This window comes from Amia ocellicauda, chromosome 6, assembly GCF_036373705.1.
Source record: "Amia ocellicauda isolate fAmiCal2 chromosome 6, fAmiCal2.hap1, whole genome shotgun sequence".
NCBI lineage: Eukaryota > Metazoa > Chordata > Actinopteri > Amiiformes > Amiidae > Amia > Amia ocellicauda.
Genome location: NC_089855.1, coordinates 33095538 through 33239716, shown reverse-complemented (window position 1 = coordinate 33239716; position 144179 = coordinate 33095538). Strand labels below are relative to the sequence as shown.

Below are 144179 nucleotides of genomic sequence, written 5' to 3'. Positions count from 1 at the left end.
TCTCATCCCCATGTTGAGCATCTTGAAATTCATCTAAGCTTGTGCAAAAGATAGAAATATAAGGGAAACAGAATCATGTCTTGCAGGAATGTTTGGTTTGCATCATTCTATTTGAATTGCTGGTGGTGGATAATGGATTGTAGGCCACTTTCTGTAGTGCTCTTACATGACCTCATGCAACATAACATTTGTAATGCTTGACTGTGCTTCTTTTCTCGTTTTGCTGCTAAAGCATATTCTCTCCTAATCCTCATTTGCTGAAGCTGTCCATAATGTACTTACTTGCCATCTATCTATTTTTGTTTCACCATGTTACTTAGACTGGAAGTCACAAACCTATTACCTAGAGGGTTGTCGTGTCTCAGACATAACATTAATTAAAAGCATTTTACAGTTCACAGCTTAAATACATTATTTTAATGTCAGGTACATTTTCTATAATGTCACCTATATCCCGTAGAGAACCATTTAATTCATTGAGTTAATCATCTAATTAGACAAATGAAGTTAGGGGATGCATGGCCAGAACCAAAGCCACAAGACACTTAAGGTCCCTGGCTGACAGCATTTGGTTGATGCTACTGCAACTGTGCATCTTCATATTTTTATATTGTTACAGTATACATACTTATATATTTTGTAACCTTGTATATAGTATAATAATAATACAAGTTATTTCAGATGGGATGCACAGGGTGCAGATATGTGAGCAGGACCACAAGTAATGGGTGACATATGCATAGCATTTTAATGTGTTTGTTATGTGAATACAACAGCAGTCCTGTCACATATAAAGACATACCATGTCAGCAGGGAAAGTATGGTATTTTCATGCATTCTGTATTTATTGGGTCTACGTATGTACAACCTATATGTGTGGTGCTTCAAATGTCAATCTGCTGCATTTGCCAGGGACACAAGCCTTTGAGAGCAGTAGCCCATACAATGATAACATTTAATTGTAGAGATTTAAAGGGTATTGCCTTAGGAATATTGCAGGTAATACTTTTTCCCCCCCTCATAAGAGCAATGCCATCATGTGTATTTCAGTGAAGTAAGCAGATATCTAGAAGATTATGCGATAATAGTCTGAACTACTATCACAAATAATAAACTAATAACTATATTTCATAATTATGCACAATGTGGGTAGTGCACTGACATATTACACAATTTTACAATGATGTTATATTTTTTGCCAAAACTGATGGGATGATCTTATGAATGAAACAATAAGGTGACTTTTAATATTTGTGTTTCTTTTGGCAGCTTTTAAACAATTTGCAGGCCAAACTTTTCCACAAACCAATTGAAGGCAAGAAATACATATGTTAGAGAACTCTGATAAATTATAGGGCTACTGGCAATTTTGAAAGAATAAAAAATGCAGGTTGTTGAATTACACAGATTCAATTGTGAGGAAAAAAAAAAAAAAAAAAAAAAAAAAAAAAGCCATTTGAATATGCAGCCTAGCAGATTTACAGTAGAATACAGATTTCAGTTGGTGGATAGCATAGCTAGGAATACAATAAAGCAACTATTAGTCAAATGTAACACAAACATAAAAGAAAAGGAGATGATTTTATTTAAGAGTTACAAAACTTTGTGCATCGCTTTTTTATCATCATCTCAGGAGCCAGTGTTATGAACTAAATTGTTTTGTAAGTGATCATATCTAGATAAGATTGAAGCTGTCAAAACGAAAGCTGCAGGGGAAAAAGCTGTCACTGAGTAAATTATTGTTCCAATTTGCATATAAAAATGAAGTCTATAACTGATGCGATAAGGAATTTTACAACAGACATTTCTGGGAACCTTACAGTATTCCCAAAGCAGTCATATAGGCCAGTAATTAGTATTAAAGAATGACTGGTGTAAAATTCCTACAAGAAACAAAAACAGAAATCCACGATACAGCATATAATTTTAATGAATAAAACAAACTGATAATACAGTATCAGAAGGTAACACAGTATTACAAATAAGACAAATGATGACAAATTAGACAGTAACGGGCTTCAGGTCTATGATTTTGTTCAATCTGGTGTTGTCCTAGCACTTCAATTTTAACCTAGTGTAGATGCACTTATTTATAAATATATAAAAAAGAATCGAACACATTTGAAACATACACTATTCCAACTGACAAGCTACTGACTTCTGTCACATTGATCAAGCAGACCAGAAAATACACATTGCCCTTCAGAGGGCTGGTCATACAGGCCAATCGATTGTTTTCAAACAGTAAACCTAGAAAATAAACACAGGTGCCTGGGTTAGAATTGGAAAAGGGACATGTCCTCTACTGAGGACAGGGAGCAACAGGGGAGTTGCTGAACAAAGTCAAACATGCTGGATTCTAACTTGTGACCCCTAGGCTGGACTTACACCAACAACACATATACACTCACCTAAAGGATTATTAGGAACACCTGTTCAATTTCTCATTAATGCAATTATCTAACCAACCAATCACATGGCAGTTGCTTCAATGCATTTAGGGGTGTGGTCCTGGTCAACACAATCTCCTGAACTCCAAACTGAATGTCTGAATGGGAAAGAAAGGTGATTTAAGCAATTTTGAGTGTGGCATGGTTGTTGGTGCCAAATGGGCCGGTCTGAGTATTTCACAATCTGCTCAGTTACTGGGATTTTCACGCACAACCATTTCTAGGGTTTACAAAGAATGGTGTGAAAAGGGAAAAACATCCAGTATGCGGCAGTCCTGTGGGCGAAAATGCCTTGTTGATGCTAGAGGTCAGAGGAGAATGGGCCGACTGATTCAAGCTGATAGAAGAGCAACTTTGACTGAAATAACCACTCGTTACAACCGAGCTATGCAGCAAAGCATTTGTGAAGCCACAACACGTACAACCTTGAGGCGGATGGGCTACAACAGCAGAAGACCCCACCGGGTACCACTCATCTCCACTACAAATAGGAAAAAGAGGCTACAATTTGCACAAGCTCACCAAAATTGGACAGTTGAAGACTGGAAAAATGTTGCCTGGTCTGATGAGTCTCGATTTCTGTTGAGACATTCAGATGGTAGAGTCAGAATTTGGCGTAAACAGAATGAGAACATGGATCCATCATGCCTTGTTACCACTGTGCAGGCTGGTGGTGGTGGTGTAATGGTGTGGGGGATGTTTTCTTGGCACACTTTAGGCCCCTTAGTGCCAATTGGGCATCGTTTAAATGCCACGGCCTACCTGAGCATTGTTTCTGACCATGTCCATCCCTTTATGACCACCATGTACCCATCCTCTGATGGCTACTTCCAGCAGGATAATGCACAATGTCACAAAGGTCGAATCATTTCAAATTGGTTTCTTGAACATGACAATGAGTTCACTGTACTAAACTGGCCCCCACAGTCACCAGATCTCAACCCAATAGAGCATCTTTGGGATGTGGTGGAACGGGAGCTTCGTGCCCTGGATGTGCATCCCACAAATCTCCATCAACTGCAAGATGCTATCCTATCAATATGGGCCAACATTTCTAAAGAATGCTTTCAGCACCTTGTTGAATCAATGCCACGTAGAATTAAGGCAGTTCTGAAGGCGAAAGGGGGTCAAACACAGTATTAGTATGGTGTTCCTAATAATCCTTTAGGTGAGTGTATAATAAGGGTGTCACTAAATGTAATGTTGTATGTAAATAAAGAGAAATGCATAAATATGTAGAAACACATCAAACCTGAAAAATAATGTCCTCCAAATCAACTCCAAAAGGAAACTGCCACCACCGCTAATACTAGGTCATTCAATTAGAAATTATACAGCATTTAACTAATTGAAAGAGAAAGCTACATTCAAATGGTTTGCTTTTATACAAGATCTAAAGGGCTCAGCAGAATCAGAGGCGCTAGCACCCCAACAGCTAATTGGGATCTCAAAGAGAGGAAGAAAAAATATATATAATCATCTAGGTGACAAATATGTCATTAGTTGCACAAGTACCATGGAAACAAAGCAATGGTTGTGCATCGAAATGCTGCACACTAGGTCGCAATCTTCCCTTACATAAAGTGAGGGGATACAACATTCTGGAAGTGTGTCATACTTTCTTTCCTTGTCACTTTGGTGTAAATAACCTGTCCATGTGGATACAGCTCTCTCGTCCGCTGGGAATTTGTTTCGAGTGCTGACAGGCAGTGCCGAGCCATAATTGCACAGTGTTGCAAAATGCTGATGTACAATGATCACCAGAGCTGCAGCACAGGTAAAGTGAGGTTAGCTTTTGATACAATAATTTTGTGATTATACAATAGAATGCTGACATTTCCGTGGAGCAAGTGTCCGAGATATCACTTTTTGGAGCAGCAATGAAATAAGACCCTGGGGATAATGGTCAGTTGAAATGTACCCTCCTGGAAAACCAAACCTGTCTTGTAAAAGGATGAGTAGAGGTGGCCTGTCCAGTGTAATCCATCAATCATCTCATTGTGCCCAGTCTAATCAGTTAACTCTTATTTGCTCTATGTAAGTGGCTTCCTCAGGCGGGGCCACATTGCAAAGGCATCAAGGATGTGCCTTGGCCAGCAAAAAAGAAAGAAAGAAAGAAAAAATTCCAATTTGAAAAACGAATAAAGTAAACTGACACAGATGGGAATGGAACAAACAAGAATAAGCCTCTAAAAAGAGTGATGCTGGTGGGGTCAATGAACCCTAGACAAATTGTCCTCAATCGAATGTAGCTGAAAAGTGCGAGTAATGGTAACATCATTTGTTGCTGTATTAACTGGATTAGGGAGAAAATAAATATTCAGTGACATTAAATAGCCTAATACAAAGTATAACATGAGTTACTAGCAGGGCATGTGACCTAATTCTGGTTAAGTTTCTTCTCTGATAATTCTCTGTTCATTTCAGAGTGGACCAGTACAGTTCTCTGCTCCATCTGGTGTTGTAGAATTTAGCTAGCTTTTCTATAGGACAGTGTTCTTCGATTCTGGTCCTCGAGGGTCAGAGCCCTTAATTTGTTAATTGAAGTAAACATTCACTTGGTTGACCCCATTTAACTGCTTTAATAACCTTCACTAATGCAAGTGATGATTTGAAGTGACATCAGAAACCTGTGGGGTCGTGGCCCTCAAGGACAGACTAGGCAGGACACTGCTATGGACCAAATACTGATTGCAGTCAAGTGAAGATGCAGAGCAAACAGTGCAAAGGCTGTGAAGACTGCAGGAATCAGTGTAGGACCAAGACTGTTAAAGACAGCACAATAACTCTGTAAAGAGCAGGAAGAGAGAACTTTACTTCAAACTCTTGTCTACTTGATTATTGACTTTGAATCCTCAGTACCCCTGAACCTTCAACATACCACCTTTGAAACTTGTAGTTATTTTAGGACATAATTAGGTATTTCAGAGAAGAGAACTCTGGTAGCTTTGCTATGTCAACTGTTGTCATGGTCTCTCAGTGGTTAAAAAAAAAAAAAGAAATATGACCCATTCCATACAGAAGAGCTAGATTTCATCATTGTCCGCAGACAGTGAAAATTATAGGTACGCAAACATGTAAAACATTTCAGTAACTTGTTTCTACTTCGTTTTAGTTTTCTTTTTGTCACTGAATACCTCCATCAGCATGACAGAAATAAACAGAATACATGTCTATACATTGAAAAAAAGATCAGGTGAAAAATAGATTGAAAAATTAAGACGTCATTGTTCATTGTAAAGCACGTGAATGAAGGTAACGGGTCAAATATCTGAAAGGTATTAATTGTATCAAGAAAATGTGAAATTGAGAATAAGTGTGGGACTTCTCTGGACTATTAGTCCAGTTAACATGCAATCATCTATTTGCAAAGATTATGAATCAGCGCATTAAAAGATAAGTCAAAAGAATACAAGAAGGAGAAGGAGTAGAAAAAAAAATCTACAAGAGAAGTCCAGCCAAGTAGATTTGTACTAGAAATATCAATCAATTATTCAAATAAATGAATAGAGTTAAAGTGAAAGTATATTGTATAGTTTTGCAAAGTCAAGCCTTGATATACCCCAAATAATAACATGTGTCACTTGAAAGAAAAGCAAAAGTTGCCAGTTACCTTTTGAAAGCTTCATCAGGGTCCCTCTCGCACTGCACCGGCTCTAGTGCCGACTGCACTTCGGGTGTTGTCAGTTTCTCGCTGTACCCCAGGAGGAGAGGGCTTGCCTGCAGCTGCTGCACGAGACCCAGGACAAACCGGGACACCGACACCGTCCTCTCATCTTCTCGCTGGCAGAAGTGGGAGGCCAAGCAGCGGGGCACAAGGTTAGCACTAGTGCCCGCCTCAGAGGTGGGCCACAGGAGCTCTGTGCACAGGGCGGTCTTGCCACTGCCTGGGCCACCTGTGACCAGAACCCCATGAGTCCGGCCTGCAGCACGGGTCTCCAACCAGTGCTGGATCTTGCTCAGGGCCCATTCCCGGCAATGGAAGCGCCGACCCTGGAGAAGACTGGCACTCATGTCTGACAGAGGCAAGGGACGCTGTGAGGCTGGCCCATTTCTGTGGGCTGAGGAGGCGTGATGGTTACACTGTTCCAAAGACACCCTAAACAGTGAAGACCTGGCTCTAAAACAAGTCTCAATTGCTTTTCATTGGGGTTCTTCTTTTTTCCCCTCTTTGTATTCCACAAGACCCCCTGGGGTCAAAGTAAGCACCCCCCCACACCAATCTTCTGTCACCTGGCAACCATAAAGAAACAAGGAATTTCAGAGACCCAACCCAGAGGCAAAATCCACTTGAAAAAGGGTTCAATGAGGTCCCACCTAGCTCCCAGTCAGTTTTTTAAGCTCCTCATGGAAGTACTGGCAAGCGGTTGCTTACCATAAATATTTATCTTCCCCCCCCCCCCCCCACCACCCACCCCCTCTTGCTTCTCTAGTGTGGAACTCAGTGTAAACCGTTCCAACTGTGCTCCTTTCTCCAAGTTTCTTCCCTATATGTCTTTCTGTTCTGCCAAGGTGGAATTCGGTCTTTGGCGGTCTCTCTCAGGAGATCCTCCTTCCTCCCACCCTGGCTCAAATCCTGAGGCTGCACTCTGGCACTGTCCTTCTCTGGCAGCTCCAGCATGTCAGGGCATGCACTGGAGAAACCTGCTGTATAGATGGGTAGAGGCAGATAACATAAAGAGAGTGAATGAGCTGGGTTAAAGTTCACACACACACACACAAGCATGCAGTCTCTCCACATTTCAGTACGCCTCCAGTTCCGGTTTCAGAAAGTGGGAGCCTTGCCAAAATATGTATATATGCCATTATGAATAGAAATGAAATGTAGCCTACAGAAGATAAAAAAATGCATCCAATCTTCAGGCTTTAACCACATGTGATATAGGGAAGTGACCCAATTAAGCCCACGTACAATATAAGCCCACTTGCTCATTTATTTTGAAATACAAAAAAGACAGGAAATATTATAAAAATGATCTGTATCACAGCAAATGCACAAAGTTGTTACTGTCATGTTACTTTTTATTTGGAGTCAAACATTTTTTTGTTCATGAGTTATGTATGACTTTGTGCTGCCACTGTGCAGCAGCATTTTTAGAAGTCACCCCAAAACTTTGCTTTATGAGGGGCCCTCCCAAAAAGCCATTTTTTCTTGATTAATATCTCAAATGAAACCTTATATGATGAATTTGCTTGGTATTTCAAAAGACTATTTTGTATTTGAATATAGATTTCATGTTAGATTTCAATATAGAGTTTCCAGAGCTAGGGCAGGACACTGTCAGAATGATGGTCACACAGATAGATACAGTAGAACACCACAAATTAAGGAAAAACTGTTGATGACCATAGTAAATCAAAACATTTAAGATACTTCTTCAGATAAAAAAATATTTAATGTTTTATCAATTATTATAATCTTGAAATTTAATTGTTTTTGTCATATGGGCTTAAAGGAACAGCGCCTTTGAAAAGCCTATTAGCACATGGCTTGAAAGCAGAATAATTATTTCATTTGTTCTACCAACAATAATTAACATGGTCTAAGTTGTAAAAAATAATGCATTTTATTTAAAGATATTACGTGTTTACATTAACTCCATTATAAAAAATTTAGGTTAATGTCCCATGGACCACTGTTGTTCTTAATAAGCCCACTAAGCCCAGAACCCATTGTACCTCATATTAAAAAAGCCTTAAATTAATTAATATTACTCAGAATACATCATTTTCATTCATGAACTTAACTACTTACCTTATTTTCATTATGGGGACAAAATGGGTAGGCAGAGAAAACATAGGGACTGCAATAACATGATGGAAGCTTGCTGCAAATTCCGTGCAGATCACGGATGAAGAATAATTTTGTATTCTTAGAGTATTTTGAGAAGCTGTTTTTGCCAAAGGTCTCTGACATGGGACTGCCAAGAGTTTACATTTTTGATGGTCATGCCTCAGATATTTCCCTGGCACTTGCGACCAACGTTGTGCTTCTCCAGCTCCCATCTCACCTCTGGCCACTGGACAAGACAGTGTTTAGTGATGTCAAAATTAGGGATGCACCGATAAGAAAATTCTGGGCCGATATTCATATAACAAGATCGGACGATACTGATACCAATATTTTCCTATTATTTATTGACTTACAGAACGAGAGCAGGTTGGGGGGTGGGGGGAACTGCATTGCATCGGATGCTTAGTTAGACGCAATAAAAGCAGCACCATCAGACAGAAATATCGGCCAATAGCCGATATAGTAATATTTTTGCCATTTCAGTCCGATACTGATCGGTGGCCGATCGATCGGTGCATCCCTAGTCAAAAGGTCATGGAGGAAAGAACTGTACTGCCATTGCCATGTTAGCAGGGACAACATCTGAAAGGAGGAATGTCCTGCGAAACTAGATGTGCTTTCCACCACTCTCAAACCAGAGAACCGGGTTCTCTGCTGTATGGACAGACAAGTGTCCACAAATCATGCTCCTTTTCCTGAAGCACCTGTGCAGACTTCCACAGCCCCAACAGTCCCAGCTCCAACCCCAACAACCAGCACACCAGCAGAGCAAACTCCCTCTACAAGTGCTACAAGTGTGAGGGAAATAAGTCTCAGATAATATAAAAATACAATTTTAATCTGAATTAAATAATCTATAAAATATTAAGTGTTTAATCAATACAATTTGAAGAATTTACTGTTAAAACTCTTGTGGGCTTATTTGGGACACGTGGGCTTAAAGGGTACATATGTACCTTAAAAGCCCATTCCGGACTTTTCACTTTTGCAATTAAATAAGTTAATTTAATTTAGTAACTTTATGACAAAATCTACCATAAGTGTTTAGATGAGAGATTCATCTTTGATGTAATATTTTACTGGGAAGCAATTCACATATCTATAAGAAAACATGTAAAACTTTTTGGTGGGCTTAATTGGGTCACTTCCCCAACCTCCTTCAAATGCATCACAATCAAACTGGAAATGAAATCAGATGCAATGCACAAAGCCTTGCTTTCTACTTCAAATTAATATTGCAATAAGATACAATAGCCTAGATCTTGGCACTTGTAACCTTACAAATATAAAAACAGATATTATATGTCCAAATGCAAACAGGAAAATACATCATGTTGGAACAGAGGACTAACTTTTATATATGTAGCAGAAAGAAAGACAAACGTGTATTTGATTCTGAATCATAATATTTAGAGTCTTTGACATGTTTGGGGGTGGTGGATTGTATATTATTAGGAATTATATCGTAACGTGCATTCGCATGTTCAAAATGTACTGATAAGGTCAGTTCATGTTAAGGGCGTTTTCAACATAATTATTAAAAGATAGTGAAAGCTCTTGCGAGTTATCAGATTGGCATTAAACCTGTTCAAATGATTGATAAGATCGTCTGTTTCTCTCCTTTTCTGTTTTCATTATAAAATAATAAAGTGTTTTTACACGACTTCATGGTATTCTATTTAACCTAGAACGTGGAACGGTGTATGTATTAAAATAAAAACACACAAAGTTTAAAACATTTTGAATGCAGAAACAATGCAAATTTTAACCATTTAGACTCATTAGCCTCTCTAATAATATGCACTAGATACGCACAATGCCTTTCAGTACGTGAAAGGTACGTGCTTATGAATATGAGCGGACAACTGTTTAGGTTTACTTACTGTATTCTCAAACAAAACTTACCATTCAACAAACGACTGGACGTTGATAAATACGTAATGTTTATATCAAAACGAAATAGGCTACGCAGTAAATAAAATTTAAAAAATACTTCTGATAGTATTTAAAGCTAATAAATTAACTAAAACGACCTTCTAAAATAACTCCAAATTATTCAGTCGACCACTCTACAGGTGCTGCACTAACTTGTGATGCTTATGTTTCGTTAAAATGCCGACATACCAGAGCAAATATTTGCCAAGCCCTAATACACTGTAAATATATATTTTAATTTGAATAGTAATTCGACAAAAGCGACGAAATCTGATTTCTTACCACCTGAATCGCAAAAGGGGGAGCCGTTTAAAACAAATAGTTCTGTGCCCAGGTAAGAGGCTGCCTCTGCCGCAGATGTGTGATAGGAAATGCCGAGGCTTCTTCCACAGACGCCGGCCCTTAGGGGGTTAAACCAGGATAAAAAAGGAAAATAATCCAGGGAAGTGATAAGATGTGAATGCTCTTCTGTTTGCAAGGAAGGTGGTTCTAGTTTTTTTTTTTTCCTGCCCTTCTCTTTCAGTTTTTACAAGACGTCATGTACGTTCAGATGCAATTCCCGATTCCTAATGTGATAGAAGCTTCAAAGTTTCATTAGAGTATAAAATCCTAACAGGAAACGGGGCCTCACAGCGGAGCTCCGCCAGGGGGACACATATGAATATCTGTTTTCAGCGTGTTAGGGAATAAACTTTTTTTAGTGCAGGGAAGGCGTATAGGTGAGAAGCCCTATCAGATTGACTTATTTCTTTTTTATATCATGTGATCCACTGATTCTAAACAGCTGTGGGTGTTATAGATTAGACTGGAAATACTCAAATGTGATTAAAACTTTCCCCAGTTGCATTTTTCAGATGTTTAAGATATATGCAGTATTGCATGTACCAGAATATACAATAAAATAATGATCACGATTCAAGAGCTCCAATTTCCCAGTTTTATGCTTCTGTCACAATGATCTTTATGCATTGAATCTCAACTGGGTGTTTAGCAGGTATCAACCAATTACTTCCTTTCTGCATTGTTCCAAATGACCAGGATCCATTTGTGATTGAAACATTAAGCCAAAGGGTGCATGTGTTTTTTTGACATCAAAGATTCTGCAAATTTATTTTGAAATAAGAGGTGAGGGAACGACCTGTCATCCTGGATTGTTTTTTTGTTTTTGTTTGTTTTTTAAGAAAATAATCAAAATTTTCTCCGAAAGGGAATGACTGTAACACCTTTTACAGGGCCAATGTTTACCACAGGAGGTAGTTTCCTTTGCTACAGTGGGCTGAATTTAACAATGCCTTCATGCCACAAAAGGAAATATGAAGAATGTGGCTTTCGTAGGGAGAACAGGAACAGAAAAGTAATGGAGGGGAAAAGACAGAATAGGGCTGCAAGACTATGGAAAATATATTAGCTTCAAAAGACAACAGACTCCTGTGTTCCTAACAGCTGCACCAGATTCTCATGTATTATTTATTTGTATGAATGTTTGTTTACTATTTGGATAGTAGAAAATGAATTGAATTGAAAAGTACAAGTTCAACTTCTGTATTCTTCTATGTTTGAGGTCCTTACAGTTATTACTAATGAACTTCTGATTTATGTCTGTATGTATTTGTTTTGTGAGCAAATCTTGTTAAAATTAATGCACTCATTATAACAAATGTAGGGTTCTTGATTTAACTTCCAATTTTAGATGTGTATATAATGTCCCTAATATAAAAACTGACTTTGGCAAAAGTGATTTAGGTGCTGCCCCATCTTTGTACATTTTGCGAAAGGATTTGAAACTTAATCATTTTATTGATTGATGATTTTAAATCTCAGATCGGTTGCCTGTTGGGAAATCAGCTCTTTTAAGTTTTTAAGTTATCCATTAAGTAATTAATATATGTTGCATGCTGTGTTTCTTTTATGTTTGCATAATTTGGTGTGTGCTGACCAGGGCTCACTTGTAAAAGAAATGTAAATCTCAGTGTGACTTCTCTGGTTAAATTAAGGATACATAAACAAATTAAAAATAAATATGTGCTGTGCATGCTGTTGAATATGCTTTATGTTTTCTCTTTACAGATCACTAATCGAATTTAACCTTATACTCAAAACAGGGTTGGAAAGGTTTAAAAGATTTCTGTTCATTTTGACTAGAAGTACCCTTTAAAGAAAATACTTTGAGTTGTGTTGTGTCTAGAGAACCTGATTTCATACAATGGAGGTGAGCAGAGCACTCCCTGGCTACAGTGAAGGGACACAATGCGATCCAGAAAACCACTAGCTTAAAAACAATTCAAGAAAATATAACTGCATACATTACATTACCTACACAACCTTCTGTTATTGCTGGTCATTGTTCTGACTAGTAACCAATTATTAACCACTGGATCAGTTATACAGGTGGTTGTCAAAAGCCATCAGTTAGGCTACCCTTAAAAGAAAGGAATACTTGAGTTATACATAGAGTGTGCTTATTATTCATAAGGGTATGTCTCAAAGTTACTTTTGATTTGGGAACATCATGCACTGTCTACCAGTGACCTTCAAGGACTGCTCTTAGTTTTTCCCAGCACATGGTAGAAAGGATACCATTATTGATTATTGAAACGCAACACAATTTGGATTTACAGCATAAGGAATTAAGTAAACAAATATGATTTTTTATAAAGGACTTTTCCTTGCACTTGACATGGTTATAACAGTAGCATTCATTCTGTGAAGTTTATTACACTGGGTAAGACAGCGTGGTACATCAGCTTAGTGTAACAGCTGTGTTATGGGTTAGACTGGGTGGTGGGGATTTTTATTCAGTTCCAGTTGCACTGGTCAAAGCTGTCTGGAATCAGCTGATCCACAGTTATATTATGGCATCAAAGGATTAAGAAGTTTTTTCCAAACTGAACTATTAGGCTCATTCCAGTAGATTTCAAATCATTTTATACATCAAAAGGTCATGTGTATAGCCTATTAGCATAATCATTATTTCAATAGAAAAGTTATTTTGCTCCATACAGTAATTCTATTTGGTTTTGCCTTCCATTACCAATAAAGTCAAGCACCTCCATTTTGGTTTCAGATTTGCAGGAGCATTTGTTGCCATGGCAGCCAGCGTAGACTGAGTGCAACCCCTTTTCTTTGTTAATGCAAAGTAGGTTCACATAAAATTACACACTTAGGCTTCTAAAGTGGTTTGTAACAAGTCACAAATCCATCCGTCTCAGAATAATTCAGTCTACATATATCTGTGAAATAGACAATGCTGAGGAAATCTCAATCTTCAACCTGGCCTGAATTGCTGAATTTCCTCTGACCCATTGCAGGGGCCTCGATTTGATCTCTTTGAGTATACACAACTGTTTGCTATAGATTGCGTTATCCATGGTGTCTGATATAAAGGCCTTTAATCTTTATGGTAATAACTGAAAGGTTTCATATTGTTCACACTATGTAATTTTCTGTTGGAGTAGCTTTTACGGATTCCGCATGGTTGTGCTCATTACCAATAGGAAAACCAAAGACAAACTGCCCACTATGGTTCTCCATTCGAGACCGCTCAGGAACCGTAGGGATTGACGTGCTAGCCCAAGCGTGGGTGTGTTGTCTCCTTTACGCGTTCCCACCATTCCCCCTTCTCCCGATGGTCCTGAAGAATGTCAGGGGTTACAGTTACAAGTTACAGTTCTGCTGACAGCCCCACGGTGGCCTTGCAGATTCTGGTTTGCAGACCTGATTGCCCTTCTCAACGGAGAGCCTTGGCAATTCTCAGTGAGAGCGGACATGTTGTCCTAGGTGCAGGGCACGTTTTGGCACCCCAATCCGGGTCTCTTCCAGCTCTTGTCCTGGTCATGAGCGAGTTACACGCCCATCGTGTTTCCGTATTGCGGGAGATGGTTCCAGGATCACACTACGGCCTAACCCTGCGTTCCTCCTGAAAGGGCTGTCTCTCCGGTGCCTGAACACCTGGTGGCCCACTCGACTCCAGGCGTTGCCACATCAATGGGCCCTTTTTCAAGGCGCTCCCTTGGCAGATATTTGTGCGGCTGCAGCTTGGGCTTCGCCGCTTACATTTGTCCAGTTCTACAGGTTGAATGTGATGGGACCGGTCCCTTCCATTGGGAAACCGATGTTGGCTGCATTCGAGCCCCAGTAGCCCACGAGCTCTGGCTATTTAAGCTATTTGAACTGTGTCTTTGCCTTCTACCGGACTATGCCTTCCAGTTGAGCACCCATGCAAGCTGCTCCTGGACTTGCTGACAGCCTGTTGATGTGTTCTCAGGGTCTGTCATGCGGCCTCCAGGTACATTGTCTTACAAGGCCGCGCTCTATAGAGTTCATTCATTATTGCATTGTGTTTCGGTGGTGAATGTGCCTGGCTTGTACCCCACTATGTATATTCAGTACTGTATAAATGTTTTAGGCAGGTGTGAAAAAATCCTGTAACGTAAGACATGTTAATAGATTATATTTATCAATTAGCAAAATGCAAAGTGAGTGAACAGAAGAAACATCTACATCAAATCAATATTTGGTGTGACCACCTTTTGCCTTCAAAACAGCATTAATTCTTCTAGATATACTTGCACACAGTTTTTGAAGGAACTCAGCAGATAGGTTGGCTCAAACATCTTGGAGAACTAACCACAGTTCTTCTGTGGTTTTAGGCAGCCTCAGTTGCTTCTCTCTCTTCATGTAATTCCAAACAGATCGATGATGTTGAGATCAGGGCTCTGTGGGGGCCATACCATCACTTCCAGGACTCTTGTTCTTCTTTACGCTGAAGATAGTTCTTAATGACTTTCGCTGTGTGTTTGGGGTTGTTGTCATGCTGCAGAATAAATTTGGGGTCAATCAGATGCCTCACTGATGGTATTGCATGATGGAAAAGTATCTGCCTGTACTTCTCATCATTGAGGAGACCATTAATTCTGACCAAATCCCCAACTCCATTTGCAGAAATGCATCTCCAAACTTGCAAGGAACCTCCACCATGCTTCACTGTTGCCTGTAGACACTCATTCATGTACTGCTCTCCAGCCCTTCGGTGAACAAACTGCCTTCTGCAACGGCCAAATATTTCAAATTTTGACTCATTAGTCCAGAGCACCTGCTGCCATTTTTCTGCACCACAGTTCCTGTGTTTTCATGCATAGTTGAGTCGCTTGGCCTTGTTGCCACATTGGAGGTATTGTTTTATGGTTTTAAGTCTTCCATGAAGGCCACTTCTGACCAGACTTCTCCGGACAGTAGGTGGGTATACCAGGGTCCCACTGTTTTCTAACAATTCTGAGATGATGGCACTGCTGGACATCTTCTGATTGTGAAGGAAAGTGAGCATGATGTGTCTTTCATCTGCTGCAGTAAGTTTCCTTGGCCGACCACTGAGTCTACGGTCCTCAACGTTGCCCGTTTCTTTGTGCTTCTTCAAAATAGCTTGGACAGCACATCTGGAAACCCCTGTCTGCCTTGAAATCTCTGCCTGGGAGAGACCTTGCTGATGCAGTATAACTACCTTGTGTCTTGTTGTAAACTGTTTTTCAGCAACCTCACCTTGCTAGCTGAGTTTGGCTGTTCCTCACCCAGTTTTATTCCTCTTACACAGCTGTTTCTGTTTCAGTTAATGATTGTGTTTCAACCTACATATTAAATTGATGATCATTAGCACCTGTTTGGTATTGTTTAATCATACACCTGACTATATGCCTACAAAATCCCTGACTTTGTGCAAGTGTACCTAGAAGAATTAATGCTGTTTTGAAAGCAAATGGTGGTCACACCACATATGGATTTGATTTAGATTTTTCTTCTGTTCACTCACTTTGCATGTAGTTAACTGATAAATATAATCTATTAACATGTCTATTTTTGAAAGCATTCTTACTTTACAGCATTTTTTCACACCTGCCTAAAACTTTTGCACAGTACTGTATAACATGAGTAAACAGCAGGATTGTGGCTCCGTTCTAGCTTGTGTAGAGTGGAGCTCACTGCCGCTGTTCCCAGCTGATGTCAATCGAGTTGTTCTCGCTGCCTCGCTGTGTATATAGTTCCTTGGTCAGCAGGTCTGTGGCCCGCTCTGGCTGTGTGCCATAGAGCAAGATACCACTGCTGCTGTCCTCAGCAGTAAGCACTTGAGCAGGCTCTCGTGTTCTGCTGTTTACAAAGTTATTTTGTCAGCACAGTAGAGCTAATGTTGCCCTGCATTAGCTGGTGTAATCAGCAGGTGTCAACTGCTCCTGTGTTCCGCTGTTGGCGCATGAGTTGGTTCCTGCGCCCCATGATGTATATAGTTCATTTGTACGACATTGTAGAGCTGGTGTGGCCTTGCTCCTAGCTGAGCTAGTGGAGCAAGCGGCCAATGCTCCCGTGTTATGCGGCGACTGCATGAACTGTTTTCCTGCACACCACAATGTTTATGGTTTGATTGTCATGGTAGAGCCTGCTGTTGTCCTGCATTAACTGCGCTAATAGGTGACAACTGCTCCCATGTTATGCGGTGGGTGCATGATCTGCTTCCTGCAGATCCGCGATGTGTATAGTTGTTATGGCAGCACAGTGGAGCTGGCCACTCTGTACCGTTCAGTGAACGTGATTTCTCCTGTGCTGCATGGAGGCAGTGTAGAAGCGGCTTTCTTAGGTTTAGCTTGGGTTGATGGTTGACACGCATCATCCCTGTTGTTATCCACACAGACTCTGTATTAAATCATGCAAATAAAACATTTATTCCACTGGTTCCACAGGTCAAATATTTACAGCTATTTACAGGATTTCATTGTAATCATTATACAGATATTTACAAGTTGATTTCATGAATTAACACAGGTGTTATGACACGGTCAGAAAACCGTGAGACTCCATAGCTAAACTAACTGAATATGTGAGTTGATTTCAAATATATATATATATATATATATATATATATATATATATATATATATATATATATATATATATATATATATAAGCACACAAGCCATAATAAATATATTTCTTCTAAATAATAACACGTTAAATAAACTAATTGGCTCCCCTACAGGCAGCATGAATGTTCCTGCTGCCTTGCTGTATATACTGTTTTGTCCAGCTGTGGCTACTCAGTGACTAGCCAGCTGTGTGTTATTCAGTGGGTCTGTGGCCCCGCTCCTGCAGGATCAGGGGTCCACTGCCATGTTAATGCGCGGAGGGCACACAAGTTGGCCACACCATATATTATGCAAGTAGATATATGGCCTCGCTCCTAGATGCACTAGTAGAGCAGCTGGGCTTGATATTGTAAGCGGAGGGCGTAAGAGTTAACCTCTGTAGCCCTGCTTTGTATATGCTGATTGCAGACAGTTCCCGGTAGAGCGTGACTGTGGTCCTCGCTCCTGGGCAGCCCAGGTGTGGCCCCAAGGGGCCTCTGTGGCTGCTGTCTTGGAGTTGTGTTGCCGAGGCCCCTAGCGGTACACCTTGGGGCAGGCTCCCTTATCAGCTCGCTGCCTCCTCCCTTGCAATGGTTTTGTTATGCAGTAACCCCTCCCCCTTGGGCAGTGCATCCAACTTGATTGATAACGATAGGTTGCGAATGCAACCCAGGTTATCTAAAAAAAGAAGCACTGCCCAAGGGTTGCAAGGTTGTGCGGAAGTCCTAGCTCCTGGCAAAAGAGGACGAACCTGCGCACCTTCCTTTTATCAAACAGGAAGTGGGAAGGGACCTGTTTGAGTGATGTGTGCAGGGGACAATGGCTGCATTGATAGAGTGACACTTTGGATCGGGTTCCTACGGAAGTGTGCAGAAACACCCCCCCCTTGAGCAGTGCTTCCTTTTTCAGATTACCGGTGTCGCATTTGCAACCTATCTTTTTCCTCTAGGATTTTTCTATATTTGGTTCCATCCATCTTGCCCTCAATCCTGGCAAGTTTCCCAGTACCTGCTGATGAAAAGCATCCTTATAACATAATACTGCCACCACCATGCTTTACTGTGGGGATGGTGTTCTCAGGGAAATGAGCAGTGTTTGGCTTTGCGCCACATATAGTGTTTTGCATTTAGGCCAAAACATTCAATTTTGGTCTCTTCTGAACAGCAAACGTTTTCCTACATCTTTGCTGTATTTTCCACATGCCTTATGGCAAAATCCAAACAGGATTTGATGTGACAGATTTTCAGCTATGGCTTTCTCCATACCACTCTTCTAAATTTGTGGAGCACCCAGGTAATAGTTGACAGATGGACAGTTTCTCCTTCAGAGTTACCATTGGCCTCTTGGTGGCTTTTCTGACCACTGACCTCCATGATTGGTCATTCATGTTTTGGTGGATGGCCTGCTCTAGGCATGGTAATACCATATTCTTTCAATTGCATTTATTTTTGAAAAAGTATTTAACTGTGCTCCAACCCTGACTGGTGCTTTTCCAGAACTTTCTCTTGAACTTGTCTTGAAATGGTGTGGTTGTTTAGATGTGCTCTGTGACATACTCTGGTGCTTTCCAGAAACAAGTGTATTTAATATGACATAATATTATCACTTTAATTGCACACAGGTATTCAACTAATTGTGTGACTTCTGAAGGTAATTTGCTGCACCACAGCATTATTAAGCTAAGTATGTCATAGCAATTCTTATGCAATCAAGAGTTTTCAGTTTTTCTATTTCTTATCAATTAAAAAAGTTTTTTTTTTCTCCCCCATGTTTTTCAACATTATGAAATACTTTATGTAGATCAGTAACAGAAAATCTGAGTTAAATCAAATTTAGCTCCGGATTGTAACATTACAAACTGTCCAAAATCCTTCCCTTATGTTTTATAATGGACTTTAATAGTAGGTTTTTTTCGAGGTTTCTATTCAATAAAAGCATTTTGTCAGTAATTTGAGAATGATATGCTATTTTCTTTGTTTCTTTTCAATAATAGAATAAAAACACAATACATATGTATTTAAAACACAATTATTTAATGGCAAATGTTGTGTTAAGTCAAACTTTATTTTATTGTATATGATTTAGATAACTCCCCTACCTGCAATCTGACCAAAAATAAAATTTCAGACCAACAATGGATTTGTCATTTATGTCTGGATATGTTCCTGTGGGGGGGACAGAAAGCATGAAAATAATAGAATACGCATTGACAATTTGCCTAATAACAGCCAATCCCATAAGAAAATAAAGATACATTTGAAGCCATTGTGTCATATAATGCAACTTCTGGAAAATAGAAAAGGGAGCAATAACATGACCAATATTGGGTAATAGAGGTATTTTTCTGGGATTTGTATTTGCACATTTGTTTCAAAAGATTTAAACAAGTGGTGCAATACCTCGATGAAACTGAGGCACTTTTCAAAAATTGCTGTGACTTGCCTGTTTGATTCCAGGGCTCAAGGTTCCAAAGTGTTCTTGCCACACTATTGTCATCTATTTTGGAAGCAATGGGATTTGTAAATAGTATACCCTTTAAAAAAAACAAAAACATGAGAAAATAAAGAAACATGCTATTTTCCTTCTCTATCATGAACATAGGACAAGTTCCAAAGCTTTTTGTGTCATACAATATCCCTAACATGATACACAATATATCGTTCTAGGAAAAAAACACCTTCTGCAAATATATTTATTTATCTTTACAAAATATAGTTTAAATTTAATTACAATAGTCTGTGTGCGAAAATATTTTTTTAGTTGTTTTCCCATTATATTAAGTATCTAATTGTTGTTATTTTGTGTACTTGAGAGAAACCTTTTTTCCTCAGGTTTTTCCTCACACACATACACACACAGCCCTCGTTTCTCTCATTAACAGTCAATTTGCCAGGTCGCTACAATATACATTAATATAAATATATTACAGTTATAACAGTTTTCAAATTATTGGTTCTGTATTTGTTATTATGATGTATTTATAGCTCTTTTTTTATATAATTTGGTGGTGAATTATTGATGTATGACCAATGTGATGCTGTTCAAGTTTATAACAAACGGAGGCCACATCAAAACAAATTGACTAATAATAATCAAAATCAAGGCAGGCCAATTCGAATAGTGAAACCAATCTAGTTTCATGACTGTACAGTACTGCCCTTACATAGTTATTTTGATCAAACTGACAATTAAGTGTCTGCCACACCATTTGTGCATGTACAGTATGTTATTGTTATTTTTTGTGTTTTAATTATAATAACTATATCACCCAGCAGTAGATCACCCAAAGATTGACTTATAAGTGGAAACATATTTGGGTGATCCACTGCTGGGTGATATAGTTAATATAATATAGTTAACTCTATACACAGCTAGCTTGTTGCTTTTTTCTGAATTAATACATGAATTGGTGATTCTAATAATTCAATATACAACTAATCAGGCCCCGTCCATCGTCCCTTTGATGCGGTGCAGTTGTCCTGTCCCCTTAGCAGAAAAACACCCCCAAAGCATAATGTTTCCACTTCCATGTTTGACGGTGGGGATGGTGTTCTTGTGGTCATAGGCAGCATTCCTCCTCCTCCAAACACGGCGAGTTGAGTTGATGCCAAAGAGCTCGATTTTGGTCTTATCTGACCACAACACTTTCACCCAGTTCTCCTCTAAATCATTCAGATGTTCATTGGCAAACTTCAGACGGGCCTGTACATGTGCTTTCTTGAGCAGGGGGACCTTGCGGGCGCTGCAGGATTTCAGTCCTTCATGGCGTAGTGTGTTACCAATTGTTTTCTTGGTGACTATGGTCCCAGCTGCCTTGAGATCATTAAGAAGATCCTCCCATGTAGTTCTGGGCTGATTCCTCACCGTTCTCATGATCTTTGAAACTCCACGAGGTGAGATCTTGCATGGAGCCCCAGACCGAGGGAGACTGACAGTTATTTTGTGTTTCTTACATTTGCGAATAATCGCACCAACTGTGGTCACCTTCTCACCAAGCTGCTTGGTGATGGTCTTGTAGCCCATTCCAGCCTTGTGTAGGTCTACAATCTTGTCCCTGACATCCTTGGACAGCTCTTTGGTCTTGGCCATGGTGGAGAGTTTGGAATCTGATTGATTGATTGCTTCTGTGGACAGGTGTCTTTTGTACAGGTAACGAGCTGAGATTAGGAGCACTCCCTTTAAGAGAGTGCTCCTAATCTCAGTTCGTTACCTGTATAAAAGACACCTGGGAGCCAGAAATCTTGCTGATTGATAGGGGATCAAATACTTATTTGCCTCATTAACATGCAAATCAATTTATAACTTTTTTGAAATGCGTTTTTCTGGATTTTTTTGTTGTTATTCTGTCTCTCACTATTAAAATACACCTACCATTAAAATTATAGACTGATCATTTCTTTGTCAGTGGGCAAACATACAAAATCAGCAGGGGATCAAATACTTTTTTCCCTCACTGTGTATATATATATATATATATATATATATGTATATACACTCACCTAAAGGATTATTAGGAACACCATACTAATACTGTGTTTGACCCCCTTTCGCCTTCAGAACTGCCATAATTCTACGTGGCATTGATTCAACAAGGTGCTGAAAGCATTCTTTAGAAATGTTGGCCCATATTGATAGGATAGCATCTTGCAGTTGATGGAGATTTGTGGGATGCACATCCAGGGCACGAAGCTCCCGTTCCACCACATCCCAAAGATGCTCTATTGGGTTGAGATCTGGTGACTGTGGGGGCCAGTTTAGTACAGTGAACTCATTGTCATGTTCAAGAAACCAATTTGAAATGATTCGACCTTTGTGACATGGTGCATTATCCTGCTGGAAGTAGCCATCAGAGGATGGGTACATGGTGGTCATAAAGGGTTGGACATGGTCAGAAACAATGCTCAGGTAGGCCGTGGCATTTAAACGATGCCCAATTGGCACTAAGGGGCCTAAAGTGTGTAGACCCCCATACCATTACACCACCACCACCAGCCTGCACAGTGGTAACAAGGCATGATGGATCCATGTTCTCATTCTGTTTACGCCAAATTCTGACTCTACCATCTGAATGTCTCAACAGAAATCGAGACTCATCAGACCAGGCAACATTTTTCCAGTCTTCAACTGTCCAATTTTGGTGAGCTTGTGCAAATTGTAGCCTCTTTTTCCTATTTGTAGTGGAGATGAGTGGTACCCGGTGGGGTCTTCTGCTGTTGTAGCTCATCCGCCTCAAGGTTGTACGTGTTGTGGCTTCACAAATGCTTTGCTGCATACCTCGGTTGTAACGAGTGGTTATTTCAGTCAAAGTTGCTCTTCTATCAGCTTGAATCAGTCGGCCCATTCTCCTCTGACCTCTAGCATCAACAAGGCATTTTCGCCCACAGGACTGCCGCATACTGGATGTTTTTCCCTTTTCACACCATTCTTTGTAAACCCTAGAAATGGTTGTGCGTGAAAATCCCAGTAACTGAGCAGATTGTGAAATACTCAGACCGGCCCGTCTGGCACCAACAACCATGCCACGCTCAAAATTGCTTAAATCACCTTTCTTTCCCATTCAGACATTCAGTTTGGAGTTCAGGAGATTGTCTTGACCAGGACCACACCCCTAAATGCATTGAAGCAACTGCCATGTGATTGGTTGGTTAGATAATTGCATTAATGAGAAATTTGAACAGGTGTTCCTAATAATCCTTTAGGTGAGTGTATATCCAACCATAAATCTTTAATTCGCTGCAAGTGAGATTTTGAGTCCGCCACCTTGGGTAATAATGACCCTTCTTCTGAAAACACCAACATGATAAAAGCATAGACTATTAATAAAAAAGTACAGCATACAATAAAACATAGTGAACAACGTATACACTAGCCTCAGAGTGTACACTTGTAAACTTTAATTTAGGCTTCATGAGTGGTATCTTGATTAATGCCTGTGCGTGAATGTCCAGATCGATTTCTCTCTCATTCGGCTCTAATGCCTGTGACCCTGTGAAGGATCCATTCTCATCTTTAACCAACTGGGCACACTGTGGATGTCCAACCCAACATCTCCACCACGTGACCTTGGCATATATTTTTTGTGCAACGTGACATATTTTGTCTGGTATATATATTTTTTGCAGAGTGACATATTTTTTCTGGTATATGATATATCCACTTTGGTATACGATTTTCTTTTCTGCTATATGAACTATCCACTTTGGTATATGATTCATATTTTTGTGCCATATGATATATACATTTAGGTATATGATTTTTAGTTTTTCTGCTATATGGCATATCCTCTTTGGTATATGATTTATTTTTCTGTTATTTTTTAATTGATACTCATACTGTTGGTGTAAGTTTACATGAACATTAAAACAGACAGAAGATAAACATTAAGTTATGTGCAGCCACACCTCTGTGTCCTTAATTCCCTGTTATTTGTTACATGTGTTAAATTATAAGTATACAAAATATTCAACCTTTATGAGAGCAGAGCTGACCAGACCAGATTGGAAACACTGGTGCCCAGACTAGGGGGGGGGACATCTGCACTCTAGGCAGAGGCTATTACCAGTTGAACCACTCTGGAACTCCCAGGAACCCCTGCATCGAAGACACCCTCATGCTAAAACATTTAAGATACTTTATTTATTACAGCTGCAGGCACTGTAACAACTAAACATAGAATTACTGAGTAAGAGTTTTGCAACTAAAGAAGAAAGCCTCTCTTGCATTTGAAGATTTTTTCAGTGAAGTCCCTTTTGTGAAAAACTGAAATAGAGGTAAAATTGCAATACAGATTTGACGACTACCAAATAATTTCTAGTCAGTTCAGTTCTACCCTCCAATGGCAGCCATTGTCCAGATGGAGAGTGAGGGCGTAAGTGACATACAAAACAAATACAAAAAAATAAAAAAGAAACGGGTTCTCTCTACTGTGAAAAATATATTCCAAGAGATCTTTGGAGAGAGGTGCATTTGCATATTTGTGCGTCATTCAAAATCTGCACTTCAAAGTGTTCAAGTGCTGGGGGGGCTGAAACATACCAGAAAACATCTGATTCCTATTTAGCTGAACCAAGTAACAGCATTGTGTATGCACCCTGCAATATGCAATACATGTAAATATCCATATTCCTGAAGATGACATAAGAGAGGGTGTTATCTGCATAGGAGACCGCACAAATGTACCGTATTTTATATTTTGTCATTGGATAAACTATTTAACTATTCATACTGCGATTAATGTCTTCACTGTATCAGTCACACATTTGACAGAAGCATAAGTGTAAGTAAAGGGGAAACTACTAGTGATAAAAAGTATAATACAAATAGACAAAGAAACTACAAATTAAAGAGCAAGGTTAAAGCCCTCTCCAGAGACAGTATTCAGTATTTTTTTTTTTTTTTTGCTGTCCTGCTGATTACAGTAAAAACATAATCTGGAAGTATAAAAGTCTGGTGTGGTACTCCCATACAGACCCGCTCTAAATTTCCCTTCACAGCAGTGAATAGTGTTAGTAATTGAGCTCTGAAACTGGGTCCTGCACCAGCTGACCTGCAACTCAGCAAATTCTTCCCCTCCTCTTTTAAGTCCTGTGCTGCAGTGTGGAAAGCAGTGTCTCTGCAGTTATGGAGCCAACTGTAGAGTATAGCAAAGTAAAAATATGTCTGGATCCAATAGACATTTGAATGGAATGTCATTTTTTATAGCAAAGACATTCCAGAAGGACTGGTTATAGGGCACCTGGTTATAGAGCTGTGATGACCACCGATAATGTTTTAATGGTTTACTTACATGAAGGAGAAGCTAGGATTTATTTGTATCACAAAAAATTTAAATACTGTATGGTATGTTACGTTCCTCGAACCAAGGTATTGATTAATCTTTTTTTTATTATTATTTTTTAACGAAGCCTAAATTTGGTTTACATACTGTACTTATACTTTGAACTAAAACTTCAAAAACATTAAAGTCAAAATGTTGAAGCTAAAAAATAAAATAAAATGAAGAAGCAGGTTAATTTATACTTAAATAAAAACACAATTAGTCATTTTAGGGTAATCAACTTTTTTGATGGTGTCTCAAGTCAGAAGCTGGGAACTTAATAATATTCAGTATTGCCTTTTATACAGACATATTAACACTATGCCAAAACAGGCTGCTCCCTTGACTGGAACCACAATTGGGCAGAATTGATTATGCACATAATTTAATTACATTTTCCCCACATACAGAAAAAAGGACATCCTCAAGCTGCTCAACGGACCCTTCTGTAATATCTGCCCTCTCTGATATGAGAAGAAATTGTGTGCACATCATACACACCACAGCAACTCAAGTTCATGTTTGGGATTCAGCTATGGGTGACACCACTGTCATTGTTACTGTTTTTTCAGCTCTGAGAACTTTTCTTTTCTTTTCTTGTTCTAGAATAAGACCCATGTCAATACAAAATCTTCAGTTCTATACCCTGATGATTTAATGCAAAGCTCCATAGCTGAAGTGAGAATATCGAAGATATGCGCTGGAATAAAGAAAACCCTTTGAAAGTCATTACTTGCTATTTGCTCTACACAGTTTCAGTCCCCTTATATCACCAGGTTCAGTAACCTGCCGAAGGCAACATTTCACAAGGGGCTGAAATAGGAGCCTATTGGTTTGAGCTTTTATTAAATCATTGGACAGGATAGGACAGCCACCAGCACCACTGCTTTACAGCAACCAGAACACAACTCTATGTACCTAAGTCCTGTTCCATTACAACAACATAAAACACCACTGTCACATGGTGCTTCCTGTTTGCCCATGTTTTCAGAAAAATATGAGTCCATTTCCATCACATTCGGTGCATACATGGGTGTTTATTGAGCACAATGGTGAAAATATAATGTGCAGTTCAAAATAGAATTAAAAATACAAAAGAAAAAGAAACAGGAACATACATTTCAGACTTCAAGTTGCATTGAAAACACAGGATAAGTCTCTTGAAACAAATATTAGCTCCTGCTGTTCACATACATTCCACTAGAATCAAATATCTTCTCATTGATAACAGCTTCCTTATACGTATACTCTGAGCCCTTCTCTATGTCCTGAGGATCAATCTGCAGAGCCTGTGTAACTTAGCTCTGTAACCCCCATTTTGTTTCACACTATTTTCCCTGCCAGATCTTAGTACCTTTAACTCATAAACAGTTAATATATATTATGGTAACACTTTATAATAAGGTCCCTGTATAAATGCTTTATAAAGCCTTAACAGATCATAAAGAACTAATTTATAAAGAAATAACAAATAGTTACAATCATGAAAAGATACTTTATCTAGTTTATAAAGCACATTACTAAGGATTTAACTATCACTTTTTAAACCATTAATAAATGCTGTGTCGATGTTACTAAAGCCATTTATAATTGAGTCTATTTATTCAACAAATTAATGCAATTCTGCAAGCAAGTTATAGCTGTCATAATTCCTGCTCTGTAAATGTAAGCAATAAACACTTTATTAACCCCTTCCTTCCGAATGAGTGGTATTGCTAGACCAGTTACCATCCTCTTCCTTCAAATTCATCCAAAAACTACTGTTGGATTCAGGACACCCACTGATCCTCTGTTTGCCGGGGGGTGCTGTGAAGGTTGGAACAAGAGATCTTTTAGGACATTTGTTTTTAGTAGTACATTACTTTAAGCAAAAGCATTATCTCAGACCACCTTTAATCCAATGTACTCCTGTTCCAACCTTCAACTCTGTGTATGCACAGCACACCCCAGCAACAAACTGTTGTCCAAGTCTTCTTTTTCAAGTGTATATGTATCTCCATCTCTATCTATCTATCTAAACATATACAAACACGTTTCATAGAATACCTACAGAAAGTCAAAGATTTCTATGCATCAAAAGAAGAGTTACACGCCTGGAAACTGTTGCAAATATCTCACCATTTGATTAATATTTACACTTTTATCTTTAGTCCACAAATGAAAGAACCTTGGACAGGAGTATGCTGGCACAAAACCTGCAGTCATGCATGTTTGTGAACTCTAAATTCTGAGTAAGAAAAGAGTTTATGCAAACAAAGAGTAAAGTTTGTAAACATATAATGGGCAGTGACAGCATTTCATGTGATCACGAAATTAACAAGACTCAATTGTCCTTTATTATGAGTGATTTACATATTATGAGCCACATCAGCCTGCAGCTGTGATCAGAAATAAATTAAGATTTTTTGCTGATCAGAATTATTTGCTATTTGTCATTAAAGATTCTTTATACACATCAATATGTTCATAGCTGTATTTCTGACATTATAGCATTCATAATAGTTAACAATAGTTAACAATGGTTACCAGTAAATATATATACCAGTACACCATATGCACTCAAGCATAGATGTTCACAATGCTTTTGATATTGTTTTAATTTTTTAATCAAATATAAAACCATGATCTAGGCACTTCTACATTTGGATATAATAGTATCCAGCATATGAAAAGTACAAGTATCACAAGACTTAGGTGTTATTCAGTACAGGGCAGACACCTGGCAACTAAAAGGTAACACTAACAAATACAAACCACTACATGAAAATAAGCAGGAATCCATCCATCAGTTCTTCATTTGTAAATCATGAGGTGCCGGAGCTCAATGTGAACAGGACAGAGCAGATGTACGAGCGGCAGCGGAGGTACCAGAGCGTTTAGTGTAACAACGTGCATAAAGCTTAATATCAATATAATGGACTTTCAACGCATTTTAAAGCCATGTATGCATGCTACTCTATTTTTGAAACATTTACAATCTCAAGGACACTTTGTAGGGTTCGTGGGGTTCCAGAATTTGACTGTATGATCTCCTACTATACTGTATATAGCCAGCCCTGACCCTGGACATTTGTGCGCCACCTCCTTCCAGTGTATCCTTATGTAGCCGGTGGTGTGAATAAACTTACACCAGAACTTGCTTCTTTTTTTAAAAAAAGGGTTTTTATTTTCTGACTGCTGTTCTAAAGAGAATCAGCGGTCTATGGAGCTTTGATAAAAATAAAGTACATTAAACAAAATATGGGTGTGTGTTTCTTGAATCGTACAGAATAAATCTTAGAAATACAATTGTATATACGAAATACAGCAGTGGCTATACATGAGATCACATAGGGAAAGAAATATCAATCCAGATTAGTTTAGCCACCCCTAACTTGACTTCACATTTCACCTATTATCTCTTAACATACACTTTTAACTCAAGCATTTTAACTGAACTCTTAGTACCCAAAGTGTTAAAATAGAAATGCATGATATATGTAACAGACATTACGTTATGCACTTTAGATAGATTACTCTTAAATTTCACATACCTAAACCCTTTTAGTTTCACCACGCGGTTCACTCAATACCCATGCGAATCGCCGTTCATCTAATCAAATTACACATAAACTAAATAATGCAACTTTACAACACAAAATGTATATTTAGCAAAAATCGATATTTACCATGGTTTTAATCCAAAAATCTCACAATAGACTTCACAATCTTTCTCTCACAGAAGGAACTACCTTCTTTCTCGCAGTGGGAACTAACTTCTCCCTCATAAAATGCACACTATTTTCCAGAGAGAAATCTTGCCACACAGCACAAGGAATTCTTAAAGGGACCACACCAAAATCTTTTGTGCATTACAGAAAATTACCTCTTAAACCACTTGGCTACACTTAGAAAGCATAACACATTCCACAAACGTAGAACTACAACCATTGACCATGGAGGTTTTTCAAAGCAATCAAGTCTTATGAAACATAAGCTTGATAATCTATATCTGCATAGACAAAATATAGACATTTACAATAACTATTACGTCTAGTACAGATTCATGGTGAGCTGGAGAGCTAACAATTCTTACTCTGTTTAAGACAAGGTACCACCCTCAACAGCACACTAGTCTATCGCAGGGCAAGATGACATATTCATAAGAGAATCAAACAGACAGGCAGTTGAAGAAACAACCTCTGTGTTAGTATTTAGTGGTGTATGTCCAATTGTCATTGTTGTCTTGCTGACAATGTATAGAAAGCTAATATGGTTGGATAGTTGGCAGGCTAATATGGCAGGTTAGCTGAATATTGCATTCGTATGACATGGTCAACATGGTATTAGTAAGACAGACCCTGGAAAGCGATTGAAGAAAAAGTGAACAGATTAATTCCTTGTCTCACAGGAATGCCATAAAAAGAGGCTAAAGGAACAAAACCTATTACACTTTGAACAGAGCAGATTGCCAAGGGATTTGATCATTTGGAACTCCCAAAGTCAACCCAAAGGACTACTTCTAGCTCAAAATTTAAATGAGTTCTCAAGGTCAAATTGGGATATTAAGGTATACTTGAGACAAAAAATAAGAAATACATATTAGAGCAAACACTACTATATGCAACAAAGAAATTGATTCAAAGCTCTTTTATTTAACAGTTATGAATGTGAGTAAAAAAGGGTTATTCAGGGTCTATTATGTTCCCAAACCAGGTAAAATGATCTAACAAGCAGTCCACAGGCGCCTGTAACCATTAACAGGTTTATTTGCATAGAATATAATTGAACATAACTGGGAACCACAAGTGTTTACAACTCGAATAGGCCACTAACTGAACTCGGGCACATAAGGATAAGTCATATTCTCATCACAACTTATCTCTCTGTTCCTAATAGTACTTTCATAGTTATGCATGAGAAGGGAATCCTTAGTTTTAAATAGGAAAACAGTGCAAAGACTCTTTTGGGACAATCCTTCTCGCTTTTCATGTATGTCAGCCTCAATCAGGATGCAAACGATCCCATGCTGTTCTTAATCTTCGCTTCATAAGGAGATCTGCTAGACTGGTTGTGGAATTGGGTGTTGTATGCTGAGCAAGCAAGAATCTGGCCAAGTGAGAAGACCAGTCACCTGCAGTGATCTTCTTCAGTGATCTGGTAGTCTGCACCATGTGTTCCGCTTGGGATGGTATGGTGCTGCAGTCACATGAATTGCGGTGGACAAAGACTTGGAATTCAGTAGATCTCATTCTGAGACCAGAACATATGGCAATCCATGTGTTGCAAACAAACGGTGCAAACAGGAGACGACGGCACTGGAGGACATTGAATGCATGACAAAAACCTTGAGTCATTTAGAGTGCGAGTCAACCACAATGAGGAAAATCCTTCCTTGAAAAGGGCCAGCAAAGTCCAGGTGTAGTCATTACCATGGCTTTGTGGGACACTCACAGAGATGCATCAGTGCTTTAGGGGGTGCATGATGTGACTTCTGACATGTCTCACAGCTCTTAACGACCTCTTCCACCTGGGCCTCCATTCCTGGCCACCACACATGTATAGATTCTTACCAGTGCTTTCATGTGCACAATCCCTGGATGTGCATCATGGAGTATTGAGAGCACTCCTTCCTTTGCATGCTCTGGAACTACCACACGACTACCCCACAACACACAATTTATTTATTTTGGCGACTGATGAAAGACATGTAACAGTTGTTCTGACTATCTGTAGGCCACCCCTGCAGAATCCAATGGAGCACATAACAGGCAAAACAGGGTACTTAATTGCCTTACATTTTCTGTGAATGTAGTGGAGCTTCGGGTAACATTTCCAACAACAACACTTCCCGGGGCAGGGGCACTTATGGTACGAGGTCTGCAATGGCAGCCAGCTCAGCACGTCATCGTTGGTGTCATGAGCGGGTGTGACTGGCCTTAATCACTTATAATTTAATTATCGTTTGTTGGGTTCTTTTTCACTATTCATTTTTGTGTGCACTAAATTTTACTATTTTTCTTTGTTATTTTCACTTATTAATAACCTTGTTTTGGTTTCTTTTATTCTTTAATCCTTAATTGTTTTTTAATTGGTTTATTGTTTTGTCACCCGCTGGACATTGGAATAATGCACATTGGCCTATTTGGTATTTGGCTCCCAGGGTTTGAGCTGAGGGACGAGAGGGATCGCCGAGCGAAATCACAGAAGGAAACGCAGAGCCAAAGGCGAAGGACTTGAGAGACAAGTAAAAGAAAGGGCTAAGAAAGACCCAGAGGAGAGCCGAGGTGACCGCTTTAATGCTAGCGAGGGTATCCAGAGAAAGGACAGCGTATAGGTTTTTAGACAGTAGTGATTTACTGGATAAGAACTAACAGAAGCTGTGGATATTGTTACTTTTATACTTCTGCTTCCACTTGCATGCCTCGTTTTTTGTATTTTAAAAATCATTTTGGAGCTTTTTTTTTCATTTTTAATTTTACCTTTGCCTTTGTGGATCTATTTTGTGGACTAGAAAGGAAGATTATTATTATAATTTTTTTTTTTTAGTATTTTTAGCCACAAATGGACTGTTAATAAAGTAAAGGCATTGGGTTTTTATTCACCTTTTTAACAAAAGCTTTTTATTCCATTTTAACTTGGCCATTTTTGTTTTCTTGGACTGTACATGGACATTGTGGTTTCCTTGGATTACCAACCCCAGAGCAGAAGCTGGATTTGTGTGTCCCCGCCCCTCTTTTTACTTTGAATTGGACTATTGTGTGCCCCATTCTAGCTCCTGGTTCTGCCTGAAGAGACCCAACAGTCCCTACAAGAACTTTAATTTTTTGGTTTTAACCTTTTTATTGTCTTAACTTAAAAAGAGGAAGTCTGTCTGATTTTATATATTATAGATCTTTGTAATAAATTTAATTGTACAACTGTCCTGTGTGATCTGTGGTGTGCTCCTGGCTTGTGAACCCCCCATTTAAAGAACCTACCTCAAAGTGAGAACTAAGAGGTAGTCTATGTAAACCAGACATATTTGGGGATTTGACGACCTCACCAGGTCCTAGTGCCTGTAGATAGTCGTGCTTGTATAATAGTTTTATGTCCAAGTGGAGTAACTTCCACTCTGTGACATTCCCACATGGACTTCCGTATCCCCTCCTTGATTACTGTCTTGAGGAGGTAGCGGGGGATTGCACAGTGAAGCAACAGATGCGGGGGACCTGGACTGGAGGAAGTACCAACTTATACATCGGTTCCACTGGCTTAAGCGTCCCTGCTGTGCCAGACGCGTCCCAGAGCTTTTATTGCAAAACCAGGCCGCTGTGAAGTCCATCCCCTCTTATGGGAGGAGCAGCGACTGTGGGTTTGGTTTGGATTTCGCTTTAAAAACCGAGACAGAGAGCAACACTGAGTGATACGCCTGACGTGGAGAGGACTTTAGTGTCTACTTTATTCTTTCTGCTTTATATGATTGTAAACGGTGTAATAAATACACGTTTCTGTTAACAGATATTAGGAAGAGCTAAACGTGTATAGACAACTTTATATTCAGACAAGCATTACGTTAAAGAAAACTTTTCCTTGTGCAACAATAATACTAAATGGCAAATATGTTTTGTTATTATTATCGTCATCATTTGTGCTAGTATATTTGTATTTTAAACGGTACAGCCTGACTCCCTTAACTTAATACTCTTTCTGCAGATTTGCAACTGGAAATTACACTTTTTGCAGAATTATTTATAATTTACTTAACAGACATCCTTAATGAGGGTAGTTACAGTTGAAACAAAATACACGCGTTTCACGATTAATCATCCAGATACAATATACAATGGACAATGGACGCATTTATTAAACCAGTCCTTAATGTTTTAGAGGGAAACCCAGATCTGCTGTATTTATTTATTCATGAATTTAAATTGTAAATGGACACGTTAACTGAATCGTGTTCGCCTTCATAGTGATTGTCTGCGGATTGTCCTGCACACCATTCGCAAAATGACAGCCTGAAACACCGGCCAGCTGTTCATACAATATTAATAACATCGGCTGCTACGATCCGATTATTATCCTTCAGTTTATTTTAACTAGTCACAGCACTGCACCGGTCCTGTGAAATCCACGTTTTTAATGCACTCGGATATTAACTGTGAGCAGTCATTGTTTCTGTACATGGATTTCACTCCATGCTGCTAATAAAACTGTAATTTCTTCGTGATCGCACACGGCAATTGAGATTATATCTTCGGACACCATGTATCTGATCTCTTCCCTGTGTCTCAAGTCAAACACACACCTCCGCTGCTGATAGTGAATCATGTCCTCAGTGGCGGGACGGACGCTTACGGACGCGTCCAGCACCAGATATTTAACCTCCACAAAACACCCATCCAGACGCGTCCGCCAGCGGAAACGGGGCACAAATTAGAGACTAGAGACGTAACATTTGAAGGCCGTGGGAGAAAGACGGACCTGCCCAGCGTGGATAAGTATGCGTCTACCTGTCGATGGAAAAGTGGTTAAGCCAGTAATAGATTTAAAACACTGCACTTTTTTTCAAATACCACGGAAAGGGGTAAAGGATGGTCCGAGTCCTTCTGGAACCAGGACTGAAATTGCAATTGTATTTGTTAAACTGCTGCTGTCTCCCCTTGCGCTCCTCTGGTGGCTGTCCCAGGATTTACAATCTGAAACAGAAAAGGGAAGACACATTCGAATTTGCTTATTTTGCACAGTTTTTGTTGGGGTTGAATTAACTTTCCAGGAAGTTAGTAGTTAAAACTTGTTCGCAATTATGTTTTCTCTGCTCAGACTTATCTGTGCGGCAGATGGAAACAATTTGTGCTGCCGTCGCCGTTCTTTGGGTATCGAGCCGAAACTATCCATGTTTTTCTCAGCACAGTGTGTACTGAATCCTCGATATCAATGCCTCCCTTTCTGGACAAATTACAAAGAATACCTTATACAAATATTGTTTCCCATGCTGTGTACTGTGTCCCTGATATCAACGCCTCCATGCTTGAACTAATTACAAAGAATACCTTATTAAATATTGTTTCCCGTGTCTCGGAACTGCCCCGGGACATGTGCCAAGAAAATATCATCCAGGTTCGGGACGGCCCTGAAACTCCTGTGAAATACCGCTTGTAAATGTATAAAAGGCTGTGCGAAACTTTCAATAAATGAAGAGAAACGATTTGACTTCGGTGTCGGTGACTTTCCTTCCCGAGCACTTGTCTCCTGTTGAAAAGTCTCCACTGTTGCTGGTAGTAGAGGTCTTTACGGGGCCAAAAATGTGCGCCCGAACCCGAAGAGACCCGGAAATGTGCTATCCGGAACTGACCCGGACCCGTGTATTATTTGAAATCTGGATACGGACCCGGTCGGGACACACAGACCCGATTGAACCCGATCGGCACAGATCCCACAGCTAATCGCTGTATTAACCAGTTAATTTACAACGTTGTGTCTTACCTAATGTAACGTTAGTATCTTCTCTCCTGTACCTGACCATGACGTACAGTCCATCCTCCTTGCCAAGAGAGTTGGTAAAATAACATCCATGTTGCTCCTCTTGCTGATTGAAAGCGCATGTATAATCCACTCATTATTTCAGTTCAAAGGGCCACTTGCTGTCACGGTGGCGGAGGACAAACACAGCTTTGCAGTTTTTTGTATCTCGCATAATAATATGATAACTTCCACTGTTTGCACTTTTGAACTATAATAACGGTGTTAGCATTACTAATGTGCTGTCCTCTGTGCTCTCTGAGACGTGTCTGACCATAGATTTTAGATACAAAGCGAACGAACTCCAACCACGAAATCGTGCCGACGCCCATAATGCACTTCGGTTTACGTCATCTGTCAAACACCGATATGGCAGAATAAGTCCCGCCTTCTAAATAAAATAGCCAATAGTCAATTTGTAAAGGCACCGCGTCACTCGGGTATTACACACAATGTTAAACAGACCCAGGACCCGAAGTATAAGAATGGGACCCGACCCGGAGCCAGCTGACCATTTCAAATATGGACACGGACCCGTACGGGACCCGGGTCCTCGGTTTCGGTTTGGAAGCGCTGACTGGGTGCCTGATTCACTGGGACCCGAAGGGTTGCTTCAGCTAAAGCGTTGTACCTTAACAGTTTTTGTACGAAAACAACTGACCCGTATCTCTCCTGAAATCCGGGGAATCGGTTCCGAGCTGGTCCGAGCCTCTGCCTGGCCCAAAATGGCTACCGTTTCTGAAGAGAAACTGCGTCCCAGAGTAGGCATCTCACTTACCTGTGGGTTGTTCGTGGGGTGGCTGCTACCTGACGAAGTCAATTAACCATATCCTTGGTTGCGAGTTTCTCTTGCTATATTTGAGCATCTCTGGGAGAGACGCCTCTGAAATTGTCACTGCTTAGTGTGACTGTTTACATTACAGGAAGATAGTTTTATATTGATAGTGTGTTTTATTAGATCCATTATTATTTCTTTATGTTCTTTAGGTTAGGGTATTTTAGTCTTTTATGTGCCACGAATATTAGGCTGGTTTTAATAATAGCTGGGTTTTATCTAGTGTATTTATTGTCTGTGTGATCTTCCCTGATTGTGTTTAAATTGTTATTTGTTTTGCACAGCCTTTGTGCCCTGTGCATGTCAAACCAAACCTGTTCAAATAAAATTGTGACTTGCCCCCTGCTGTTGTGTCTTGGGGTCCGATCGAGCCTGCCTGTGGACAGAATTAGAAGGGAGTTGCGAGTTCCTCTCTCGCTCATCAATTCAGGTGGTGTAGTGGTTACGTGTTTCACACTGAACCCCCTCAGCTGTGACATTGGCTACGTCGGCCCGATGTCATCATACCCATGTTGGCCTGACTTTCAAAACGACGGCGGTCCATCCGTGTTTTTACTTCCAAATGTTAATTCCCAAAAAGTATCCTTTGCTCTTCTCCTGTGTCCAGTGTTGCTCGTTGCTTCGCTGTCCTCGTCCTGTAACCCTCAGTGTTTTCAGAACCCATTCTTGATCTTGTAGAAATGTATTGCAGAAGAGTAGAACTACAATCACACCTTTTCAATGCTTCGTTTTCTCTCTCCCTGGTGAAGTACGGATGCGGGAAGTTTGGTAGAGTATTTCTAAAATTAGTATTATCCAATACACACAGTTATTTAAAAAGCTGACATCTTATACATGCTGAACAGAAAGCCTAATTAAATAATGCATTTCATATAAAATACGTAAATGTGCAGTAGCGACTTGGAGAATTAAAGACCAAAACACAACAGTACATTACGTTTCCCACACCGGTAAGACATGTAAGATCGTATATTCAAATCACTCAGCCGAGGCATTATTAAGGCATAAGCACCAATTTTATTCACAAATAGTTGATTAAACTGTCTGATCTTGCTTCTCAGTGACTGAGTTACTGAACTAAACAGCACGGGATCCTCTAGACATGTCTTGGTTCAATTCTAAACAGAAAATAAAAAAATAACAAAACTACAAGGCATTCAATAAGCCTTATCCATTATAACTGTAATCTTAATTGTCAGTATTGACCACTTTTTAAATAGTTATTTGAAAGTTCCCTTCTGTCCTGTAGCCATTAAGTTACATTTGTGGGTAATTCAAAATACAAGGGTGTTCTATTAAAAATACAAACACATAAATAACTTGTTTCTGTGGCATCTTCACACACTACGCCTAAACTTAATGAACCCGGTTCACTGAAGAAAAATGTGAACACTTCTGTTTTTCAATTTTGACAAATTAGTTGCACATTGAAATACATTCGTTACATAATGAATTAACCAGCTGGCTATATATTGTCATTTACATTCAATTTAAACCATTCTGCGATACAGAAAATAAAAAGCCTATCACTTGATATTTTAAAAATGTTATTTTGAAAACAACCACAGTTAATGTGTCATACATACAACCTGGTACAGACAATTAAATATTCTACTTTTCAGTACACTTAATCAGTATATGCCAACCATAATCCGACATCGGTATACATCAGCCCCAGACTGCGACTGCTGTCCAACCATGCCAACCATATGCCGACGTCGGCCCAATGTCCTGCGCTATCTGGGTAGCTTACCTGGCCTATATCACAGTTCGTAGTCATAGGCCCCCAACATCAAACTCCATCTTAGCATACGTGCTGACAGAATTAAGGGCATTGGTTTGGTGTGATGCAACAATCCAGGAAGAGGTTTATGATACGTGTATATCACAAAATGACATCCCAGGAGATATTGGTGAGATTTCTTCACTGCAAAGATAATAGCAAGTGGCTATTTATCAATTTGGGCATAGTTCCTCTCAGTTGTACTGAGTAGCCGCGATGCGAAACTGACGGGTGCTTCACGGCCGTCCACCTCCACATAACTCAGCAGTGTGCCTAGCCCATACGTCGAGGCGTCGCACACAAGGACTAATGGTTTTGTCTCATTATAAATGGCCAGTACATCATCCGCTTGATATTTTGCTTGTGCATATGCTGCATCATGTGTAGCATTCCAGGTCCATGTGGCAGACTGATCAAGTAGACAATGCAGTGGCTCCAGCACAGTGGCTTTGTTGCACCAAAAACAATTATAAAAATATAATAATCCTAGGAAAGCTTGGAGCTCTGTCATGTTTTGGGGCGTTTGGACATTTTTATCTGCCTTCACTTTCACATCAGTTGACCTTGAGTCTACACGAAAACCGATGTGGAAGAAGAACAATCAGGTTGGAACGTTAGTTGCAATGCCTTTCATACACGCAACGTGGAGAGGAACAGTGAATCAAGAAGATTTCAAAGTCGCTCTGCCTTCATTTTAAAAATCAGAGGCTTTTATACACAAAAATCAAAGATCTGGTTATAATCAGAAAGTCATTACTATATTATCTTAGCGAGTTAGCTAAGCAGAATATATATCATTATAGGATAGAGTTCATAGATCAACACAAGGATTTAGGGAACAGGCACTTCAATCATACTGTTTGACATTGTCTCCAAGATTCTCATCGTAAATAACAAACAGAAATCAAACTACCTTCTGGCCTGACCTTCTAGCTTGACCTTATCTTTCTTAAGTATACAAGAGAGTAAAATAGGTATGAGAGAAAGAATTTCTAACTTTCCTTCCACACCGAGGAACTCCACTTGCTATGCAGCAAATATGCATTTGTCTCTCTGGAGTCTAAGGCCAGCTTGTGTAAAGCAATGCAAGACTTCTTGGAGGTGCTCGTCATGCTCAGCATGTGTCTTCTTGGAGATGAATGTGTCTAAAGGGCTTTACCCCTGGAACTCCTGCAAGGAGTGTGTCCATGAAATGCTGGAAAATAGCCACAGCAGTTGAAACTCCAAACTGCAATCACAGGGCACTTAAAAGTCCCCTATGCGTGTTGATAGTCAATAACTTGGAAGCCTTTTCATTGAGCACAAGCTGTTGATAGGCCTGCTTCAGGTCTAGTTTCGTAAAAAACAGTTCCTCCAGCCAGTGAAGCAAAAAGCTCAGACATTGTGGGCAGAGGATATACGTCCGGTTTAACTGGTGTGTTGACTGTGCTGCGATAATCCCGACAGAGCCTCAAGCTTCCATTCTTCTTGGTCACCGGAAGAATTGTTGCCCACCTTGAGTGGCTCACAGGCTGGAAAACTACTTTCTTCACTAGCTGGTCCAAGGCCTCATCTACCTTTGGACATAGCGCACAATGGTACAGGATGTGCTTTTAGGAATTTTGGAGTCACATCTTGGTTCACTGCAATGCTGATAGGGGGCCACTACAGGCTCCCCATTCCTTGAAAATGTCAGAGTATTTTTCTAAAATTGATGTGACAGACTGCTGATGGACCTGGTGTACTCCTATAAGTGCGATGCTTAACACCTCAATCTGCCCAACACCTTAAGTGGCATTTGGGATCACTGTTGGAAGGTACAGTTTTCAGGGGTGATTTGTGTGATTGTTTGGCCATAACTGACAATATGTGTCATCATTTATCAGAGAGCAAGCTGATCCAGAGTCAACTTCCATCTGGAGCTTTTTTCCATTTAGGAAGACTTAGGCATGGTAAGGCACCTTCCTTTTTGTTTCATTATGACCCTTTGTAAACTGTTAATCACATATTCCTTATTTTCCTCAATGCTGACTGTGTGCGTCTGTTGCTTGTGTGTTGATATCTTGCTTCCCCCAGCTGTTGATGACTTACTTGCATTCAACCTTCTGTTAAAGTCACTTTTTTCTTTTGACTTATTTTCCCCAAATCTTGACTTGGTCTGTCTAGTCTGGTACACCTCGACTGATACTGATGCTGAAGCAGGAGGTTCAGGTTCAGGATGGAGCTTTTTCCTCAGCCATTCTAAATGTAAGTTGGGGTCATCAGGCAGCACTGTAGCACTTCATCTTGCACACCACAGACTATCCTGTCACGTAGCATGTCCTCCAACTGGTCTCTAAAAGCGCAATGCACTGACAACTCAACTCAGCAATGTAACTTGCAATTGATTGATGTGGTTGTTGTTTGCAGTGATGAAAATGGAAATGCTGCACAATTGCTGATGGAGTTGGATCAAAATGACATTACAAAGCTACTAGGAGCTACTAGGTCATCATAGTGTAGTTGAGTAGGCAGTTGGGGTGCTACTAGGGATCATAAGGTGGAGTAAGTTGCAGAACCACACACACTAAGCAAAACAGACTGCTTTTTATCTGCCTCCTCGATATCGTTTGCATGAAAAAAACACTCCAGTCTCTAAACATACTACTGCCAGGAGTTTTCTTTGTCCAGTACAAACTCATCTATATGGCCTAAAGTTGTCATAATGCAGTCTTTCAAAGATAAGCTTTGTTTTTATTATTATTAAGATGTTTCAGGGAGAATAGAAAGGGTTACTCACTGTATGTGGATCTGTGGGTTGTTAGCTTAGTTTGAACAGGTGAACCCTGCAAGAGCAAATACATCCGACCCTCTTATTCTCATTTCTATACAATTTGCAATGCTCTCCTCTTTTGTTTTTAGGTTTGTAGCCCAGCTGTCTCGTAATACGTAGTTTTTGTCTTGCAATCCGACTCATTGCCAGTATTATGTTCCCAAACCAGGTAAGATGATATAACAAGCAGTCCAGAGGCATCTGTAACCATTATTGGGTTTATTTGCAGAGAATATAATTGAACATAACCGGGAACCACAAACCTCAAACAGAACACTATCTGAATTCAGGTGCATAAGGGTAATGTCATATTCTCACTCCAACTTATCTCTCTGTTCCTAAAAATACTTTCAATACTTAACAATATCATTGTGAGTGTCATTCTCCCTGGGCCATCATCCAGAAAAGTGTCATAAGCTGTACGTTCAGTTCGGTTCATCCTCTTTTCACCTATCATTCTCTCCTATGTGCCCTCCTTGTGTTTCCCCTCTTTCCCCTTTGTGGCGAGTGTTACTGGCTGCAAGCTCAGACTAATACGTGTGTGATGTGGAGATAGTGGAGATGGCAAAAATAATTAGTTCTACAGTACCTCCCCTCATGTACTACTTCCTGTACACTGTCACACCCCCGCATCAGCATTGACCCTTTTCTATGCACAATGGAGAAATTGAAAGGCTGGAGAATGAGGAACTTGCAGGCTATCCAGGTAAGTGGGTCATGATTAGTGACAAGCCTTCCTACCCAATAGGTAATATTTCAAAGATTCCAGTGTCCATTTAATTGCTAAACACTTATTTTCCACCGTGAAGTAGCAGATTTCTCTGGGCAGTAGCTTTCTGCTCAAATAAAGTAAAGGGTGTTCATCACCCTTAACCTTGTGGCAGGATAGCCCCATAGCTGGTTTCGGAGACATCTATCTGTAATGAGCATGGGACGCTGAAGTCACCAGCAGAGAGCCTCCTTCAGTTTATGAAACGTGTCCACCCCACCATGAAGGGAAGTGGTAGGCTAGCATGGCTTGATGAAATGATGATAATAACTGACAAGACTCCAAAAAAGTGCATACTTGCTTTTTATTGATGGGTTTTGACCAGTTTCGAATTGTGTCTGCCTTCCTGTCATGGGGCTTGACCAGCCTGCAGCCAACTGAGAAGTCGAGATACACCGCTTCATGAAGTCCCAATTTACATTACCGGTGGTTGGCAGTCAGTTCGGCATCTCGAATGGAGGACAAGACTGCTTTCACTTTTGTCAGATGGCTGTTCCAGTCCTCACTGTGGATGACCATGTCATCAAGATAAGCAGCTGCATATTTATAATGGGGCCAAATAATTATGTCCATTTAACGCTGGAAAGTGGCTGGTTCTCCTTGAAGGGGAGTAAATTATAGTCAAACAGTCCTACTACAGTAGTGAAAGCATTTTTTTGTCGGGAGAGAGAGGAGCCTGCTAGTAACCTTTGGTGAGGCCTAGGGTGCTAGTAAAACAGACTTTACCTAACCTGTCAATCAATTTGTTGAATCGTGTTTGGTTGTGTTCCCACAGTTATTGGTAGAAGGGAAAGTCTTGGCCTAGGACTACTAGCACTGGCAGCTTGTTGAGGACTCCAATGGTGACATGACCGGGCCCTCTGACAGTCATGAGGGTAACTAATGGGAATAATCCCGGGTGTCTCAGTGTACACAGGAAATGGAGATTGTCTTGCTCTGGTAGGTAATTTCCCGGCTGATGAGAGTGCGCCCTTGGAGGTTCACCATGCTGTTGGAGTGTAGAAGCACTGTTATGCTGTTACAGATGTGTCTCCAAGGGTTACTGGACACTCCATGGGGTGTCAGTTTCCTTACCAAATGTGGTAAGGAGATGACAGTCTCTGCACTGGGTGTTTTCACTGGAGACTATGGTTGCCATGGGTTAATCTGTCTGTGGACACTGCCAGGAGATGTGTCCCACTTCGACACAGCTCCTGTTCATCTGGGAACCTTGGTAATAGAATGGGCATTTGCCAGAATCATCTGATGTGGTGACTACTTCTCCTTGGAGATCAACGCGGATGCCATGGAGCTTCGTCTGTGAGCTCTATGTTTCGGAATTGCTATCTTCCCCCGTCCTCCCAGTAGGAGTTCTACAGTGGCTTGGTGCCATTCAACCACTGGTGTAGGGTTTCATTCCTGGCCCTGTATTCCATATGGTGTGGTTCATTTCTTGCTGGGTGATGTTAGACTTGACCAGCTGCCTGATGAGGTCCTCCATGACTCTAGTTTGTGATTTTTGTGTGCCAGCGATGCACGAAGCCAAGCCCGCATTCTCCACCACCTGTGGAGTGGGGTGTGGGTTCTGCCGGTATCGGGTTATAACTCTGTGTTGCTATGGGGCAAAAGCATTTTAGATGGTTATTCAGGGTAGTTGTATGTGGGAGTTCATCATCGTAAGCCATGTGTTCAGTTAGATATCTTCGCTTTTCAACTATCATCCTCTCTTAGCTCTCCTATGAAACCTCTTCACGTTTCCCCTCAGTTACTTTGCAGCAAGTGTTTGCTGGCAGTGAGCATTCATATCGGGGCTTGCTGTAGTGCAGGTATGTGTACTTGTCTCAGACTGACAGGTGCGTGATGTGGAGATTGCACCACCCATCGGTGTGTGGAAGGGGAGATGGGAATAAAGATTAATCCTATAGTATCACTCCTCATGCACTGTCAGGATATGACACTGTATATATTTACACATAGCTTTCATGTATATACAGTAGGGGTTAAACGACCTCAGATTTTTTTAAGTCGACAGTCGACGTTGACTAATCGCTGATGACGTCATTAATTAAAACACAAGAGATGGGAATGCTTGCAACATGTCACAATTTGCTATTTATTTGCAAAAAATTATACAGATGCTGGCAGACAGCTTATAACATGTTGCAACTTAACAGTAACAATGCAACAATAACACTAACTCCCATTTTAGTGCAAAAGAAAAATGATTGATGCATGTCGGCATAACATAATAATGACACTCACGCAAGATCTAGGCTGTAAGCCTACTCACTGTCACAGTCCTGCTCAGTCACAGTTTTTGCTTTTCGATCCTGGTTTGTGCGTAAGAAGATGAGGGCATCAACGTGTGCTGGATGGAGGCTCGCACGCTGTGATGGTATTCCCAGCCAGTGAAGAAATTATCTCACTTGGGGTGCTGGTAGCTGGGATAGCCAAGTAGCTTTTGCAAATCTTGGCCAAACAGGGAAATTTGTTCTGGTTGCGGGCCCACCACTGCAGGGGGTTCTCCATGGTGGGAATATGTGGTGTTAATAAATATTCACGGACTTCTTCGGCTGCTGTGGAATGGTGTCCCATTTTCCTCCCACTGTGATAGTGTGGCCCAAAAAGCTGCTCAAAATCTTGCTCAAGTCAGGCCTTTTTCCCAGTTACTGGCTCAGCTTCGCTATCAACTGTGTCCTTACCGTGTACATCCTCACCTAGGATGAAAATTATTTAGGCTATAAATTCACCACATCTGCGCGAATTATAACAACAACAACAGATGGGCATTTAAAATCAATTATGCAATATCTTGTGACGATAGAAAAACATCTATCGTTTCAATTTGTGCTCTATGGTTTATTTCGATGGGTCTTTACGGCAGTATTTTTCGTCATTAGGACGCTTTGCGTTCTCCCCGGTTCTTCCACACATCACGGATGCAGGTAGAAATGTGCATTCAGACACACAAACGGACATGGAGGACAGTGAACTGACACAGAGAATAACCAAAAGACACTTTAATGCACAAGCGCACACGTTGCGCCCCGCTCTCGATCTGCAAGCACCCCCGACAATACGCGAACGCACCCCCATCCCCGCTAATTTAGATTGTTATAATGTGTATAACATTCAAGAATAAAGTTTATTTGCATTTTAATAAATCGGAAAGCAATGCAAACATGCAGAAAGTTTCATTTTATATATATAGTATTATTTACTGTCACGTAACAACATAACACACGTAATGGTAATCACGCAACACATGCGCTGTAATGTTTCATTCTGCATTTTACCATGACAGCCTGCATGTGGTATTTGTTAGTTTTGCATATTATGATTAACTAAATACTTGTAGTCTGAATGTCTTTAGTGTTATTTTGTAGCTTGATTGGATAAAAACAAGAAATAGAGAGATATATCTCTAAAGAGATATATACTTCTAAAAATATAGAGCCCTAGCGCTCTAGCCCTAGCGCAGTTTCATTCAGCGGACCCACCTTTTGCTGCAAGCGGCTCTCCCTCATCCTGGAGCAGGCTGTTCAAGTGGCTGTGGGTGGCCTCTCTTTTACTCTCTGGGATGACATGAAGATGTTTGAACCGGGGATCGAGCATACAGGCCACAGTGGGGATGGATTCTGTCAGATCGTCGGACTCCAGTTTGAACCGTGTTCTTAAAGGCACGCACAGCTGTCAGGTCAGATGCTTCCACACGCAGAGTGGTGCTGATCATGTTGAAAATGACTGCAAAGATGAAAGACAGCCCCACATGCAACTCACCACACATTAAGAACATAAGAAGAACATAAGAAAGTTTACAAACGAGAGGGGGCCATTCGACCCATCGTGCTCGTTTGGTGTTTATTAATATCTAAGTGATCCAAGGATCCTATCCAGACTATTTTTAAATGTTCCCAAACTTTCAGCTTCAACCACATCACTGGGTAGTTTATTCCAGATTGTGACTACTCTCTGTGTAAAAAAGTGTCTCCTGTTTTCTGTTTTGAATGCCTTGAAGCCCAATTTCCATTTGTGTCCCCGGGTGCGTGTGTCCCTGCTGATCTGGAAAAGCTCCTCTGGTTTGATGTGGTCGATGCCTTTCATGATTTTGAAGACTTGGATCAAGTCCCCACGTAGTCTCCTCTGTTCCAGGGTGAAAAGGTTCAGTTCCCTCAGTCTCTCCGAGTAGGACTTTCCCTTCAGACCTGGAATAAGTCTGGTTGCTCTCCTCTGAACTGCCTCTAAAGCAGCAATATCCTTTATTATATAACATTATTTCAGTGGCCTTTGCCAAAGGTAGCAGCACTGGAATCAGCTGTTCCAGCAGCTCCCACTGTGATGTTCTCATGGCGAGTGACATTTGGACGGCTGATTTGGTGTCTGTTTCATCTGCGAGCACAGATTGCACCAAGATCCTTTGCTTGAACAGCCGCTGGAGCATTAAGAATGTGGAATTCCATCGGACCGGACAGTCATTCTGGAGTTTGTTGGCTTTTATGCCAAGTTGTTCCTGTCGTTTGTCCAGGGCACAAGTGGCCAATGCTGAGTGGCGAAAGTGGCTGACAACTCTCTTTGCTGCATCAATAGCCTTCGCAATGTCAGGTAAGACTAAGCCAGTCTTTATTGCTAGCTGTAGGGTGTGCCCGGTGCACCCCAGATCTTTGGGAAACATTTCACATAGCTCCATTTCTAAGTTCATGTTACTGGCATTACCGTGGACTGTGCAAAACACCAGTATGCCCCATTCCTTGATTATCTCAGACAGACGGTCAGGAATGTTGACTGCAGTATGTCTCTCTGACATCATTGATGTACACAGCACTCGGGCCTTCAGCTTCCATGTGTCGGTGATGTAGTGAGCTGTTACTGTAGTGTACGGCTCCATGGTGGAGGATGTCCACAAGTCAGTTGTTAGCGACACACTCTGACCTCTTATCTCCTTCACAATATTTTCACGCAGGCTGTCGTACTTGATCGTGTTCCACAGTGTGTTGTAAGATGGGACATTGTAGCCAGGTTCAAAAAAGAATATTTCTCTAAAACCTTCTCCATTCACTGCAGCTAAAGGTTGAATGTCTTTGACAATGAAATTCATCAGCAAATTGGTGATTTGCTGCCGTCTTTTCTCTGTCACAGCAGGATGTGTGGTGAAGTCGCTAACTGACTGCTGTCGAGATGATTTGCATCGTTCCTCACCTAGCGTTAGCGGATGCCTTTTCAGATGAGTGTGCATTGCACTTGTACTTTTGTTGTACTTCAGGACGGACCTGCGTATTTTGCAAGTGACAGTTGTACAGGCTTCATCTTTAGTGAAGTATTTCCACACACTTGATTTACCACTGCTGCTTTGCTGCAATGACGAACCAGACTCCTCACCTTCTGCAAGGCGGCCATGTTGTTAGTGTCAAAATCACATGATCAGCGACTAGTCAACGTCAAGTGTAAAGCGTCATGGCAGAACATTAAATACTGTTTTTATTGTTTTAGTATTTTACATTTTCAATATAAAAACATTCAAAATTTTAATACTTATGATTAAAAAAATGTTTAAAAACAATTTCTAAAATCACTTAAATTTTTTTAAATCTTAATGTGATTAACTTAAACAAAATACATGAACTCAAATAAACGTGCTTAAATCAACGAAACAATAAACTTGTGATTTAAACCTAACTGCAAACCAACAAAAAAGGTCAAATACATTGAAAGTAACTGAAAATGCATCAGATAAATAAAAAAATAAATAAAAACAAAAATAAAAACAAAAACAAAACAATCTGATGCATTTAAAATTAAATCCAGACGGTCAATGTATTTGACAAAATAACAAAACAAAACAACAAAAAAAAAAACAAGTAAAACAAGTGCATTCTAAAATCAAATCATTCTTTAAAAACAATTAAAATTCGTTTTTTCAAAATCATTTTTAAAAACAATCATTCATTAAAAGATTAAAAAGATCTTGAACTCGGGCTCCAGCAGGGGAAGATGGCCATCCCCGGAGGTGGGTCCCATCATGGGATCCTGAGCTCCCCCAGATCTTGTATCTGCCAGTTCTTAAAGGCTTCCTCCTTGCCCCTCTGATGGACCTCCAGATTGACGTAGTCCCTAATAAGTACTATGCCCCTCCGCGCGATAACAATTGGGTCCAGCTCTGCACAGCAAACCTGTGGAGGAACGGAGAAAACAGGAGCCAGACCCTGTAGGCGGAGGGGCAATCCCTAAAGATGTGAGTCTCCGTCTCCTTCCCCAGGCAACCCTTGCAGGGGCAGATGTCATAAGGGGCTAGGCCCCTTCTGTGCATGAACACTCGGGTGGGGAGACACCGACTCACAGCCATCCAGGAGACATCTTTCTGCGTATTTGTGAGGCAAATGTGCGTAGCGTTAGCCCAGATAAACCGGCAGGTTTCGGGAGGGAAATCTTCTATCCGGCTGGTCTCCTGGGTAGATCTCATCTGGCTACAGATGGTCTTATATAATCCCAGGAGGCCAGCACGACTTTATGGAGGCCTACTTCGAGCGCAAAGGCTCAGAGCGCCCTGTAGAATGGCGGGGGTTCCCACAAGTGCGGCCTGGTGTTATCCATGGCGCAGAGGCCGAATGGTTGTTCTTGACCACGTAGGCCAGCCCCTGCGCCTTTATCAGCTGCACAACGTCTGGGACCCCCCTGCCTCCATCCAGGGTACCCTTCACCATTTGCACTCTTTTCAGCCTCTCCATTTTGCTCCCCGAGACAAACCGAAATATAATTCTGGTCACTAGTTTTGCGACAACCTTGTCTGGGGGGAAGATCATTCCTACGTAGAGGAGTATCGGGAAGAGGATGGCCTTTACGACCAGCACCTTACCGGCCATCATCAAGGTCCTTGTGCTCCAGCCGTGGATCTTTCTTTGGACTTTAGATAAAGCCTCCTCCCAGCTCCGGGTGCCCGTGTTGGTCCCGTCGATCGTGATCCCCAGAACCTCTGCATAATGAGCTGCAGGTATTCGTGGCCCACTCTGTCGAAGGCTTTCTCCTGGTCCAGGCTGATTAGGACCAGGGGAAGCCCTCTCTCGTTCGAGTAGGCCACAACATCCCTGAGCAGCATGGCGTTGTCGGCCGCCGATCTCCCCCGGGCACCGCAGACCTGGTTGGGACCCACGACTTGAGGGAGTGGCCGCTGCAAACGGAGCGTCAGTGCTTTGGCCAGTATCTTGTAGTCGGTGCACAGGAAGCTGACCGGCCGCCAGTTCCTCAGATCTTTTGGATCTCCCTTCTTATGAAGAAGAGAGAGGATACTCCTCTTCATAGAAGGGGCCAGTCTACTCTCTCTGTACATCGACCCCAAGACCTGAGCCAGATCTTCCTTAAGCACCTCCAAAAAGATCTTATAGAATTCAGCAGGGATCCCATCAGGACCCGGTGTCCTTCCAGAGTTAAGACTCTTTATCACCTTGGAGAGTTCAGTGGTGGTGATCTCTGGATCCTCCTCCGCCTCCTCGTCCCCCTCGTTGCAGGACTCCAACAGGGACAGAAAGTGATGGATCAGATTTTGATCCACCACCTTCTGATCATACAACTCCCTGTAGAAGTCCTGCACCACTGTCTCAACAGCCTCTCTGCCCTTCACCTCCTGCCCCGAGGAGTCGATCATGGAGGACATTGCAGGCTGCCTCTCCTTCGTTTTCTTGAAGAAGAAGCGGCTGCACTTCTCGTTGTCCTCCATGATCCGGACCCTGGAAAGGACCTTGATCTTTTCTTGCTCCTCCCGATAGAGGGCGGAGAGACTCAGTTTGACCCGGGCCACCTCCTCAGCTAGGTCGAAGCCTCTGAGCTGTAAAAGACTCAGGCGCTGGAGGCGGGCGTTTAGATGGGAATATCACGCCCGCCTCTCGCGAGCTTTTCCGTTTCCCCAGCTGAATGAAGTAGCCCTTGGTCCTTTTCTTCACCATCTCCCACCACTCTATGGGAGAATCAAAAAGGTCCTTCAGGGTCCTCCACTCCTCGAGGCGTCTGCTAAAGGTCTTAATAACACGAGGGTCATCGAGCAGAGAGGTGTTGAGCTTCCAGACCCCAGGCCCCGACTCCCGTGTGCTCGGAATGGCAGAACATTAAAGTCGACAAGTCGACTAGTCGACTAGTCCGTGCAACCCCTAATATACAGAGATGTATGGGAGAAGGGAAAGGGGCTTTACACAGACAGGAGAACCCAGTCATGGTGGGTAATTGGAACACACACACACATACAGTACACACACAAGCACACACACATTGGTAAGTACATGAGCATAAGGGGAGACAACAGACAACCACAGGCAGACATTTACACTCTTGCCCATGCAACACAGCAACCTCAAGGTCCCCCAAACTCTCTGCCCCAGTAACTGACACTGACTCTCCAGGGTCCTTTAGGAAATATATGGGTGAAAGTCTCAAATTGATTACCTACTAGCAAGTCATTCAGGATTAGGTGACTTCCCATCTCCATAGCTTTTCTATTTTTTTTCTCTTCCTACTTTCAATTAAAATCGCCACAGAACACAAGCAAATTGGAAAGTTTGGAATCTGAAAACACATATTAACTCAAAGGTATCCAAAAAGTTTTGAGCCAGCTCAATATGCAGTTTAGTTGCCTTGACCACAATTCAACCCCAAGTGTCATCACCAGACACACACACAAACTATGTAAACTGGAAGCAGGGAGGGTATTTGTTTTAGCACAGATAACTGGTGGACTGGGTTTGTGAAATCACTGTTTAGAGAAGCCCCCTCAAACACCCCCTCTGTCACAGAGACTATTAAAACCCACGTCTGCACCCTCACTTTACCTTTTCCTGGTCTCTGCATTCAAGCTTCACCAGCCACTTGCTCGTCATGAGACTCCTGTCCCAGGCACTTTGTCTGTGCTTGGCACTGGCCCTGTGCCTAGCTGCTCCCCCGTAAGTATTATATTCTTTATCTGAACATGATAAGAATTCATACATTTTTCTCTTCTCATGGGAGACACAATGGAGCACGGGTCTCCAGCTGCTCTGGTCCTGGAGGCTGTTGGATTTTACAGGCATCTTCAATTTGTAACTGATTTTTAATACAATATTTATTGGTTCAGTTATGTAAGTGAGATATTTACATGACAACCAGTAAGCTCAATTTCACTAACATTTAGGAATTAGAATCTATTAATTAACCCTGTACTGACTGTTGAGTTTCATAACTCATTTATGTATATTGCTTTAATGGTCAGGTATCGGGAAAGCAAGCACTTGGACCAATGCAACATTGGAGATAGTTATAATAGGAGTGTGTGATAAGTCCCACCACTGTTTGGGCATCATAGACGTTAGCCTATTACGAGCTGTTCAGGAAGCAATAGCAACCAAGTATGACACAATTTCAGCACAGGCAGAAGAAAGGAGTTTTCTCGCTAAATGTGATGACAATAATACATTTTATAGTGGGAAATTCTATGAAACCAGTATAAAAAGACCTAATCAAGAAAATACTATACTTATTAAGTGGGTGTCTGGAATGCAAGCCAAAAGACACAGAAGTTGCACCATGGAGCACTATCATACCCCCCTCCAAAAAAAACAAAACGAAATGTGCCTGGTATTAAGCATTAAGAAGTTTACCTTCTAACAGTAATGTTATGATGTTTGGTGCTGTAATATTAATTGTGTTCTCTTTTTCACAGACATCATGGTATTGCATCTGGTGAGTATTCAAAACTATTTGCTCCCAACCTAACCCCCAATCAGGACTGTACAAAATATAGAAAACAAAGCAATGTAGTCTCCAGTTTCAATTATTTAAATCAATGTAATCCTGCATTGCTGTATGTTTCTCACTGTTTAATTCCTGATGTCAATCAGGACTGATTTCCAAATTATTTTCTTCTTTTCTGCAGCCTGGTGAATTGAATATTGATAAGAATAGAAAGAGAGATGTTTACAGAACACAAGATTTCTGTATGAGAATGCAAAGCTTTCCTATGGAGTCTTGTTAGCAGTCATGGTAGCAGTCTGCCAGGCAATGGTTTTACTACTAGAAATACGCAGATGAAAATAGTAGGCAAATATGTATATAAAGAGAGATCATTTTAACAAAGAAAGATACAACATTAAACAGCAAAATATAGATGCACATTTATGTATATAATATGCATGCAAAGTACTTAAGCAACATCCACATAAACAAATTGTGACTGTGGTGCTATACTTATCTCATGTTTTTGAGACCCATATTCAATTCTGGCCTTGGGTGTCTGCCTGTATGGAGTATGTAGGTTCTCCCTCTTGCTGTGTGGAATTTTCACTTGGTACTAATTTTAATCTAAAAACTTGAGATTGATTGATGGTTTGGTTGGGTTGATTGGCTATTCTAAATTGCCCTGTTGAGTGTGCTGCTCTTCCATGGAGTGATGTCCCATCCAGGGTGTACCTTATCTTGCACCCTGTCTCCACTGGGTGAGACTCCGGCTCCCCATGAGCCTGTACTGGTTAAAATGGTTATTGAAAATGGATGGATGGATGTTGAAGGTGTGATCAAAGCTTTGTACCAATAATTGCATTGTGATTTTTTCTGCTCTGGAGACCACCAAGGGCAAAACTCTGGAGACCACCATGGGCAAAACTCTGGAGACCACCATGGGCAAAACTCTGCAGGCCACCATGACAGCCACCATGATGTTGCTCACTTAGGTCGTTGCCAAGGGATAGAGTTTGATGCCATTGCCCCAGATGAGAAAGGCACCATTTACTTCTTTAAGGGTAACCCTGCCACACAATTGCTTCCGTGTCAGCAGATCTCTCAGCTTTATTGCACTGTGTCAGCCTGAATTGCAATTGTTTATTACAAATGGGCACCTGTTAGCTACATTTTCACTCTGGCCAGGGAAGGGTTTTAGGATATTAAATATGGTACAATATTCATTAATTATTGTTTTCTTCTAAGTGTTTCAAAATGTATATAATTATAAGTAGTGACTGTGTGAGTGAGAAAATCTTTTGAGACTCTGTTACAAATGATACATATACACAAATAGTTTGCATAATCTGACATTGCATTTTCCATGTGCAATTTGTAGGAGTCTCAGCCCATCATAGCAGTGGTGCATGCTTTCATTTAATTTACATTTTTTTGTAAACTGTCAAGCATCACCATGCATTGGACAGTCATAACATTCTTGGGAATATTTAAGCAAACCTTTAATTTGAAAAGATTTATGAAAACACTTGTAGACCTAAAATAATAATATTGAAATGGTAAAATCTTTGTTATTTTCAACATCGAGTCCAAAGGCAAAACCCACATTGGAACAAGTGCTGTCAGGACTAATGGGCCTAACACGCACAAGTGAATGGAGCTTTTACCCACTGAGGCACTTGGGAGCCCCTACAGGTATATAAACACTAATCCTTGTTGTTGGATCTTGCTACACCTATGTTACAGGAACCCATGCGTGGAAGGGATTTGAGGGCCCAGAGCACAATGTGACTGAGTTCTTCCATGAGTTGGACGACCACCATGCGCTGGACCACATTGATGCTGCTTTCAGATTGCACCGTGATCCTGACACCGCGGACCACAAGCACCACGATGACCACGACCATGACCACATATTCTTATTCCTGGTATGCTGGTGTCCCATACAATCTGAGCAGGAACCCCCTTAATTAAGAAAACAAGACTGTGAAGTTATTAGCTGTAACTTAAACCTTCTGTGGTGATAGTTTAGGAATCAGTGTGTCAACTAATATGTTTCTTTTGATAGACGAAAGGGTAGTAATCTTAGGTCTGTGGAAATACAAATATTTAAACAGGGTCATGTATTTGGTACTCAAAAGGATATTGTCTCACTTCATGACATCAGTGAAACTTTCCATCTCTTCCTGCAGGGTGACAAGGTCTACAGCTACTATAACCACGCATTGGAAGCTGGTTTCCCCAAAGCGATCCACGATGTGTTCAAAGGAATTCCTGATCACCTGGATGCAGCTGTGGAGTGCCCCAAGGGAGAGTGTCAGGGAGACTCTGTCCTCTTTTTCAAAGGTTTGAGGAAGAGGTTCCATTGTTGTAATTACTTGTGAATCTACAACCTGGGGAACGGGGTTATAATAGTCTCTGTAAGAGAGGTTGCATAGAAAGTATAGAATGAATGCAAGAACAAACAGCAACTCCTGTTCAAAATGTTGCGTAGTTTTTGATACACTTTCTGCATTCCCATTGTATTGAGGCCTGGTAAAAGCCTATAGGACCAAACACAATCTACCAAGACCTGTCAGCATGTCAACAGTGTATGGGAAAAGAAACAGGTAAATGTAGAAACCAAGCTGGGTATTATACACTTTGATTTTGCACAACCCAGCAAAATGTTATTAGAAACCAAGAAACAAGACTAGATTTCTAAATTTATTTTCAGTTTTTGCAATAATTGGTTCAGTAAATTATTTGAGATCTCAGTTGGAATGAAAACCAGAAGACCAGCTGACAGCTAGTAGTGTAGTGAAGTGGTAAAGCATCTGACAACCTGACACCACATTTTTATTCTCTCTCCCCCCCCCATCCCGACATACACAGACTCACATGTGTATCACTTTGACCTGAAAACCCAGATTGTCAAGACGAGAGACTGGTCTCACCTGACCAACTGCACTTCTGCCTTACGCTGGTTGGGCCGCTACTACTGTTTCCATGGCCACCAGTTCACAAAATTCCATCCTGTGACCGGAGAAGTGACTGGAGATTATCCCAAAGACACCCGCAACTACTTCATGCAATGCCCTGGCTTTGGTAAGTGGGAGAGGAACATGGGATCTTTGTAGAAAACATCTACAAAACCTCTGAATTACCTTACCATGCAATCTGTAGAATCCTTCAGCACAAACATTCCCACAGACCTGGGACACATATAGTAATTTTGATTATTAATATGTGATTATGGTAGCTCAATGTGAAAAAAGGTAAGTATGATATCATAAAGTAAATCACATTTGAAAATACAAAATACTGAATCAGTCTTTCACACAGCAAATAATATTTGAAATGTTTAAAAATTTTAAAACTGCTTTGGGCAGCAGGTAATTAATATAAGGTTAATTTGGGGATAACCTGCTTTGAAATCAGGATCATGATTTGGTCGTACTTACCATTTTCTAGACACTGTTTGACGCTGTGCGGATCAATTGCTCGGAACTGTGCCTGAGACGATGTTTAGAATCCAATGGGGGGGGCTCTGACTGCTCATGATACAATTACACATTTATATATACCTCTGCAGTATCAGTGGGTTTTGCAGATGGAGAATCTTACAGTATTGTATTTCCTCTTCAGGTCATGGAACTAATAGCTCTGAACGGGACCACTTACAGCGCTGCAGTAAAACTCCTTTTGATGCACTGACTGTAGACGACCACGGAAAGTCCTATATCTTCCGAGGTAAGGCAGGGATTGAGGCTTGTCAACAACTTTTTAGCTGCTTCAACTTCCACTGAAGATGAACCTTGAAAACGAAAGAATCTCAGTTATTTTAAGAACGTTTGATGTTTACAGTTATCTGCAATTCAGTCCTTCTTATTCAATGCCTGGGGCTGATACACAGTTAAAGACGCTTATGGAGGATTACTTTAAGCTCAAAAGTTATTCCCCCTGACTTTAATTTCCTTTATAGTTTTCCTTACACTCTCTCTCTCTCTCTCTCTCTCTCTCTCTCTCTCTCTCTCTCTCTCTCTCTCTCTCTCACTCATTTGTATGGTGAATCATGCAGTTTGGAGTGTTTGAATTAAAGCAGGGGCAGACAGCCCTCTTACTATTTGAAGGATACATTTATGTGGACAAGGAGGTGGAGAGTAGTGTGGCTCAGATAGATGCTGTTCTATTTAAATGTAACAAATAGTAACTGTAGTAAGGTGGCATTTCATGATATCTTACATTGCCTGACATCTCAGGACTGATTAAGTCTGTACACAAAAACCTCTCCAGCCATGCTTAACAAACAGTGACAGCCTCACAATCTTTCCTGATTCAGCAGTGTATCTCTTCATATCTCTCTGTATTTCCTGCCCGGAAACAATACTCAAGAAGATATTATAATGGCTATCAACTAGCATTGAAATCTTACTCTCGGCTTGAGCAGGAAAGACCTGCAAAATCCAAAGGGGTCTGACCTGGTCTATGCCTCGGTTCCACTGGCTTAAGCGTCGTGTCGTGCCGTGCCATGCCATGCCGTGCCGGAGTCCCAGAGCTTTTATTGCAAAACCAGGCCGCTGTGAATCCATCCCTCTTATGGGAGGAGCAGCGACTGTGGGTTTGGTTTGTGTTTGTTTTAAAAACAGAGACAAAGATCAACACTATGAGCGATACAGCCTGACGTGGAGAGGACTTTTGTGTCTATTTTATTCTTTGTGCTTTACATGATTGTAAACGGCGTAATAAATACACGTTTCTGTTAAGAGATATTAGGAAGAGCTAAACTTGTATAGACAACATTATATTCAGACAAGCATTAAGTTAAAGAAAACTTTTCCTTGTGCAACAATAATACTAAATGGGAAATATGTTTTGTTATTATTATCGTCATCATTTGTGCTAGTATATTTGTATTTTAAACGGTACAGCCTGACTCCCTTAACTTAATACTCTTTCTGCAGATTTGCAACTGCAAATGACACTTTTTGCAGAATTATTTATAATTTACTTAACAGACATCCTTAACGAGGGTAGTTACAGTTGAAACAAAATACACGCATTTCTCGATTAATCATCCAGATACAATATACAATGGACGCATTTATTAAACCAGTCCTTAATGTTTTAGAGGGAAACCCAGATCTGCTGTATTTATTTATTCATGAATTTAAATTGTAAATGGACACGTTAACTGAATCGTGTTCGCCTTCATAGTGATTGTCTGCGGATTGTCCTGCACACCATTCGCAAAATGACAGCCTGAAACACCGGCCAGCTGTTCATACAATATTAATAACATCGGCTGCTACGATCCGATTATTATCCTTCAGTTTATTTTAACTAGTCACGGCACTGCACCGGTCCTGTGAAATCCAAGTGTTTAATGCACTCGGATATTAACTGTAAGAAGTCATTGTTTCTGTACATGGATTTCACTCCATGCTGCTAATAAAACAGTAATTTCTTCGTGATCGCACACGGCACTTGAGATTATATCTTCCGACACCATGTATCTGATCTCTTCCCTGTGTCTCAAGTCAAACACACACCTCCGCTGCTGATAGTGAATCATGTCCTCAATGGCGGGACGGACGCGTCCAGCACCAGCAAGTTAACCGGCCACAAAACACGGACGCGTCTGGATGCTTAGCCAGTGGAAACGTGGCACTAGTCTCTACAGGGGACGTCTGGTGTTTAAAACTGCAGTGCCAGACTCTAGAGAATCGGGAGAGCTAGATGAGATTAGTAAGACATAGCAAACAAGCTGTTATCTGTTTGGCAGATAACAAGTCATGTGTAACATCTTTGGAGAATTCAACTAAACAAAACAAATCTAAGAACTTCTGTGAAGACCAGAGCAAAGAAGGCGGCCTACTTTAGTATTTGTTGTCTATGATAAGTAGTAAGAGTAGTAGTAGTAGAAAAGTAGTAAGTGCATGGCAATACACTGTTTCCCTGCCTTTTTGAAGGTGTATGCTAGTCTTGTAATTTTATTTTTTTCTTCAAAACCAACCAAACATTCAGTTTGTGCAGTTATATATGTAGACAGTGCTATGGTGAGCTGTAGCACCAGTGAAGCTGTGTGATAGCATTGCATGAAGAAACAGAATCCAAAGTGAAAGGAATATTAGAAAGTCTATTTCTAAGTGGTAAACTTGCCAATGTTTTATGATGGTCTGCATTAGACAAGGTGAATAGACTCACCTCTCTGTTACCTACTCTGTTCTCCACAGGTGCCTATTTCCTACGTCTTGACACCAAACGAGATGGCTGGCATGCATGGCCCATTGACAGCCAGTGGAAGGAAGTGCACAGTGATGTGGATGCAGTCTTCTCCTGGGACCACAAATTGTACATAATTAAGGTAGGGGGGAAGAGGAAAACTGCCTTAGAATATGAGGGGTTTCAAGTACAGTATCCGGCCCTTCCATGCCATCCATAAGATAATAAGTATTATTCAGCACCTCTGTTTCAGTTAACAGTTTTTAGTTCGTTTTTTTCCAAATGAGGAAAATAAAAATATATCACCTAAGTCACAGTGCAAGACAAAAGAAGAAAATAAAGATTGCAAATATAGATATGCCAAAACTGACTTGTTGTGTAGATGCCATGGGAGAGCATTCATTTGATTCTGCAGAAAATTGGCAATGGAGTGCAAACTGAGTTCATGCTGACGTTTTGCAGATATATTAGGTTCCTCACCTCCTTTGGATTCACTGGAGCATCACTATCCACTAGATTGTATCCCCCACACACACAGATTAAGATTAACATTTCATGAATAACGATAATAATAATAATAATAATAATAATAATAATAATAAGGACATATTATGTGTATCATTATGATGCTGCCATTAAAGGAATTTAAGATAAGAAATATCTTCTCAGTTTGATTCCAGTTAGCTAATTAAAAAAAAAAATCACTTTAATGAATTAGTACAGTGTAAACTAATTACAATGTTTTACTATATGTACCATGATGTATGTATATCTATTAATTTGAATTGGTCACAGTAGAGATTTCATGAGCAGCACTATGACTGCTGTCAGGGCATGGATGTGGCAGTATGTAATAAATGACAAAATATGTTCTGCAGCGGGATCAGGTTTACATTTACAAGTCTGATCAGCATTACGTCCTGGTAGAAGGGTACCCCAAATCTGTGGAAGAAGAGCTGCACGTGAAGGGACATGTGGATGCGGCTTTTGTATGTCCAGGTACACACGTGGTGCACATCATTCAAGGTGAGTTAAATATGGGTATCATCAATAACCAATCTGACAGACTGAAAACAGTAGACTGATTGAGGTAGATTGGGATTGTTGGATGATGGTGTCCATGCCAGAATATAGTGGTGTAAGGGGGTGAGACATGGAGGTGAAAAGTTTAGAAAGAATAAAGACCCTATATATAAACTATGTGGTCCAGAGAGCCACTGAGTGTCCTGCTAGTGAAGAGTTCAATAGTATGTATTGGAACCTACTTTTCCTATACACAATCAATCAGCTGTGACAGTAAACGAATGGTGTGCCAGCTATGCTGTGATTCTCTTTTTCCCTTCTTGGTCAGCACAAGTTCTGCAGGCAATCAAAGTCAGATGTATTCCATCAGAAACCATAAATGTGCAACAGTATGAAAAAAAAAACTGACAGTAAACCTTATTCTTGTGGTAAAAGAGAGGGATAGAGAAGGAAAGAAAGAGGAAAGGCCAATAATATTACACTTAAATCCTCAGTATTAGCAGCATGGAAAAGTACAGAGCATAGACAAAGCATCATCTAACACTTAACTAATATATTTGTAAAATGACATGAGATGGCCAACTGAATCACACCATGAGTTTCAAGATGGTTCTCACCCACCTGGGACATTTCCTTTCCAGGAAGCAAGATGATTGACGTGGACCTGACAGCAAGTCCTCGGGCCGCGAGTAAAGAATGGCCTCTGCCATACAAACACATCGATGCGGCCAAGTGTGGGCCTGAGGGAGTACGGATCCTTGTCGGAGCAGAGTACTTTGATTACGGGAGTCCAATGCTGCTGGCTACTGGGAGAATCAAGCCAATACCCCATAGTATAGCTGACATGCTGGGATGCCACCACTAAAATGCAGAGTCAGGAAGCCCGAGGTGTAGCAGTGAACACAAGAGTAAGCTGACTGAATCTCCCCTCACAGGCACTTATGCACCCTCCCATCTCCATGCTGCTGAAACAGAGTTACATTTCTTCCAGGTAGCAAAGCTTTGGTTTTCATACCATTATATTCCAATGTCTCTGTCCAAGGGCATACAGTTATGACATCACTGTGCTAACTGAGGCTAACTGTTCCCTACTGCCTACTCTCACCAGGACTCACCTCCTCTCTTGAAAGAGCACCTTTCTCAGCAGACTGGTGGCCACAGTGAACTAATTTGTCACCTTGTATCTCTGTTTTGTATTCCTGCATGAAGGAGCTTTACTAGATTACATGGTTGGGGGCTCACCAAAAACACTTGGTGTCATCTGCTTAGGGGTTAGCCCTACATCACCTCTCTACTGCACTGTAAAAACCTCGTTTCCAATAATAAAACTAGTACAAAGCAAGTCTGATTGGTTTTGTTTTCATGTATTTGCCTGTCGTTCCCCTCATGAAAGTATTATAAATCATCTATGAGAAACCAACCAATCACAGAGCAGAATTTCTAAAACTTCCTATGCCTGTTATCTTATGTATAAATGTATTGGTATTTACAATTTTAAGATGTACATTTGCTTTTAATAGTTGTGTTACGTTTAACTACCACAAAAACACAACACAGATCAGAAAATATAGGTCAGTTACAGTGGATCCTGAACCAAAACTAATTAAGTTATTTGTGTGTTTAATCCTTACATGCGATTTATAATAAGTTAATAGGTTGTGCGAAGGGTGTCTCTTATTATATTAAACAGAACAGATGCTAAAATACCTGCCTCTTTCTTAATCCAGTAGTCAGTATGTCATAGGAGTAAAGTTAGAGTATACAGGTGTGTACAGGGTGGAATATCGAAACCGTTTAAAAATGCTTAGTTCTAACATGATTCTATAGTGACACCTACTGGTGTATTGGAGACCCCCTGTAGGTGAGCCACCATCGATCAAAAACGAGCAGTTTCTTTCTGTACCCTTTACAATCAAATAGCTTCCATTGAAATTGATGAAGACAGCCTGAATGAATATAGTGTTTTGCTAATGTTTACTGACATGGCAACAATACAAATATATTGCATTTAAAATACACCAGCATTATTTATCAGTGCAATGGCAATGGGGATATATATGTATAGTGAACATCTCTCAACAGTAAACATAAAAAAAAGACAATTCTAACCTTTCAATTGACATACACACACACACACACACACACGCACACATATATATATATATATATATATATATATATATAAAAATTATAGGTAGGTAGATAGACAGAATTTTTGTTTCCAGAATGTGTTAGAAGCAATGGTAACTATATAAATCACACACATTTACAGTGATTTGTATAGATATCTATATACAGAAATGTAGATAAAACCTTTTCAGACTTTGTTACTCCACTTAATACTGAGTCAGAGTGTTGAAAACAACACATCTGATAATAATAATAACTTTATTTATATAGCACTTACCATGCTCAAAGTGCATCTTAAACACATTGTTAATAACTGTTTCATACATTTGGAAATGCAAGTGTATAAAAAACAGTTTTGAGATGCGATTTAAAAACATGGATTGACTCAGAGGATCTAACATTAAAAGGTAGGCTGGTCCAAAGTCTAGGGGGCTTTACGGCATGTACAGTATGTATAATGTAATTAATTAATTACTTAATTTTATGTGCTCTTTCCAACTTGACTCACATGAGTTAAAGCAATGCACAACTCCAGAAATGATTAATCCACAAAGTCTTTATTGAGTTGTTAAGTGTACATATTCCCTCTTCCCAAAACACAGCATTATTCATATTAAGGCACTTTTACTCACGGCAGCCTAATAACCACCCCCCCACCACCACAGACCACAGACCACCAGGAACAGTAACCGTGACTGAAAGGCAGCAATTAACACCAACAACAATTTATCCCAAATTATTTGAAACTTGAAATCAGTGCATCAAGCAGCTCTTTAACAATGCAGAGAGGAAATGTTTATTAAAATACATACACTACGGATCAAAAGTTCTAGAACACCTCAATTTTTCCAGTTTTTATTGAATTGTAAGCAGTTCAAGTCCAGTGAATAACCTGAAATGGTACAAAGGTAAGTGGTAAACTGTCAGAGGTTAAAAAAAAAGTTTAGGTTACCAAAAACTGAAAAATAATTTTATACTTATACTTATATACTGTGTTACTACACCCTCTTAAGCATTATTTGGCAGTGTTATGCTGCAGCTCCTGTGTATAGAAGTCACACTGTATTACTACAATGTGCACATTGTTTGAAAGATTATTGTTTGAAAGCAATGTGTTTCATTGTCAAACACACCCGATTTACAGTTTCTGTGTTGCCCGCCGTCATTCAGAGCCCGGGGGGTAAACGGTCTGCTCGGGGGGTGGGGGGTCTCATTCAGACAGTCACAGATCACTCAGTTTCGATCAGATTTCTTTGTGACTATGCTTGTATTATTTGATGTTCTATCAAACAGAGAAGTTCAGATCCAATTATGTAAAATCGTTGTGTATTATTACACTGTAAACAGAGTTTTCCATTTTGACATTTTGAGCTCTCTACAGGTGTGTGTTGCTTCTACCAAAATGTGGATGGTCTTGTTTTAATCCGTAGACTGTCTGGTTCCAGAATATGTCATAATTGTCAATATTTTCTGAGATTTTATATTCCTAATCAGAAAAAGTGTCCCCCCACCCCCCCATTTCAGAATGCGGAGGGGGGTATAAAACCCACATTATTCACATCAGAGAATAGTTCACATCATTAGAAATCTGAGAGTCTCAGCTTTCATTGGATACCAAACACTTGGCAAACAACACAACAGTGAAGAGTACACATGGGACTAAAAAGAAGCACATGGATTTGGTGCCCTGATTTATTTTTATCTCCAATTGTTTATTTGTTCTATGCTTTAATTTCAGAGTACATTGAGACATTAAACTGTGTAAATTTCAATAAAAACTGGAAAAATTGAGGTGTTCTAAAACATTTGACTAGTAGTGTACAGACAGGTGACAAATTAAAGGAAAAACCAACATAAAGTGTCTCAGTAAGGTGTTGGGCCACCATGAGCCGCCAGAACAGCTTCAATGCACCTTGTCACAAATTCTATGAGTCTCTGGAACTGGAGGGATGGAACACCATTCTTCCAAAAGATATTCCCTCATTTGGTGTTTTGATGATGGTGGTGGGGAGCGCTGTCTAACACATCGGTCCAAATTCTCCCATAGGTGTTCAATTGGGTTGAGATCTGGTGACTGTGAAGGCCATAGCATATGATTCACATCATTTTCATACCCATCAAACCATTCAATGACCCCTCATGAACTGTGGATGGGGGCATTGTCATCCTGGAAGAGACCACCCAGGATAAAGGTGATCACTCAGAATGACTTTGTAATGATTTGCAAAGTGGACTCAAACCATGCCAGAAAAATGCTCCCCATAGTTTGACAGAGCCTCTGGACCCCCTCACTGTAGGGGTCATGCACACATGCACTCGCCCACTTGTTGAGAACACTAGCCAGTCTTTGTGACTGAAGCTCCTGCCATTCATGCCTCAAAAATGACCCCTCTTTCAAAGTCACTTAGATCCTTTCCTCTTGCCATCTTGATCCAAAATCAAGGTCAACTGGGCCTGCTCAGCATTTTTATATATGCCACAGAGAATGATAGGATGTTAATTGCTTAATTGTATCATGCAGTACACCTCTTTGGAGGTTTTTCCTTTAATTTGTCAACTGTCTGTATATGTTTAATAAAAAGTAAATAAAACATAAGACTATAAAACATAAATCAGAAGACTAACTCTGCCTCCTCTCCACTCTCCTTCCTCCAGAGCCCGTTCCTTCTCATCCCTGGCCCCTAAATGGTGGAACGACCTCATTCTGGCGCTTACTCAAGACACATCTTTTCCGACAGTACTTGTAATATTAGTCCTCTATCCCTGCTAGATAGCACTTCATAGTTTTTATTATGCTTCTCGCGTCCTCGATTGTTTTCCTCCTTGCTCCCTTTCCTGTAGCCCTTGACTGTGACCCTACATCTTGACAGCACTTAGCTTTCACCGTCCAGGATGTAGGAAGTCACTTACTGTACTTGTGTAAATTGTAAATTGGAATTTGTAAAATGTATTATTTTGAATTGCTGTTTTAGCTAAATTGAATTTGTAATGATTGATGCCTTGTACTTCACTGTATTTTTGCACTTTGTTTGCACTTATGTTGTAAATCGCCCTGGATAAGGGCGTCTGCCAAGAAATTAAAAATAAGAAGAAGAAGAAGAAGAAAATTGAAGAGAAGCCACAGCACACCTTCTATATTAAAAACATCTACCACTGACTGGAGTGGCATAGTGGAGTCTTAAAACATGATTATATTTCCAAGACCAAATAACTATGATTTTTTTTTTTAAGATGTAGGGATTATATTATGGAAAATAAAGTTTGCTTATGGAAATGATAGCCTGGCAGAAAGGGCAAGAACAAAGTGTTGGTTAGGCCCTAGCCAAGCATGAATTGCGCTTAACTCAATTAACATGGTTTTCTGAACTTAAAAACGTAACCTTTATAATTAACAAGTCTGGGACATACAAAATATATAATGATCAAAGTGATATAAGCAAATTTATCTTATTAAGCCTCATCATAGCCATGCGTGAATTGTGCTTCATGTTGAAAGCTTATGTGGTTATTGTATTTAAGCACTTAGATCCTAGCTTCACTTACAACAAGACCTGTACCTACGAGTCCTATACTAAAGAAGAGGTGTTTAACATAACACAATCAATATCAACTTTACATCAGTCTTGTCATGTATAACATTTGGATATTTGGCTAGGTTTTGTACTGTAATCCACAATAAGTATAATGCAGCTTGGCTACAAAGCAATAGAGCTTAAAAACGAAAAGAGTTATGCTTTTAATGTCACACTTTCTTTTGTGTAACAGTTTGGAATGTACCAGTCTTGTCATTTACAGGTTGGATGTAAACAGCTATGTTATCTTTCAAGGAGGAGCCCTCACAATTTAACCCTCGGTGTGCCCCTGGGGCCAGTCTACCACCGAGCAGTTATGACGACAGATGCAAACAGGGTTGGTTAGCAATCTGCAATGGACGTGGAGTCCGAGCCAGGTGGACGGAGCCAGCATGGGCCCTCCATATCAATGTCCTGGAGTTACAAGCCAACAGTTCTGCTGATAGCCCTTCGGTGGCCTCGCAGATTTTGGTTCGCAGACCTGATCGCCCTCCTCCACGGAGAGCCTTGGCAGCTCCTAGTGAGAGCGGACTTGTTGTCCCAGGTGCAGGGCATGCTTTGGCAACCCAATCCGGTCCTCCTCTAGCTCTGGGCCTGGCCCCTGAGTGGGAGCGACTGATTGCTTCAGGTCTGTCAGACGCGGTAGTAGCCACTATTCAGTCGGTGAGAGCTCCTTCTACGAGGTCGCAGTATTCCTACCGCTGGCAGGCATTTAGCACCTGGTGCCAAGACGGCAATTAAGACCCAATTAATTGTCCCATCGGGGTCATATTGCGATTTCTACAAGAGCTGTTGGACCAGGCAAGTCCCCGTCCATGCTCAAAGTGTATCTGGTGGCCATCTCCACATGTCACATCCGGATTGATGGTGAGCCCCCTGGGTCTCATTTCCTGGCTGTACAGTTTTTAAAGGGAGCTCGATGGCTGCGGCCTCCTCGCACCCTTTCACTGCCCGCATGGCGTCTTGATGTAATGCTGGATGCACTTTCCCAAGCCCCATTTGAGCCACTGAACTCAGCTGAGCTGAAGCTGGTGTCACTTAAGATGGCGTTTTTGCTGGCAATCACCTCTGCAAAACACGTGAGCGAGTTACATGCCCTGTCCGTACACCCATCGTGTGTCCGTTTTGCGGGAGATGGCTCCAGGGTCACGCTACAGCCTAACCCTGCGTTCCTCCCGAAAGTGCCGTCTCCATTCCATATCAACAGGCCTATTGAGTTGATTGGCTTTTCATCCTCCTCCCTTCCCTTCAGAGTATGAGAGTCGCACAGGTGCTCAGGTGCTATTTGGAACGCACTAAGGACATTCGGCGCTCAGACCAACGGTTTGTGTCTTATGGAGCGTGGACATAGGGCCAGGTGCTTTCAAAGCAGCGCCTCTCGCATTGGATTGTGGACACCATTACCATGGCCTACAAGTCCACCGGGACCCCGGTGCCTGAACACCTGGTGGCCCACTCGACTCAAGGCGTTGCTACATCTTGGGCCCTTTTTCAAGGTGCCCTCTTGGCAGACATTTGTGCGGTTCTATAGGTTGGACGTGACGGGACCGGTCTCTTCCATTGGGAACCCGGTGTTGGCTGCAGTCGAGCCCCAGTAGCCTACGGGCTCTGGCTTCTACCTTTTTCTCTCTCAGGCTGCTCCTGTTAAGTGCATCCTGAGGGAGCTAGTGAACCGTGTTTTTCCCTTCCAACGGAATATGCCTTCCACATTAAGTGATATTCACCTTAAGTGAATATATGCAGGGCTTAAGGTTGTAATCATATTGTTTATGTTAGTAAAACATATCCAATCCTTTATTCATAGTATTAGGATGTGTCTAACTGTAAACGTACAAATTTTGACAAGTAATGGTTTTGTTAAACTAGTTAATGCTGTCATGTAATTCATTGAGAAGGGAAGAAAGGTTGGTTGAGAGCAAATCACATCATGCCTATGCTACTTTAAGACTGGATTATGGCACTGCTCTTCCATATAGGCAAAGGGATAAAACTCAATAGCATCAACATATGAAATCTGAAGAATCAAAGGGTTCCGAACTATTTGTATTAATTTAGTAAAGAAATAAAAAAATTCTGAAGCCAAAACTGGTCAGTGCTGAATGTTGTCCATTATCACTGTTGTACACCCATTTTGAATAATGTTCCCAATGTACCCCTTGTGTAACTACAGCAGATGCTGTTAATCAAAATCATGTTGTGTTCACTTTAATTCGTTTGCATATTGGGGATTATCTGCTAGGGGATGCTATTATAATATGCAATGTTACTCTGTTAAGATCACCCTTGTAAAGATAACTATCCTGCCAATCCTGGACTATGGTGACATAGTTTATACGATTGTGCCTAAAGCCTCCATCAATAAATTAGACATAATCTACCACTGGTCAGCTGACCCTTATTGCATACATGTCGCCAGATTCACTGGTATCAACATATTGATAGTCCCTCACAGGCAATTCCCCTCTCTGCCTTACCTCACTCCTCAATATTTCTACCATCAATAGCAATCTGTGCTCTGGTAGATATATTAAAAAAACCTGCACTTCCTTTGGCCAACACTCTTTCTAGTTCTCTCCTACAAATGACTGGAATGTGCTACAAAAGTCCCTTAAACTCATTACATTCATTCCTCTACATTCCTTAAATTTGTTTTTGACTGAGCTGTTCACTGACAAATGCACTTGCTGAATCTTTTCACGCATATAGTGCCCAATATTCAAACTTCACACAATTTCCATGCAAAATGTGTGCTGCGCAAAAAATATGCGACTTGGCCAAAAAAGAAGAGATATTCAAACATGGCGCAAATCTTTGCACGAAACTGGATTATAGCATTTCTTTCCTGCCTCGTGCAAACCTGTTGCACCTCGCAAACCCACCTGCGCTACTCCACACATTTCCACTGTTTGAACACAGCTGCGGAGTTATTGGATTAATGCGCTGTGCAAAGATTGCACAAAAACTAGTATATTCAGTCTAATTAAGGCTTTCACGCAACTCAAATTCAATTGCGCTACGCGCATGATTTAATATCAGACCGGAATACATTTGCATCTCGTGGTTCCAATTACAGAGTCATTATCATATGGTAATAAGCCACGGCATTAAAGGAAAAGGACTCTGGAGGTGGATGAATGAAGGCAGTGTGCTGGACAACAGAGGCTAGTGCCATGTTTCACATTCTGTTATTTATACAAATAAATATACATATATATATATACACTCACCTAAAGGATTATTAGGAACACCTGTTCAATTTCTCATTAATGCAATTATCTAACCAACCAATCACATGGCAGTTGCTTCAATGCATTTAGGGGTGTGGTCCTGGTCAAGACAATCTCCTGAACTCCAAACTGAATGTCTGAATGGGAAAGAAAGGTGATTTAAGCAATTTTGAGCGTGGCATGGTTGTTGGTGCCAGACGGGCCGGTCTGAGTATTTCACAATCTGCTCAGTTACTGGGATTTTCACGCACAACCATTTCTAGGGTTTACAAAGAATGGTGTGAAAAGGGAAAAACATCCAGTATGCGGCAGTCCTGTGGGCGGAAATGCCTTGTTGATGCTAGAGGTCAGAGGAGAATGGGCCGACTGATTCAAGCTGATAGAAGAGCAACTTTGACAGAAATAACCACTCGTTACAACCGAGCTATGCAGCAAAGCATTTGTGAAGCCACAACACGTACAACCTTGAGGCGGATGGGCTACAACAGCAGAAGACCCCACCGGGTACCACTCATCTCCACTACAAATAGGAAAAAGAGGCTACAATTTGCACAAGCTCACCAAAATTGGACAGTTGAAGACTGTACAGGCCCGTATGAAGTTTGCCAATGAACATCTGAATGATTTAGAGGAGAACTGGGTGAAAGTGTTGTGGTCAGATGAGACCAAAATCGAGCTCATTGGCATCAACTCAACTCTCTGTGTTTGGAGGAGGAGGAATGCTGCCTATGACCCCAAGAATACCATCCCCACCGTCAAACATGGAGGTGGAAACATTATGCTTTGGGGGTGTTTTTCTGCTAAGGGGACAGGACAACTGCGCCGCATCAAAGGGACGATGGACGGGGCCATATTCCGTCAAATCTTGGGTGAGAACCTCCTTCCCTCAGCCAGGGCATTGACAATGGGTTGTGGATGAGTATTCCAGCATGACAATGACCCAAAACACACAGCCAAGGCAACAAAGGAGTGGCTCAAGAAGAAGCACATTAAGGTCCTGGAGTGGCCTAGCCAGTCTCCAGACCTTAATTCGATAGAAAATCTGTGGAGGGAGCTGAAGGTTTGAGTTGCCAAATGTCAGCCTCGAAACCTTAATGACTTGGAGAGGATCTGCAAAGTGGAGTGGGACAAAATCCCTCCTGAGATGTGTGCAAACCTGGTGGCCAACTACAAGAAACGTCTGACCTCTGTGTTTGCCAACAAGGGTTTTGCCACCAAGTACTAAGTCGAAGGGGTCAAATACTTATTTCCCTCATTAACCTGCAAATCAATTTATAACTTTTTTGAAATGCATTTTTCTGGATGTTTTTGTTGTTATTCTGTCTCTCACTGTTAAAATACACCTACCATTAAAATTATAGACTGATCATTTATTTGTCAGTGGGCAAACGTACAAAATCAGCAGGGGATCAAATACTTTTTTCCCTCACTGTATACTGTATAAATATCATTAGAAATCACATCTGGCATCAGTCCACACTGTGCAATGTACTTGAGTCTGGACACATCCCAAATGCATACCTCCAAGGTAATCTAGTAGTGCACACCTCTATGCCATTGTCCTGGCAGGGCAAACATTTAGTATTGCAGTACAAACACAATATTGTGGACATAGTAGTGTGGTAACCTCAGGGGTTAATCATTTGCGTTATGTGTGCGTGCTTACATTATGGGTTGCAGAAGCAGGAAGTAAAAAAACAACTTCCTGGAATAAACCAGTTCTGTTACCTTCAACTCAGTGTGTTCATGTGTTCCAGGTGCGATCCGCCTTTATAACATTTTGGCGATGAGGTAAACCTTATGAATACTCCCCAGAGGTTGAACAAAGCCCCCAGAACATAAACTGGTCATTTCCAAGCTGATGTGACCAGCTCCTGTTGTGAATTGCCCGGCGTTGTCTACATTCTGCACTGCTCAGGTCAGTGACATTTTTCCCTGCTGCTCGAGGAGATACAAACAAACCCAGATGCACCACCAGAGTTAGCAAAACAGCACCACTGCCGCCCCATGGTAAGGAGGGCGCCAATAATAATAATAATAAAAAGCACATTTTGGGAAGATATAGGCAGTGATATATACGGCTTAGTAAAATATTTGATATCAGTATCAGTATCAGCCATCAGTGGTGTCTTTTGCTGAGATGGTCAAAGTTGTGGGACACCATTTTGAACCTGCACCCTCTATCATAGTAGAATGGTTCAAATTCCAGTCTTGCACCAAGACCCCGGGAGAATCAGTGACCAGTTTTGTGGCCAGACTGAAACATCAGGCTGCTAGGTGTGGGTTTGGGGAGACACTGGAAAAACGTCTCCGAAATCAGCTGGTATGGGGAATAAGAGACCTGACTTGGTTGAAGGCTAGGGAGACTACAGTGCTATGACACTCCCACCCGAGTGGGTGAAGGATAGGTTTAAGCACTCAGCTCAGCCGCTACAATGCTACCGGTGTGGCGAAGACCACACAGCAGATGCCTGCCATTTCAAGGAAGCAGAGTGTCAATATTGCAAAAAACGTTTAGCACGCACGTGCCACAAGAAATCACAGAAGAGCAAGCCGCCCCTGGTCAAACAGAAGGCTGGATTCAGAGCACACAGAGCCCCAGGAATTTCTTCCTGAGGAAGAGGAACAGGCAGAGGCAACATATTCTCTGTTCACTATGAAAGCGAGGTCTCCCAACCCTTTACTGGTCACAGTAGAGCTGAATATCTGCCAGGTTCAATTTGAAGTAGACACTGGGGCCTCTTATACTGTGATTGGTTATAAGACCTTTACTGAACTGCAGGACAGAAACCCTGGGCTGCAACTAAGACCCTCCTCTACAGTGCTGGGACAGCCCGTTTCACTTTCTTGAAAAACATGCTGCTGTGTTCCGCGATGAGCTGGGTGAGCTCCAAGGGACAGAAGTTCACATACAGCTAGACCCCTCAGCAGTCCCAAGATTCTGTAAGGCAAGACCTGTGCCCATAGCCTTGCAGAAAAGGTGCAAGCCGAGCTGCAGAGACTGCAGGCAGCCGGCATTATAAAGCCTGTCTGACGGCAAATGTAGTATCTCGTCTGAAGCAATATCCTCTTCCAAGGATTGATGAGCTGTTTACTAAGCTCTCGGGTGGTACCAGTTTCTCCAAACTCAAAATGTCACAATCTTATCAACAGTTGGTGTTGGCTGAAGAGTCTCGTAGTGTAGTTACCATTAATACACACAAAGGCTTGTTCCAGTACACACATTTGCCCTTTGGAATCTTTTCTGCTTGTGCTATTTTCCAGAGGGTCAAGGAGGGCCTCTTGGCTGGCATTGACCATGTTGTCATCTACCTTGATGACATCTTAGTAACTGGTCTCACTAAAGAGGAGCACTTCCAAGAACCTGGAAGCTGTCTTGTCTTGGCTAGAATACCGGACTAAAGCTGAAGCAGTCCAAGTGTGTTTTCCAGGTACCTGAGTTGGAGTATCTGGGTCACAAGGTGTCCGTGAGGGGCCTACAGCCTCTCAAAAAGAAGGTAAAGGCAATTAAGGATGCTCCGGAGCCACAGGACGTAGGACAGCTGCATGCTTACCTGGGACTACTGAATTATTATGGCCATTTTCTACCCGATTTAGCCTCCGAGTTAGCTCCGCTGTATGAACTCCTGAGGAGTGGTGGGAGTGGGGAGTTCCTCAATGATCAGCTTTTAAGAGGTCCAAGGACTTACTTTCATCTGCTGTGTTGCTGATCCATTATGACCCCTCAAGGCCATTGGTCATTATCAGTGATGCATCCCTTCGTTGGAGTTGGGGCAGTTTTGTCACACACTAGGAATGACAACACAGAGGAGCTGATCTACTTCGCATCATGCTTGCTTGCTCCCACAGAGAAGAGATATTCTCAACTGGAGAAGGAAGGCCTTGCTACAATATTTGCAGTTAAGAAGATTCACCAGTACATTTACGGGCATAGGTTTATCATCCAAACAGATCATAAACCTTTGTTGGGGCTCCTTGGTGAGCTAAAGAACATTCAGCCAACAGCATCGGGTAGATTGCAAAGGTGGGCCCTCATGCTGATGCAATACCAGTACATGCTGGTGTATAAACCAGGTCCCACAATATCTAACGCGGATGATTTGAGCAGGTTACCCTTGCCTTACATGCCACTGGATCCACCAGCACCTCCAGAACTGGTGTGTTTGCTGAAGCAGTTACAATCAGCCCCTATCACCAGCCAACAGCTTAAGCGCGGGACATACAGAGACCCCCTCCTGTCAAAAGTATGTCAGTTTGTGAGAGAGGGTTGGCCTGCTAAGAGCCTTTCAGACGACTTATAGCTCTAGTTTAATAAGTGAGGCGAGCTGTGAGTGGAGGATGGCATCCTTCTATGGAGGTTGAGAGTAGTGGTCCCGCCACAGGGCCGTCAGACACTGTTAGATGAGCTCCATGAGATGCATCCTGGTGTCTCTAGGATGAAAGCAACAGCTCGAGCATATTTGTGGTGGCATGGATTGGATGCTGCTATGGAAGATTGTGTGAAATCTTGCGAGTTATGTCAGCAATTATGGAATGCTCTAGCAGAAGCTCCAATTTGCCCCTGGGAATGGGCTGGTCAGCCATGGACACGGATTCACATCGACTATGCCGGTCCGTTCATGGAGAACACATTCCTGGTGATGGTGGATGCATACTCCAAGTGGCTGGATGTGTTTCCATTGAATTCGGTGACTTCAGCTAGTACAATAGAGCATCTTCGACATCTTTTCAGTACGCATGGACTCCCACACACGGTGGTGTCAGACAATGCCACCATTTTCACAAGTTCAGAGTTTGAAGGTTTTCTGTCCGCCAATGGCATTCGTCACATCACCTCAGCGCCGTACCACCCTGCCATGAATGGGTTGGTAGAAAAGGCAGTCCAGGCTGAGTAGTAAGATGATAGCAGGCTCGCTGCAGACCCGTATGTCCAGGTTTTTGGCCTCGTATTGCACAACACCTCACAAAAAAACTGGGGTGTCCCCAGCCATATTGATGTTTGGTCAACCACTGAGAACCAGGTGGGATCTTCTTCGACCAGATGTCTGCAATAGGGTCTGCCGTGGACAGGAGAACATGAAGCAGAATCAGAAGGTACAGCGACCAACGTGAGTGTTACCTGCAGGGTCCGCTGTTTGGGTTAAGGATTTCACGGGGAAGGCAATATGGCTATACACAACTATATATAAAAACAGACACCCCCATTGTTGACCTGAAAGAGTTAACACCACCCTTTTCAATGTGTTATTTTGCACGTTGCAAACCTGTTTTTTGTGCAGCTAACAGCTATGAATATAAAAAGAATCACACATAATTTCAGCAACTCCCCCCATTTTGCGCCTTGCATACAATTATAGGGTGAACAGCACATAATGGATTGTGCCGCACAACACAGGGTTTTGAATATGGCAAATAATGCAGATATTTTAGCAATAGCTATTTGCGCCATGCAAACCCTAGGAAAATCTAGCCCATACTCTACATTTTGTATGAATTTATATCTTACTTTTATTGTACATTGATTAATATAGTGTGTTGTGTTCATTAAATTTTGTAGTGGTATTGTTTCTTGTGAATTGTTTTTTTGCAATGCTGCACCTCTTGGCCAGGTCGTTATTGTAAATGGGAATTGGTTCTCAATTGACTTATCTGGTTAAATAAATGAGAAATAAAAAGTGAAATACAGTCCGCTAGGGAAGTGGGAGTGAGTTCAAATGTCTGCCTTGCTTTAACAAAGGCGTCTTAAACCCTACTACAGTTTCCTTTCTTCTTACTCTAAAACCACACAACAGACTTGTTTGTTATGAATATTTTTTATGAGCCTTTTGAAAAAGCTTTTTTGATGATTTTTTAAATTTAAATACCTATTAGCAGTCTCTCTTCATACAGAAATACATAAATGGTATAAAATGTTAGGTTGCAGATGAAGGGAGAAAGGGAGGGGTTCATCTGAGTGACTGCATACAAGGGCCTAAAGGCAGCTTTGCTATGAGTTCTATAACATTTCTAATTATACCATTTCCCATACCTTCTTTGGGAATTATTATTGAATTGAAAGATAACCAGCTTTGGTAACAAAGTAATTTAAGGTTTCACCTACCTGCAAGTAACAGCTCAGTTTATTTAACATATCTGAGCTGGAAGTCTTGCAAACATTTAAATCAGAAAATGTAATGGATAGTTCTTCCTTAATATGAGTGACCAGATCCTTCAGATTCTCCTTAATGGTTTTCAAGAAGATACTGTCTTGGGTGTACACCAGTTTCTCCATTTCAAACTGGTTCTGCAGCCTCTCTGCTACTTTGATCTCCTGCCTCTTTTTCATGTTATCAATTTTGTACAAAGGGAATAAGAACCCAGTTCAATGAGAGAAAGTACAGTACTTTCACCAGCCCCAGGCTAATGAAGAGATTACTTGATGGCAGAATATATTTACTCTTAAATAAATCTTCCAGCCATAGCTGGATCACAATCACTATAATGTATTTTTCACCTTTAAGGTAAATTATGATCTCTTTGCGACCAAAATAATATATTAGCAGGTGCAGATTTGTAAAAGATCTTAGCAAACATTTTAATAAATGTACAGCTCACATTGAGCCGGTAACATACTTTACTTCAATGTAAACTGCAAATGTTAGACGGAAATCCTAAAGATAAAAGTTTGAATCTCCATGGAGGATATATGAAATAAGATTTTCAGAATCTATGTGTGAAATTTGAATATGGTGTTTGTTGATTCAGAATCGGTGTACATGCTCAATATGTACTTATTTGCAACTATATCATATTCACTAAAACTTTGACTTTGCAGGTTTCGGACCATAACAGTTTATTTGCAGTGTAATCAACTAAAGGTGGGGTTTAAGTGTTTGTATAAAAATGTGAGAGATTACATATTAAAAAAAAGGCAGCTGTAATAGCAGTTGCTGAAAATACCTTAGCCACAAACAGAAGATTGGGATAACACTCAAAGCACTCTTCAAACCAATTCTGCAAACTTGTTGTAGACGATGTCTGACATAACAAAAGAGAAATATTATCCAGCAAGATTGTGTAAAAATAAACAGTTAACAGTGTATATAGTGTAGGACTTCTCAATTAAAAGGTGGGTTAAATACCACAGACATTGTGCAAAAGGATGTTCTTTATATCAGAACTAATACACTTACTCTATCCTTACGAGTACTGAAGACAGAATCTGGAACACTGACAGAGGGGAAGGGAGAAAGGCTGTAACATACGCCTGCTAGCACAGTCAGGGTGGACACTTAGGAATACTAGACAATGCCCCTTTTCCACTGGCACATCCGACCTTGAACCAAGCCAGAACCTAGCTGAGTTGGCCTGTTACAGGTCAGGTGTTTGTCGAGAGTTGTATGCATGGGTATCCTGTCAATCGGTCACACACTTTTCATCACCAGCGACAATTCATCACTAAATCACATAAATGAAACCCCAATAGGACTATTAATGCATAATAAATAACAGATACAGTACGTATTCAATTCAGTAAATAAAACCCAGTCACTTATGGCCCTTTTCCACTGGCATATCCAAGCCATGCTGGAATCAAGCCGAGCCAAGCTGAGCTGGCCTGGTATGGCTCGGGTGTGTATCCACTGCAATACTCAAGCCAGGTGAATGATGTCAGATGCTATGTTGAGAGTTGCGTGCCTGACGCTGAAAGATAGTTGGGTTTTTCAGATGACAACAATGCAGGAGCTTGATAGTGTGGTTATACTCGTGGTTATATCATTTTGGCTTTTTATTCTTCACAACATGGAAATTAAAAGCAACTGGCCTGGCTACCAAACTGTAATAGTGAAGCTGCAAAGACATACATTAAAACGACATCAATTTAAAACATTCTCAAATGCGACAAAAACATGTGAAAGACTGCAACGATAGAATTCAATTTCAATTTGTTAGGCTATAGTATAATTTAGGTAGTCATTAAACCCTGATAATTTGGAGTATTCCAGCATTCACTGAAACAGTCAATTTATATAATAATTATGTATAAATATAAGGCTTAAGATTGAACACACTTATGTGGTTTACCATTAGATTTAATGTGAAGTTTATATTGATTGTTAAGTCAAATAGGTTGACAATAATAATTATTACCTTAGTACAATTATTACCTTAGTCACTCTTCGAATCCACTGTCAACAACCCCCTCAAACTCTTCTCCACTTTCTCCTCCCTCCTTGCCCCCCCTCCCCCTCCTCCTCCCTCATCTCTCACTGCTGTTGATTTCGCCTCCTTCTTCTCCTCCAATATTGCAGACATCCGCAGACTCTACAACAGTCCCCCCTCCTCTCCCATCACACCCAAACCTTCCACCGATCAAGCTTCCTTTTTTTCATTCTCACCTCTCTCAGATTCTGAAGTTTCCGCTCTCCTCCTATGTCACAAACCTACAACATGTGCCCTGGACCCTCTCCCTTCTCGTCTCCTCCAAGCGACAGCTCCTGATCTTCTCCCCTTCATCTCCTCCTTCCTCAACTCCTCACTCCTCTCTGGCTGTTTCCCCTCTGCATTTAAACAAGCTGCTGTGATCCCACTCCTCAAGAAACCAACCCTTGATGCCACCTCTCCTCAGAACTATCGCCCTGTCTCCCTACTCCCCTTCCTCTCAAAGACTCTTGAGCGGGCGGTCCACCGTCAGCTTTCGGACTTTCTGTGCCAACACTCACTCCTTGATCCTCTGCAATCTGGCTTCTGCACAGCTCACTCCACTGAGACGACTCTCCTGGCAGTCACTGACTCCCTCAGCTGTGCTCGGGTGGCCTCCCTCTCCTCAGTCCTCATCCTCCTTGACCTCTCCGCAGCATTTGACACTGTTGATCACTCCATCCTCCTCTCCTGCCTCGCTGACCTTTGAATCTCTGGGACTGCTCTCACCTGGTTCTCCTCCTACCTCAGCAACCGGACCTACCAAGTGACATGGCGAGGTTTCTCATCCACCCCCCAACCTCTCCTCACAGGTGTTCCCCAAGGCTCTGTCCTGGGCCCCCTCCTGTTCTCTCTCTACACTCGCTCCCTGGGCCCCCTCATTGCATCCCATGGTTTCTCCTACCACTTTTATGCTGATGATGCCCAGATCTTCCTGTCTTTTCCCTCTTCTGACCCTCTCATCCCCTCTTACATTTCTTCCTGCTTGTCTGCTATCTCCGCCTAGATGCACTCGCACCACCTCAAGCTCAGCCTCTCCAAATCTGATCTTCTATTTTTTCCCCTATCTTCCTCACCTTCTGCTGACCTCTCCATCTCATCTCTCCCATTGGAATCTACTACACTCTCTCCTCCTTCTTCCGCTAAGAACCTAGGAGTCACCCTCGATCCTGCACTCTCCCACACTCAGCACATCACCATGCTGACACGCACCTGCAGATTCTTCCTGACCCTTCCTCACCAACTACTTGACTCAGGTGCTCATCCAGTCCCTGGTCCTCTCCTGCTTGGACTACTGCAACTCCCTCCTGGCCGGCCTGCCTGCAACTACTACCCGCTGCTCCAGCAAATCCAGAACTCTGCAGCTCATCTCGTATTCTCTCTGCCCCGATTCGCACACGCTACTCCACTGCTACACTCCCTCCACTGGCTCCCAATACCGGCACGCATTCAGTTCAAGTCATTGACTCTCACCTACCACTCGAACACACTGCACAAAGCTACCTTCAGACCTTTGTCTCTCCATACATCCCCTTCAGGCCACTGCAGTCTTCTGGTGCCAAAAGACTAACTCTGCCTCCTCTCCACTCTCCCTCCTCCAGAGCCCGTTCCTTCTCATCCCTGGCCCCTAAGTGGTGGAACGACCTTCCCACTGAAGTCAAAACAGCAGAGTCCTTGACCTCATTCCGGAGGTCCTTACTCAAAACACATCTTTTCAGACAGTACTTGTAATTTAGCCATTTACTCTCCTGTAAGATAGCACTTATACAACGTTTTATCAAACTACTTGCCTTGCATTTCTAATACTTGTATTGTTTATTTTGAATTCCTCTATGCTCCCTTTCCCTTGGCCCTTGATTGTGACTTAACATCTCATCAGCACTCATCAGCTTTTACAATCCAGGATGTAAGACCCCATATATTGTATACACTTGTGTAAATTGGAATTTGAAAAATGTATTATGCTTTGAATTGCACTGTATTTTTGCACTTTTTATTGCGCTTATATTTTGTAAGTTGCCCTGGATAAGGGCGTCTGCTAATAAATAAATAATAATAATAATAAAAATACATGGGGTGTGACACGGAGACTGTAGTCTGAGCATTAATTGACTAAATGGTCCAATTCCGTGCAGATTCTATTCATGAGCATATACATTTTTCATTATGTTATTATACATATTTTTAAAGATGTTGACATGTCAAGAATATGTATTAATATTATTTAAAATAATAATGCACTTTCTGGATTAATACAATTCCAACAGCACATTTTAAAGGCTTTAAAGTCATTACTTAAACCCCACAAAATAATAAGATGAAGATAAAACTAACAAGTAGTATAGGCTAAGCATGGTTTCATAATTCAAAGTAATTTTCTTGTCAAAGGTAATTTCTGTCTCATTTACAAGTTAGAAATCAATGGTAACACTTCAAAATACGGTTACATAAATATGCATTTATAAATGGTTTATAAGCTATTAATAAACACACATATTAATGTATTTATAAAGGAATGTATTAATTGGTTTATTATCACTGAATAAATAGTCTTATAAACCATTGAAATACTGCTTACAAATGTTGAATACAAAGTTTGAACATCAAAACCTGATAAAACTGAATAAGCAAAGTGATTCTAAAATCTTCATATTCATACAGAATTATATAAAATATTAATGTGCACCTACCTCTGACATTCATCATTGTCTTCTTAGCTGTTGGCTCCAATTTCTCCACATGGTTTATGATGAGTTTCTGTAATACTTGGTAGTTAACAAAACTTGGTAACTCTGCACCACGTAGATTTTCTTCATAATCTTGGATTATGACATTATTTCAATATTACATTAATTTCTTATATTTACAACAATTTACTTTGTTTATTGCTATAAATAGTGATTTTGTGCTTCATACTACTACTATGAACAATACATAATAACAACAATGCTAATACAAAATTATTTATTACTAACAAAAAATTGGCAAGTACACTAGCACTGATCTTAAAAACAATGGCTATATAATTAACTATATTAGCTAGCTCTGTTTGTGTAGTATGTGTGTGTATATATAAGGCAGAATGTATCTTTTAAAAAAAAAGTACTTTCAAATCATAGCCTACCTATTATTCATATTTCATCATTGTCAACTTTATTTAAATAAGACCCTTCATTTTTAAAGCAGAGCACACACAAAACCAGTAAAAAGCTATATACAGTCAATACATCAACACCATTATTAATGAATGCAGCACACAGCCAATTAACACTCAAAACATTTCTCAATTTTCTTCCATTGATTTACCGTTGAAGTTGTACAAAACTTTTACAAAAGGGTTGTGAATGCAACCCCGGTTATCTGAAAAAAGAAGCACTGCCCGAGGTGGAGGGGTTTCTGTGTACTTCCTGTAGGATCCCGATCGAAAAAGTCACTCAAGTCAGCCATTGGCCCCTGTGCACGTCACTCAAACAGGACCCTTCCACTTCCTGTTTGCATGAAAGGTGACATCTCGGCTCCACGGTTGCCAGATCACAAGCACCATGGAAGCACCATTCCGAAACCGCGGGTGCCTCCCTGAGAAAGGATAGGCCAGGAAGGTGATCTGCTCTGATGGAGTGGAGCCGGGGCTGCGCCCATAGAAGCAGACAGCATGCTAGACAATACAGTCTGCACGACCAGAGACCTCCCTGCCTGCTGATATAGGAAACCACCACTGTGTTGTCTGTCCGAACCAGCACATGTCTGTCCCATAGGACTGGCAGAAAATGACACAGTCCGCTTGTAACTCCAGGACGTTGATGTGGAAGGCCTGTGTGTGCTCCGACCATCTGCCTCTGACTCCACATCCATCGCAGACTGCTCCCCAATCTTGCTTGGAGGTGTCTGTCGTCATCACCACTCAGTGGCACACCAAGGGTTAAATTAGTCGTGATTCCTGCTATATTCATAGCTGTGCACTGTGCAAAAAACTGGTTTGTGATGTGCAAAATAATGTGTAGAAAAGGGTGGTGTTAACTCAAAGCACATAGCTTTTTCAGGGGACAGCTCCTGGACAGCAACATTCCGACACACAGTCAACAATGTCAGTTTTAATATATGGTTGTATGTGTGCTGCACCAGAACAAGTTCCTAACAGACGCCACTCTGTCTGTCTCCTTTGTTGCTCTGTTACCTGCACAGGGCAGGAGCGGCTGGCACAGCTGCCGCAGCAGGTGCAGTTACCACAACATGTGCAGCTTCCAAAGCTGCAGGCTGTGAGGAGGAGGCAGAGGGGCCCTGGGGCTCCCTACTATTACTCGCTGGAGTAGGGGATCGCTGTACACGGCAGTGATTACAGCGGGGTTCTATGTGGGACTGGGCCACTGGGCTCGTCATAGTGGGACCGGGGTCCACAGCTGCATTGCACCCATTGCTGATGCCCAGGCACACAAGGCAAGAGACCTCCCCACTCGGGACTGGCTGCTTTAAGTGCGTCTCCACTCAGTTCAATGCTCGGTTCAATGTGGGGGCAACTACACAACAAACCACACCAAAACCTTGCTGCTGCTGGACAGAACACCATGTAGGCCTGTAGGCTTAACCACACCATGTGTGCTGGGGTTTTTCCGGGGACACCAGGTGATGCGGGGTCTGGGGTTCGGAGGCCTGAGGGTAGTAGGCCTCCAGCCGAAGCGAGGTGTAGAACTGAGGCCACACACACGGAAGGTGGAGCACAGCAGAGCTCGATCCCAGCATGCTGAGAGATTGAGATCTTCTACAGCCACAGTTGCGGACTGTAGTGCAGGAGCAAGCCGGCAGAGGAGCACCTCACACAAGCGAATTCTCTACAACAGACCGAGGCTTATGCCAGGTGGCCGGGCCTCGGATTTTACTGCCGCTGTTAGCGCTCCTGCTGTGGAGGAAAAAGCCTGTGGACAAGAAACCAACATAGCAAGCAATCCGATAATATATGGCACTATATTAACAAGATTATTACTTTTAAAAGCTCTGTTTGTGAACTGAAACTGAAACCGAAAGCGTAGCCGGAGCTCCGGTACGTGGACGGACAGAATCAAAATTAGCTATAAATATAACTAATAAGACACACAATAGAGACAGAGACATAGCAAAACAGTGGTGAACAACACTATTAGTGAAGCCAGCCAACCGAAATACGCAGTTTTGAAGGTCTAATGCAACACACAGACACAGAAAGCTCACATTCTTGGGTCCAGCGAAATGGCAAAAGAGGATGAACCTGCGCAGATGTCACCTTTTATGCAAACAGGAAGTGGGAAGTGAGTGATGTCCGCAGGGGCCAAGGCAGCTTTGATAGAGTGACATTTCGATCAGGTTCCTACGGAAGTGCGCAGAAACCCCTCCCTCATAGGCAGTGCTTTCTTTTACAGACACCCGGTCTCGTTTTGGAGACTTTTTTGGTAATGCTGTTAAAGCCCTTTATATGAATGTAAATAGCTCTATTAAATCAAAACATGGCAAATCCCCAATATTTGATATAAAATGTTGCATAAGTCAAGGGTACCCGATTTCTCCTCATCTTTTCCTAATTGCCACACAACTTCTTACAGTACACATCAAATGTATCTCAATTGCAGATAAATAATTATTAGTCAATTAGTAGATGACACTACTCTTTATTTGAGAGATGTTACTCAGATTAAAATTGCTCTCAATGTAATCCATGATTTTTCTAAAGCATCTGGTCTCTGCCTACACTTTTTGCCCTCAAAGATTGTAAGGAAAACTCTATGTAGCCAGGTCTATTCTGAACTTTAGAGTATTCACCTATTATTGTGAACATTTTAAGACAATTAATCCACTTGTTACAAAGAGGTTTATCTTTAAATGGGAGAGATTGCTTACTATGGCAGAAGGTATTTCTAGACTTATGCTGCTTTATCTCTATATGTTGAAAGTCATGTCTGTAAGACAGTAGACTACATTTCCTTCATATTCAAACCTTAAATAACACATTTAAGATCAATTGGATTAAACACTTTTTAAAGAATTCAACCTCAATTTGGAATTTCATCCCTCACTATGTTTTCTCCCCACTTAGGTGGCCTTAATTGTATATTATTTTGTAACTACAGTGGGGGAAAAAAGTATTTGATCCCCTGCTGATTTTGTACGTTTGCCCACTGACAAAGAAATGATCAAACTAATTTAACTGTCTCTCACTGTTAAAATACACCTAAAATTAAAATTATAGACTGATCATTTCTTTGTCAGTGGGCAAACGTACAAAATCAGCAGGGGATCAAATACTTTTTTCCCTCACTGTAAGTAAAGTTCACCTTGGGGAAAATAAATACATACATAAATAAATAAAATGCACTGAGCAGGTGCATGGGTGGAAGCCCCAAAGCTTCATTCTGCAGTTGGTGCTGTTAAGTTTTTAGAGTTTTGAATAGTCATTTTACACAAGTAATTACGGTATGTTCTAAGGTCAGTTTTCTATTAGTCCATTTCTATGTGTAATTACAGTATGTTTGGTTTCCTAGAATATACACTTGTGCAGTGTTGTTGTGGTTGGTTTGAAGGAGAGACAAAGCGGGTACTGTGTTCAGAACGAGTAAGATGTGGAGACAATAAATTGTGTTAATTTGCGACTCGCGAGATGTGAGGAAAGGAGAGAGGTCCTGTGGAGCACCAGTGTATGGCAAGCCAAATTATCATTTAGAGATATCTCTAAATGCATTTAAAGATATCTTCAAATATTTAAAGATATCTTTAATCATTTAAAGATATCTATAAATGATTTAGAGATATCTGCAAATGATTTAGAGATATCTAAATAAGGTGCTTTTTAAAGATATCTCAATGATTTGCAGATATCTCTAAATGATTTGAAGATATCTCTAAATCATTTAAAGATATCTGCAAATCATTTAGAGATATCTGCAAATCATTTAGAGATATCTGCAAATCATTTAGAGATATCTTCAAATGACTTCCTGACCGACTCAGACTTCCATTAACTAAATTGTGTTCACCTTCATACTGATTGTCTCTGCGGGGTTGTTATACAATAGACCTGCAAACCATTCACAAAACGTCAGCCTGAAACACCATCCAGTTGTTCAAAAAATATGAATAATATCGGCTGCTACCAATCCATTTATTATCCTTCAGTTTCAATCCTGTGAAATACAAGTTTTTAATACACTTGGATACTAACTGTAAGCAGTAAAACATTGAATTGCTTCTGTATGTGTATTTCACACCATGCTGCTAATAAAACTGTAATTTCTGTGTGATCCCACATGGCATTTGAGATTATACCTTCTGAAGTAATGTAGTTGATCTCTTCCCTGTCTGTCTACAAGTCAAGCACACATCTCCGCTTCTGAAAGCGAAGTGTTTCCTTAGTGGGCGTGATGCTTACGGCCATGTCTGGCACCAGATAGTTAACCATCCACAAAACATGGGTGCGTCCAGACTGCTGGCAGACTTTCTTCTCCTTCCTTCTCTTCAAATGAGGAGAGTCGTCTTCAGCTGTTGTGCAGGCACATCAGCGCTATATGTATCGCACTAGGAACTGTAGGCACTCAGACGAATTGTTTGTGCCTTATGGAGTGTGGACTCAGTGCCAGGCATTGCCAAAACAGAGCCTGTCACATTGGATTGTGGACATATTGCTGTTGTCTGTAATTTGACTGGTGTCCCAGTGCCTGAGCACTTGGTGGAACACTCATCTAGAGGTGAGGCATCATCATGGTGCCTCTTCGATAGGCATCTGCGCAACATACTTTTGTTTGATTTTACAGATTGGATGTGACGGGGCCGACTCCTTCTATTGGGAATCTGCTATTGGTTTCAGTCGAACAGCAGTAGCCATGTGGCACAGGTTCTTGGCCTTTGTTTGATTTACCTGTTGATTTACCTGCTCCTATTGTCAAGCAGATGCTGTACAGGTGCTATGGCCCTGCTACCCGGCTGTTGTGCATGTGCATGTACATTTATTTCTACCAGAAATGTTTCAGTCAGTATTGTTAGTGTTGTTTTTTATCCCAGTAGAGACCCTAAGGAGACCTACCCCAAATTATCCTTATGTAAAACTTATTCTGGTTGAGTTGAGACTTCCCCTTAGCAAGTGCTGGCATCAGGGCCCTCTTCCCTTGCAATGGTTGGTTATACATTATTATTTATTTATTTATTTATTTATTAATTTATTAGCAGATGCCCTTGTCCAGGGTGACTTACTGAAATACAGACGTGGTCAAATTTGTTGGTCCCTTACAGCTCATTGAAATAATGCTTCATTCCTCCTGAAAAGTGATGAAATTAAAAGCTGTTGCATCATGTATACTTGCATGGCTTGGTATGTCATATAATAAAGCAAAGAAGTTGTGAAAAGAGATTAATTAATGCTCATTCTACAAAGATATTCTAAAATGGCCTGGACAGATTTGCTGGTACCCCTTAGAAAAGATAATAAATAATTGGATTATAGTAATATTCCAAACTAATCAGTTTATTTAATTGGTATCACACATGTCTCCAATCTTGTAATCAGTCATTTGGCCTATTTAAATGGAGGAAAGTAGTTACTGTGCCATTTGGTATCATTGTGTGCACCTCACTGAACATGGACCAGAGAAAGCAAAGGAGAGAGTTGTCTGAGGAGATCAGAAAGAAAATAATAGACAAGCATGGTAAAGGTAAAGGCTACAAGACCATCTCCAAGCAGCTTGATGTTCCTGTGACAACAGTTGCAAATGTTAAGAAGTTCAAGGTCCATGGAACTGTAGCGAACCTCCCTGGGTGCGGCCGCAAGAGGAAAATCGACCCCAGATTGAACAGAAGGATAGTGTGATTGGCAGAAAAGGAACCAAGGATAACTGCCAAAGAAATACAAGCTGAACTCCAAGGTGAAGGTACATCAGTTTCTGATCGCACCATCCATCGGTTTTTGAGTGAAAGTGGCCTCCATGGAAGAAGATCCACTTTTGAAAGCCACAATCCTTCTGGGAGAATGTCCTTTGGACAGATGAGTCAAAACTGGAGCTTTTTGGCAAGTCACATCAGCTCTATGTTCGCAGATGAAAAAATTAAGCTTTCAAAGCAAAGAACACCATACCTACAGTGAAACATTGAGAGGGCCCTGTTATGTTTTGGGGCTGCTTTGCAGCACCTGGAACAGGGTGCCTTGAATCTGTGCAGGGCACAATGAAATCTCAAGACTATCAAGGCATTCTGGAGTGAAACGTACTGCCCAGAGTCAGAAAGCCCTGTCACAGTCACAGGTCATGGGTCCTCCAACAGGATAATGACCCAAAACGCACAGCTAAAAGCACCCAAGAATGGATAAGAACAAAACATTGGACTGTTCTGAAGTGGCCTTCTAAGAGTCCTGATCTGAATCCTATTGAACATCGATGGAAAGAGCTGAAACTCGCAGTATGTAGAAGGCACCGATCAAACCTGAGACAGCTGGAGCAGTTTGCGAAGAGTGGGCCAAACTACCTGTTAACAGGTGCAGATGTCTCATTGAGAGCTACAGAAAACATTTGATTGCAGTGATTGCCTCTAATAAAGGTTGTGCAACAAAATATTAGGTTGAGGGTCCCATCATTTTTGTCCATGCCATTTTCATTTGTTTTATTGTTTACAATATTATGTTGAAAAACTAAATCAAAAGCAAAGTCTGATTTCTATTAAATATGGAATAAACAATGGTGGATGCCAATTATTTTTGTCAGTTTCAAGTTATTTCAGAGGAAATTGTACATTCTTAGTTTTTTGTGGAGGGGTACCAACAAATTTGACCACGTCTGTATAAGAGCAATACAAAGTGCAATAATACAGTGCAGTTCAAGGCATAACACATTTGACAGATTCATGATTTTTAACCACTCCCCCTTTGGGTAGCATTATTGACTTGAAAGATATTGATAGGTTGCAAATGCAACCCCGGTTATCTCACTTCCAGCAAAGAGGAGGAATACCTCCATAGAGCTCAATATATACAAACAGGAAACAGGAAGGGGGCTGTTTGTATATGTCTGGAGTAGCCTATAGGCAGCTTTGAAGGACAAAAATGTGTTTGTCTAAGGTTCTATGGTAACAGGCTAAACCCCTTTCCCTATGGGTAGCATTCTATTTTTCACACCCTATCATTTTACAGTATTTTTAAACAAATCACACATATATATGCCATGTTGAATGAAGGATTCAATTTGAAAGGATGGTGCTTTGATCACAAATTAATTGTATTACTGTATCTTGAAATGAATAAGTGATTATAAATTAGTAAAGCATGCAATATAAGACTCAAGAGGTACAGAGGGTTGTTGCTGGAAAATATTATACGGCGCTGATACTCACTTCAATAAAATACATTAATTTTTCATTTTGATTTGTTGGAGGTCCTCTTTTGTATTTCTCCAGATCCTTGAGTGTTTCATTGAGCTTGTCCTTAACTTGTTCAGCTATGATTGGCAATGATTTCTAAAGAAAAACAATATACAAAATAAAAATTCAAGAGATGTTATTTCCTTAATACAACCTAATTATTTTATTGACACCTTGACATATTGTTACATATTTTAAATTTTAATTATGTTTTGATGTTAGTCATAAACACAAATCCAGTGTGATGAGAACAACTCGGTTGAACGTTTACATACCTTGATGTTGTCCACCAGCTCCAAGTTTAATTTTTTGGCCAGACTTTGAACCGTTGCTTTATCTTCATTTAAAAGAGACCTTTAAAAAAGTGCATTTCAATACAGTAAAACTCAGATTCTTAAGGAAAAAAAAATAGACTGAAAAAATATTTATATAAGAAACAACAGGCGCGTTTACACTGCCATTTATGAGCAGGATCAAAAATCACAGTGTAAAAGCGCGAAATAATATACATATTTTAATTTAGTCCTTTAGAACTATATCAAAAACTGTTGTTATACTTGTTAGAATAATTCATAACAAGATAAAACAACAGTTTTTGATATAGCCATGTTCTAAAGCACTAATTTAACATATGTATATAATTAAGTTTGGACTTGCATGCTAGTGCACATGCGAGGACCCCTGTGGTGACAGAAAGTTGATCCTGATCAAATGGCAGTGTAAAGGCAACACCACTGGTCCTGATCAAATGTACTGATGCATTTGATCCGGATCAGAAATGGCATTGTAAAAGCGCCTAATGTTGCTGGTACTTAGTTGGGTGATCTTGTTTCCTAACATATCCCAAAGACCCACTGCTTAGCTTGTTGACTACTCTAAACTGCCTACATTTGGGCAGGGGTTCTGGTTCCTGAAACCCGCTGTTTGGCACTGGGGTCATGTCTAGTGTAACAAGAATTAGGCTAGGTTTAACCTAGGTAGAGAATTCCTGATATAAATGCATTTAATTATGCACACTGCACACTAGTTATTGAATCAGTGAGGAAACAAATACTCTGGCAGCTTACCGGAAATGTTGATGTTTCTTGAAGAATTCTATCTCATCCTTGGTTGCTTTAGCCAGTGTAACTTTTTCATTGATTTGCTGTTGACCATGGCATTTTACAATCATGTAGCCTTTACTGAGGTGAATAACTTTGTTTTGGACAATGTCCACAATATTCTGTTCTGTCCCTTTGTCAAGCAGATCAGGTTTGGTCAAAATTGCTGTGGATAAAAATATATGTACTGTACATACACATGCTAGAGCAATTTAGATCAATGAAAAACGGGAAACTGGATCTCACAGTAAAAGTTGCCATCGTGTATTTTCAAAATGCTCCTAAATTCAACACTCAGGGTTGGAAAGAGCTGGCTAAAGAAAAAGGTAAATCGGGAAGAATTTACATCATGTAAATTCTTCACCACTGTCCTCTCCTCTGTTTTCAGTTGAGGGTTTTTGTGGGGTTTTCAGTTGAGGGTGGATTGGGTAGACTATACTATCTCTTAGTTTTTTTTAAATAATACTTATTCAGATTATCCTTGAATTTTTTTCCTTGCACTATTATTGTTCATTCATGCTTTGGTTAATAATTTCTGTATTATCATTTCAAAACAAATGTAATTATGACAATATATTTCCTGTACAGGGTGATCGTTACAATCATACTGCACTGCATTATAGGCTAGAACAATTTAGGCTTATTAATGTTCCAGTTATTTTTTAAGTCGGAAGCACTGCCCAAGGGGGAGGGATTTCAGCGCACGTCCGTTGGAACCCGATCGAAACATCTCTATATCAAAGCTGCCATTGGCCCCTGTGCATGTCACTCAAAACAGGTCCCTTCCTACTTCCTGTTTGTATAAGAGGTGACGTCTGCACAGGAACGTCCTCTTTTGCCATTTCACCTTTGAAATATCAAGTCGTGAGAACTCTGTGTGTTTGTTTGCAACACAAACTTGTGCTTTTGGTCGGCTGGCTGCAGAAATAGTGCTGTTCACCCACCGATTCACCACATTTGTCTGTCTGTGTGTGTATTTTTTAGTTAGTTATTAACTAACACCATACTGTGCCATTTGCGCCCTGTAGGTCCACTTCGGTGCACTTCAGTTTCAGTTTCGGGACGTGATGGGCCCGGTCCCTTCCATTGGGAACCTGGTGTTGGCTTCAGTCAAACCCCAGTAGCCTGTGGGTTCTGGCTCCTGGTCTCTATTCCCAGTCTACCTATGTTAGTGCATCCTGGATGGAGCTAATTTGAACCGTGTTTTGAACCGGACTATGCCTTCCAGTCAAGCACCCACGGGAGCTGCTCCTGGGCTTGCTGACTGCCCTGTTGATGTGTTCCCAGGGTCTGTCACTCAGCCTCCATGTACGTTGCCTTACGATGCCACCCTGTATATAGTTTGTTTATTATTGCATTGTGTTGCAGTGGTGCATGTGTCTTGCCTGTACCCCGCTGTGTACATACTATGTGTAGACAGCAGGACTGTGGTTTCATCCTAGCTCTGCTAGTAGACTGGAAGGCCACTGCTGCTGTTTTCAACTGATGGCACTTGAGCTGTGCTCACTGCCTTACTGTGTATATAGTTTCTTGGTCAGCAGGTCTGTGGCCCACTCTGACTGCGAACCATTGAGCAGGAGACCGCTGCTGCTGTCCTGTGTACTTAGTTAATTTATCCCAACAGCGTAAGAGCTGCCATTGCCCTGCCTTAGCTGTGCTAATCAGCAGGTGTCAACTCCTCCTGTGTTATGCGAGAGGTGCATGAGCTGGCTCCTGAGCCCTACAGTGTATTTAATTGGTTTGTCATGACATGTTCAAGCTTGGTGTGGCCTCACAACTAGCTGTGCTAGTGGAGCAAGCGGCCAACTCTCCCATGTTGCGTGGAGGGTGCTTTGTATATGCTGGTTGTTTCCAGTAAGAGCGTGACTGCTGTCCTCGCTCCTGGGCAGCCCAGTTGTGGCCCCAAGGGCCCCCTGTGGCTCCTGTCTGGAGTTGTTGCTGAGGCCCCTAGTGGTACACCTTGAGGCAGGCTTCCTTATCAGCTCACTGCCTCCTCCCTTGCAACGGTTTTGTTTTGGTTTTGTCTCCTTTTTCAGATAACCAGGGTTGCATTCACAATCTATTGTTATCTTTCAAGTCGGAAGCACTGCCCAAGGTTTTGCAAGGTTGCTTGGGAGTTCAAGTCTCCCAGCAAAAGATGAAGTTCCTGTGCAGAAATCACCTCCTATACAAACAGGAAGTAGGAAGGGACTTGTTTTGAGTGACGTGCACAGGGGCTAATGGCAGCTTTGACATAGAGATATTTCGATTGGGTTCCAACTGAAGTGCACTGAAACCCATCGCCCTTGGGGAGTGCTTCCTTTTTCAGATAACTGGGGTAGCATGCGCAACCTATCGTTTTTTCTTTGCTAATTCTGTATTCATATTTTGATTTGTAAACAACTAACTTTCTCAGATAACACGTTATCATAGTCATAAAATTCAGCATTACATTTACTTTGTACAATGTCAGTTTGTAGGCTCCTAGTTGCCAGTATAATGTTATGTTCAATGTCGTGAGAATAAAATTTGAATGTTGCAACATGAGTCTAAAATACTCAAGTATTTAAAGCAATATCAAATGAAATTTATTATATAACAACTATAACATATCACTATTTATTATATATGTTAATTCATTAAATAATAGTATATAATACAATAATGTAAACATTTGTGTAAATATAAAATGCCAATGTTTATATAATGTGCATAAAGCATCCTGTACTAGTAATGTAATTTGTATATCGATCTAAAATCCCTTGTTTCCATAACATTAACCAAACTGCAACTTTAAAGCAACAAGCTGAAATTTAGCAAAAAATGTATGTTAAGTTGGTTCTCCATATAATAATATAATAATGAATTCTCATACCCAGTGTTCTTTCTCCATTAGGATCTACCTCCTGGGCCATCTTCAAGGCTTCTGTGGTTGCGATGTCCACATTGCAGGGCACAACAACCAAATTAATGGTTTCATTCTTTGAAATGAATTTCAATATCAGTCTTTTAATCTGAAAACAACCACAACAAGATCTTAACTTTTTTTAATCTAGCAATCACCAATTCTACACTGTTAAAAATATTGTAAATTCACCTGTGTATTATTGTATTCTTTATAGTACAATGCTACATGATATTTTTGCTGTACATTACCTTAAATTTACTGTATATCTAGGACAGTAGTTCTTTGGTAAGGATTCAAGCATTTTAGCAGCAATGTTACATGAAAACCCTGAGGTTTTCCAACTATAACAATCTGGTTGGTAATGTGAATTATCCAAATATTATACCAGTGTTTACCCCAGAAAATGACACAGGCATGGCAGTCTGTCTCTGATGTGTAGCCATGATGATCGAGAGAAAGGCCACTTGTGTTTTAAAAATTATGATTATTTTTTTATTTACTATATTTCAACGTTAATGCCAGGTGTTTCACCAGGCGGCACCGATTTTTGGCCAGGCAGGATTTTTGGCCTGAATATAGCTGCGGGAAACACTGATTGTACTGAAATCATACTGGGCTTGCTGAAAGGCATTTTAGTATTATTTTAGCATGATTAAAGTATATTTGCCATGTCAAGTTTGAAAACCTTTATGCCAAATCTATCATTGAGAGCTTGGTGGCCATTGTGCAAAATGTTGTGTTGGAAGAAAATGTTGGGGTCTAATCAGAATTTATTACCTGCATGGGAAGAACAGCAGAACACAGAACTCAAAAAAGTATTAAGCAAGTATGACACTGTTCTTCAAACTTTTCAAGGTAGAACAAAGCTTATATATCCATTTTGGGACATACCCTCAAGGAGCTTAACATTTTACAAACAGTGTTTGATTGGTTATTTCTAATAACTATATTTCATTGGCATTCTAAACTAAGCCTACCCATCTCATCAATATTATTACTCATGAATAATAATCATTAACCTCTAAATTACCAGCAGCATTTGGAAAGTCATGTCCAGTTAATATGTTGCAAGACATTAATGTAAATTGCTGATAACCAAGAAAGGAGTGATAAAAAAGCAAAAAAAACAAACAAAAAACACACAAAAAACACATTCCTTACAAGAGAAGCAGGCAATTAAAGTTACTAAAGCAAACTCCAGGGTCACAGATCACAAAGGACAAAGACAAGAGAGGATTTATGTATTTCTCCCCCACATTATTCAAACTGGTGTACTGGTTTATTTTTTTATTTTTTTATTTGATGTAGTTAAGGGACTGAGGGTTGTGTGAGCTCTGCTGTCAATGTAAGCGTGGAAGTAGACCTGTGTTAAAATGTGGGCTTCAGAAGTTTATAAAAAGCAATCAAATAACACATAAGGAAATATTGTCATTAATTAATGTAAAAACTACAAATTAATGAAATACTAACTTAAAAAACATGACACAGTGCTATTATGTAGCATTGTCCTTTTTACATACATTTAACAATTTGGGGTAAAATGTAAAATGAGAAAGTCCATTCAGAAAGTGATGATCTATTTTCTCTTACACAGGTGATACTCACCTGCTGGCCAATGTCTTCTGGCTGACCTTTCACAGGTACTCTTGCGATCCCAGGCAGATCAATGAGGGTTAAGTCAGAGACTTCGCTGGATGTTATTTTCAGTCTGATTAACTCAGCACAAATGCCAACACCATCCCCAGACAGATCATTTTGGGCTACAAAAAAGCAGAAGAAAAATCAGTGAAAAGGGTAATGTGCATCTTCTTACTTTTCACCTGTGCTATTGTATGCATTGTCTGTAATTCTACTGTTGTAACTATCCGGATAGCTGTTCAGCAGCTTATTCAACAACAAAAATTGGCTTCCCAAAAGCTGTCTTGAAGATTCACCTGTTGAAATCCCACCAGACAGCTATGATAAGACTGTTCAAAGCAGTTATTTGTCAGGACAGTTTGTTAAAATGTGAAATAAATGTGAAAAGAAACACAAAACCGTATAATTCATAACACTTGACTTATTGTGATACACAACAAGGAAGATAAAAGGCAGGATATGATTGACAAAGTATTCCTTGTATTCATGTATTTACAATTTTGATCCTGAAACACTTAAAAGTATGTTGAATTGGGCTATTTATGAAGAGAGCCCACCTACCTACAAATATACTCCTCTACCTCTGAGGGATCACTGATCTCTTCAGAGTTGCCATCGTAGCTGATCTTTGCGCTCCAATCACCAGCTCTCTTTGCCCTTCTCAGCTTCAGCTCCAGAGGACACCTGGTTACAATGCCTGAAAAAACAGACAGAAAATTATCAGATTTGTCTGCTCATAACATGTTATGCTTCATTTTCAGTTTAGTTTTGCACCCATATAAAAGGTAACTGATTTCTCTTTTCTGCCTCAATAACCGTCCATCCACATACATATAACAAGTCTCACGGTGCACATGATCCTGTTATGGTGACAACACTCCCTAAGACTTGGTAGAGTGTTCTTACCTACACATCAAGGGACTGGTCTTTTGCAGCAGAACATTTCTTGCTCATTTTAAGTCATGTGGATAATATTTAGAGAAGTGATGGTGCTCTGAATCTGAGCAGAAGCCTGACCACAAACTATATATTGATATTATATACTGTACACACACACACACACACACAAAATATCTTATCAAGTGTATTGGTCTTATTTTGAAAGTAAGGTAATTTTTCATCTATCTGGCAACCTTAAATATTACCTGATAACAGAATAGCAGCTTTAGATAATGTCTTAGATTAATTATCTGATTTTAAAGGTTTGAGAAAGTGAATCAAGTACGTTACTGTTTGATTGTTTGTTTGTTTTAAATCTACCAGTAACACAAACCCTTCTAGCAATCTTGTTTTGAGAGGCAGATGCAATAGTGTTCTTAAAATTAGATTATGTTACCAATATTAAGTGTAAAGCAGCATGTTATGGTGCAGTCTTTTGTAAAACATAACATTTTTCCCTTTTTTCATAAAATAGTCATCTTATTCCATGTATCATCAACAACCACTTCATTTAGCAGTAAAGGGTCACAGTGAGCCACAGACTAATTTAGCAGGGAAAGGACACTAGTCCATCACACACTCACACCCCTCTTCAGAACATGGGAGTCTCCAGTGAAAACCCACACAGACACAAGGAGAACATGCAAACACCATACAGGCAGCGACTCAGGGTTGGAATTGAACACAGGTCCCAGGAGCTGACAGGCAGCAGGGCTAAGCACTGTGCCACCTTATTCCATTAGCAAATATTTCTTTGGAAATTTTTCTGGCATTTACTATCTTTATGTAGTCGTTTTCCTTGGCTGGGTGAACATGATTAATTAAAGTAAGCCACTTCAGAGATGTCTAAGCCCTGGCGCAACCTGAAAGAATATGGTTTAAGCCTCACCACTCCCTCTGGGCAGCGGCACTCCAGACAGAGCCTCCAGCACTGAGCTCTTTCCCGAGCTCTGATCCCCAATCACAGCGATAGCGGGCAGATTAATATCTTTCTCAATGCCATGGTATCTCAGGGAGTCGATGAGGTCAATGAGGGGTCAAATTTTCACATTTAAGTAGTTATGTAATAATCTGTGTTGTTCTGTGTGTCCATCACTAAAATGATATGAAAAGTAATTAGAATTCAAAACCTTTAATCATCATCAACTTTGAAGCAGATTTTTTGTATTTTCCAGTAATCTACTGTCTCACAAATACCCAATAGAGAAGAAATGAAAACTAGATACACTGGTGAATAATACATTTCTCCCACCATGGCTAAATTGTGTACAAATGTAGAAAAGGGAAATATAACACTCATCTATTTAGCGAAGTTTCCCATTTGAACACATTTTCTTGATAAGATACACTGTATAATAAGGTGCAGTGATTCCTCATTAATTAATACATGAATACCACAGGATAAACACATGAATATGTCGTGCACTTCATCTGAGTTCTGATAATCATATGTATAAGAGGGTTAGGGTTATGTGTTAGGGTTAGGGTAAGTGTGGGTTCACGTGCTCAACATCAGAACTCAGATGATGATCATGAGATATTGATGTTTAAATCCTATGGTATTCATATATTAATTCATGAGGAATCACAGCACCTTATTATTAAGTGTTAACGATATTTCCAGCTCTTGATTAAATTCATAGTTTGGTATAAGGAAATATCATTCACACTGTACTACTTCCTGGGTTTGAGAACTCCCTAAATTGTGCCATTAAAAACAAATACCACCTCTGATTGGATATCATTAACCAGGTTTTAGGAAAAGATGCGATAAGCTAAACAGAATTCTGTTTGCTTATATTTGATTGGTTAGACTTATTACAGCACCTGAAGTGGTTTGTATTTTTGTTTCTAAGCTGAGCATTTTTATAACCATGGGAAAGTGATACACTACCAAAACATAGGCTTTAAGTGCATAATTCTGAATTTACAGCTTTCACACACAATTATAAATCCATAATATTTATTGTGATTAAAGAGAGGTGTGATGGGACATTGTGTTCCTCATTTCCAATTTACTTATAGGATTGTAACAAAACTTATGCTAACTTACTTGATTTTCGTAGGGTCTCATTTGTTGTGCTTTGATAGACAAATCCTGGATTCTTGCCACTGAAGAATGCCATTTCTGTAATAAAGACATTATGGTACAACTTCATTATATTTAATACACACACATGCACTAGCAAAATGATGGGAGCACCTATAAATATTTTTCATATGTAATTAAGAAAGGAAGACTCAGAATCAATCATAAACTATTAGAAATCACATGTTTTACAAAGCAAACTCTTGTGCATCAATGCTGTTCTATTTTATAATGTATTTCATGCAGTTTGTTGTGTTTAGCGTTATCATGAAACCAAAAAACATTTTGTACCTATACTTCATCACACACAAAACACTTCCAACTACATCCCCACATATACCTAGATAGAACACCCTAACCTAGAGAGTCTTTTCTATTGGTATTTTGAACCAGTGGCAGATCAACAAATTTGACCTTCCCTCAGATAGAAAAGTAATCTGTACCCTTCCGTGGTTTAATGAATTGTTCTTAGAAGACATGTTCTACATTTTATAAATCAAAATGGGACAGGTTATAAGTTCGTAATTTGTGATTCGCATGCCGATCACAGTTTTGATTTGATCATGCCCCACGTGTTGTGGTTTAGTGCCCATTCTAGAAGTTTTTTTAAGTTAAACTGCATCCCTGTTGATCATACCATATCAGATTCAGTATGTTATTGGTCAATTGCGATAAATATTGAGTTAGTATGTGAGATGATATTGCTTAAATTAGGCAAGTTTGAGGTGCTGAACATTTAGCACAATTTAACACCACTTTTTTTCTTATTTTCAAAATATTGTATGTAAATTATAATCTTATCACATTTGAAGACATATCATAAGAAATTCTGGAATGGACTAATGTATTTTCCATTCCATAACTGAGCAATCCTGCAATCTCTAATTCCCAGATTTCTTTATCGTGCTTTAATTATTATATCTACTGCCTTGAAAGGTCTATTAAGTATTAGATAGCCTGCATATTTTCCACTTAGTATGATAACTCTTGTACTTTGTCTAGCGAGCTTGGTTTGGAGTGTGCTAAATCAGAAATCTCTCAGGTGCAGCAGTTATCACCTGGAGTAATTTTTTAACTACACAAAGGGGAATGGGGTATAGCCACTGCATGTTGTCACTCAGGCAGACCCAAACCTCTGCCTGCTTTAACTAGTAAAATGCAAAGCGACTCAGCCTCTTTTTGCTATTCACCCAAGGGACTTCTGTCTGAGTCGAGAGCAAAAGCTTTTTCTGTCTAATATATATTATTATATATTTTGTTTTTTTTTGTTTTAACGTTTTCTTAATTGAAGTCAATCTTGTCTGTAGTTTACCTTTATTGAAGTCAATTCAGTACAGGTTGGTGAGTTGGTGAAAGTACATAGGTTGAAGAAAGGTGATTTAGTGAAGGACTAGCAGGAATTCTGTTCCAGGTGGAGCCAGTTAGGTGTGAATTGGTGGCAGGTAGACAAAAGCTACTTAAAGCAGCTGTTGAGAAAGACCTGCACTTTTTCTCGGTAACAAAACATCAAGTAGTTGCCCAGGGGACAGGAACCAAGAGACTGAAAAAACTAACATTTAGAAGCATGTGGCCACTACAGTGTCAGGTTTGCAGAATGATTGCCTTCCTGGATGAACTCATCCAAGAAGATTTCAGAATACCATGGTGCCCACTCCCCACCAGAACAGGGTGGTAGTTATAGTAGGAGACTCAATTCCTAGAGGCGTAGATCACACTGTGTGTTCTAGTGATAAGGAGACCGGCATGGTATTTTGCCTGCCTGGTGCTTAGGTTGCAGATCTCCCTAAACTAGTAGATGGGCTACTGGATAAAGCCAGGGGGTATCCACTGGTCATGGTCCACATTGGAACCAATGACATAGGCAAAGGCAGGACAGAGGTTATGCGAGACACATTTAAAGAGTTAGGAAAGAAACTAAAGAGCAGAACCTCCCTGGTAGTTTCCTCTGGAATACTTCCAGTACCACATGCATGGCCAGGGAGACAGGCAGAGATTAGAAAGTCTTGGTGTAGGGAAGAGGGTTTTAGATTTATGGAACATTGGTCTTTTTTCTGGGATTGATTGGACCTGTACAAACCAGATGCTGTACATCTAAACAGAAGGGGGCTAATGCATCAGGAGAGCATATGTGCAGAGTAATTGAGAATCTTTTAAACTAGGGACCAGGGGGGCAGGGAGCTCTAAAAATGGGTGATGTTCCACTAAAGAAAGAAAACAAACTGCTACTAGGAAAGTCTTGAAATGTTTGAACCTCAATGCCAGGAGCATAAGGAACAAGATGTTAGACCTAGAAGCCACAGTGCTGGCGTGTGACTATGATGTTGTAGGAGTGACAGAAACAGGATAAAAGGATACACACAATTTAGGAAGGGACAAGCAAAATCAAAGAGGTGGTGGGGTAGCATTATATGACAAAAATGACATTGAGGCAGAAGAACTCAAATTAAATCCTAGTAATGAAGCATAATCTTTGTGGGTTAAGCTTTTGAATAAAAAAGTGGTAGGAGTGTGTTATAGACCACCCAATTCTGATATTCAGAAAGATGTTGCATTGTACAACGTAATCAGGACTGCATGTAGCAAGGATGTGGCTTTTATCATTGGGGATTTCAATTTCCAAACATAGACTAGGAAAGCCCAGTTGGGACTACAGAAACAGAAATAGAAATAATGACTGCTTTCTAACTCAATTTGTCAGGGAAACAACCAGAGAGCGTGCTTGAATTGATTTGATCTTTACAAATGACCAAAATAGAGTCAGAGGGACATTAATATGGATGGTTGTATTTTACTAATATACTACTTGAGGCTCAGAAGAAATTTCTACCAAAACTTGAGGACCAAAACAAATTGGCAAAAATGGTTTAATATAAGTATGCAATAGGTTTTTTCAATACTACAACAAGCAAGAGGTCAATAAAGGAGGAAGTGAAACAGAAAAAGGGCAAAAATGGAAGTATCTTGGAAAACAAACAATATGTGGCAAATGTTCTAAATTAGGTTTTTACAAAAGAAAAAACAGATATCCCACAGGTTAACAATCAGTCCAATCAAACCCTAAGAGAGATCAGGATAAATGAGGAGGAGGTACTAAAGGGACTAGTAGAATTAAAAACAAACAATTCACCTGGGCCAGATGGTATATTTCCAACAGTACTTAAATAAATTAGAGAAATTATTTATAGGCCACTAACTCACATATTCCAAATGACACTTAGAACAGGGGATGTGCCAACTGACTGGAAGATGGCAAATATCATACCAATCCACAAAAGAAAAGGGACAAAACTGAGCCAGGAAATTACAGACCAGTCAGTCTCACCTGTGTTACTTGTAAAATGTTGAAAACAATTATTAGACAGAAAATAGAGGAGCATCTTAATGAAAACCATATTCTTGGAGATAGTCAACATGGGTTTAGACAAGGCAGATCATGTCTTACTAATCTATTAGATTTCTTTGAACATGCAACTGCAGCTGTAGATCACGTGAAAGCATATGATATGATATACTTAGATTTTCAAAAAGCTTTTGATAAGGTTCCACACCAAAGACTGATCCTCAAATTGGAAGCTGTAGGCATTCAGGGTAATGTAAGTAGATGGATTATGAACTGGTTGATGTATAGGAAACAGAGGGTGTCGATTAGAGGAGTTGCTTCTAACTGGAGTGAGGTTGTTAGTGGAGTTCCACAGGGATCAGCTATTCAGAGGGACTTTAATATTCAGTTATGGGCCGACACCTGGCAGATGAAATTCAGTTTGGACAAGTGCAAGGTATCACATGCAGGTAACAAAAATGTCCACTATAATTACACTGTCAGGCCTGCTCGCTGCACTTCCCCTGTTCACCACTCGAGGTCATCCTCATCAACCGAATACTAGCCAGTCTCCCTCTCCAAATTACCAATCATTCAATGAACATTCCACATCACCATGTGCACTTGTCCCAACATCCCTCTGCACTCATTGGTTCTACTTTTCTCTACCAGCTCCACTGACTTCACTCTGCCCTGTACTTAAACCTCTGTTTGTCCTTCAGTCACTGCTAAGTCTTGTCTTCATCCCTGAGTAATTTCTAAACATTCCCACATTGATTGTGTCTTAGTGTCCTTGACCTCTCGCTTGCTCCTTTCAACCTCCCTTTTTGGATTTCCCTGTTTTGCCTGTCTGCCCGATTGATTTACTTCTTGACTGTCCTCGACTACGATTATTGCATCTCCCCTTTGTACCTTTACCAGCCTTCTGGTTGAGCACACACCTGAATCCACCCCTGTTAGTCTCTGACACATTACATACACTATGGGAGGAATAGAACTAGATTAAGTAATACATGAGAAAAACCTAAGAGTCTATGTGGACTCCTCACTTTCTCCATCCAAACAATGTGGGGAAGCAATAAAAAAGGCAAACAGAATGTTAGGGTATATTGTGAAAAGTGTAGACTTTAGAACAAGGGAAGTAATGTTAAGACTGTACAATGCACTAGTTAGAGCTCATCTGGAATACTATGTACAGTTCTGGCCTCCACACTTCAAGAAAGATATCGCTGCTCTAGAGGCAGTCCAGAGGTGAGCAACCAGACTTATTCCAGGTTAAAAGGGAACATCCTACTGAGAGACTGAGCGAACTGAACCTTTTCACCCTGGAACAAAGGAGACTATGTGGGGACTTGATTCAAGTCTTCAAAATCATGAAAGACATTGACCACATCAAACCAGAGGAGCTTTTCCAGATCAGCAGGGACACACGGACCCAGGGACACAAATGGAAATTGGGCTTCAAGGCATTCAAAATGGAAAACAGAGAGTTGTCACAATCTGGAACAAACTCCCCAACGATGTGGTTGAAGCTGAAAATTTGGGAACATTTAAAAATAGACTGGATAGTATTCTTGGATCACTTACCAAACGAGCACCTTGGGTCAAATGGCCTCCTCTCGTTTGTAAAGTTTCTAATGTTCTTACTATTCACCTTTAAAAACTGAAGTGAAGTGCTGAACAGATTCATTAATATACACCAATCAGCCATAACATTATGACCACCTGCCTAATATTGTGAAGGTCCCCCTTTTGACGCCAAAACAGCTCTGACCTGTTGAGGCATGAACTCCACTCGACCTCTGAAGGTGTGCTGTGGTATCTGGCACCAAGACGTTAGCAGCAGATCCTTTAAGTCCTGTAGGTTGCAAGGTGGGGCCTCCATGGATTGGACTTGTTAGTCCAGCACATCCCACAGATGCTCGATTGGATTGAGATCTGGGGAATTTGGAGGCCAAGTCAACACCTTGAACTCGTGATTCATCAGACCAGGCCACCTTCTTCCATTGCTCTGTGGTCCAGTTCTGATGCTCACATGCCCATTGTAGGCACTTTCGGCAGTGGAAAGGGGTCAGCATGGGTACCCTGACTGGTCTGTGGCTACGCAGCCACATACGCAACAAACTGTGATGCACTGTGTGTGATGCATTAACTTTTTCAGCAATCTGAGCTACAGTAGCTCATCTGTTGGATCGGACCACACGGGCCAGCCTTCGCTCCCCACGTGCATCAATGAGCCTTGGCTGTCCATGACCCTGTCGCCGCTTCACCGCTTTTCCTTCCTTGGACCACTTTTGATAGGTACTGACCACTGCAGACTGGGAACACCCCACAAGAGCTGCAGTTTTGGAGATGCTCTGACCCAGTAGTCTAGCCATCACAATTTGGCCCTTCTCAAAGTCACTCAGATCCTTATGCTTGCCCATTTTTCCTGCTTGTCACACATCAAGGACAAAATGTTCACTTGCTGCCTAATATATCCAACCCACTGACTGGTGTTGAGATTATCAGTGTTATTCACTTCACCTGTCAGTGGTCATAATGTTATGGCTAATCGGTGTATATATATTATTAATTAAGTTCCATCATGACATGGGGCTCCATTTCTTGCTGTTGGCTTAAGTTTCATTTTCGTTTCTGTTGTTATTATTTGTATTATATATACACACATACATTATATATGAGAGAGAGAGAGAGAGACAGTGTGGAAGATAGATTTAAGTGACCCAGACATGGGAATGTGGGGAAATAAGTGTGGCTATTTATAGTGCTCTGTGCACAAAACAAAACAAAGACAAAAACTCCTTATTGAGCCTTCCTAAACACATATACAGGGTCCCTTCCTATGAGCTAAACATAAATACAATGTACATACAGCAACCAAGTCCAATCTAAGGCAGTTCGTAGTGAGTGTCCGTAGGCAAAGACCATTATCCAAATAATCAGTCTTCTTACTCTCTCGCTCTCTCCAACACTTCTCTCAGCCACACACCCACCTCCAGGCATGCCCCTTCCTTGCCAACCCAGGAGGCTGTATGCTACCCAGCTTTATGAAGGAGAGGAGCCAGTAGCAGAGGGAACACTGAGTCAGCTGTTCTGGTGGTCCTTCCCTTCCCTGGGATCTGATGCACAGCATCACAATATATATATATAGTGAGCCCGTGAGGTGCAGCCGTGAGACGACAGGGCGTGTTCTGGCCTGCTGGCTCACAAGGCCATCCAAAAAAAAGCATGCTCCAGCAGGAAGAGTGACCAGGATCAGCACCGGACAGCTTCAAGTTTCTGCCTGATGAAAGCTCCCCTACATTAAAAGCTTCAGCACCATGGACAGATGCTAGAGGCCAACAAGAGACCAACAAGGAGTAGATGAAAGTGTTTATCCTAATGAAGAAGGCTAATTATAAGCAGCCCCTGCACTTCCAGTCAGTTGGGCTTTGGTGCTGTTGCTGAATAGAGCTTCTGCTGGCTGGTCTCTAAACCCTTGCCTTTCCACAGCGTCGTAGGGGTCCACCTGGGAGAAGCTCTACCCTTGGCCTGAACCACCAACCCTACAGGAGCATGTACTTAACCCAACCAGGACACCTCCTCCACTTGTCTAGAGGCCCTGAAGGAAGAGGGCCAGCCTGCCGCTGTCTCGACCACACTGCACCAAGTTACCTTCAGACACACTCGTCTCTCCATACATTCCCTCCAGACCACTGCACTCCTCCAGTGCCAGAAGACTAACTCTACCTCCTCTCCACTCTCCTTCCTCCAGAGCCCGCCCCTTCTCATCCCTGGCCCCCAAATGGTGGAACGACCTGCCCACCGAAGTCAAAACAGCAGAGTCCTTGACCTCATTCCGGCGCTTACTCAAGATTCATCTTTTCAGACAGTACTTATAATATTAGTAATTTTATCCCCGCTAGATAGCACTCCACAGTTTTATTATGCATCTTGTGTTTTCGATTTGTTTTCCTTCTTGCTCCCTTTACCGTAACCCTTGACTGTGACCCTACATCTTGACAGCACTTAGCTTTTACTGTCCAGGATGTAGGACCTCACTTATTGTACTTGCCTGTGTAAATTGTAAATTGGAACTTGTAAATGTATTATATTTTGGATTGCTATGTTGTCTGTAAATTGAATTTGTAATGATTGATGCCTTTTACTTAACTGTATTTTTGCATTTTGTTTTGCAATTATGTTGTAAGTTGTCCTGGATAAGGGCATCTGCCAAGAAATAAAAATAATAATAATAATAATTTGCTTTAAATAAAACAAGCAACCACGCCTATTATACCTTATCCCAGTCTCTGGTCCACCTATCTGGACCACAATATATATGCACACTTTTTTCATTTCTATAGACTGGATCTGACAGGTCCCCTGTGGCCCTTATTTCTCATCTGTTGATTGTTGGTGTGTGGGTTCCTGTTGGTTCCCTGCCACCCTTTATATTCTTAAGTTGTGGCATCATCTACTAGCAAACTGTAGCCTCTGGGATGGCTTTCTTATCTGTATGCTGCTGGCCTCCCTTGCAATGAGAATGCAACCCATTTTGGATAGTATTCTCAGTTATCTTAGACAGAGAATACTAACTAAAAGTTGCAAGCTGTTGTGTGAGCTTTAGGGCTCAGACAAAAATAGTTAATGTTGCTTTGCATTGTATTCATTAAAGCAGGCAGAGTGTTAAAGTGTCTCCATGAGTGACAACAAGCAGTGGCCTATAGGTGGCTTTGTTAGACAATACATGCATGAGTCCCCATTGCAACGAGTGATATCTCATCCCCTTGTGGGTAGTATCTATTGTTTGTTTCAACTCGTGACAACTAGCACATCAATTAAATATAGTCCTGAAGTGCTATCTACAAGTTATACACAACTTTGTTTGTTGCAACTGACCATATATGTTTTAGTCTAAAGACCTTTAAAAACAGTTATAAGTCCATCTTATTTTATTTTGTTCTATTTAGTATTTATCTAAGTTCTAAATATTACATTTTTCAAGTAGTGATGAATAACCATAGCTGCGTTTTATTTTATTCATATTTTATATGAAATTATTGTACACTCTAAGCAGCATTGGCATTTAAATCAGGGCATTACATTTTTTCTACATTTGGATCTTTTAACATTCCTACTGAGTTATTTGCACAAGTCTTTTATATTTAGATGTTTTTCTGTTTATGAACCAGTTCGTTTATATTATTTATTTTGAATCGTATTTGTTTGTGTAAATCAAGTTCTTAGATTACAAACATCAGGCGTTTGTGTTCATGGTAAATTATTCCAGAATGTTCTAATGTTTCCTTGCTAATCCTGTTGGGGAAAAAAAAAAATAATAAATAAATCCTTAAATACAATTAATAAAAAACGTGGAACAGTCGCTTTTATTTTATGTTGACATCTACATGTTTTTTTTTTTTTTTGTTTTTTTTTTTTTAGAAATAAGAAAGGAGTTCAACTAAACAAATCTACAAATGGAAAGCATGAAATACTGTCTTGTGTCTCTGTTTTAGCTGAGCCAGCACCGCATCCGCCATTACTGAGCCTGTTTGAGAGTGAGGGTCAGTCAGGTGAGCAGGCAGGTCTGGTCACGACACTTCTCTGCCGGCCAGATTGCAGACGGGAGTCTGTGCGTGACGTCACGGTGTGCGCAGACTCCAGCAGGACACACATGGGCTGCGTCCCAAATCGCACACTTGCTCTCTACACCCTTCGACAAGTGTACACTTTGCGTGACGTTGTGCTGACGTCACAATGTGCACTTGAGTGAGCGAGGGTGTCAGTGAAACTAAAAGCGCTAAATGGGACACACTTCAGCGTCAGCATTCAGCGTCTTTGCCCGAAAAAGTACCTATGCAGTCTTTTCTTGTCACCTATCTCTGTATTTAATTAACATAATAATAATAATAATAATAATAATAATAATAATAATAATAATAATAATAATTTTGAAATAAATTGTTTGTTAAATCACCTCCTAGTTTTATAGGATACTACTTCAGTAATTAATTAATTGATAGGAGACGAAACGTTTTTGGGCTGAACTTTCTAATCATATATTTAAATCATGATTATATAATACTTTTATTTTATCTATTTATGTATTATAATTTCCTTGATACATAACAATTTCTACAACTGTCTAGCTAGCATTACATTTATATACACCCGCTGCACCATTTAATCAGTTCATATCAGATTAAGTAGCTTTACGACCCTTTCATAAATGTGTAGAATGTTTTATTCCTGCTCATTGTTGGGACACTTAAGGGTTAATTACTTACATACTGATCAAATTAATTACAACAGATTTTGTTTGTGTGTGTACAATATTATATATACGCTGGTGTCGAATCTACATGAAACCTGTGCATTCAGAGAAATACACATGTAAAACATTTTGTATGTATTATTATGGATTTCCTTGCCAGGTGTGCAACTTACAAATTCACATAATACGTGGAAATTAGGTGATAATGTATACGTACACCACTACACATGCATATTCTTTTATTGTTGAACTGTCAATGTTTAAATTATTATATTTCTGTTGTACTTATCTAGCATGGAATTAATAAAATCCTTCATGACACCACTCAAGGGTGATTCACACCCCCTGACTAGGTGGCGCTGGCACATGGAGTGAGGTCACACATCTTTGTCACACAGCGCCCGTTGATTGTTTTGAAGCCGCGGCTGCACCAGCGCAGTCCCTCTGGAGAAGCTGCGCGGCTGTGCAGACTTTGCAGCCTGTGGATGCGTCGCATTGTGACGTATTTTCCGGCTGAGTTCATGCAGACGGGTAACTTGAACAGTTTCGTCGCAGAGTCTGCGAAAAGTATGCGCAGACTCGGCAAAGTATGCGTTATAGGCTAATTATTTATTGAAAATTAAATCTTCTGGATAATATACGTGAGCGCATTAAGTTTAGCCCATGTGCCGGATTCACTTTACACATACAGTATTATGTGAATTGTAATATTTTAATCTTCAGTTAATAAGAGCATGATGTTCTTCATTAATGTGAAATCAATACTCTTATTTCTGTGTTAACATTGGCAATATGGGTTTATATTTTGCAAGCACTGTTTTCTATATTTACATGACTTAAGTGCAATTAATGTGAGTTAAGCTCTCTGTTTGCACAGTGTTTATTTCTAATGTCAAAAGTGATTTGGCACAAGGGCTGACATGTTTGCGTTCTATATTATCAAGTAGGTCTTGTTTGGGATATGAGATTAGCCTACAGGACCTACACTTGGAGCTCTATAAAGTGTACTTCTACCTAGATAATTTTACTTCCCTGTAGATTCTTTTTAGTGAATAGGGTCAATGTGCTTTTCAAACTCAACTCATCAAAATATAATGTTAAAGAATATGTCACATTTTCTTGTTTGTCCTATCAAACTAGCCTTGCCTAAAGCTAAATTCCATTGCTTTAAAAAAATGTTAATATAGCGAATGATTGTAAAAATAATATACAAGTTATTAAAACCTGTCTGATTGTAAGAATAGCATGCTGCTTTATAAGCAGTTGTCTCTCCTGATTAACGACCTCAAAACTAATAGCTAACAATTTACTAACACAATTCTTAGAAAAGCAAGTTCCTCAAAGTCCATCTGATAAAATGACCATAGGAGATTATAGCCTGATTTAAATGATCTGATTAACTAAATCCAGTTGATTAGCCTGAATTAGTTAAACCAGGTAGAAGGAATGGGGCCCAGGACATATTTGTTTCCGCCCTCCTCTTCGTTTTTCCTCCCGCCTTACTTTTATATATGAGAAGCAGTTGGCCACAAAAAAAAAGACTGACAAGTATCTTCTGCAGGTGATTGGCGCATAAAACATGATTGACACGCTTTGCCTGCAAAGTGATTGTCTGCATGCAAAATTATTGACAGTTACCTCTCCCACATTCCAGTGTCTCCGGGTCTGCAGCAATATATACTTGTCTCAGGCACTTGCAGCTTTATTTACATATCTACACAGTCTATAGCTAGCAGTTATATCTGAGAATGTGTATAATATCCAAAGTTTGTTATTACTGGAATTGCATTATTTGTAGATTATTTTCATCAATGTTGAATTAATGCTGTGATTTTATTAAAAACTTTCCAATAAATTCATTCTTCTTAACTCCCTCATTATTTTCCAATTTTCACAATTTTCCAGAATTTGGACTGTTATTATTTTGTCATTTATTTTGAATTGATCTATTTTATTTGTTATTTATTATATTTATTGTATATTATTTTTTAGTTCTGTTTTTTTTATATATATATAGTTCAAACTGTTGCAATTTTACATAGAGTGATTATGTATTTTATACAATACATTGATTTTATTAATACAAAATAATAATCAATCGGAAACCCCACCCTAATTATTGTTTTCGTTATCGGTTTTGAAAATCCACTATCGGTCGACCTCTACATTAAACATGTATTTATTCTTTCATTCATTGTGTTTAGTATTTACCCAAGTTTCAAATATTTAATTTCTAAATGTTTAATTCAGGTTACATGTAAGATTGGCTTATCCCGTCCTTGTAGTCCCTGTCTCTTGGATGCTTCCTTACCCTTGGATGCTGCAGTCTGTTCCTCTGTTCTGTTTATAGAGCTGGTATAAACTGAAAGTGAAAGTCTTAAATATATATGAAACATCATGTGACTTTATTTCATACAAGAAAATGTATGAATCATTCTGGTCCATGCAGTGCCAGGACCCAGCTAACAAAGAACTGTGGCGACTTCAATTACTTTGCTACAACGTTGTGGCAACGTTTTGTATTAGCAGGGGATTGACTTTGTCACTTCAACTGGATTTTATCATTTGAGTTTTGAATTCTACACTCAGTCTAATGTCAACTCGCTAATGACTTTTCTATTAGTATTACACAGCAGGTAACATTACATAGTGCTACATTCATGATGTATGGATATATAAGAGTATAGGTGTTGTATTTTCAGGATACAATAATTGATCCCCACACCTATAGCAGCCCATTGCCTGGAATATGTAAACTAGCCAAGGCTCTGGCATTCCAAAGTTCTCATCTACATGTGTTTGATTGGTTAATTTATAAACATATAGTAATCCGTGATGATTAGTGTTAATTATGGAGCACTGTTTCTGCCAAAATAGTCTGGATGAACTTTCAGACAAACAGACCAACTTCCATGCAAACTAACAGACAAACCAATTAACTTCCAGATGAACTGATGAACTGCCAGATGGGTCAAACACACTTTAGTCTTTCTAGACAATTGGAGCAGACAGGCCTATTTTAACCACTACAAATCCAGACTCACATAAAATGGCTTCAGCCAATAATGTTGCAGTTTATTAGAAAGGGCGTTTCTTCAAGTGTTTTTGTGTTTTGGGGTTGGGTAGCTGCTATTTTATCTAGTCTGATTGACAAGGAATTACCTTTGGAACCACTGAACTTGCTGCTTGGTGATGACTAAAATCTGCACTTGTCTGAACGGCAACATAAAATACGTCTGGCTGGTTTAACGGCAGCAAAAAAATGAGAGTCCAACGCTGGCTCCCTCCTCACCAGCGGCCCATGCGACAGTGGCTTTTTTACTTTAAAGATATCATTTTAATGGAACTTTCTACAGCCAGGATTAATAGAGCCAAATCCTCTACACTGCTAACATGGGAGGAAGCAGTAGACAGAATAGCCTTATTGTTGGATGGCATAGATTGGGGGAGCGGGATGTTATGTTGTATATCCTGTTATACTGTACAATAATACTCAACAAGATAATAAAAAAATGATGTGAAAAAAAAGAAAGGGCGTTCCTTGTGTCTCTCTGTGTAAGGGGGGCTATAGCTACCTCAAAATGTGTCTTAGCCCCCCGTAGCCACCCAAGCACAAATGTCAAACTTTGTATTGTATTACAGTTTTATTATGGACAGTGCACAGTGTGGTGTTGACCCAAACATCTGTATATTTGAATTATAACGGCAAGTCGGCAGTACTCACTAACAGCTGCAGGAAAAATACTTACTGCTCGTGCCATGCACGATAAGTAATACAATTAGCATAATCATACACGTCACATGCCAAGGTTGAATTTCTTGGTGTTTTTGTATGAATTGTTAATTCGTTTGGTTAAGAATGCTTTTGACATTTCAACAAAGACTTGCAGATTGTATGTATTTTTATGAGGTTTAATTGTATTTAAATGGATATGTGTGTTCCACTGGCTAGGGGCAAGGTGTTTAGTTTTGGTGTGTTGTTTATTTGGCTTTAGTATATTGTTTATTTTATTTTTGTGTGCACATATTTAAAAAAATTACAGCACATTATCCGCTTTAAAGTAATTAGCTAATACCCTCTTTTGAATTGATATAAGCCTATTTGTTTAGTTCTTGTGTTGCATCAATGATTTGCAATCAGTATTTTTAAAAGCAAAAATCTTTCTGTATGTTTTCATTCTCCTTTTGAGGATAACACAGATAAACACACACATTTTATTGTGTATTGTTAAATAAATTAATAAATAAATGTGTGCCAACAAGGTGTAAAGAGAAGCCCCCCAATAATATCAAGCCCACCTCAGCCCTCACCCACTGATAAGAGGCTCCAATCAATTTTGAAATAAATATAATCTATTGATGCTTGTCCTTCAATGTCATGGAGTAAAATCTGCAAGTACCATTTGATAGTCTGATAGATTTCTGATGACCGATGGATTCATAGCACAGATTTTCTAATGAGTCGGGCGGGGGGGGGGCAGATCGAGGTGAGAGACACAAGAAACGAGTTTTCTAATCAACTGCAACATCATTGGCTGAAACTGTTTGATGTGAGTCTGGGGATTTATTGGTTAAAATAGGCTCCTATTGGCTAGAAAGACTGAAATGGGTTTGGCCCAGTGCATGATTGACAGTTGGTCTGTTAATCTGGAAGTTCATCAGTTTGTCTGGAAGTTCAGTGGTTTGTAAATTTGCATGGAAGTTGGCCGGTTTGTTTGGAAGTTTGTCCGTTTATATTAATAGCCACATTAATTGCATAGTTGATAAATGTAATTATGGATTAATTGACACATGAATCAGAAAATTAATAAATTACTTGATAGATTCCTTAATGAATGTACTACTCTATGGCCAAACTGCTGGCTGAATGGCCAAATTGATTAATTTCCAAATTAGTTTCCCAATTAACTACCAAATTGATGGACGAACACTTTTGGCACCCACGTGAGCTTGTGGGTCTTTAACCCTTCCTCAGTGGCTCCCTGAGCTTTGACCAAAAAAAATAGCTAGCTTATGGCTTCCAAAAAAATAAGTGTTGGATGAGTACCGAGGATTCAATCCTACATGGACAGCTTTGTTCTCTTTCACCACCAACGCTGTTGACTTGCCTGTATGTTTGATCTGCAGCAAGAAAATAGCAAACAACAAAAAATGGAACATCGAAAGACATTTCCAGAGTAGGCACACTGCATTTGCAGAAACGTACCCTGCTGGGGATGCAAGGACTAGAGCCGTCCCTTAACTGCAGTGAAAAGCATTTTACGAAATGGATGCAATCTTCAAACGCAATCACTGCTGCTAGTTTTGTGGTGGCCCAGGAGATAGTAAAGCGTGGCAAGCCGTTCATGGACAGTGAATATATGAAATAATAATTTATTAAAATATCAGAGCAGCTATTCTCAGACTTCAAAAACAAAAGTGAAATAGTTCAGAAAATTAAAGATATGCCCCTCTCCACAAAAACTGTCAAAGACAGTAGAAATAGAAAATGGCATAGAAATGGCAACAAACATCACCAGTCAGCAAATTGAGAATATCAGTTCAACTCCATTATATTCTATTGGCTGTGATGAGTCTTGCAATGTGGATGAAGTTGAGCAGACAGTGCTGCTATGCAGATATGTGAACTTGGATGGGCCGCAGGAAGAAATCATTGAGTTAATACCGCTGAAAGGCCAAACACGGGGGGTAGGATATTTGTGAGGCTGTTGTGAACTGCTGTGAAAGCCAAATAAAAAAAAACAGCCACATGTATCAGTGGCAACAGATGGTGCACCTAGTATGAGAGGGACACAAAAGGGGTTTGTGAATTTACGACAGAAGTCATAATATTGAAAACTGCTGACGTTTCACTACATCTTGTATCAGGAGGCACTGCATGCTGAAACATTCCCCCCTGAGTGTGGGGAAGTGATGAAACTCGTAACCCAGATCGTAGACAAAACAATGGTAAAAGGCCCAAACCACCGCCAGTTCTGTGTACTGTTAGATGATGAAGGCCACAGCGCATATTCTGATCTCCTGCTCCATAATAAAGTCTGGTGACTGTCCAGGGGGGAGGTGCAGAAATGGTTTGCCACTTGTCTAGACCAGGTGAAACTCTTCTTTGCAAAGCAAAGCCCAAACGTATGCAGAACTCGAAGATCCCAAGTGGCTGGACTACTGCAACTCCCTCCTGGCCGGCCTGCCTGCAACTACTACCCATCCGCTCCAGCTCATCCAGAACTCTGCGGCTCATCTGGTATTCTTTCTATTCCGATTGACACATGCTACTCCACTGCTCCGCTCCCTCCACTGGCTCCCAATACTGGCACACATTCAGTTCAAGACATTGACCCTCACCTACCGCTGTCTCAACCTGACTGCACCAAGTTACCGACCCTCCAGACCACTGAGAGGTCTTCCAGTACCAGAAGATTAATTCTGCCTCTCCACTCCCCTTCCTCCAGAGACCGCTCCTTCTCAGCCCTGGCCCCTAAGTGGTGGAATGACCTTCCCACTGAAGTCAAAACAGCAGAGTTCCTGACCTCCTTCCTGAGATTACTCGACACATCTTTTCAGACAGTACTTGTAATTTAGTAATTTACTCTACTGTAAGATTGCACTTATACAACGTTTTTTCATACTTCTTGCTTTGCATTACTAGCACTCGTATTGTTTATTTTGATTTCCCCTATGCTCCCTTGGCTTTTGACTGTGATTTAACATCTTGACTGCACTTATCAGCTTTTACAATCTAGGATGTAAGACCTTATATATTGTTTACTGTATATCTCATATACAATTGTGTAAATTGGAATTTGTATAATGTATCATGCCTTTAACTGCACTGTATTATTGCACTTTGTATTGGTCTTATATTTTGTAAGTTGCTCTGGAGATGGGCGTCTGCTTATAAATAAATAATAATAATAATCAATCACCACCATTAATGCTTTTTGCAACTGATCTTTATTAAATATAAATGTATATGTAACGCTCCATCCCTTGGTCTATTCCCATTGCTATGGAGGAGAGCTGTGTTGAAGGATGGTAAAGCACCACCAAGAGCTTGTCTTGTCTTTGATATACTTGTAGTTGCTGTGTGGCTAGGTCCCCAGTTTGAGATTGTTAACTTTTAAACCTGGACTTTTATCCCTTGTATTTTATATTCACATTGTTTGGTTTTATATTGTATAGCACATTTTAGCATGTATGTTTTATACAATGATATTTATTTTGGTGTTTCAATGGAGGGTTAAAGTTAACGTTTGTAAGGGTGGGAATCTAGCAGGACAATTTTAATTAGCAGGTAGTAAATCCATTTTCTAGCCCTGCATTTTAGAAATAAACACAGATTTTTACTCTTGCTTCCTGATTGCTCATTGACCCCTCACATGTCTAAATACCAGACTTCACCGGTTAAACAAAGGTGGTGACAGCAGTAAAGTTAACAAGTGAACTAGACCAAGGTCTATTGCAACAGATATAATAGAACATTTTAAATATTTTAAATGTTTTTGTTTTTCCTCATTCCGATCAAATGTCTGAATATATCAGATTTTATTTATATTTTATAAATCTGAACACAAAACCAAAATCTAATTTAGAGGTCTAGGTTTTTTACCATATTTGGCCCATGAGAAGAATAACTGCAGTGCGCTGACCTCTAGTGGCACATCACACACATTGCATGCAGCTCAATTATACATGTTCAATAGGAGATTTCCAGGATCTAAAAAATTACTAAAAATGCACATTTTCTTTGTTTGGAATTCAAGTATGAATAAAAGTCATTCTAATTTAAATGTTCTGTCTCATTACTGGCATATTTATTACAGTCAATTTTAATTATACATTTTTAAAATTAAAAAAAAACTAGTCTTATGATTTCCTACAAAATGAAAACGTAACTAAAAACTGTAAGCAACAGAAACTGCATTCATGTGATCTTTTCTTTTCATATTGAAAAAGGGAGGAGTCCTAGAGCAATTAAAATAATTATCAGGCTTTCATTTTCAGCTCCACTCCCTTTTCTAGTTGTATGCGACAGATTTGAGAAACTTGCCCATCATACAAGTGAGCAGAGTGTTTAGTAAATGCAGCCTTAGAATAACTGGATTAAAAATTCTCCACAAGAAATAAATAAGGTACCATAGTCAATCTATTGATAGCCTGTAATTCATTATTTTTTTCTTCTAGATACCAATGCTAATGAGGAAGAGCAATTGTATGAGGATGATCAATTGAGGAAGCTGTAGATTAACTACTAAAGACATTTGACTTAAAGTATTGCCCAGAGGCACCAACGTGTGATATCATATACATCAGCAGCTGCTGTGACAGTGCGAGTGGGGAACTGTAAATGGTGGTGTGAGGTTCCCCTCCTCGTTAAAATCTTAGGGTGGTGTAGTCAGGTGTAATGTATCAGCTGTAACATAATTTCTTCCACAATTTACAGAAGTTGAACCCACACTACTTCTACATCTCCATGTTTGTAACCTTCACAATTCAATTTCAAACACACTCCCAGTTTTCTTCAGCTTGTTTTAAATCGGCAGTGTGTGTTCTGCACTGCAACTATAAAGGACCTGCATTACATTGTCCAGCTGTGCCTGTTATATAAACATTCAATTATTTAAACCAATACAAGTCCTTACTGTTTAACAGGTTAGGAATGGGTTCCTGGGTGGCACAGTGTTGCGGTGATTGGCACTGCTGCCTTACAGCTCTAGGGGTCCCAGGTTCAAGTACTGGTTTGGGGTGCCTGTCTGTGTGGAGTTTGCATGTTCTCCCAGTGTCCATGTGGGTTTTCTCTGGTTTCCTCCCACTGTCCAAAGACATGCAGGTTAGGGCCATGCTAAATTGCTGTGTGTGATGGCCTGGTGTCCTGTCTTGGATGTATGCCTGCTGGGGTTGGTTCTGGCTTCCCTGTGACCCTCACCAGGATAAGTGGTAAAAAAAATTGATGGAATATGTTCCTATTAATTGAGATAAATGCAGGGAAGTTTGAAATCAAGAAATTGCTTCCTAATTGTGTCTGTAACCCATTATTAAGACTTCCTAAAGCATTGTGACAATGTATCAATAGGACCACGTCCATCATCCCTTTGATGCAGTGCAGTTGTCCTGTCCCCTTAGCAGAAAAACACCCCCAAAGCATAATGTTTCCACCTCCATGTTTGACGGTGGGGATGGTGTTCTTGGGGTCATTCCTCCTCCTCCAAACACGGCGAGTTGAGTTGATGCCAAAGAGCTCGATTTTGGTCTCATCTGACCACAACACTTTCACCTAGTTTTCCTCTGAATCATTCAGATGTTGGCAAACTTCAGACGGGCCTGTACATGTGCTTTCTTGAACAGGGGGGCCTTGCGGGCGCTGCAGGATTTCAGTGCTTCACCTGTATAGTGTGTAACCAATTGTTTTCTTGGTGACTATGGTCCCAGCTGCCTTGAGATCATTAACAAGATCCTCCCGTGTAGTTCTGGGCTGATTCCTCATCGTTCTCATGATCATTGAAACTCCACGAGGTGAGATCTTGCATGGAAACCCAGACCGAGGGAGACTGACAGTTATTTTGTGTTTCTTCCATTTGCGAATAATCGCACCAACTGTTGGTCTGACCTCCTTCTCACCAAGCTGATTGGCGATGGTCTTGTAGCCCATTCCAGCCTTGTGTAGGTCTACAGTCTTGTCCCTGACATCCTTGGACAGCACTTTGGTCTTGGCCATGGTGGAGAGTTTGGAATCTGATTGATTGATGCCTTCTGTGGACAGGTGTCTTTTATACAGGTAACAAGCTGAGATTAGGAGCAGTCCCTTTAAGAGAGTGCTCCTAATCTCAGCTCGTTACCTGTATAAAAGACACCTGGGAGCCAGAAATCTTGCTGATTGATAGGGGATCAAATACTTATTAACATGCAAATCAATCAACTTTTTTGAAATGGGTTTTTCTGGATTTTTTTGTTGTTATTCTGTTTCTCACTGTTAAAATACACCAACCATTAAAATTATAGACTGATCATTTCTTTGTCAGTGGGCAAACGTACAAAATCAGCAGGGGATAAAATACTTTTTTCCCTCACTGTAGCAGCATGTAAAAGTACAGAGCACGCAGAGAGCATCACCTAACACTTAAATCTTTGTAATTATACATTTGGGTTCTTCACAATTGAAAGTGACATCACACACTGAGTTTCAAGGTTTCCATTGCTTCTTAAATGTCTCTGACCCACCTGGGACATTTCCTTTCCAGGAAGCAAGATGATTGACGTAGACCTCACAGACAGTCCTCGGGCCATGAGTAAAGAATGGCCTCTGCCATACAAACACATCGATGCAGACCTGAGGGAGTACAGATCATCAACAGAGTACTTTTATTACGCGAGTCCAATGCTGCTGACTACTGGGAGAATCAAGCCACCATCCCATAGCATAGCTGACATGCTGGGCTGCCACCACTAGGATGCCTGAGGTGGAGTAGTAACACTATAAGAGTAAGCTGACAGAATAGAGGACCCTCTCCTCTTCCCTCACAGGCACATTATATACATTTAATCTGCTGCATACAAGTATCAGAATTAAACATTTAAACAATGTAACAACTTCAATGCTAGTGGTGCCAATAGGCCATGTGAAGGGCCTCTTATTATATTAAATGGAACAAATGCTAAAATACCTGCCTCTTCCTTAATCCAGTAGTCAGTGTGTCTTGGGAGTAAAGAGTGAAGGGGTATATAGGGAATTTAGATGTGTTTTTTTAAACCTCTAGCTGTAACATGTTTCTATAATGACAGCTACTGGTGGATTGGAGAGCTGCATAAACAGCAACTGGTGAGCCCCCATGTCGTCTTCCCATTGATCAAATAAGAGCAGTTTCTTTTTGCACCCTTTACAATCGAATCGCTTCCATTCAAACTGATGAAGACAGCCTGAGTGAATAATGTTTTGCGAATGTTTATTGACATGGCAAAAGATTAAAATATATGTCATCCAGCATTCCTTATATGTGATTGTCCAATGGCAATGGGGATATAGATACAGAGTGGTAAAGAGCATCTCTCCACATAAACAGTAAAGAATATTTTAAAAGCAATGCTTACCTTTCAATTGACATACACAAATACTGTATATATACATATTTAGACATATAGATAGACAGGTAGATAGATTCTCCAGTTTCCAGATTTTTTTTAAATAAAGGCAACTATATAATTCACACACACATTTACAGTTATATTATATATATATCTATATATACAGAGACATAAGTAATACATTTTTCCATACTTTGTTGCACCACATTAAAACTGAGTCAGAGTGATGAACACAACAAAGATCTGATGTAGAATGTCATTAATTACTTAATTGTGTGTGGTCTTTCCAACTTGACACACATGTTGAAGCAATGTACAACTCCATAAATGATTAATCCACAAAGTCTTTATTTAGATTTTGAAATGTACATATTCCCTCTGCCCACAAGCTTCCAAAATGGCATTATTCAAATTAAGGCACTTTCACAAGTCCACTCATAGCAGCCTAAACCCCCCTCCCCCCCACACAAACACACACACACACACATAACCCCAGGAACAATAACCATGAATCAAGGGCAGTGATTAGCACCAAAATCGATATATCCCAAATTACTTGCCAAACTATAAATCAACACATCAAGCCGCTCTTTTACAATTGAATAGTACTGTCCTACTATGGATTCCATTAGCTGCACAGTTTTGGACCTTGAGCAATTTGAATGTAGACATAAAAGAAATAAAGAAATAACTTTTTCTACAGAGCTATACCCAGTTTATTTTGGAATCCTAATAAAAACAAAAACTCCATATATATGTATAGGAAATTTCCCTGCCCAAGAATCCTTTGCATATCTCAGGCAGCCTGTACTAATCTATACATTTTCAATCCTTCACATCTGCATTCTTTGTGCCAATGTTTTTGTACATGGTTATGATATCTGTAGCACCAATCCGGTCCAATGATCCACTAAACAAAATGTACCACCTTTTATTTGGGATGACAGGTAGCAGAGAGGACATGTTTAATAAACAAACAAAACAAATATATATATATATATATATATATATATATATATATATATATATATATATATATATATATACGTTTAATAAAAAGTAAAAAAAAAGAAATGTAAAATGTTAATGAGAAGCCACAGCACTTTATAAAACATCTACTGCTGACTAGAATGGCACAGTACAGTCTTAAAACAGGATTACATTTCCAAGACTAAAAAAGCTTAAAAGCAAACAAATGTAAACTCTAAAAGAGAATGTTGTATTTTATCTTGCACATATGAGTTATTGAAAAAAAATATTTGAATGACAATATTTTTCCTCAATTACATGTTGATTTGGAATATGATATTTAAAACAGGCTAATAAAATGTAGTTTAGAAATTGATTGTACACTATTACATTAAACTGACATTACTTAATTGTTATTTTGTAGTGAACTACCATTAAATGTGAGCTGTTGATCATTACTGATAATCCAGAATTTACAGAATCTCAAAATTCAGCTTTGGCTTTTTTTTTTTTTTTTGTCTGTTTCAGTTTCCTGCTCCCTGCTGGTTGTTTGTTAAATGTGCTTTATTACATTCTTTCTGTGTTGAATTTTTTTTAGTTTGGTACCAGAAATGAAGTAGTCCTGAGCAAAGTTACTAAGTGTTTTGTTGTTGAAGATTTAGGGATTACAGTACGGAAAGTAGATTTTGCTTTATGATTTTTTGCTTAGTGTACCATAGAAGTTGCATTCTTTTAAATTTTAAACCCTTTTTAAAATTAATTAGTATCAAGTGTTGTATGTCTTTCAGAGTATTACAAATGTAAGGCCTTCTACTTTTTATTCTATTCATATCTTCACTTTTAGTAGTTTCCAACCCTAATTAGTATGAGCAATTATATGAAAGATTTGGCTTTACTCTAAAAGGGCAAGAATGTCAAACAACAGCCCCCCTTCCCCCCAAGGAATGAGCTTTAATAGTAGTAACTGATAAAGAAGTGTATACTGGGGAGGAGGTGGAATGGGAAACTACAAACACTAAGGGTACGTGTTAGGAACCTGGTATTTGTGGTTTTTCAAATGGTAGGGGATGCATGGAATTGGTGTGGAAATGTTTCTTCTTATTTCCCCACAACCCCACCCCACCCCACCCCCTACCCCCTATCTACCATATTAGGTAATCTACTCATTTAGCATTGAATTTGATTCCTGATAAAGCATAGTTTAGTGAAAAACAATGAAAAAGTATTGTACTCTTTGCAGACCATGCTTCAGGACTATTCAGATCCTTGGCTCACCACTTTATATCGGACTACTTGATAAAGTTGTTCAGTTGATTCTGGGCCATGGTCAGGCGTTCCATGCGGTTTTGTAGTTCTCCTCTCTTCAGGCTGGTTTCTGTCTCTTCTCTAAGGAGATGATTAATGTCACATTCCTTTAAGAGTGACAGCATCTCCTTTTTTAGCATTCTGGCTGCTTCATCAAGAATGAAGAAACGAATCAACATGGGCACCTGGTCAGACAGACGCTGGGAGCCGATCTGAGGGAAAGAGAAAAGATTGAGTGTTTCAGCATCAAATTGATTCAACAGATACATTTTTAAATTAATTTATTGCTCATTTGGGTAACTATATGAAAGTTTACCACAGTAAAATTGTACTATAATTTTGCAGTTTTTTTTTTCCATAATTAACCAGTGCATGTAATTTCCTTTACCATCATGTTTTTTTTTATTATTGTGTTTTCTATACCCCTCCATGTTTTACTATTTTAACTTTGCTTTCTTATATTTACTGAGGTTTTGCAATGGTATACTTCTTCAGTAAACATGTATAAGAGTAATCAAGAAGACATTGTAAGCACCTGTTTCTCGTTTTTATATAGTGTAATGCTTTGTGGGTGATGTTATTCTGGGGCAAGGGAACATTATAGGTGGGAATCAACACATACATGAAAATTGTAGTTCCGCACCGTGTCCATAGTTATGGACGTGACTGTGAGGATGTGAAAGATGTGAAAATACAGCCTCCCAATATCTCCTGGCCCCAAACCATGTTACAGTACTTCTGTATATGGCCTTGTTTTCTGAGTATGCAATCATATTTGTTGTGAGCCAAGCTGAACTAAATGAAACCCATATTCTCAAGGCATTTTTTTTAATGTACATACTCTTTGCATAAGACTCCTCTTTTAGCATCAACACCTTCAAAATGATTTCCTGACAAACACACACTAACAGCCCTTTTTTGGCAGTCATTCTCACTGCAATCAAATATATATGGTGCCGTATTTACTAAACATTGGCTATCTAAGAATAGGAGTGACAATGAACTTCCAAAGTTGTACTTTGTGCTGCTACTTTTAAAAAGTCACTAGATGACACCAAAGAACTCAATACACGTAATTATACTTTGTTAGATTACAATTCAACCCCACACGAAAGGGATCTGAATTACACATTCTTCTGTTCTTCCATTCATTTTTCATTCAAAGAGAGATGCACACTGACCAACAGACCATCTGTAAAAAATGTTCAGAGGTTAACATTTTTAACATGTCTTCCAGTGCTTTACATTTTAACATTATTGATTTTCAAATTTTGTCAATGTTTTCATGTCCAAATCTCCCCACTATATGGTGCAACATGGAACAGCTTAGTCTTATTTGTCTGAACTACACTGATGAATACACTTTGTTGAGACTAAAAATCAGGTGTCCAAAGAAAGAAAACATATATACATCAACAGCATCAAACTCTGTCAACCCACTGCTGGATTTAGGGCCCCCCAATACGTTTCCACTTTTTATAATCAACAGCTTCTCTTTTCCTGGTTATGCCAGCAAATATTCTGATCTCATCTTCCCATCATGTGGTCTTCTTGAACGTTGCTCATCTCTGGTTGCAATATATCTGGCCCTTTGCCATTTTAACATATTCACCATTTGAATTATATCATGTACCTTTGTTTGTGCATGCACACCTTAAGCATTTTTCTACTCTGTTAGAAAAATGTGTTAAATGCAAATATACCTTTATGAAAAATAATTTTTCAAATAACCAAATGTATATTATTAACTAATTGTGATTATATCCACCCTTTCCCTTCTAAAGCATTGAAATTCTTATAAGGAGACTGAATTTTGTAATAAGGTATTGTGTTCCACGTGTCATGCCCAGCCATAAGATTCCCTGGCTTCCCACCAGAGGCCACAAATTGCCATTCTCCTTCACCCTGATTCAATTGCTCATCGTTTTCCAATCACTCAGCACACCTGTCCCCACTCATCCCAGCCCTTCTCATTAATATATAAACCCCTTTGTTACCTGCCCTCATTGTAAAGTCTTGGTTGCTTTTCTGTGCAACAGTCTGAGCATTTCTTGTTATTCTCTTGCTCGCTGTGTTCTTGGCCTTTGCTTGCTTACTCGTTTTACAGATTCTTGGATTTGCCTACCCTAGTCTTGTTGCCCGATTCCAGGACTTATACTGCTTCACTTGTTGATTTTGATTATTGTATTGTCCTCTCTGTACCTTTATCATTTCCAATCCTTTAGTCTCTGCTTTAAGTTTTGCCATGCGCTTCGGTCCTAAACCCTTTCACTTCGAAGGGCTTCTGTCTAGGTCTTTGACTCCAACACAACGCTTCTTCCAGCATCTTCCAAAGATCATCTAAAGATGCTGGGAATCTTTTTTTTTTTAACTTTAACTTTTTCTCTGTCCAAATACTCCCATACAGCTTCAATGATATTAAGATCTGGAATTAAGGAGGATTTTCCAGGATCTGTACAAGAATTGAAACCCCATTCACAGTTTCATTATTATAAAAGTTAAACAGAAGTATTAAAAAGCCACTCAGTCAAAGGTACAGTAATCCCTCAAGATAAGCGAGGGTTGCATTCCTGGAAAACTTAACATATCCCAGAATCATGCAACCTGCGGAGCATTATATACCAAATAATGGAAATGTGTCAATGTGCATTACTCAGACACCATATTTGATACACCTCTTTTACACTTAAGGTAGTGCTGCTGAGTTGTGTAGCACAGTTCCATGTGATATATAAAAACAACAACACAGGCATTACCTATGAGCAGAGTCAGTTGTACAGAAATACATTTCATAAAACCAGCTGTGGTAAGATAATAAAATAAGGTTTCACTCACCTGGAAGTAACAGCTAAGTTTATTTAACATATCCGAGTTGCCAGTTTTTAAATCAGTAGCATCCATCACAAGGTCTTGTGCCGCTTCCTTTACGTGATTGAGGAGACCCGGTCGATTCTCCTTCATGGTTTTCCAGAAGATGCTATCTTGGGTGTACACTAGGTACTCCATATGAAACTGGTTTTCCAGCCTCTCTGTTACTTTGGTCTCTTGCCTCTGTTTTATGTTATCGATTCTGTCCTGAGGATGAATAAGAACCAAGGTCAAAGATAGAGATTTCAGTTCCTGATCAAATAATATTTTCACTATTAAATAAATCATATCCTCATGATAAACAATCACTCCATAACCTATTTTTACATTTAAATAAAATATTATATATTTTGCTACAAATAAATTGTAAAGTGTGTATTGAATACTGTAATATTTTTTTTAATTACCTTTGCCACAAACAGAAGACAAGGAAAACGCTCAAAGCACTCTTCAGCAATATTAATAAACTCTTTATACACAATGTCTGATGGAAAAAAAAGAGAATAATGCAGTGCAATTATATACAAATATGTAAACAATTAAAAGTATATATATGGTTTTGAAACTACATTTTACTAATCCTTTCACCTCCTCACAAAAATATATTCTTTATGGCTGCAGAATCACAGATACCAAAATCCACTGCATTTACAATTCAATTAAATTGGTTAAGTTGGACAGAACCATTATCTGATTAAATTGAATATGCATTTTCTTCATATCCCTACATGATGATATATCTGATACAAAAGTGATGTGCACCTACCTCTAACGGACATCATTGTTGCTTTGGCTGGTTCCTCCAGTTTCTTCACATGGTTTCTGACAAGTGTCTGGAATACTGAGTAGTTAATAAAACCTGGCAACTCTGCACCACGAAAAGTGTCTTCATAATTTTGGATTACTTCTTCCACTTCTTTCACAACTACAAAACCATAAAATGAAGATTTGATGCTTTCATTCGATTTTCAGTCTATTTTGGCACTGTTAAAAGTTACACCTGCTTCAGGTCAATGTAACTACAAGAGTGTAATTACAAAAAAAGTTAATAGGAATACAATGATTAATATAGCATATAGCCCTACAGTTTGCTTTTAATTAAGAGGGCCACGATGGCCTTCTTGTATACTGGCAAATCAAGTATTCAGTAATTACACAATATCAGTCACAATCATTTTTCCCCCCGTCAATAAAATCACTTTGTGTTATAATATTGGTTTAAAGCAGCATTTTGTTTAATTAGACAAATATAATAATCTAAACCATGTTTAGCGAGTAATGGCAGGTTTTACAAGATTTTTACAAGATTTTACAAGGACAATGTTAACACACTACAATCCAAAATAGGACAATACAAGGTAAGGCAAAAAGTCAAATAATAGGGACATTTTCTTCCTGACTCACTTACAACATGGCAATTGTTCTTCCAGAATGCCTTCCCATTTCCCAAATTCTGATCGCAGGGGAGGAAACAGATTCCTTTGGCCACAATTCCCTTGAGACAGATCAATAACTTTTTGAGTGAAATCAGACAATTCCTGTAAACCCAAAAATATACATGAGCACACTGATAAATGTCATTCCATTTATTAGTTGATCATATTATTTGTCATCAGACTGAGGGAAGTTGGTCCCCCATTAGAAAGGTCTTGTCACGGTTAGCAGGACAGGGCAGGACCCAAGCACAGACTCAAACACAGCAGTGAACCAAGGCAAACAAATCAAGGGGCAAATCCAGAAGTCAGAGTGAGGAAACACTCCAGAGGTCAATCAAGGGAGCAAACAGTCAAAACCAGGAAATCCAGAAGAGTAGTCAAAGAAACAGAATACAGCGGTCAAGGCACAGCAATGACTATCAAGAATAAGACAAAACTTCACAATAAGTTAGGGAAACTGAGGGACATATACGGAAACAGAGGGAAGCAGGTAACAGGTGAGGAGTGAAAACCAATGTGACAAGAGAGTAATAGAAGTGCACATGGTGACTTGGAATGTTTATTGGGTGATTGAGGAATGTCAGAAGCTGAGTTCAGTTCAGGCAAGCAGGGGAATATAAGAGAGGAGATGTGAGAGGGGATGTGAGAGGATATGTGATATAGGTCTCTCCAGTCCAGCATGCATTTATAATCTTTTAATGGAATAAAGTGTTCTTGCTGGTTTGATGTGATTCACATGAAATACAAATTTGGAGTTACAAAGATTCTACATTGATATTTCATGACATGGATGTTAGTTACCCTGGGTAAGGGTGTAATAATAATAATAATAATAATGTTGTATAATACAATAGCACTGGAATCTGAAATATGACAATGTAACTAACATCTTACTTTTCCCAGTATAAATACTCAGTTTTTCTCTACTCTGAAGCACATTAAACATCTTTTAATTGTCATGTTGAATGCAGGATTCAATTTGAAAGGATTGTGCTTTAGTCTGCAATAAATTGTATTACTTCATGTGAATTAGTGATTATTTATAAAATTTGTAAAGACAAACATCCAATATGACATTCAAGAGTTACAGAGGATTATCCTGGAAAATTGTATAAGGAGCTGATACTCACTTCAACAACATACATTAACTTTTCGTTTTCATCTGTTGGAGGCCCTGCTTCATATCTCTGCAGCTCCCCTGTTGTTTCATTGAGTTGTTCCTTAACTTGTTTCGCAATGGAAGGCACGGTTTTCTTAAGAAGAAGAAGTAGCATACGAAATTAAGGTTCAAAAAGAGATGTTATTTGCTTGAACACAACCTCAATGATCAAGGATAGTCTAATTTGTTTTACTTAACACAAAATGCCACAGATAAGGATTTGTCACTTTGATCATGTTGAAATACACTGTAATTTACTTAAAAACAAAAAGAAAAACAAATCCTATAATGCTGGAAAATTATAGACGGAGTTTTGGGACATTTACAATTTAAGATTTGGAAATTGTATATTAAAGAAATGTCCTATTCCAACTAACATCCATTTGAAGGAATAATTGCATTACCAGGAAATTGTATTTTTTTTAATGCATATGGGTGCCCTCAATGTCTCTCAATACTGAATTGATCTATTTAAGCATATATCCAGGTTGCAGGTGTTAAAATAACATTCTATTAATCAAAATGGTTTAAATAATATTATAAAACATTTAAAAATGTACTCTCCTCATCTTGACTCAAGCCTTTATTACTTTACTAAACTTCCTACAACAACACATAATACAAGAAAATTAGATATTCTTATATTTTTAACACAGGCCAGAAGCAACTATGAATTCTATTCATTTATTTTAATTAAGATATGATGTGACTCATGAACCCAATGTGATGGGAAGAATCACCTGAACTTTTACATACTTTGATGTTATCCACCAACTCCAAGGTTAATTTTTTGGCCAGACATTGAACAGTTGCTTTTCCTTCACGCAAAAGAGATCTGAAAAGAAACATGGTTTTCAATACAGTAATTCTGACTTATGGGGAACAAATCTGTATGGCTGAAAAAAGTTAAAAAATACTTCAGCATCAAATCTAACTGGCCAATAAGCTTATACACTAAGAGCCTGTTAAACTCTCCCCCTCTAAACTCCACAGCAACCTCAGTAACTGAGCTCCTTTACAAAAGACTTTAACTACATTTAAGAATTAATTTTCATCATACAAACAAAAAGCAAAAGTATTTACCTGAAGTGCTGCATGTAATATATGATTAAGTACTTGGTTGCAGAACTATCAATTTACACTCACCTAAAGGATTATTAGGAACACCATACTAATACTGTGTTTGACCCCCTTTCGCCTTCAGAACTGCCTTAATTCTACGTGGCATTGATTCAACAAGGTGCTGAAAGCATTCTTTCGAAATGTTGGCCCATATTGATAGGATAGCATCTTGCAGTTGATGGAGATTTGTGGGATGCACATCCAGGGCATGAAGCTCCCGTTCCACCACATCCCAAAGATGCTCTATTGGGTTGAGATCTGGTGACTGTGGGGGCCAGTTTAGTACAGTGAACTCATTGTCATGTTCAAGAAACCAATTTGAAATGATTTGACCTTTGTGACATGGTGCATTATCCTGCTGGAAGTAGCCATCAGAGGATGGGTACATGGTGGTCATAAAGGGATGGACATGGTCAGAAACAATGCTCAGGTAGGCCGTGGCATTTAAACGATGCTCAATTGGCACTAAGGGGCCTAAAGTGTGCCAAGAAAACATCCACCACACCATTACACCACCACCAGCAGCCTGCACAGTGGTAACAAGGCATGATGGATCCATGTTCTCATTCTGTTTACGCCAAATTCTGACTCTACCATCTGAATGTCTCAACAGAAATCGAGACTCATCAGACCAGGCAACATTTTTCCAGTCTTCAACTGACCAATTTTGGTGAGCTTGTGCAAATTGTAGCCTCTTTTTCATATTTGTAGTGGAGATGAGTGGTACCCAGTGGGGTCTTCTGCTGTTGTAGCCCATCCGCCTCAAGGTTGTACGTGTTGTGGCTTCACAAATGCTTTGCTGCATAGCTCGGTTGTAACGAGTGGTTATTTCAGTCAAAGTTGCTCTTCTATCAGCTTGAATCAGTCGGCCCATTCTCCTCTGACCTCTAGCATCAACAAGGCATTTTCGCCCACAGGACTGCTGCATACTGGATGTTTTTCCCTTTTCACACCACTCTTTGTAAACCCTAGAAATGGTTGTGCGTGAAAATCCCAGTAACTGAGCAGATTGTGAAATACTCAGACCGGCCCGTCTGGCACCAACAACCATGCCACGCTCAAAATTGCTTAAATCACCTTTCTTTCCCATTCAGACATTCAGTTTGGAGTTCAGGAGATTGTCTTGACCAGGACCACACCCCTAAATGCATTGAAGCAACTGCCATGTGATTGGTTGGTTAGATAATTGCATTAATGAGAAATTGAACAGGTGTTCCTAATAATCCTTTAGGTGAGTGTATATAAAGTTAAGATTTAACAGAAATGTAGGTAAACAAATGCATTACTGAGCCGTAAAATAACAGCTTGGTTGACTCTTGTATTCTATAGAAAACAGGAATGTATGTATTATTGTCATAATAGCTTAAACAGCCACAATGCAAGTGGGGGATATAATGGATTCCAATGGAGATGGACTGGTTCGTGAATTGTAAAGCCGAGATAATGCGTCGGCTTTTGTATTTTTAGATCCAGGACAGTAAGTGATGGTGAATTTAAAATGGGTGAAGAAGAGAGACCAATGAGCCTTAAGTCTTTTGGCTGATCTTATGTATTCAAGTTTGCAATGGTCTGTGAGGACTAGATATGGGTGTTTTGCTCCCACTAGCCAGTATTTCCATTCTTCAAAAGCCATTTTAATAGCCAAGAGTTCTCGGTTTCCAGTATCATAATGCTTTCCGTGGTGGAGAGTTTGGAAGGCACAGGCACAATGAGTTTAACAGGTTGACCATGTCTTTGAGAGAAAACAGCGCATACCCCAGATTTGGAGGCATCCACCTCCACCACAAATGGAAGGGACGGATCTGGATGTTGTAGAATTTGGGGCTGTGGTAAAAAGGGTCTTGAGCTGCATAAAAGCGGTGGTAGCAGTGTCTGTCCAGGAGAGGGTGCGAGCAGCTCCCTCAAGCAGAGAAGTGAAGTGAACTGCAACTGTACTGCGTATGAACCTACAATAAAAGTTGGCAAAACCAAGAAACCTCTGGAGCTCTTTTACAGTCCAGGGTTGCAGCCAGTCTGCAACAGCCCTAACCTTTGCTTGATCCATATGGACCCCGTTGTCATCTATAATATAGCCTAAGAATCCGATGCGCTGCTGATGGAATTCACACTTTTCAACTTTGACAAAAAGCCCATTCTGCAAAAGACAATGAAGGACCTGACGGACATGTTCTACATGTTCAGAGAAGGTGGAGCAGAAAATTAGAATATCATTGATGTAGACCAGGACACACCGATTCAGAAAGTGATGCAGTACTTCATTCAGAAATGCCTGGAATACAGGCTGTTCACCAGTGCAAAGGGCATAACTAAATATTCGTAATGTCCGTTGCTCGTAAAAAAGGCTGTCTTCCACTCGCCCCCTTCTTTGATACAGATGAGATTATATGCACTGCGCAAATCAAGTTTTGTAAAGAATCTGGCTCCTCTGACTTGTTCCAGTGCTGCAGGGGCAGTGGGTACTGATATTTCACTGTGATTTCGTTAAGAGCATGATAGTTGATACAGGGTTTCAATCCTCCATCTTTCTTTTCAAAAAAAGAAAAAACTGGCAGCAGCCGGACACGTGGATGGTCTGATAATGCCTAATGCCAATGTTTCAGTGATGTAATCCTCCATAGCCTGTGTCTCTGATAGAGAGAGAGGATAAATACGGCCCCAGGGAGTAGATGTGCCAGTAAGGAGATCAATTGCACAATCCCAGGGTTGGTGAGGAGGTAGTTTGGAGGCTAGGTTGTTGTTCAATACAGGCACCAGGTCCCAATACTCTGGAGGGATTTCAGGAGGCATGGAAAGTTGAGGACTTTCGATGTGCGTAGTTTTACATGGCAAAGAAAGGCACTGAGAGAAACAGTGAGGAATCCAAGACAGAATTCCCCCTTCTTTCCAGGAGATAGATGAGTCATGAAAAGCAAACCAAGGAAGTCCCAGAATGCCGACCTCCCCTGGGGAGTCGATGATGAAAAACTCTATTTGTTCGTTGTGGAGGAGTCCAATCTAAAGATCAACAGGGGCTGACTTTTGAGGAAAAAAGGTAACTGGAGACGTGTGAGATAATTGATAGAAAACTACTGAGTAATAATTCAATAATGAGGGGAATGACAAGATTTAGAAGGATTGGAGATAGAACCTGGCATGTCAGCAACCTCTGGTGGAGAATAGAGGAACAGTCACAGTGTGGCCTGACAATTATTTAGGTATCGTCCGGAGGTTGACCCTTGTGACCATGGCCACACAATTTTAATCCTCTTTATTTTAAGGAAAAAAACATCTGAAACTGGGTAAAATCCACCCTGGTAATATTCCACAGTTTGGGACAAATAAAACCCAAGTACTCTTGAGTGGTGTGCTGATTCACAGAAAGTGGACATATAATAATAGGCAGTTGCCAATTGATACTCAGGTGGGTGGGGTGGTCACTCTGGAAGGTTGAGTTGGACAGGGTTATATTTTGGAGTTTGCTGAGTCAGGGTTATACATGCTATAAATGCTGCCTGTGTGTCGATGGATGCTTTAAAGATGACTTGGTGTTGTGAGAACTGCTCTCGCAGCATGATTAATCTCTCCAGGGGTGCTCTTGTAAAAAACTGTAAGCACCATCACAATGGGTGTGACTAGTTTATGAACCGGGGTAGAGAATTCCCAATGGAGGCTTATGAATGCTGTAAACTGTGAAGCCTTGGCTACTGAATGAGTAACAAATGAGGAAACAAATACTCTGGGTGCCTACCGGAAATGTTGATGGTTCTTGAAGAATTCTATCTCATCCTTGGTGGCTTTAGCCAGTGTAACTTTGTCAATGATTTGCTGTTGACCCCGGCATTTTACAATCATGTAGCCTTTACTGAGGTGGATAACTTTGTTTTGGACAATTTCCACAATATTCTGTTCTGTCCCTTTGTCAAGCAGGTCCGGTTTGGTCAAAATTGCTGTGGAGAAAAATATATGTACTGTATATACACATGCTAGAGAAATTTAGATCAATGGAAGATGGGTCTCACTATAAAAGTTGCCCTCATGTATTTTCTAAATGCTCCTAAAGTCAACACTCAGGGTTGGAAAGAGCTGGATAAAGAAAAACATAAATTGGGGAGAATTTGCATAATATAAATTCTTCACCACTGTCCTCTCCTCTGTTGTGGGGGTTTCAGTTGAGGATGGGTTGGGTTGACTACAGCTCTGGAATAAATTAAGAGACCACTGATATTCTTTCTTAAATCAGAATCACTACATGTATGGCAGCCATTCCATTCCATTCATATTGTATTTGGAATTTGGAAGAAATGATGTCAGTAGTTTATTGAATAAAACGAAAATGTTCATTTTACCCAAACACATATCTATAAATAATTAAACCAGAGAAACTGATCATTTTGCAGTGGTATCTTAATTTTTTCCAGAGCTGTATACTATCTCTTTGTTTGTTTAATAACACTTATCAGTCTACATGTGAAAACATGCAGGGTATTGTTCTCTTACAAAATCTTTATTCTTTTTATTATTATTCTTCTGTCGTTTGTCCTACAGTTCTTAACCTACACATACCAAACTTCACACACTTATTCGCCCTGATACAGTTCAGGTTGCTTGTGCTTTTTGTATGGCTATGATTAATATTTATTGAGTTATAATCGATTAAAATCCCCAAAAAAACCACTGACTTCAATGGGAACGGATTCTTGTGCAGACAGGCCAACTGGAAGGCCAGTAGCCAATCAGCGTTGTTTATGCAAATTACGTCCCAATCAGTAGCCAATCAGCGGTCACGGTTCCCAGACTTCGATCCCGCCTCGCTGGCTGTACTATACTCGGCGCCTTGTGCGTTGCACTGGGATTTCCCACTGTGGTCCTCACAGCGTATATTATTTGATTTCTGTATTAAATAGTGTATAATTATAATACTTATACCACTTCTACTAATTTGCACTTGCTCCCTTTCCCATAGCCCTTGACTGTGACCTATTATTATTTTTTATTATTATTATTTGTATTTCTTGGCAGACGCCCTTATCCAGGGTGACTTACAACATAAGTGCAAAAACACAGTTCAATAAAGGCATCAATCATTACAAATTCAATTTACATAAAACAGCAATTCAAACTACAATACATTTTACAACTTCCAATTTACAATTTACACAGCCAAGTACAGTAAGTGAGGTCCTACATCCTGGACGTTGAAAGCTAAGTGCTGTCAAGATGGAGGGTCACAGTCAAGGGCTACGGGAAAGGGAGCAAGAAGGAAATAAATTAAAAACGCAAGTAGCATAATAACAATCTGTGAAGTGCTATCTGACGGGGGTTAAAAGGACTAATATTATAATTAGTCTGAAAAGATGCGTCTTGACTAAGCGCCGGAATGAGGTCAAGGACTCTGCGGTTTTGACTTCGGTGGGCAGGTCGTTCCACCACTTAGGGGCCAGGGATGAGGAGGAGCGGCTCTGGAGGAAGGAGAGTGCAGAGGAGGAAGAGTTAGCCTTCTGGCACTGGAGGAGCGCAGTGGTCTGGACGGGATGTATGGAGAGACGAGGGTCTGAAGGTAACTTGGTGCAGTGTGGTCGAGACAGCGGTAGGTGAGGGTCAATGTCTTGAACATCTTGACAGCACTTAGCTTTTACTTTCCAGGATGTATGACCTCACTTACTGTACTTACCTGTGTACATTGGAATTTGTAAAATGTAAAATGTACATTTGAATTTGTAATGTTTGATGCCCTGTACTTAACTGTATTCTTGCACATTGTATTGTGCTTATGTTGTAAGTCGCCCTGGATAAGGGTGTCTGCCAAGAATAATAATAATAATAATAATAATAATAATAATAATAATAATAATAATAATAATAATAATAACAACAACGATGATGATAATAACGATGATGATAAATTATACTACATTAAATATGTGTATACGTGGCTTTAATATGGATTATTTGTATTGTTATGATTCCATATTATTCAGTCTTGTCACAACTCTGCGATACGAGACTTGGTTAGAAAAAAGCCTACATATCTCAGTTTATTCCCTATAATATAGCATGTTTTCCATGATTTTACGTTGCTTTTAAGAGGTTTTTACCATATGATCACCATAAGATATTGTTTCATACTAATACTTATACCGCTTCTACTAATAATACTTTAAAACATGACATTTGTTTCATACTGTATTATATTAGAAATACTTATTTCACTTATACTTCTAATAATATATATACTAAATGACATTAGTTTAATACTGCTTTATATACTAAGTTTCCACTTAGGTTACTAATAATAATAATTCTACATTAAATTCGTATATACAGAGCTTTAGAACCAATTCATATTATTATTATTATTACATATGATTGGATACAAGAAATGGCCTGCCTGTAGACAACACATATATCTGAATGAGATAAAGCAAATAACGATATAACAATAGTTTAAAATAAAATCCTCCTAAATAGTGCCAAATATAATATGAGAGCCCTTTCTTCACAATCCAGCAGAGGATATTCAAACAACAATACATACTATATACTGTGTGTGTGTGTGTGAGTGTGTGTGTGTGTGTATGACAAAGTTTATCCAGGAACTTTAGCATTCTAGTTAAAATTATCCTTGAATTGTTTCCTTGCATTATTATTGTTCATTCATGTTTTAGTTGATCATTTCTGTAAACAAATGCAATTATGACTATATATTTCCTGTACAGGGTGATCGTTACAGCCACACTACACTGTGTTGTCGGCTAGAACAATTTAGGCTTATCAATGTTCCATTTTTTCTTTGCTAATTCTGTATTCATATTTTGATTTGTAAACATTAATTGCATGTGCTTGTCACACATCCCCAGCTCTCCACTAGATGTCGCCATCACCCTTCTTTCCCAGTCACTTTTCCCAGCTCCCTTCATTCAATCACATTCCTGAAACCCATGTGCACTTCTGCAATCACCCTCTGCTCCCAATCGCCCTGCACCTCCCAACCTGGTTTTCTGTTGCACTTATAAACCCCTCGCTAACTCCCAGCTATTGTGAAGTTTTATTAGTATTGTACTACATTGCTAAGTGGTACTCGCCTCGCCTCGACTCCTTTGGACTTTCCTCTTGACTCTGTTTGCCTGATCGGCCGACCCTTGCTTGTGACCACGACCACGTCTCTGCCTTGCCCTGATTGCCCTGTCCTGCCGGTATCTGACCCACGCCTGTCTGACCACCTCTACCACGCACCGCAACTAGGTCCCCTGTTCCCGTGCCCCGCAGTACGTTACTAACCTTCGCAGATAACACGTTAACATAGTCTCAACATGACATTGAAATTGTACAATGTCAGTTTGTACGCTCCTAGATGTCAGTATAATATTATGTTCAATGTTCTGAGATTGAAAATAGAATGTTGCAACAAAGCCACAACATTTCTGGAACCATTCCCTAACAATAATATAAAGATGGGCAACAAGAGTCTAAAATACTATAGTATTTTAAGCAATATCAAATATAAATACATAATATGTAAATCAGTATAAATGTATTATATAACAACCATGACTATTTAGTATAGATGTGTTTTCATTAAATAATAGTATATAATAAAATATTTGTGAAAATGTAAAATGCTAATGTTAATTTGTATAAAACATCCTGTACTTGTAATGTAATTTGTATTTAGATCTAAAGTCCCTTATGTTTCCATAACATTACTATAGCCAAACTGCAAACTTAAAGCAACAATCAGAAATTTTGCAAAAAACTTATGCAAAGTTGGTTCTCCATATAATAATATAATAATGAATTCTCATACCCAGTGTTCTTTCTCCATTAGGATCTACCTCCTGAGCCATCTTCAAGGCTTCTGTGGTTGCGATGTCCACATTGCAGGGCACAACAACCAAATTAATGGTTTCATTCTTTGAAATGAATTTCAAGATCAGGCTTTTAATCTGAAAACAACCACAAAAAGAACTTAGCTCATTTTATCTAGCAATCACCAATTTACACTGTTAAAATACTATAAATTCACCTGTGCATTATTGTGTTCTTTATAGTAAAATGCTATAACCCTGATTGTACTGAAATCATTACTGGGTATCATGTTCTCACCTCACCACCTGAGGTCATCATCGCCTGAATGCTAGTTCTGTCTCTAGAATTACATTCCATACTCAATGTGCATTTCACTTAATTGACCCTCTTCCCAACCATTGCTCCAGCACTCCACTCCTCTGCTATCTGCTCCCTGAGTCCTGTCTTTCTCTCTCTCTCTCTCTCTCTCTTTCTCTCTCTCTCTCTCTCTCTCTCTCTCTCTCTCATATATATATATATATCCCTCTGTTCCCTCATTCATTGTGAAGTCTTGTATTCTTTAGTGAAACAATTCCAAGACCTTCTTCAGTGTTTAGTGACTCACTGTGTACCTGACCTTGCTTCTCCCTTTGTTAACGACTCCTGGATTTTCCCTAGCACTCTGTTTGCTGATCGACTGATCTTTTGCCTGCCTATTGGACAACTTATCTTGGATTGCCCTTTTTAACCTTGATAGCCTGCATCATATCCCTCTCCCATCCCTTTGACCGGTTTCTTAACACCCCTTCCCAGACCAGCATTAGCCCCACACCTGGGTCCTCTACTCATGGCATCCCCTGATGTGACTGGGCTTGCTGAAAGGTATTGTAGTATTTTAGAATGATTCAAATATATTTGCCAATGTAAGTTTGAAAACTTTTATACCAGATCTATCATTGAGAGCTTGGTGGCCATTGTGGGAAATGTTCAAACTGGATTAGGTTTTTTAAAGTTTCTTTGGTGTAGTTAAGGGACTGAGGGTTGTGTGAGCTGTGCTGTCAATGTAAGCGTGGAAGTAGACCTGTGTTAAAATGTGGGCTTCAAAAGTTTATAAAAAGCAATCAAATAACACATAAGGAAATATTGTCATTATTAATGTTAAAACAACAATTTAATGAAATACTAACTTAAGAAACATTACACAGTGCTATTATGTAGATAGTCATTTTTACATACATTTAACAATGTGGGGTAAAATGAGAAAGATCGTCACTTTCTGAGTGGACTATTTTCTCTTACACAGGTGATACTCACCTGCTGGCCAATGTCTTCTGGCTGACCTTTCACAGGTACTCTTGCGATCCCAGGCAGATCAATGAGGGTTAAGTCAGAGACTTCGCTGGATGTTATTTCCAGTCTGATTAACTCAGCACAAATGCCAACACCATCCCCAGCCAGATCATTTTGGGCTACAAAAAAGCAGAAGAAAAATCATAACATTAACCTGGAAACTGTATTTATTTAATTGCTCTTTGACATGGTCTGTGACATCATGAAGCAATACAAAATATCCGGGGAGTAAACCACGTCAGTAATGTGCATCTTCTTACGTTTCGCCTGTGCTATTGTATGCTTGTCTGTAATTATACTGTTGTAACTACCCAGCAGCTTATTCAACAACACAAATCGGCTTCCCAAAAGCTGTCTTGAAGATTCACCTGTTGAAATGCCATCAGACAGCTATGATAAGACTGTTCAAAGCAGTTATTTTTCAGAACAGTTTGTTAAAATGTGAAATAAATGTGAAATAAATGTGAAAAGAAACTCAAAACAGTATAATTCATAACACTTGACTTATTGTGATACACAACAAGGAAGATAAAAGGCAGGATATGATTGACAAAGTATTCCTTTTATTCATGTATTCAAAATTTTGATCTTGAAACAATTAAAAGTATGTTGAATTGGGCTATTTATGAAGAGAGCCCACCTACCTTTACAAATATACTCCTCTACCTCTAAGGGATCACTGATCTCTTCAGAGTTGCCATCGTAGCTGATCTTTGCACTCCAATCACCAGCTATCTTTGCCCTTCTCAGCTTCAGCTCCAGAGGACACCTGGTTACAATGCCTGAAAAAACAGACAGAAAATCATCAGATTTGTCTGCTCATAACATGTTATGCTTCATATTCAGTTGAGTTTTGCATCCATGTAAAGGGTGACTGATTTCTCTTCTTTGCTTCAATAAAACGCATCTCAACCATCCATCCACATACATATAACAAGTCTCACGGTGCACATGATCCTGTTATGGTGACAACACTCCCTTAGACTTGGTAGAGTGTTCATACCTACACATCAAGGGACTGGTCTTTTGCAGCAGAACATTTCTCGCTCATTTGAAGTCATGTGGATCATGCTTAGAGAGGCGGTAGTGGTCTGAATCCGAGCAGAAGCCTGACCACAAACTATATATTGATATTAAATACTGTACACAGAAGTCTTATCAAGTGTATTGGTCTTAATTTGAAAGTAAAACCTAACTGGCAACCTCACATATTACCTGATACCAGAATAGCAGATTTGGAGAATGTCTTCGATTAATGATCTATTTTAAAGTAATGAGAAAGTGAATCAGGTAAATGTTTTTTTTTTTTTTAATCTAGCAGTAACACAAACCCTGCTAGCACGAATCTTGTTTTGAAACGAAGATGCAATAATATTCTTAAAAATGGATAATGTTCCCAATTTTAAGTGAAAAGTAGCATGTTATGTTGCAGTCTTTTTTTCATAAAATAGTCATCTTATTCCATGTATAATCAATAACCACTTAATGTAGTAGTAAAGGGTCACAGTGAGCCACAGACTTATTTATCAGGGAACCAAAACTGGAGCCTCCAGAGAGGACCCACAGAGACACAAGGAGAACATGTAAACACCACACAGGAATTGAACCCAGGTCCCAGGAGTTGACAGGCAGCAGGGCTTAGCACTGTGCCACCTTGCCTTGTCATCTTATTCCATTAGCAGATATTTCTTCTGAAATATTGCTGGAATTTTCTAAATATATGTACCCGTTTTCCTTGTTTTAACATTGTTTCTTGATGGGTATTTTTTTTTTTGCAGTGTAGAAAGATAGGTTGGGTGAACATTACTTAAACATAATGTGAGCCACTTCAGAGATGTCTCAGCCCTGGTACATCCTGAGGGAATATGGTTTAAGCCTCACCACTCCCTCTGGGCAGCGGCACTCCAGACAGAGCCTCCAGCACTGAGCTCTTTCCTGAGCTCTGATCCCCAATCACAGCGATAGCGGGCAGATTCAGATCTTTCTCAATGCCATGGTATCTCAGGGAGTCGATGAGGTCAATGAAGGGTCGAACTTTCACATCAAAGTAGTTATGTAGGACTCTGTGTTGTTCTGTGTTTCCATCACTAAAACTAGATGAAAAGTAATTAGAATTCAAAACTTTTATTCATCATCAAATTTGAAGCAGATTATTTTATATTTTCCAGTAATCTACTGTCTTACAAATACCCAATGGAGAAGAAATGAAAACTAGACACACTGGTGAATAATACATTTCTGCCACCATGGCTAAATTATACACAAAGGTAGAAAAGGGAAATATAACATTCACCTATTTAGCTAAGTCTAAGGCAATGTTTGGTATAAGGAAATAGCAATCACACTGTACCACTACCTGTGTTTCAGAACTTCATAATTTAGGTAAGTTGTTAATGACAAACATTTGTGAAATTCAAAAAAAATGTACCACCTCCACACTTTTGACAATTATAAATCCATAATATTTCTTGTGATTGAAGAGAGCTGAGATGGGACATTGTGTTCTTCATCTCCACCTGTAATTTATTAATAGGATTGTGACAAAATGTATGCTAACTTACTTCTCCTGATTTGTTGTGCTTTGAGAGGCAAACCCTGGATTCTTGCCACTGAACCACAATGCCATTTCTGCAATAAATAAATTATGGTACAACTTAATTATATATAATGCACACACATTGGGCATTATACACACACACACACATGCACTGGAAAAATTATGGGAGCACCTAGAAATCTTTTTATATGTAATTAAGAAAGGAAGAATCAGAATCAATCATAGACCATTACAAATCAAATGTTTTACAAAGCAAACTCTTCTTAAAATTCCATGCAGCTACATTACATGGGGTAATGGTCAAGCAATGAAGGACACCAGTGCATCAATGTTATTTTATACCCTGTCACTGGTTTTCCTTCCTTGGACCACTTTTGATAGGTACTGAGCACTGCAGACCGGGAACACCCCACAAGAGCTGCAGTTTTGGAGATGTTCTGACCCAGTCGTCTAGCCATCACAATTTGACCCTTGTCAAAGTCGCTCAGATCCTTGCGCTTGCCCATTTTTCCTGCTTCTAACACGTCAACTCTGAGGACAAAATGTTCACTTGCTGCCTAATATATCCCACCCACTGACAGGTGCCATGATAATGAGATTATCAGTGTTATTTACTTCACCTGTCAGTAGTCACAATGTTATGGCTGATCAGTGTATATTATAGTACATCAAGTGTTGGTGTCGTCAATCCATTTCATATGTTGTCATCCACTTTTTTTAAAGTCTGATGTTTGCATTTTAATTTTCCTTTTAACTTGGTCGGGTGAGTGATTGAAATCCATCAAAAGAAGCCTTCTATGATCACTTTTGCATAGTCATGTCCTCATGTACACTTCCATTTGGTTTCTTTTTTAACTTTATCTTCCATCCACATTGTAAACAGTGCTTTAATTTCTGCATCATCCCAGTTGTTGCCTTCAAAGCCGGCATTTTGAATTATACTACTCAGCTCAATATAATTGCATGTCGGATTGCATAGTAAACATCTGGTCATATTTTTAATATGTATTGATTTGAATGGAAATCTGCTTAGTTGTGTTTATATATATATATATATATATATATATATATATATATATATATATATATATATATATTGTATATAGTTTTAATGTACAATTCGGATAAGTGAATAAAGTTACCTGGTCCTGTTCACAATCTCACAATGCATTTTAACCTGATGAATGCATACTGTTAAATTTCAGACTTCAATCATACTTAGAAGAAATATCAATAGAAAGTTTACCAGCTTTATTTACATTTACTGAGTAGTTAGAACTGTTTTCATTATAACTCATTACCTGTACTTATCTATATATATAAAGATGTGAGATAGCAGAATGTATCAGTACATTTAAAGCTATATTGATATGACTGAATGAAATTCAAACAATATAAAGACAATACTGTTTGTCTTGTGAAGTTGTGTAAGATTTGTTGGTGAATGTACTTTTGCGTTGTCGAGAAGTGGCCTCTTCTTTGAAACAGACACTCGAGTCTGTGGGGGCATGGTTTGAGTTGCATACTGATGCTTTTCACACGGCCCAGGGCCTGGTGGGTTGATATTTACATTGTAAATGAAAAAAATTAGAAAAAAAGCTGGACTAGTTGTCACCCTGCCCAGGGCCACCTCAAAACTATGACCCCGTTCGCATATGAGTTAAGGTGGCCCTGGGCCGGCCTCAATCTCAAATGTGAAAGGGGTCTAATACACTTACAATTACAGAGGTGAACGGTTTTGAGGGGATAACCTGCCTTTAAATATATATGTATGGAAGTATGTGTTCGTTTTTCTATTGCATAATAACATTTAAAACATATATTACCATTTATTTATAATTCTTACATAATTTATTTATTTATTTTGTCATACTTTATTTTGTATTGCATTTACACAAGACTGGACATTTTCTGGAGTTTCCTGGGATTTCAGGACTTTTAGTTTCAATTTCACTTTCAAACTGGAAGTGGAAATCTGATTATTTTCAAATATACTCAGGAATTACCCTCATCCTGGTCTGATTGTGTTTCTTTAAAATAAGCCTGGTCTGTACTTCCACAGTACACTACACTTGAATATGTATTTTGTAAATAGCTTTGAAACAGCAACACATTGAACATGATACATATACTTTAAACTGATAGTTTTTCCCAGGCAAATCACTGTCTGTAAAATACTGTACCATTCTGTTAATGATATTCACTGATTCAGATAATTTAATTGATTGTTCTTCTAAAAAAAAATACAATTCATGAATACAATTAATTTACATATATATGCTAAAAATACTAGTACTCTAATGATACCACATGATTTAATGAATAAATACATATAGAGAGATAGTGATAGGGAGACATGTACTCCTTTAAGAGATAGGTGAGTAAGGAACACTCTCTAACACTAACTTAATTAGAATAATTAATTAGAAATTGTTTATTCAATTATAACTAACCGCTCCAGAGGCAGACAGGCAAGTTTTTCTAAAGAACATACTATCATATAGAAGATTTCTTTCCCACATGAATGGATATATAGATACAAATATTTTCCTGAAGATAAAACATAATGCAATAACTATATTACTCATTCCTTTGGGACAATTAACATAATAATAATAAGAAGAAGAAGAAGAAGAAGAAGAAGAAGAAGAAGAAGAAGAAGAAGAAGAAGAAGAAGAAGAAGAAATGTTAGAAAATATTAGAAAATGTTTATATTTTATCAAATTAAGAACATTTTATTTGTATTTATTCATTCATTTATTGTTTTTAGTATTTATTCAAGTTCAGAATTTTTCATTTCTCAATATTTCATTTAAGTTATATTGTAGAGACAGAGACTTACCAGGTCTTTGCAGGGGATGTCTTTTGACTGTTTGCTTAGACTTGCAGTCTGTTCCTGAGTTCTATTGGTAAAGCTGACATGCATAGTAACAGGAAATGAGAGACACTCATTAAAGTGAAGCTTTAAATGGTTTCATACAAGAAAATTAATCATCATGCATATATCATGAGAATATTTGTGTCATCAAGATACCTGAAAGCCAACAAAGACAACCCAGACAAGCAAAAGTTTTAGAAAAATTTGATGCATAAACATATTTGTGAATATGGCATTTCACAACTGTTAATTTGATTAAAATGCAATGCCTTAATAGGATTTATGGTGGCTTCAATCCTTTATCAGATTAATCCAAATCAAATTAACCAAACAGAATGAAATGCATCACAAAAGCATTTGCTTAGACCAGGTCTGTGCACAGTGATTTTTGGGGTGGCAGGTGCTCAAGCAAAAAAGGGCCACCCTTGCGGTCTGGGGAGGGGGAACCGCACAAACTTTTAACATGTTTTCTGAAGTAGTTTTGCCATATTTGTTTATGAAGAAATTAATGATCTGTATATGTTGTATATATATATATATATAGGAAAAACGTCCCTTCTTTTTAAATTTAAGGATAAGGCACAAAGTCACGCCTGGCTGATAGAGGTGGGAAATGCTGGGTGTTGTTCAAGAATATTCCATTAATGCTTGATTGGATTCAGATCTGGTGACTGAGAAGGCCAAGACTTTATTGGGGTGCCACTCAAGATCCTTTAAATTTGAATGACATCACCCAGAAACATATAAAGTGGTCAAACAGAGTAGCACATACCGTAATGACCTGAGAGGTACCAGCCATAGTGAAATTTGAACCCCAGTCTGCCACACCACAGTGCAGCAACCTTACCACATCACTAAGGCCCAGCCCCCTTAGTGAGGCCTTAGGATCACTACAATATGTTCAAACAAGTGGAGATATCTAACTCTGTTTCATATAGGCAGTGTTATGACTCTCTCGCTGACAAATACTCCACATTATATCTGTGTTTAAATATCACATTAATCTATTTGACAAAAAGTTCAAGATCCCTACATCTATGGAATTTGTTAAAATTGCAAACTGTGCTGGCATTGTGTAAACAGGAACACAAGCAGATCTGTATGTATTTTAATCTGTAAACTCCAAAGCATTTTAATACTACAGCATTAATAAATTCACTAGATTTTACAGTAAACGCTGAGCTTCATGCTTAACTTTAATTGCAAAATGGTAATTATATTATTTTTTAATGATATTTCTAAGCATTTTGTTATCTGATGATATTATTCTTATTATTGTGCTTAAAGCTGGGTATCACTTCCTTGGCAGCTCATTATGTGTGTATATCATATATATATATACATATATATATATATATACATATATACATATATATATACATATATACATATATATATATATATATATATACATATATACATATACATATATACATATATACATATATACATATACATATATACATATATATATATACATATACATATACATATACATATATATATATACAAATACATATATATATATATATATATATATATATATATATATACATATACATATATATACATATATATATACATATACATATATATATATATATACACACACACACACAAAACAAACAAAGAAACAAAAAAGGAATTGGGAATTTTTCAACAAGTCAAGGCAAATTATTCCCAGAGCTATACATATATATGTATAAATTTATTATATCCTGGGCTGGAAACTCCAGGAGTTTCCAGAAAAGCTCCTGGAGTAATAAGACTTGACAAAGTCTGCTTTTGAAAAATTCTGACTTCCTGTATTTATACAGCTCTGGATAAAATGAAGAGACCACTGCAAGCTTTTCTTAAATCAGCATCTCTACATGTATGGCAGCCAATCCTTTCCATTCATATTTTTATTTGGAATTTGGGAGAAATGTTGTCAGTATTTTATAGAATAAAACAAACCTGTTCATTTTTTATATACACACAATGAGCTGCCAAGGAGAAAAGGTGTCAGTAATGTGTATAATTAAAATAGCACCCAAACTGGCCAGTACTAATACTTCAGTAACTTTTACCAGATTTTTCAGTAGTGTACTGGAATAATTGTAGTACATGTTTTTACAGAAAAATACATTTACAAGAAAATATATATTTACAGATGTGTGCAAAATACGTTGCATCAATTGAAAATAAAACTCTTTAACTAACATAATTTACCTGATTAGAATATTAATAATAATATATTTTACCTTTAGGGCCAATTGCAACAAGCTGCTTTAAAATAACATGTTCACAGTTATATGTTTTGTAAGTGTAGATCAAATGCATTAAATTCTGAATATGAGGACCATTAAACATGTATCTGTTAATTAATTCATTGTGTTTAGCATTTACCCAAGTTATTTAATTCGGGTTACATGTAGGATTGACTTACCCGGTCCTTGCAGTGGCTGTCTGTTGGATGCTTCCTTACCCGTGGGTGATGCGATCTGTTTCTCTGCTCTGTTTCTAAAGCTGGTATCAATTGAAATCATAGAATGATTTCTTAAACATCATGTGACTTGTAAAAATGTTGTATGAATCACCCTGGCCTGTGCAGTGCCTGGAGGCCTACCAACACACACTGAAGTTTTCAGTTTCACTTGGATTTTGTAAAAGTAAATTGTGATTTTAGTAATAAAGTGAATGTGCATGTGTTTGTGTGTTAGCCTTATGAAGTGGGCACGCAAGAGATTTATTTGATGTTTTAATTTTATCCATTTTAAAACATTTTATTTTCCATAAATTACCAAGGTATTTTATTGTTATAGTCCCTCAATTTTATCTTGAAGAAAGGCACTTCCAACAAAAATAAATGTTATTTAGGCACATATCTTGAAATTACTTTGTATTAATTTGTATTCAATAATAACAACATTAACATTAACGTTGGGGGATTTATATAATAGCCTATTTTGAATTCACTGTTCACACACACACACACACACACACACACACAATCACACAAACATATCCCAAAGAGTTGCATAATAAACACAAAACAAAATAAACAATATAAAATATGTACCCCTGTAGTGATCACATTTGTTATAATGTAATCTATTGCACTGTGGTGCAGGAGCCTGGGTTTGAATCTCAAAACTCCCCAGGATGTTACTAAATTATATATACACCGATCAGCCATAACATTATGACCACTGACAGCTGAAGTGAATAACACTGATAATCTCATTATCATGGCACCTGTCAGTGGGTGGGATATATTAGGCAGCAAGTGAACATTTTGTCCTCAAAGTTGATGTGTTAGAAGCAGGAAAAATGGGCAAGCGTAAGGATCTGAGCGACTTTGACAAGGGCCAAATTGTGATGGCTAGACGACTGGGTCAGAGCATCTCCAAAACTGCAGCTCTTGTGGGGTGTTCCTGGTCTGCAGTGGTCAGTACCTATCAAAAGTGGTCCAAGGAAGGAAAAGCGGTGAACCAGTGACAGGGTCATGGGCGGCCAAAGCTCATTGATGCACGTGGGGAGTGAAGGCTGGCCCGTGTGGTCCGATCCAACAGACGAGCTACTGTAGCTCAAATTGCTGAAAAAGTTAATGCTGGTTCTGATAGAAAGGTGTCAGAACACACAAAGCGCTTTTCCACCGACAAGGAACTGGTGCTGGAGCCGGAGCCGGTGCTCGGCCTGGGAACCAGCTGAACTTTTTGCGCCGCTTTTCCACCGGTTTTGGAATCGAACGCTGACGTCACTGGATGTGGGCGTTCCCAAGCACAGAATAGAAGTGGAGAAACACACGGCGGTAATAATCAGCACCGAGGCGGACTGCGTCTTTGAAACCCTATTTACCCATCAAAATTAAACTCATTCAGCGTCTACACACAGCACAGATACATTATAAAAACAAAACAAAAAAACACGAGATCACATGTAGACAAGCAGAAACGAAAATACAACTATACGAATATGCTAAGATAACTCAGCCTATTATATTTATTTTTTATCGATGCATTAAGGGATTTACACCGATTCGCTATTTCAGACACTTAAATTAATTAAATAAAATACAAGATAGAGTTAACATGCATTCATCACCGCACACACAATTCATTATGAATATACTTTGTATGAGTGGATACAATTTCATTCATTTAGTGTTGTATTTTTACTTTTATTCTTGTTTCAAAAACAATGACTATAGGCCAGCCTATTGATTATGAATACAGTTGTTTTGGGGGTATTTGCGGCACAGTCGTGGGCAGATCAATAAACTGTCGGACGATCTCAGGTGATGTTAATGGTTTGATGGGAAATTGTGCTTATTGATGAAGTCTGTGATGATGGTCCCAAATCATTGTTGCATCCAGCCACGCAACAATACTCTTATGTTTTGAAAGTCGCCCTGGATAAGAGCGTCTGCTAACAAATACGCAATAGTAATAATACATTGTCAGCACTGCTGGCATGTGAGCACAAAGCGCATCACTGTAACAGTGCTTATTGTGTATTTGATCTTCTCTTACTGTAGAATATGTATGTTTTGTGTAATTTGCCCTGTGCTAAGAAAATGAATGTATTAATAAATTAACACATTATTCATGCACAAACCAAATAGGGACACATGACTCATAGGGGGCACTGGATTCGGCGTAACACCGCATTTCTGCCAGTGGCGGAAGAAACTGTACGTAAGGACCAGTTAATGATCAGTTCATTAACAAACAACATTTCTGTCCAATCTATATCATCGCATTAACTCTCCATAATCATAATATTGCTGTAACACGTCTTTCCTTTCACGGAAGGTGCACTCAGTCATCTCTCATTGCTGCCATTTGCGACCTGGTGAGACCATATTGTTACTGAAGTGTCTCTCTCCTCGACAGACCACTGTTTGCAGCTGATTTTGCACATTTTTAATCAAAACTCTCCTCACTGCTCGCGTCTCTGCTGTCATTTTAAACATGGTGGCTGCACTCCAGCACATAACTTTTAGTGGAGACGACTTTACCCACCCCCCGGCCCCTGATGTCACTGGTTCTTTGGTTCCAGACCAGCAAGTTTTTGGTGCCAGAAAAAGCGTCTCCCAGCCGGCCAGGAACCAGTTTTTTTGCAGTGGAAAAGCGCAGAACGGTTCCAGATAAGGCACCGGCTCCGAACTGGCACCGGCTCCTTGTCGGTGGAAAAGCACTAACAGTGCATCGCAATTTGTTGCGTATGGGGCTGCTTAGCCTCAGACCAGTCAGGGTGCCCATGCTGACCCCTGTCCACTGCTGAAAGCACCTACAATGGGCACGTGAGCATCAGAACTGGACCACAGAGCAATGGAAGAAGGTGGCCTGGTCTGATGAATCAAGTTTTCTTTTTCAACACGTGGATGGCCAGGTGCATGTGCATCGCTTACCTGGAGAACACATGGCACCGGGATGCACTATGGGAAGAGGCAAGCCGGTGGAGGCAGTGTGATGCTTTGGGCAATGTTCTGCTGGGAAACCTTGGGTGCTGCCATTCATATGGATGTTACTTTGACACGTACCACCTACCTAAGCATTGTTCCAGACCATGTGCACCCTTTCATGGAAACGGTATTCCCTGATGGCATTGGCCTCTTTCAGCAGTAAAATGGCAGGAATGGTTTGAGGAACACAACAACGAGTTCAAGGTGTTGCCTCCAAATTCCCCAAATCTCAATCCAATCGAGCATCTGTGGGATGTGCTGGACAAACAAGTCCGATCCATGGAGGCCCCACCTCGCAACTTACAGGACTTAAAGAATCTGCTGCTAACATCTTGGTGCCAGATACCGCAGCACACCTTCAGAGGTCTAGTGAAGTCCATGCCTCGACGGGTCAGGGCTGTTTTGGGGGGGAGCTACACAATATTAGGCAGGTGGTCATAATGTTATGGCTGATTGGTGTATACTATTATATAATTGTATAATAATATACAACATGCAACAATTTTATGTTTGTATACAAAATGTACTTTTGATAACTTTTATTAACTAGTGTTAAGTATATAATTAGCAAAATTGACAGTGGAAATGGTCTCTTACAGAGTTTATTTAATGTCATGTTGATAATGTTAAGAAACATGAATAATCAATAAAGAGAAATGGAAAAACACACCAACTAAGCTTTAATCTTTGTAATCTAGGCTGTTAAATTCAACTTTAGATTTGAGATTCAAAAATCAATTACCATGGTGACTCGGACTCAGACTCGGACTCGAACCATGATGACTCAGACTCGGACTCGGACTCAAACTATGGTGACTCGACTACAAGTCTGAATGAAATGAAAACCAATTAGGCCATATTTTCTCATAAACAGGATGAAATAGCAAAGACAAATGTCCCATTCGTCCCCCCAATCCCAATTATAAACATTTGATTGGTAAGAGTAAAGGTTTCAAAGCCTGCCCCTGGTCCTGTTGTTTGGGGGTACAGCCCCTGGCAGCACAAGGACCTCTCCACAAAACTGTTGCCATCCTTGGTGGACCCCTGTGAGGTGTTGGAATCCACTGTCAAGGTGTGCTACCTGAGAGCATGGGGGCACATGGTGATTCT

At 39.8% G+C, this 144179-nt stretch overlaps 3 protein-coding genes and 1 pseudogene across 3 annotated transcripts in view; 1 reads left to right on the top strand and 3 right to left on the bottom strand.

The window, feature by feature from the left end:
* ankrd50l (ankyrin repeat domain 50-like) overlaps positions 1–6839 on the bottom strand; it is a 22396-nt gene extending 15557 nt beyond the window's left edge. The window contains exon 1 of the mRNA XM_066706974.1: positions 6064–6839. Coding sequence (XP_066563071.1) covers positions 6064–6464 — 401 coding nt within the window. The 5' untranslated portion in view covers positions 6465–6839. The remainder of the gene's footprint in view (positions 1–6063) is intronic.
* Positions 6840–49290: 42451 nt separating this feature from the next.
* Positions 49291–58778, top strand: hpxa (hemopexin a). The gene is made up of 10 exons (XM_066706972.1): positions 49291–49443; positions 50199–50218; positions 51097–51273; positions 51956–52137; positions 52402–52555; positions 53084–53296; positions 53837–53941; positions 56425–56555; positions 57292–57439; positions 58078–58778. The coding sequence occupies exons 1-10, from the start codon at positions 49379–49381 to the stop codon at positions 58299–58301; spliced, it is 1419 nt and encodes a 472-aa protein (XP_066563069.1). The 5' UTR covers positions 49291–49378; the 3' UTR covers positions 58302–58778.
* Positions 58779–69181: 10403 nt separating this feature from the next.
* LOC136751863 (interferon-induced GTP-binding protein Mx1-like) lies at positions 69182–103632 on the bottom strand (annotated as a pseudogene).
* Positions 103633–116322: 12690 nt separating this feature from the next.
* Positions 116323–140128, bottom strand: LOC136751390 (interferon-induced GTP-binding protein Mx3-like). The gene is made up of 15 exons (XM_066706971.1): positions 140049–140128; positions 137585–137657; positions 134747–134813; positions 134067–134278; positions 132830–132967; positions 132150–132304; positions 130855–130993; positions 126799–126997; positions 122706–122784; positions 121921–122043; positions 120763–120892; positions 120121–120279; positions 119762–119838; positions 119322–119561; positions 116323–116698 (listed from the first exon to the last, which is right to left on the bottom strand). Exons 3-15 carry the CDS (start codon positions 134809–134811, stop codon positions 116471–116473), a joined length of 1944 nt encoding a protein of 647 aa, XP_066563068.1. The 5' UTR covers positions 134812–134813; positions 137585–137657; positions 140049–140128; the 3' UTR covers positions 116323–116470.
* Positions 140129–144179: the final 4051 nt, after the last annotated feature.

Coding starts and splice junctions, on each gene's coding strand:
- hpxa (XM_066706972.1), top strand. CDS start 49,379: ATGAGACTCCTGTCCCAGGCACTTTGTCTGTGCTTGGCACTGGCCCTG. Junction 49,444..50,198: donor CTGTGCCTAGCTGCTCCCCC/GTAAGTATTATA, acceptor TCTTTTTCACAG/ACATCATGGTATTGCATCTG. Junction 50,219..51,096: donor ACATCATGGTATTGCATCTG/GTGAGTATTCAA, acceptor TCTGCTCTGGAG/ACCACCAAGGGCAAAACTCT.
- LOC136751390 (XM_066706971.1), bottom strand. CDS start 134,811: ATGGCATTGTGGTTCAGTGGCAAGAATCCAGGGTTTGCCTCTCAAAGC. Junction 132,968..134,066: donor GCCGCTGCCCAGAGGGAGTG/GTGAGGCTTAAA, acceptor CTGTTTTTTCAG/GCATTGTAACCAGGTGTCCT. Junction 119,839..120,120: donor AACAATGATGTCCGTTAGAG/GTAGGTGCACAT, acceptor TTTTTCCATCAG/ACATTGTGTATAAAGAGTTT.